The 137,651-nt window shown below is 45.3% G+C and overlaps 2 protein-coding genes and 2 long non-coding RNA genes across 7 annotated transcripts; 1 reads left to right on the top strand and 3 right to left on the bottom strand.

The window, feature by feature from the left end:
• Window positions 1-20,732: 20,732 nt before the first annotated feature.
• Window positions 20,733-30,708, bottom strand: LOC129737081 (uncharacterized). The gene is made up of 2 exons (XR_008734510.1): window positions 30,389-30,708; window positions 20,733-21,415 (listed from the first exon to the last, which is right to left on the bottom strand). It is a non-coding gene; the product is annotated as an uncharacterized LOC129737081 (long non-coding RNA).
• A 655-nt stretch (window positions 30,709-31,363) lies between these two features.
• Window positions 31,364-91,000, top strand: LEKR1 (leucine, glutamate and lysine rich 1). Of its 4 annotated transcripts, none has more exons than XM_027806631.2 (12): window positions 31,364-32,323; window positions 42,984-43,198; window positions 55,364-55,483; window positions 56,006-56,181; window positions 59,574-59,759; window positions 76,766-76,847; window positions 78,649-78,726; window positions 78,998-79,201; window positions 81,024-81,117; window positions 86,058-86,210; window positions 87,235-87,534; window positions 90,256-91,000. In XM_027806631.2, the coding sequence occupies exons 1-12, from the start codon at window positions 31,643-31,645 to the stop codon at window positions 90,667-90,669; spliced, it is 2,703 nt and encodes a 900-aa protein (XP_027662432.2). In that variant the 5' UTR covers window positions 31,364-31,642; the 3' UTR covers window positions 90,670-91,000. The 4 variants fall into 4 exon arrangements, with proteins under 4 accessions (XP_027662432.2, XP_027662435.1, XP_027662434.1 ...); XM_027806634.2 differs by lacking the exon at window positions 31,364-32,323 and adding an exon at window positions 32,335-32,556; XM_027806633.2 differs by lacking the exon at window positions 31,364-32,323 and adding an exon at window positions 35,543-38,318.
• A 16,119-nt stretch (window positions 91,001-107,119) lies between these two features.
• LOC106631246 (uncharacterized) lies at window positions 107,120-114,596 on the bottom strand. Its single transcript, XR_003560378.2, has 4 exons — window positions 113,072-114,596; window positions 112,711-112,845; window positions 111,565-112,046; window positions 107,120-110,980 (listed from the first exon to the last, which is right to left on the bottom strand). It is a non-coding gene; the product is annotated as an uncharacterized LOC106631246 (long non-coding RNA).
• A 1,489-nt stretch (window positions 114,597-116,085) lies between these two features.
• Window positions 116,086-129,827, bottom strand: CCNL1 (cyclin L1). The gene is made up of 11 exons (XM_055723292.1): window positions 129,309-129,827; window positions 129,033-129,107; window positions 128,693-128,802; window positions 122,278-122,398; window positions 121,805-121,869; window positions 120,334-120,433; window positions 120,100-120,204; window positions 119,495-119,636; window positions 118,153-118,264; window positions 117,909-118,007; window positions 116,086-116,876 (listed from the first exon to the last, which is right to left on the bottom strand). The coding sequence occupies exons 1-11, from the start codon at window positions 129,576-129,578 to the stop codon at window positions 116,528-116,530; spliced, it is 1,548 nt and encodes a 515-aa protein (XP_055579267.1). The 5' UTR covers window positions 129,579-129,827; the 3' UTR covers window positions 116,086-116,527.
• Between the last annotated feature and the right edge of the window lie 7,824 nt (window positions 129,828-137,651).

Raw genomic sequence — 137,651 nt, 5'->3', positions numbered from 1 at the left:
ACTAGGAGCCCGTCAGAGGCACGTGGTCCGTGCGACCTCACCACGGCTGTAACAGCCTGGCTGGCATCACGGAGCTGGTCGTATGGCAAGTGACCTAGTTCATGGCTCAGCAAGGTTCAGCTCGATGCTTTAAACTGTTCACCACACGCACCCCGAGACAGAGGTACCCGAGACACCCTGTCCTCCTCAGGATCTTTACAAGGCGTTAGGTATCTCGTTACAAAAGCTGCACCCACTTCGATAGCGCTGGCATGGCCGGGGAGCACGCGCCAGCGGGGGCTGGGCCTGCTGTGTCCCTGCCAGCCCGGGAGCGGGGCTGTCGGTCGCGGTGTCCGGACCGCTCGGTGGCACAGAACGAGCCTTGGGCTGAGCCTGCGGCGGCGCCTGTGCTAACCGGCTCCCTGTCCGCTTTCTCTCTGGGGCCTAAATAAAAACATGTTTTGCTGCTGGGGAGGATTCCTGGCTCCCACCAGCACTCCTGCTTGTCTGTCCCACTGCATCACTCCTTGTTACCTGCAGTAGATCACAGCAGCTGGTAGGTGAGAAGAGGGGGAAGATCCCTGCAGCTGATTCCAATTAACTCCCGATCTCCTCCAGGGCTCTCGGCAGCGCTCAGATTGGAGGGGTGCTGGCTTGGAGGAGACGCTGGCACGGTAAGATGAGAGCTACCAGCTGGGATGTGCGGCCCGGGGAGCTGCTCCTGGCTGTGGCTTGGCTCCTCAGGAGATGACTCTGGAGAGGTTAAGGTGGCTTGTGGAGGAAGGGGTTGTGGCTAATGATGAGGTAAAGCTGAGGCTGTCTCCTTTTCAAAGCCGCTGAATCTTCTGGCTTGCTTCCCTTCTTTCCAACGATAATCAGGCTTTCCTGCAGTTGCCAAAGCAGTGTTCTGGTAGCCCCGCTGCCGCAGGGCGGTGAGCTCATGTGCGAGTCTGGCCCGGCCGTGGTGGCAGTGGGGTGGGCAGGTGGAACTGCCCATACGCCTGCGGGCGCCTCCCTGGAGAGCCGTGCCCCCTGAGCCCTGCAGCAAGCACGGCGGGGTGACGCTGGGCGCTTGTCCTGGGGGCAGCTGGGGCCGGGAGCTGCTCCCGCAGCACGAGCCGGTTGGCCAAGCCATTGTGCCCGCAGCTGCACCCGCCCGTGCGCTTCAGGTGCGCTTTTGCATTGGGGTCTGACATGAGTTCAGAGCTGAGATTTAAAATTGACTTAAGAGATAGAGGCTTTGAATAAGGGTTGGTGCCGTGTGGCTGAGCAAGGGTTGGTGGCCATGTGGCTCGTGGGCAGTGGCTCCCCCCATCCAAGGCCTCTGGCCGGCGTGAGGCTCGATGGGTGCGGGAGGTGGGACCGCTGCCGAGAGCAGGTAACGCGCCCCCCCGGGAGGGCGCGCTGGGGGCTGTGGAGCCTGGTGCTGTGGGCCCGAGGCTTCCCTCCGTGCCCAGGCCATCACTGGGTCTATTTTTTTCATCAGACATTATAGTGGAGTCTTGGCCCTTTGGGGGCCTTCTCCTCTGCATGGCTGGCTTGCTGCCAGCCACCTACTCCAGCCGTGGGTGCTCCTGCAGCTCCCTGCCCGCTGATGCTCCTGGGATGGTTTTCCTGAACTTTCACCTTTTTTTAGACTTTCCTCATGAGCACGTTGAAACAGCTGCGGGGATGGGTGCCGATGAGCTCTGGTGACACGCTGCTGACAATGTATTGAAAATATTTATGTTGTTCCCATGCCAACCCGTTCCAAGTGTATAAACCATCCTGCAAAGGCTTATCACTTTAGCAGATCCTCGGGATGTGACACGTGGTGACGTGGTCCTGTGCGGAGGGCACGGGACCTGGTCTCCTCTTCTGTGCCCGCATGAGTCTGGCCCCGTAGCTTGTGTTGCTGCCCTTGGGAGCTTGGTCGGTCACAGGGATGTGCTGGCCGAAACCTGGTACAGCTGCCCTGCAGGGGACAGGCAGAGGCGTGCCAGGCCACCGCGTGCTGCCGATGAACGGCAAGGTGGGCATCGGTACCCCCCGGAGTCCATCCGTAGCTCTCCCAGGGCTAGGGGTGGATCGCTCCTGGCTTCCAGCCTCCCCGCAGGGCAGGATCCGGGCAGGAGCGACGGAGCTGTGTGGGCATTGGGACAGAGCCCGGCGGGAGCAGAGCATGCCCCTCATCACCAAGTTGGCTGTTAATTGCCTCCCACATGCACTGTCACAGCTTCTCCCAGGGCACCAGTTGCTCAAGGGGTGTCTCGTCAAAGTACTGTGAGAAGCAGGGTCTTACTAAACCCTGCTCCGGAGCTGCCCTGAAGAGGAACACCAGGAGAGAAAGGGCCCGATCCCTACCTTGCTGCTGGGAGTGCTCCTGCTCGCTGAGGGGAGTTGCCCAAGTTCTCTGTGTGCGTGTGTATGTATATTAAAACTATCCATAAATATAACTGAAGTGAAACCCTCATGTGGCCATCACAGCCGGTCTATTTAAATGCCTGTCACCAGATTTCCCACCCCTCCCACTTCCCCCTTACTGTTTGTTATTGAACTTGGCTTTTGCCTGTATCCACGCACGAGGCTCCTGGGGCAGGATCCGTCCCTGCCTGTGGATCGCAGCACTCTGGGGCTGCGCCACAGCTGCCGGTGGGCTCTGGGGGCTTGCCACGGTATGAATAAATAACAGTGCTTTCTTGCCCTGGTTTTGGTGGTGTCATTTATCAAGAATTTGAGGATGAAACTAGGTGAAAAACACGTACTCGTGATAAAGATCTCACTGTGTCATTATTGAAACTGCAGGTGATGACACATGCTCTGGGCAAAGCCATGTCATTATGGAAAGCCGATCAGTGCAACTCGCGGCTGCCGTGGGGGTGGTGGTGATGATGCCGTGTGCCGAGAGGGACCTTCTGGGCTGTGCTCGGCGTGTCCAGACCTGTGGGAAAGCAGCATGGGCTGTAAGATGTGGTGTGCACCCTGAGCATCCCGGGGGGCTCCATGAACTTACCCGTGTCTTTAGGGACCCTGCCAGGGCAACGCTACCAGCTTCTGGAGGCAGCAAGTGCTTGGGTGACAGTGAAAGATGGGGTCACAGCTGCTTTGGTCGCTGGTGGTGCCTGGGCACGGTGAGCGATGATGGAGGACTTTGTCATGAGACAAACTGTTCTGGACACCAGGACAAAGGTGTCTTGGTAGCCAGGGGGAAGGAATGGCTGGAGCGTGTGCTGACTTGGGAGCTGAGCAGAAGGTTGGGATGCTGCTCCTCAAGGAGATGTTTAAGTGCCAGCAGCCCAAGAGGTTGTAGGAGAGCAGCCAGACCGCTGTGATACCCATCCACTCTTCCAACGCGCGCAGGCACGGTGCTCACCAGGAGCAACTGCTCTCCCGACAGAGGCTTGAGCCTGGCTGGGCTGTAAACCACCCTGGCACAGGCCCCAACTCCCTGTCTTTTTTGGCCGTTATCTTGTACGAGTGATGTTTGGGGCTGTCAAGCCTCTAGATTTCTTCAAATTATAATCTGGGAGAAGGAGATGCTCCCCATCCCCTCCTCGCAGGTGCCTGAGGATTTCTGTGCAGACCTGGCACCTCTTGGTGCAGCAGCTGTTGGGACAGCTCTGCGGGACGCGTTTGGGGATGTGGCTTGAAGAAACATGGTAGCAGCAGGCGATTGCAGTGGGAAGGTGCTCAGGTGTCCTTCAAGTGGGAAGGAACCTCAGGAGATGTCTAGATCAACCTCCTGCTCAAAGCAGGGTTGGCTCTGAGGTCAGACGAGGTAGTCTGGGGCTTCACCGAGCCTGTTCCTGAAAACCTGCAAGGGTGGTGGCTGCACAGCTCCACGGGCACCCCCACCCCCAGCGTCCTTGTGGTGGGGTAAGAAAGTCCCCTTATATCCAGGATTACACCACCCTGTGATTACATGCCCTGGCTTCTGGCGTCCATACGTCGCAATTGGTTTATATAAATTCCAGGCTTGGTGCAGGGGGAGTTAGAAGTGGTAGTGGTGATGAGTGAGATTGTAAATCGATGCAGTGAGATGCTTCTTGGCAGCAGGCTGCAAGGATTCCTGCTGGCTGCAAGAATTCCATAGGACTTCCGCAGCTGATAGCTTTCCCAACCCTGGGAAAAAACCCTCTTTCCTCTCAACATTGCTGGGAAAGGCAGAGCAAGGCAAGGCCAGGAGAATATTTTGCTGTCAGTGTCACGGCAGGGTGGTCACGATCTGGCCCAGGGTTTCCTTCTGCTGGCGGGGAATTCAGCACCGCTGGCTCTGAGGGCTGAGACCTCACGCGATGAGCTACTGAAAACCAGACTTTGAGTCATGACGCTTCAACAAAGCAAAACACACGATGAGCCTTTTTGCTTCCCAGTTTCAAAACCCAGAGTAGCACACACAACTTGGGGTTTGAGATTTATTTTTTTTTTTTCCCCATGTGGAAATTTGAGGTTCCCGCACAGTAGCAAGAGCTAGGAACTGGATTGCAGAAGTAGGGAGCATCTCTGGCTGCCGCAGGGGTTCCTCCAGCTCTGGCAGTCCATGGTGTCATTGCCACGCTAACATCACAGCAAGTGAAAACATTCTCTCCATTATTTTTTTTCTCTTATGGCTATAAAATCTGGGTTTATGAGAATATTTTCCCATAGATTGGACAACAAATGTCAGGTTGACCTAAGGGTTGTTCTTTCCTCAGTCTCCTCCGGGCTCCCTTTTCTCCAACTAGCTGGGTACAAGTTGTTTCAAGTGTAATTAGACTATTATAAATCATCTTCTGCCTCTTCCCCCCCAACCCCCTTCCACAAGGAACACATTCTCATGCATTGATACAGACTCAGGGGTTACGTCTGTCAGACTCTGCAATCCTCATACCTCTGCAGCTGACCAGCACAAAACCGTTCACCAAACCTCATCCAGAACGAACTTACAGTCTCCCTCCCAGCAGCGTTTTGAAGAGGAATCCATCGTACAACCAAATACTGAGGTGCCTGGACCCGCAGCCCTCTGGGGTGGGCTCATGGTGGGACCCGGGTTCAGGTCAGTGGGGATGACCTGCTGCTGCTCACGCAGAGGGGGACGGACCCCTTGGGCTGCCCTGCGGCCGGGTCGGGGATCAGCTTTGAGAACAAACTCCTTCTGTCCATCCCCGCGACGGGGGGGAAGTTCCTGACCCTTGTCACTGTTACCCGCAGTGCAGCACCTCTGGGCTGTGCCTGGCTGCATCTCCACACCATGGTGGCCTCTTGAGGGTTCCTCTGCCACGTGGCCCCGTGGCTCCTCGCGTGTGGATGGGGCAGCGCTCCCCGGCCCGAGCGGGCACACAGTGCCCACGTGGGCTCAGCTGGCGGCTACCGTGCGGACCTGCTCTTGGGGCTCCTGCTGGCACGCCGCTAAATATGGGGCATCTTCTGCACCTGCACCCTGATCCCTGATAAGGGAAGGGGCTACAAGACAGCGAGGACAGGTCTAAACTGAAAACATGCCCAGGACCTTCTGGATGCCGGAGGGGAAGATGCCGTCCCTGATTACTTGCACAGCAACACCCTCTTGGCATCACCTGGCTGAATAAATCTTCATGGATGAAAGTAAAAAGCCACCGTTCAGAGAGCAAAATGCGGAGCCAGAGCAAGCGGGGAGCGAAGCAAAGGAGGCGAGCGAGAAGGGAAGGAGGAAGCGATCTGAGAAAAGTGAGAATTGGTTTCTGAGGAGGAGGAAGAAAGGAGGGTGAAAGAAGCAGGAACAGAAAGCAGGGAAGGGATCACAAGAAGCACTGAAGTAAATGTCCAGCAGGAAAAAACGCAAATAGAAAGTGAGAGAGGGAGAGAGGGAACGTAAAGAAATGGAAACAAAGGTGCCCATGGCAAAAAATCAGAGAGTCAGAAAATTAAGGGTATGCAAACCCCACAGAAATCCAGCCCCCAGGCATGGTTACGGGTGCCTGATCATCAGTGGGTGCCTCTGCAGCACCAGGTGCTGCTTGATGTGTGCTCCAGCACTTTGGGGTCTTTGCCAGGGGTCAATGCCGGGGGGGGGAGCAGCAGTATGGCCTGAGGGGACCGAGCTGCCCCCACACACCCCGTAATGCTCTTGCGAGGTCATCAGCTCTGCAAAGGGGCAGTTGGTCGTCTTGCTCTTCTTGCATCCTCTAGCAAGTGTTTAGTGGCTCCACTGGGTGTTTTGCAGGTGGAACCTGCTCGGTGCCCCTCCTGGGGGGTCAGCCCACTGGTGGCACTGGCTGCCCCACGGTTCTTTTGGTGACCGGGGACCAATGGGCAGGACTGCGGGGCTGTTACCACCCACTGCTGAGTGACAGAGGGCAGGGCTATTGAAAGGCATGTCACTTCTTTTTTTATTATTTATTTATTTATTATTTTATTTCTGCTTAACCTTTAGCATCCTCCATCACGATGCCAATCCATGTTCAGGGGCTGAGGGCCTACGCAGCTGCTGGAACCATTCATGCACAGTTTCTGTTGTCACCGCTGGTTTTCATGGCGTTCTAGTGCAGGGAGCGCTGCCCAGTCTTTCCAAACACGCAGGACTTGTCAAGGCACACCATAAAGCATTTCTGTGGGCTCCTGAAAAGTCTTGTATTTTAATCTGGATTTAAAAGCTAATGAATTAAGTCAAATTACAGTGGCTCTCACAGAGCATGCTTGCCTTGAGATCGGTTTTGGAGGACCAGCTTCTCCTGCCCTCCCTGCCCGTGGCGAGGCTCCGTGAGGGATGCCATGGGATGCCCCAGCTGGCACCGGGCTGCTGTGCTCCCGGTGGGCTTCCCCTTGCCCCTCGAGCCAAGGGGAGGCAGGCCAAGCGTCGTTTGGGTCTGTTTTGGTTTATCATCTTCATTTCTCTCTCGCTCCTTGCTGATCCTGTAAACTAACAGAGAAATATAAAAATCAAGACCGTAGCTTTTCCAAACACAGTCACCGATTTCACCTGCGCATCCGCCCCTGGTTTTACAACACCTGCTTGGTGCAAAACATCAGCCCTCCTTCACATGTCGAATGGGGTGTGCCGAGATGCGTCTAAAACCACTTGAAAACACACAGCAGGTTTGCAAAAGCAGCAGAATGAAGGAGTTGCCCAATCCCCTGGTTGCCACCAAGGGCTGCAGCAGGGGGGTGGCCCCGGCTGACCCGCGGTGCCTGGGCAAAGCTGGGAGCGTGCCTGGGGCGTGCATGGATGTGGTGCAAAAGGGGCTCTCCCGTCTGCCCAGCACTGGCTCGTTTGGGGTCCATGGTCTGTGCTGCTGCCTCCAGTGCGGCAGCTGGGCCAGACTGGCACAGAACCACAACCCAGCAAGAGGCAAATCTGCGTGTGGGATACGCAGATATCTCTGTTCCTGCTTTTTTTGGAAGGCCAGGCCTTCTGCAAGAGGAAATGGAAACCATGAAGCCACTGCCTGGAGTGGTTCCTGCTAATGTTTTTCCATAGAGTGAAACTGGAAATGACTTTTTAGAAAAATACAGGGTGATTTGTCAGAGTATTTTTGTTCTGCAAAAATACCTCATTGTCATCATCAGCATCCTTGCTAGGGAACAAAAATAAACACATTGTTAAGGATGGGCTGATGTTTATTCCTCCTTGCATAGCAATAGGGTTCTGGTTACTGACATCGCACAAACCCGGATAATTTTGTTGGCGTTGCTACAGTTGCCTTAGCAGAACAGGGGTGAAGGGAAGGGCCGGGCTGTGTGCTGTTTGACCATGAACGTTCGCAGCCTTGTGGAGGGTGGGTCGTGGTGCTGGTTTGATGGCTGGGGAGCACTGCTTGGCTGGTACCCAGAGCCGGTCGAGCACAGCCTTGAGCAGGCTTGTGAAATGATGTTTATTGCCTCTCCTCCTGTGCCTAGAAGATGGCTTCAGGCTTGTGCCAAGCCTTCACCTAGATCACCTGGCAGCACGCTGTCCGGGTCACAGCTCTGCCCTGCTCAGGAGAAAGAGAATTATGCTTCATGTAGGATAAAAACACCTCTGTGCCTGTCCTGAGGCAGGTTTCACTTCCAAATTCACCCTGATTAAAGTCAGACCAGCATACTTCTGAAACCCTTCAGAACTGGGAGATGCAGAAGTGTCCTGAATACCCGAGCCTGATGCTGAGCCTGTTTTTTCTTTGCTGAAAGGTAGACTGTCATTATGTGTCCTTCCCGCAGTGGTCACAGCAGTCTGTAGTCTTACCTTTGCGGCAGCTTCTCGCATGCTCAGTGGGTGCTGCCATGCCGTGCCTCTGGCTTATCTGAGGCCATCTAAACAAATGAGGGGCTCAGGGGGCTCCCCCCGGGCCGTGCTCCCCAACCTCCCATCACTCCTCCTGCCCTCTCCTCTGGCTTGCCCCAAACCAGGCTGTGCCTGCGGTCGCAGTCACGCAGGGTCCCATAGGGCTGAGAGCAACGTCAGGGTTATTGCACATGTCCTCCAGCAATGCCCGTACAAAACAAAGCTGATATTTGCTTTTTCTTTTGGGTTGGTTTTTTTTTTTGGTGCCACAGGCCACAGCACTTTGGAAAGGCACGTGCTCATCCAGAGCTGTGCTTCAAATGCATACTGAATTTAGACTTAATAAGCATCTTTATTAATTAAATAACATCAGGTTACTAAAACCAGGTTTCTTGGAGATAAACAGCTGAGAAGGAGTGACATCCCCATTTACACAAACTGGGGCTGCTTGTGTTGAGAAGCAGGGACAGCATGTGAAAACCACTCATTTGGCCCATATGGGCTCTGCTGAAGAGCTCATGGCCTGTTGCTCACCCCTGCGCTGTCACCCAGGGCGGGCAGAGCACAGCAGTGGAAGGATGGCATGTCTGCCTCAGACCTCTGCCCCGCTCACGCATGTGTCCCTGCGCACTGGGCAGCCTTTGCTTCCGATCCATCGCGCTCCAGTTAAGCCTGACATGCAGGAAAGGGCTGGAGGTGATGTGCTGAGGGTGCAGCCAGCCGTGTGCACCCTGCTCCATCACCCTCCCTCCGTCCCGACCTCGCTCAGGGTCTGGCACAACGCATGCAAACAGCACCAAGCTGGACTCTGAGGCTCGCCTCCTTCCACCGATGGCTCTGCAACAGCCAGACAGCGCTGGGTAGCAAGGGCACTGCTTTTGGGCTCTGGCATGTATGGCTGGGGAGTCCTTCCCCTCCAGCAGCAATCCAGGTCTGCATTCAAACCCCAGCTGCACACCGGCTCTGCGACACGCTGGCACCGATCTAACCCACTGCAGCCAGGCGAGAGCCCCAGCCAGCTCCAGCGGAGCACTCTGCACCATAATTTCTCTACTGCAGATTGCACCTGGCGCCTTGTTTTCTATAAATAACTCCTGTTGAACACTGCTTGCAGAGCAAGACCCAAACGGGGCATTAGCAAAGAGCTGTCAAAACAGTGCTCAAATTGAAATATATCTACATGATGTAGTTCTGCTGCCAGTCGTCTTAAATTACAGCTTCCACACCTGCAATTTTTGGTAAATACTCTAATGCATTTCTTTATGCACGGGTGTTGGAGCAGCAAAACCTGCCTCAGCACTATGCACAGGCGTCTCGTTCTCATCTTGGCTTGCAGACCCAAAGCACCCTGTGAAAGCAGCCCCGATGCCTCGAACAAACTGACCACAGCAGGGGGGCAGCTGGTGCTGTTTTCTGCGCCCCCCAGCAGATGTTCAGAGGGGGGTAGAAGAACACAGAAGAGTATAAAACCTTCTTGAAACAGATTGTGTCCAGTAAAGCATTTCTGGGGCTTCTGTGGTCTTTTATGGCTCGCACTCCCATGGCCTAAATAGCAGCCATAAGGGCTGCGTGCTTTTGCTGGCAGAAAGCAGGGCAGTGCAGGGTCTTGCCAGCCTTCGCAAATCTTCTATCCATGCAGATGGTCAGAGTACAACAGGTTTTGACACCGGGCAACTCGCTTCTCCCGTGTTGGTTGTTTTTTGGTTTGGGTTTGTTTTTTGGTGGGTTTTTTTGAAAGATAATGCTGTTTTTTTCCTAAGTTTCCCCATGGAAAGCCACGGGAAGCAGCATGCTAGTGGGCAGGCTCCATCAATTTCCTGCAGAACCTTGTCAAATCCTCTCTGCAGGGATCTTCCCTCTCTGCTTTGTGTCAGATAACACTGGGCTATGTGACTGGTTTTCGCCTCTCTTCTCCATCTTCACAGTTTCCCAACAGTTAAAGGGTCTCAGCTATGGGAAATAAAAAGCTGACTGCCTTATTTGATTGAAAAAATTGATTCTGGATTTTTCAGATGGCTGAATACCCAGAACCTGTGACAGTGCCTCCCCCTCCTACCAGCCACCAACTCAGCCATGCACAAACTTTTTACAGTAACTTGCCTGTGAATCAGCTTAATCAAAAGAGTTGTAGCGAGTGGCCCAGGGGATCTGCAGTGCCCTCCTAAGTGCAGCTCTCCCCATTCAAAGGAATGCTTGCAGAAGAAAAGGGGAGATTTTGAATTAGGAGAGTCACGGTGACAGGGTCAGATCTTGCTTGCTGTGTTCATGTCAGTAGTTGCAATGATACGTGTGATTGATGGAAGATTTGGGCTTAGTTGGAGGGGTCAGGGAGTCGGTGCGCAATACTTAAAGCTAACAGCGCTTAAACTGGCTTTGATAAAAACATCACAGTCCAGCAGTGCTGTGTGGACCGCTCCAAAGCCACTCTGTGTTTTGAGGCTGGGCTGGGAAAGGTGCCAGTTTACAGCCTCCCAAATGCTGCAGCTGAGCAGCCACACCAAATCTTGAAAAACATGCTGGTAGCTTTACAGGATCCCTTGAGGCTACCTCTGAATTGTTAACAGGGCTGTGATTAGGCTTGGCAGCCACTCCAAAGTGCAGGAACAATCTTAAGCACCGATTCTCATAGCTGGAAAAGTAAGAAATGTGAACTTGGGCCAGAAAGTGGGGAGCTAGTCTCCTAATGCCACACTCTGCCCTTCACTGGAGAGCTGCAGAGCTGGCGTGCATGGTGGTGGCAAGGGTGAGGAGGCCAAGAGCAACAGCTCTGTCTCCAGGAAAGACAAGCTGCTTGTTTGCCACCTGTGCAAAGGGTCTGGCCGCTTCAGCAGAGTCCAAGCTCTCTGCTGAAATATCTGTGCAGAAGCGGATTGGGAGCTTTTATCTGACAAGCATTGCTCTGCAGGGCTGTTCCCTGCGTGGCGGCTGTGTTGCTGCCCAACGTGAGGGCTTTCTCCTCTGATGCCCAGAGAAGCCCGAGTTCCTGGGGCTGAGCTGCCTGGTGCAAGAGGCTCCTCTTGGTGAGGCTTTGCCAGTCCTTGCTCCAGCCAGGAACGGCTGGAGAGAGGGAACAGACAGAGCTGGAAAAGGAGTGGAGAGCAAAGCTGCCTTGACACAAGCTCTCTGTGCCGGGTAGGACACAGGCTCCCCAGGGCTGTCCTGGGCAGCTGGGATGGGCTCTGCAAACGTCTTTATCATTAGCGCTTCTCTTTTCACTCCAACGCCCATTCTTCATGTTGAAAGGCCTTTCCCAATGCCCAGCTTTTGCAAAGACACTGCATCCCTCCCAGCACGGCTTTGCCCATGTGGGCGTTGTGGAGGGAGTCTCCCAGGTATGCTTGCTTTGGCTCGGATGGGGCAGGTCTGACGTGCCTGGAACAAGGCTTACAGGTGCCTGTGACTCTTTTCATTTAAAAGCAACGCAGCCCTGTTCATGCCACTAACCATTAGCAACAAACCCTCTTCTTTAATGGTCCTCCCAGCAGACACAGCACAATGCGGGCTGGCTGCGCTCTCACTTGCAAGATCATTCTTGCCAGAGCTGTGTGTCAGCTCTCTGCTCCCAGCCTCTGGGCTCGTCTGGCCTGACTTGCGTACGTCATGTGCTTGTTTTGTATGTCAAGCATTCATTTTGCACACCTGCTACGTCATTTCTGCCTGTGGTAGAAAGCAGCACTGTGGGAAAGCAGCCTGGAGGAAGAGTATTTGGGCTTGTGGTGCCTAGATAGGAGAGCGTAGTACCAGTCTCATGCCAGAAAATAGGTAATGTGAGGTACTGACACTACTGCGAGCAAAATGGATTCACATTCACCAAAAATAACTTCATAAAGCTGAAGTCACTTAAAATTAGCATGAATAATTAATTGTATACCATCACAGACCCTGTACGCTCATCCATATGAACAGCAGGCCATTGCAAACAAGGCTTTGTAACAAACACAGGGGAAGAGCTCTTGGCCGGGCCGTTGCACAATACCATTCTTTGGTGCTTGTTACCTGCGGCTTTGGTTATGACTGATCCTATCGCAGCCATAAAGAAGCAGTAGGAACAATGTTATCAGCACTGAGAACAGGTGTCTCGCTGGGAGCACAGAGAGGAGACAAACACCCCTAGAAACCCAGATCTCCCCTCAAAACCCCTAAAGCATTCACCAAAATTGGGATATTCCATTCCAGAGCTACTTTGTGTGGGGACAGGCTGGCCTACCTTCTGTGATTGTGGTTCAGCAGCTGGGATGCAGGGTACGAGTTTGAACAGCTGTGGCTGTGTTGTGGATCAGGCCTAGGTTTGTAAGGCATTTTATGTTCTCCCTTCAAGGAAAAAGTAAAGCTTGATATTTAAATGCAACGATATTGCAATACTATAGACTTAAAAGATTTCATTTGTTTTGCATGCCAAGACAAACCATGTACAGATGTGTAAGAACCAGGATCTCCTTCAGAAAAATCCTAAACAACTAAGTTTTATGCACAAGTTCATATTGCTGCCCACCAGGACAGGTTTTTATTGAAAATACCGTTATAGAACACCTGTTGTGCCAGGTTGCACGAAGGACTGGATGAGGAAATTTTGCAGTAAATACCACTATGGAATCCAATTCCTGTTTATTTCCCATTAACTCAATGTTTGCATAGTCAGACCAAATGGCTTTAATTTTCACTCGCATGTCACGATGAGGCCAACACACCAACTGACGCCTTTGCCAGATAATCTCTGGCTGTGATCTGCTGAAGTCCGAAGACTCCTGCTGCTGGTGGTGTTTCAGGTGCTTTCTCTCTCGCTCCTGCACATTCTCCTGAGCAGTAAGCAAGTGAAGCAGATTTTAGAAATGGTCCATAAAACCACAGAAGTGTTTATAAGAATCTACTTTTTTACTGTGTTCTGGAGGCCATTATAATACACAAAAATGAATAATCATTGCAAGCAGCATACCAGTTAAATGATGAATATTGTTTTGCATTAAAAGCACACCACGTGTCCTAGCCCGGCTGGCTGGCCGGCTCCTAGCATCCGCTGGAGACGGCAAGGCATTCAACACTCCCAGCGGTCGGAGGAGAAGCACTATTGGCAACGTGCCTCCATAATGCTGAGCAGCTGTACCTACCAAACGTCACTGCTCGGTTTTCATCACCTCAGATCTTCAGCATAAGCCCTAAAAAGCTGAGACGGTGGAATACGCAGCGAGCCATGGAGTGAACTGCACTTAACCTTCCTTGGTCGCTCTTCGCCACGTCTGACCTCCGTGCTGGAGGTGCTCCAGAGGGAGAAGGTGAACTCTTCCCATCGTACTGGGCTTACTTGTCAACAAACTATTGGAGGGGCAGGTTTAATTTGCTGCTTGAGTTGTGAAATCTTCTTCAGAAGTGTTGGAGGTTTCTTGTTTTATCGCCAAGTGGTATTTATGCAGCTTGGTAAAATTCCACAAGGGTGCGGGAGGTGCGTGCTGGGGCACGGGGCAGGCGTTAAATAGCAGGGCAGTCAGGTCCTCTATCGGCACCCAAATAGCTGATGGGAAGGAAAAGATGTTCGAAGGCAGGCGGTTGATACTGCTCTTTCATAAGGCGTGGGTAGCCGTAACTCAGCAGAGCAGGGCTCTGCAGGCGGCTGCTGTCCTGCCAGCGCTCGGCCGGGGCCGAGGAGGGGCTGTGAAACCTGGCTCACCAGTGATTTATGCGTCTTTTGTTTTTAAAAGGGGATGAATCTAGGTATGAAACGCAGACGGTGGAAACTTTCCTCAGCCTTCTCAGTGGCTTTATGTAAATAAAAGCTGTACCAGCATAGCACTGCTGTATTCCCAGCTGCCAGGGCTGCGTTAGGTGAGCCCTGTGCACCTCAATGTGTGTGCAAAGGAGAGGGTTGCATGCTCTTCTCTCTGTGTACACAGCCTCCCGAACCTCTAACTGCTCTCACTGCCCTCCTTTGAATGCCTTTTGGGTTTGCTTGCCTTCAGCACAGAGGCCGAACTGACCTGCAGAGCCCGGTGCACCTCTGCCCAGGCTGCCGTGGTGAGGGGTGGGATGCAGGTGGCAGGGCTGCCCCAGCCCAGGGTCCCGGGCCACCTCGCAGGGGGCAGCTCAGCTGCCTGCTGAGGGCAGCCCTGGGGACACGCTTCTGTTTGGGCAGATGCTTATAACTGAGGAAGAATGAAGAACTAGCAACAGTTTTAGCTGAAAACAGAAGCACCAAAAAGGCTCCCATCCTCCTGTTTGCCTCCCCTGGCTGTGAGGAACAGGTGCTCAAACGTTTCTCTTGTGCTGCTGCTAAAAATCTGTCCTGAAGGAAGACCAAAACTGTTGCTGGCTGCATCCAGGCAAGGGTTTGCTATAATCCCAGTGCTGTTATGGCCCTGCTGGTAATTCTGCTTTGAGATCCAGTGGGCCCAGCTTGTGTGTGCACTGAATGGAGCTACCTTGAGGAGGAACGTGCCCCTAAGCCTCCTCACTGTTAGGTCCAGAATGCAAATAAATTTAACTGCTGGCGGCAGTGAGGGGCTGCAAGAGCCAGAGCCGTGGTTCTCACTTCAGGCTCGCTCGACACCACGCTGGGTTCATCTGTCCTCCCCAGATGTCTCTATTCCTGCTCTCAGGGGTTGTTACAACACGAGAACTCGGCGTGTGAGTTGTTCAGATTGTTCCTTCTGATAGGCAGGGTCTTGCCTGTGTCTTCCTGCGCTTCATGCGCTGGCGTATTGCTCAATGAGCTACTCTGCTGCAATCCTGCCGAGCTCTTGCCGAATCGCTTGCGGTCCAGACAGAATTTGCTGCTTTGCTCTTCGCTTCATCTTCTAGGTTGAGCCTTAACAGAAGTGTTAGGAAACGCTGTCATTAGGCTGGCTGCTCTCTCCAGGGTGGTATATGGCTGTTTCTCTTTTTCTTTCGCTCTCCCTCATGCACACAGCACGCACTTGGCAGGCAGGCTTTACCTCTCCCCTGCGTGCTTTGCTAAGAGCTTCTCACGAGGGGCTGTATCAAAAGCTGCAAGAGCTCTCAATAAATGATTTTTCACTGATAACACTTCAAAAGTGCAGTAACAGCTGAAGTAAGCACAACTAAATGTACAAATGCCGCAATAAGTTGTTCTTATCCATTAACTCCTCTTCACAGGAGGGGTTGCCTGCTGTCTAGAGCATAAGCTGGGCGATGGACTCGCACAGGATTACAATCAAAGCTGAATGCAAACCCCGGGGAGAATGGTAATAAGGTACAGGCGAGGGCCGGCAGAGCTGAGCCTCCCCTGCAGAGCCAGTCAACTGCACAAAGTGCCGTGTGAGCTTGCTCGGGGCATCTCAGCCAAGGGCAGGGAGCGGGGAGAGTGCCGAGGCACGGAGAAGCACGGCTGCAAGACATCTTGGTGCCTCTAACGACTGAAGTCCTGATCTCCAACCTCGCCCTGCAAAGGGCAACTCCAGGATGTAAATATGGAAAACACAGTAGTGTATCTACCTGACTTTAAGAGATGCAGCATCAAAATACGCCACTGCTGCTTCAGCTACAAGATGCAGCATCAAAATACCCAGCTCCTGCTTTAGCTACAAGCTTGGCAGCTTCTCCAGCCCGGCTTGGAAGTGCAACACAAGCATCAGCTTCTCCCGTGAGATCTTTGTTCCTTAGGTTTGTGTTGCAAACATCTGACAGGCTTTTGTTTGTTTGTCCACACTTGCCACACGTTTTAGTAATTTCTGCTGCCCTCTGAACGTGCTGCTGTGGACGGTGCTGGGGGAAGCCATGGTGTTCTGCAGGAAGCGAGTCTAGCCAGGGCAGATCCGTGCTTGCTTTGGGAGGGAAGTCGGGAAGAAGGAATATTTGCCCTGTGGCATCAATTTCCTGTCTAGCATTCTCCAAAAAGCAGCTGGAAAATGCCCAGGAACACAGATGTATATATGTGAGCCTGGCACCCTCTTAGCAGGGGTGAGAAGAAAAACCTTTGGTGTTTCCCTTCGCTTGTCGTAGAGCTTCCTCCCTAGTCCTGGCCACTGTCCCCTCCAAAATTCCCAGAATCATCACTTTGCTGGAGAGCTCCTCTCCTCCGGAAATATGAAATCATTATTCAATTTAATGTACCATATGGGCCTATGTGGAAAAATGCAGATTCTGCCTCGGGAGACTGAGTGATGCAATCGCCTGGGTCAGCAAGATGTGTGCGAGGGAGGCTGGCGGCACGACAGCTCCTGGGCCAGCCACACAGCCAGCAGCTCCTCTGCCAGGGTTTCAAAAGCCTTGTTCAGCTTGTCAGGACACCTCTAAACTACTTGACCTTTTTAACGATAGCAAATTTTAATGATTTCCTTTACGAGTGTGACACATGGTAAATCAGTGCCATGTTTGCTGCTGACATCCTTCAGTAGGAGTTGGTGGGATTAGAAGACAGAGGAATAGAATTCATTAGTCATAGGGAACTGCCTCTTGTTGCAAAAAACTGAAAAAACCCCAAACTGATTTTAAATGTGCCTCACCTAAGAATGAACTTTTGCTGTGGATTTCATGCAAATGGCTTTTTATGGCTCAGGTTTTGCATGTGGCATGAGCATAGGTTTGCTTGAGCATGACCTGCTTTAGCAGGCAGCTGCAATGTGGGGGACCTCGCTGGGCAGCAAGCACAGACCTGGTGCCTCCTGCACAGCTGGAGAAGACCTGCCTGTGTGCTCTGCCAACCCCGGGGAGTTCACAGCACGCGCCGAGTCCACCGTCACAACAGGGCGCTGGATTACAGCCACCCACTCCACTTGCCATTTCAACAGGTAGCATCTGAACCCTGCTCTATTAAATGGCACCACTTGCACAGGAGATTTCCAACAAAACGCTGTGTTGCCTTGGCCCTCGCAGATCACAGAAGTGTTGGCCTCTTTCCAGGCATTTCTTGTGCCTGTCTGATGGTGCGGAGCAGAACATTGTCTCTTCCAGCTCCTTCCCACGCGGGCAAATGTCAGCTAGGGAAAGCTGGCTTCTCAGTGCGACCCGAAACAAAGCTGCTCAGTCTGTGTTTTCACCTTCCTTCTCATGAAACTTATTCAAGAAAGACTTTCTTTGTCACCTTGCAAACTGTTTGCAGTTAGTGGCTCTGGTTATGGAAATACTATTTGAATAGCTATGGGAACAAATTTCAGCCTACAGCTTGGTTCAGCTCCAACCACCTCCTAGCAGCACTGAAGCTGCTCTGCCTGGGGCTGGAGGCACTGGTTTGACCTCCTCCAGTGCTGAAGTAGAAGGTGGGAATCATCAGTTTTCTGAGATCTGGCCCTTTGAGTAGAGGGAAAGGGGGGCTGCGAGGTCCTGTGAAGGCTCCACCTTCAGCCAGCAGTAAGGTCTCAGCTGCTGCTCGGTCCTACAGCCACACACACAAAGTCACGGCTGTCACGACTGCGGCGAAGGGGCTGTCATAACAGCGTGGCAGCGGTTCTGCTTGAGGGGAAGGACAGGAAAGACTACAAAGGTTGTCTCGGGAAGAAATAACCACTGCGAATGTTGTGTTATGGTGACAGCCGGAGGACGGCCAGCCTGCAGCGGAAGGCAGCGTGCAAGCCAGTAGGATGATCTTTGCCCTAAGAAGCTCAGGGTCCAGCTGAGGGCAGGCGGTGCAGAGTGAAGAGCACCCGACGGATGTGTGAGCACGGCGGGGTGGATTAGCTGGGTAACAGCAACAGATTGCACAGATTAGCTATGCTGGCAGCACAAGGCATTGGGGATGAGTGCCACGTCCACGATGAGCTTTTCTGATAGCTCTTGACATTGCACTGCCTCCTCTCTTGCCCTGGAGCATCCTGGCTGTAGCTGGCCACCTTGGCCGGCACGCAAACCAGTAGGTACAAAGAGTGCAAGGCTCCCAGCGCCTTCCAGCATCTTGCATCATTAGCTCAGATTTTTTTCTGATTTCATCAGTCGTGTAGATCCGAGTCAGAAACTTATTTAAGTCTTATTTACAGTTCAAATACACGCCAAAAGTTAAGCAGGCGCTATGAGCTCCCCTGGTACAGGGTGATAGCAGTGGGTTTGGGTTTTATTTTTCTTTTCTATTAAATCGTGTGCTGTTACAGCTTAAGTAATGTGACTGAATTTATTTGGCAATCTTTTCATCTGCACGTTGTGGCTTTTGAGGGGGATGTAAGGCAAAACCAGCTATAGCTGTTGTACTAAATAAAGCTGTCACTGACCTAAACTGTGGAGCAAGGGGTCATTACCTGTCTGGACAAATAAGTAGATTTTTCTGTCTTCTCGGGTACATTTTCCTTTTGCTGTGCCTCTGTAAGGCCAAATAACATTAATGGGAGTTGTATACACACACCCAGCAGAGAACAGACCCTTGCAGGAGGACGTCATTACCTCTTTTCTTACTGTGGCTTTCATTCCAAGTTGCTAAATTTTATGGATGAGCAAGAATGCTAAAAAATATGGAAAAGCAATCCTGGATATTGCCATACCAAAGCGCTTACTTAATGAATTTTCACGAGTCAGATTTGAGAATGAATCGGTAGGTCCATCTATAACTAGACCTCTGGAAAAACTATACAAAGGCAATCTGATCAGCCAGCTGTATAAATATCCCACTGCCTGGTCCTGACCTCTTCTACTCAGACAGTATAATTCCCTGAGAAACTCTATTTGCAAGGGAAAAATGCTAGAAATTCTCATAAACTTTGCTTTCCCAACCTGCCAAAGAGGAGGCGTTTGTAAAGGGAGTCACGCATAGGAAAGCGCCCAGATGATCTCTTTGGGATAATAATGCTACAAGAATTGCTCAGCTCCTGGGACAACGCTGTGAATTCCAACCTTCCTCCATCCTCGAGCTGGTTATTTTTAAGGACGCTATATTTATGACAACTATGAGAAACCTGCAGCCCTTGACATCGCTTCTCTGGCCTAGGGATGCTTGATTTTTCCCACGTTATTATGGTGGGATAACATTAGATGTACTTTCATGTGTGGTCTCCCAATAGCATTTGACGGGCCCTCAGCACGGAAAGATTCTTCCCTGTTTTTTCTTTTCCCTGTGGCTCTGAGGGGATTTAGCTGCAAGAGGAGGCAGGTTCAGCTGTGAAGCTGTTTCTTATCCCTGTTTTACCACACACACCCTGCACCCTGGCATGAGGGGCCTGGGTTGTATTGGAAAAAAACGCTACAGATTTGCAGGTCAAACACTGAAGCAACTGAATTAGACGTGTATTGATGTGGATTAATTATCAGGATCATGGGAAAAATGAACACAGTTGAAAAGGAATGATGAAACCATGGTAAAGCACATGGAGGTTGGGAAACCACTCTCCTTTTTAAAGAAGCAAGTTCTGAAAATCTTAAACCAATGTAAGATTTAAATAGAAAAATGTCCCTGTACAGAAGCAATCATTTAATCCAGCTGGAATCCCAGCACAAACTCGGCCTCCTGCTGCTGGTCGCCAGCACGCAGTGTTACCTGCTGCTATGTGATGCTTTCCTGGCCGCCCCTCCCAGAACACCCCTTTACAGAAAGCGATCGCTGGGGTCCAAGAGGCATTATACAGCCCCGCTGAATTCAGCTCATTACTTTTTTTAAAATGAAAGACAGCTGCATTTGTGGGGAATTCTTGAAGGTCTGGAAAGTCTCGGGACTATCTGGGTATTCTCTTTCCTTCCCTGAAGTCATCTTCAAAAGTATTTCTGTTCTTTTCTGCTCCCCCGTGGAGCACTTTTTTCATTCTTAAACTGATGATTTGTCCTCTGTGATGTTTCTGTGTGGGGATTTATATGGCCTCCAATGAGGCACATAAATAAAAACCTGAGTTCTGAAAGCTGTGCAGCCTGGATTACGTATCTCTGAATTGCCATCATTTTCTGCTGACTGCTCACCTGAGCATCCACTTATCTCCACCTGCATCTCTGCTCTGCACCAGGTGGGTCTCGCTGAACTAGGCTCACCGCAGGACAAGACCTAGGTCATTGCACTTCCTCCAACCGATGCACGGACTGAACACCGGCTCAGGGGGAACCACACTGACTTCACCAATTCCCTTTTGAAACCCAGTCACCTTAAACTGCACCATGTCCTGGCTGGGGCTTACTCACATTCTCATCTGCAGTACGCTGATTTCACTCGGTAAGACCTCTAATTAGTGTGCCGGCTGGCGCAGGCAAAGTGTAAGGGCTGAGTGCAGGGGTGCCTAAGGTGGTGGAGACAGTGAAGCCTCCGAATACGTTTGGGTATAGAGGAAGGGGAGTTAGAGCTCTGGAGGAAACTCTGAGTGGCAGGACAGGGATATCCATGAGAAAACCCAGTGATGAAGGGTGCTGGGGGTGTCGTCTTTACCCTCAGACTTTCCGTGGTCCATCAGTCCTCTGCCTGCTTGTCCTCACTTCCCAAGTCAGTGTTGAATGGCCCCATTTACCTTGTTTACCCCGCCATTTACTAAGGACAGGACTGCAGCAGGAACCACGCCAGGCAGGGATAAGAGCTCCTGCAGCCGCCCCACATGAGCCACCTGGCTATTTTGATACACTCACCTCACCTTTCAGGCCTTGTGATTTTGAAATTAGCTCTAGGGGTTGAACTTGGCATTCTTACTTTCAAAAAAGCAAGCAAACAAAAAGACAAGGTTTTCTTTTTAGTTTTTATTGTTGTTTCCAGTCCGTCTCTTTAATGTTATTTTTAGAATCCTGTGTTTTAATGCTATGGCATGAATTGCTGGGATTTCCCTTTGCTAACATCAAATAGATGATCTGCACTTTGGTATTAGCAGTCAGCCAGGAAATTCATGCATGGTGCCAAAAATGGGCCTTCTTTCATAAATCTGTATTTGCTTTAATTTCCTTTTGCTGCAATGACACGCCAGATCAGCTGCACTGGTTTCTTGACATATTATGTAGTGCCATATAACACGACAGGCTTAACTGGAAATGAGAGACCAGATTTGTCTCTATTTGATTTGCTGATGATATACACGGCTGGGAAACACCAGTTTTCAAGAAATCAGGGAAGGGACTATTTTCTGATCCCTACGAAGAAGAACTGTCAGAAGGCAGTCATTCCACAGGGAGCTTTAAAGGTTTGAAAGCATAAATGATGAATCCTGTATGTCTTATTGCCTTTACCACCTGGACAGAATTACTGATCATACACTTACTACAAGGCAAGGAAGCTGTAATCAAGCAGGCTGAAATCAACTGAAGAATCCAGAGATCCGGACCCTCTTCCAGGTCTGCCACTGTCTGAGCAGCCCACCTCTGTTTTGCTGTGAGACAGGAATCATTCTGTTGATCCAATTTTTGGGCAGCCTGTGAAGGAAAAAGGCTCTATATAAATAACTGGTAATTATGCTTCTCTCTGGATCAGAGTTAATTTCCAAAACACTCGTGTCCTGTTGCTACTGTGGCTGGTCTCTTCCTCTCAGCCAGGAAGGTATTACGTGCTAAGGATTACGTGAAGCAATTTTGTAACTTCTATTTTTAAGAGTTCTGAAAGGCAATACCTAAATGTTAGTCCTTGCCATTCTTAAAATAAACAAAATGGCAGCTCCAGGCACTTTGACATTCATAGTTAGCAGGGAACACACACAGTGCAGGGAATGCAGAGCAGCAGCGTGCGTGGCGTGGCATCGCTCTGTACAGCTCGCTCCCAGCCAGGGAAAGGTTCCTGGTGCATCATACCAGCTCTCTGGCATGGCTCCCTCCGTCTGCTTCACACACAGCTCATGCAGATGTGGTCCAGCAAGGACCGTGACAGCCGGTTGCTGGAACGGCGGTCAAAAGGGCTGCAGTTTATCTCACCAGGATGAACCCCCTCCTCAGAGGGACAAAGTTCAGCAAAGCTGTTCAGAGCAGCCCTCTGCTCTGTGCTTGGGGGAAGAGCTCACCAGTCACCCAGCAGGTGCTGCTCTGGGGGTGCTGGGACCTCAGGGGTAACCTGTTAAAAACACACTGGTGAATCAAGACAGGTGATTTGTGACCCACTGGCAGTGCATGCAGAGTGTGAGGCAGCAGCCTAGCAACAGGTTATTAGAGACTAAACTCACAGATTCACAGCATCATTTAGGTTTAAGGTCATTGAGTCGAACTGTAATCATCTCACAAGCAGACCCCTGGAGGGTAATGAAGCCCCAGCGAATACACTGGCACAAATGCCTGAGCACTCCTCACTGCACTGTGGGGCAACATAATATCACACGGGAGAGTGCATGTGAACAGGCAGGTCGTGGGAAGCAGCAACAGAAAGGCATAAATGCAGCAGTAGCAGCAGGTATTGTACTTAGTTTACTCCTCCACAGTTTGGCCCATCGCAATGCGCTGCATCTGGCTCTGTGCCTCTGAGCTGTGCCCAATGCCTCGGGTAAGGATCTCCTCCTGGCGCGCTATGAGCCACAAGGCAGGCTGGAGGTAAAGGTGAGCTCGGCCTCGCTTGCCGTGTTGTGCTAAAGCTGACCAGACACAGCAGGCACCACGGGGAGCAAGTGCTTCAAGTTGCTGCAGGAAGATGTTCAATAAACTTCCAGATGGGGATAAAGCCAATGGTTAGGGGCATGTTATACAAGTCCTTGGATTACTGAGGACTACACCTTATTTACTCACAAGGCTGTATTCCCATAGGCAGGCTTGTATTCAGAGACAAGTCCTGCTGTTGCCACTGCTGTCCCAGCCAGTGAGAGGTCCAAATCCTACCCTGCATTTTCCCTTCCCTTCATCTGCTTCCAGGATTTCCTCTGCAGGCAATGCCAGGCCGCCCTGAGCAGAAACTGCTACTCTTACCCCATCCCCAGTCCTGGGCTTAGTCACTTCCAGCCACTGGTTCTGCTTCCTGCCTTGCTGCCACTGCCGAGGCCTCCTCTAATTGTGGAACTAGTGATTAACATCATCCCCAGCAGTCAGCAAGCACGCCCATCCTACCGTGGCATGCCGGCCACCTGCCCAAGGCAGTCCTGCACCTTGACTGTGTTAATGGCTGCAACATGCCTGGGAGAAGCAGCGATATTTGACAGCTGAGGATTTGCACAAGAAACAAGCAGAGTCACTCGCCCAGGATATCTGAGGAATAGAAACTGAATGTAGACCCAGCACGATCAAGGACTGTGCTTCTACCTACCAGAAATCCTCTTCTTGTAATGGGGAAAACATTGTTCCATGAGAAGAGGTACTTCTTAATGCAGAAAGCAACCCCTGTGCTATATAGTTTGGTTTTTTTCCCAGCTCCCACCCTGCCCGCCTCAGACATGGTCCACCTTACAGAAGGCAGGCTTTTTTAGCAGAGGGCCCTCATCTGTAAAACAAACAGGAACCAGAACTCGGCATTAAAACGAAGCCACTGCCCTTTAGTGCCACTGGTAACTCAGCTGGTCTTCCCACAGGCGGGTGGTTTATGAAGTAGGCATGGCAGGGCAGCTCCAGCAACGCACCACCCCAGGGCAGTGGGTCGGCCTGAGCCGGGGCTGCATTCTTTTGGGGCAGGGACTGGCTCTTATCATAAATTTTTAGAGCACCGAGTACTGTGGACCTTAATCCTGATGGGGCCTCTAGGCGTGACAGCTATATAAATATTTAATGTGCCTTTAATCTTGGGGTGGGGAATGTGACTTGTATCCCCAGTAGGAAGTGCTGATCCTCGGTTTGTGTGACTGTGTTGTTGTACTTAAAGGTACTATGCTGAGTATCTACTACAGTATCAACTAAGATACTGTAAAGTATACTCAAAGGGGTACCGCACCATGAGCAAACAGCAGCATGGGAGCACTTTTATTCTGCAGGCACTAATCCCAGCTCAGCAAGCACAACACTGCAGAACTCCCAAAATCGCAGTGTTTTTGAGTCATAGCTGACTTGGATCCCAGAAAGCTGGGTGTCCCCCTGTTTAGCACCATGCCCTCCCGCAGAGGAACGGTAAGAAGGAAGAGTGCAAGGACGGGGGACACACATTCTGCCCTGCTGAGCTGATCCCAGCTGGCAGGACTGCCAGATGCCTCAAACCCTGCCGAGCGAAGTGGGAAGTGGCCTCTACCTATTCGCCAACAGCTGGTTGTTTGGCTGGAGAAGGCTTTCTGCACACCTTGTGGAACAAAACCACAGCATCTTCTCTCACATTAGGAAAGAAAGGCCATCAGGTGAAGGTCAGGAAGCTTACATTTTTGTTTAATTTTGTATTCTGTGGGGAAGATAAACATTGACTGTGAAAGGAGCCTGTAAACCATAAGATGCAAGATTTGTTCTCCACTGCGGCTTTCCTGTGGCTAAGGACATGACTAATCCCCTGTGACAGCCCCGTGCTTGGAGCCTGCTGCTCTTACTGGTGCAGCTGGGGACTCTGTCACTTTCCGCCATCACAACATGAAATGAAAACTCTTTTGCAATGAAATTGTTTCTGCAATGAAATGGAGGATCACTGAAGCACTTGCCACAACCACTGGGAATAGATTCACTTTTCATTTTAATCACACTATTGTGAATAAATGGTGAATTATGTCCTGCAAAGGTCCCTTGTGTGCTATGATGTGGGTGTGTAGAGTCCTGAATGCAATGTGAGTACCTTTGGTTTCAAGCCACAAGCTACTACTGCACTTTAAGATGGACCCAGAAAGTGTGGCAGCACCCTCTTAGTCATGCTGGTGGAACCCCAGCTCAAGCCTGACTTCCCAGCAAGGTTTCCATCTCGCACAGGTACCGATGAAATGTGGGTTGTACCTTGCTGCTCCGGATTCTCTGGGGAGCAATTCCACCCCCATGACATATCTGGGCAACCTTCCAGTCTGCCCTCACTTGTACCTGAGCGGCTACAGCCTCAGTGGGCTTTCAAAGAGGAGGCCATGGCTACATCTCCTCTCAGCCCACCGCGACGCAGCCTCCTGCACGGCAGCAGCCTGCGGTGAGCCCAGCGCCTGCTGGGAAGCCTCCTTATTTCAGACCCGAAAAAATCACCGGCAAGTTTTATCACCATGGCGTGTCAATGTGGCTTGCAAATTGTGGCTGCAGGTCACCAGGAATAGGTGCAAAGCTACTGGTGATGTTATGTAAACAGGAAGAAAATATGCCTGTTCCTTTAGTGACTCCATAGTGACAGGGAAATGCCATCCAATTTCACAATCACCTCTTTCCTCCATGGGTCAAGTCCACCGGCTCTCCTGATTAGGCCCACTGCTGTCAGGTGAGGAAGATGAGCTGGGTTCAGCCAGCAGCAGCGCTTTGCTCTGCACATTGTGACATGTCTCTTCCGACTTCCCGCTTCTCCCTCGAGACAAGCTACTAGGCAGCCAAAACACCCCATAGACACCGAGCTCTGGTAAACAGCTGGATGTTAACCCGTCATGAGCCTTACCGAGGGGTGAGGCAGTATAGAAATCAGACAGCAGGACTAAGGTCACTCCATGCACTGAACCTCTCTTGGAGCCTATAGCAAAGGGCATGCTGCTGGTGACAGGCTGCAGCACGAGCCTGGCTGGCACTGGTATATATATATAAATACATATATTAATAAAAATATGTATTTTAAAAAATATGTATTATATATATATATAAAAGGTATGCTTTTAGCAGGAACTATGAACACCTCTTTGTCTGCACCTCTGATAAGATACTGTGGTCTCCACTTGTGCTCCCAAATGACTCAACAGTTCTGGGCCTTCTGCTGACAACTGTGCCAAATTCTTCAATACCTTTTTTCAGGACAAATGGCAAAGAAACCTAGAGCTTTAAAAGCAAGTATGTTGTCTAAAATTTCCAGTCTTAAACCAGATTATGTATATCATCACTTGCTGACAGATAATTCACAGGAACGAGACCTAAATTAATGGAAGGAATTGTGGTGCTGAGCAGGTCATCATGCTCTTCTTACGTGCTACAGGAGACCTGAAGCAACCACCTTGTAACTTCTTCCACTGATCTCTGTTCCAGCCCCCTCATAAACCAGCTTGCACGATGATGGTGATGCCTGCCACGACTCATTTAACTACATGAGCTCTCATGGCCTACCAGCTTAGCCAGCATCAGGGTGCAACCTGCGATGCAGGTTACCTCAGGTGGCCATGGGCCATGACTGCTGAGCCCTCTTTTGCTTAGCACATTTGCTACTGGCAGTGCAGCTGGTCGTAACAGTAAGGGAGCAGAATCAAGCCAAACTCACTTGGCCATCACCTATCCCATACCTATCTTCAGATCCCAGAAATAATAATTTTTGTACTTTGGTAAATGTTATCTATAGTTTGGGTAAGAAGAATACAGGTCCCCATTTGGGATGGGGTCTTGATGTTGCCCTGTTGGAAGTCCGTGGGTTTAACCGATGAGTATAAGAGGAAACAGGTTCTAAAGCAGAGCAATAAGAATCTTGTTCTGTTTAATTTTCACCTGAGTTCCACACACCAAGGTATAAGGATATGGCAGTATTTTAACAAGGCTGTAGCAATCGCATGCAATTAGCATACACATGGTGTTATCTCTTTGTGGGAGATAAATTTAAATTGTCAGGCCATGCCATGGAAATGCAACATTTGCATTTTCCTATCAGGATGTGCCAGGACATTACACTGCAATCGCAAATCATGAGGTAGTAATGTGGAGGAAGGAGTAGCCTAATCTACTGCAAAGTACTATATGCTGTTATTTAGTATTTTAAAAGGGTGGCTATGTTATCAGGGGATGGAGTGGAGCCCAAGAAAAGCTCCAGAACTGTGTCAACAGTAGATATCACAATGCAATTTCAGGGCTTGCAAACCCAGACCCTCCTCAGTATTCCTTATATCACATTTCCTTCATTGTAGGCTGGGAGACTGATGCACAGGTTTTGTACGCTGGATCTCAGAATGATCTATATGTAGTGACCTTGCCTCCTAGGTTCAAGTCAGCCTCACCATCCTCCTTGGTATGCTCTGTCCTCTGAACATCCAGGCTTCCGTCGTTTGTTTTTCCTCTTTATCTTTTCCTGTTTCACAATGACTCCATAGTTCCTTCATCACTGCCTGATATTTCTTCCAGTAGCTCACTAAGGACTTTAAGTAACATACGCCTTGTTCCATCCATTCTCACCCTCTTTCAATGGGGAGGTCTTTGTGTGCAGTTCCTATTTGGCAGAATTTTCAGGTGGTAGTTGGTTTTTTTTTAAAGCCAACAGTATAAACATTTTCCTCCCTACAGATTTGTGTGTTTAAATTAGGAAAAAGCACATCACTCTGCTTGTGGATGGGGGGAAGGGGAAAGATTTATGGAGTTTCTGAGTTCCCGTGGGAGTTTTCTAGCAGGCCCCTGGGAAAATGCTGAGTCCTGCACAGATGAACCTCACCCTTACGGTAAAAGTTCTGTTTTGCCACATGAGCCATCACAAGTGCCACCATCATCATTGTCCCAGAGCATGAGGTGATCTTTTAGATATGCTGAGCCCAGGCCCTTGAATGTCTTAAAGAACAAAACCTTGAGCCCTTCTGTACCCGATGTCCCAGGGTTTGGGGTTTTGCTCGGTCATTTCCTCCCCAAGTCATGTCCTGCTAGCTGGCAGTCTGTGCCCTCTTGCCCTTCGCACCCATTCCTAAGCCGCTCGACTGCTGAGGCTGCCTCTGTGCTCTGTATTCCTTTCTCACTTCAGCCTTGTATCTGTGACGCTGTTCCTGGCACCCTTCCCAAGCTCTCTGGCTGCCAGCTCAGACTCAGTACAAGCTTCTTGTATTCCCTTTCAAATCCTTTTCTATCGTGGCAAATAAACCCACTGTCCTCTACACATACACTCCTGATACTATCCTTGACAGCTCTTCACTTCTGGCACTCAGCTGCTGCTTAATCATACAGATTCCTTCTCTGATTCACCTCATGTGGTCTTGCAGCCAAAAGCTTGACTTTGATTTGGCAATGTCACAAAAGGAGTACTGGGATCTTCTCCCTCATGATCCGATTCCTGCTTCGCATGTCCCACTGTCATTAGCACGCTCCAGTTTCACCCTGCTATTTGAGCCACCCTTCCGAGCCTGGTGCCATCATCTCACCTCTACCTTTCTGCACAGACCACCAGCACCCTGCTCCTGATTTTATCATTTTCATGCTGCTTTGGAGAGGTTCTACCCTAGCGCTGTCCCTTTGCACAGAACGACCTGCCTGACCTTGACTCCCAGGTAGTCCTTGTGTTCAGATCCCTTCTCCAAACACCTTTCCACAGAGGCTGCTCTCCCACCACGGTCTTGTCCTTGTGACATTTGCAAAGAAGAGGGGGAGCAGCGCAAACCAAACCTATCTAGCAAACAATATAGCTTGAAAATGGGAACTAACATGATGTGATTACAGCACCAGAAATAAGCTCGCTGCCATACGCCATGGAAGCCCTGTCCTTCCCTTGACCCCTCCCTCTGCACATCTCCTGCCATCTCTCCTCCTTGTGTCAGCCTCTGCTGCAGGCCCAGCACAGGGACCCCCCCTGCTCTTCCACAAAGCCCCCGTGTACCCGCGGCACTGCAGGACTGAGCGGTAAGCGCCTGAGCTCTGCTCCTCCCTAGCAGAGCAACTGGAACCAGCAGCAGCTTCCCACAGGAGCCATTTACAGACAGTGCTGCAAACCTGCTGGTCTTTGTCTTGAACAAATGAAAGGACAGCCTAAAACAGGAGGGCTGCTACAAAAGTAAGGTTTCTCTTTTACCCAGGAAATATTGCAGGCACAGGCACACCGATTCATCCCCACACACACCCCGGCCATCCCCGCTTTCCCTGGCAAAGAGGGTGTTGGTGTTTATTAGCCTTTTTCCCTAGCTGCCCACTGGCACGGACTTTGCTCCTCCGGGTTGGGATTTCTAAGCAGTGGGAGGCTTTTCACGTGTGTTTGAGAAGGTACAAAGCCTGCCGGAAAACAATGGAAATAGCTGGCTTATGACTGCTGCGTGTCACGCACTCATTTCTTGCCTGTTCGTTTGTCCTTGGAGCTGCTCACACTGCCTGGAACCTGATCGCGAGCAGTCCCGGTGGCTCAGGCTGGCACGCACACGGCCTGCCGCCATGCCACGTGGGTGAGAGGCGGCCGGCGGGCCCTGGGGGGGCTGGCGGCTGTGGGCAGGGGCAGACAGGCCACCCTCAGCCCACTCGAGTCCCGAGCCACCCTGCATGTGTGGACTGGGGCCGTGACAGTGGGGATTGTGTGTGTGCTGCTTGCAGGGGGGAGCAGCCCCTTCAGAGGGGAGGGTGGCGGGAGCGTGGCCTGGTCCTCGTCACCTCCAGGGCAGGCTCTCCTCGCCCCTGGCACTGGCTCTCCTCAGTCCCGTCCGCCCCCCACGCCCGGCAGGCTCGCCTGTCACAGAATCACAGGATGGTTTGGGTTAGAAAGGACCTTAAAGATCATGTAGTTCCAGCTCCTGTGGGTTTGTGTAAAATGTGCTTGTGTAAAACAAAAGAAATAAAAGTCCCCCCAGGACAGGCTCCCCTAAGCTCAGGGTCCCCTCAGTCCTCCAGGGCAGGATCTCCTTAGCGCCCTTCAAGGGCAGGATCCCCTCAGCCCTCCAGGTCTGGATTTCCTCAGCCCCCCCAGGTCAGGCTCCCCTCAGCCCTCCAGGACAGGTTCTCCTCAGCACCCGGTCCCCCTTCCCCGGGACTGGATTTCCTCAGGCCCCCCAAGGGCAGGTTCTCCTCAGTCCCCCCGCAGGGACAGGCTCTCTTCAGCCCCCCAGGCCTGGAGGACAAGATCTCCTCAGTCCCCTCAGGACCGGATCTCCTCAGCTGCCCCCCGCCAAGGACGGGATCTCCTCAGCCCCCCCCCCCCCCCCCCAGGAAAGGATACCCTGCGCCGGCCCCCAGCCAGGGTCCCCTCAGCCCCCCCGGACCAGACCCCCTGAGCCGCGGCCGCAGCCCGAGGCGGGCAAGGCGCAGCCCCGTCCCACCCCGGCTGCCGCTGCAGGCGGCTGCGTGCCGGCCGGCCGTGCCCCCCGCGCCGGCAATCCGCGCTGATCTCATCGCCGCGCCGCACGACACCCTTCCCGGCACGTCAGGCGGCCATCGCGTGAGAGGCGCCGCGCGCCCGCCCCCCCCGCCGCCGCCATCACGCAGGGGGAACATATGCCGGCAAGGCGTGCCCGGCCCCCCCGCCCCGCTCCCCGCGCCCATCAAAGGCGCTGCCGGGCCCGTCTCGCTGTTAATGCCGCTCTTAATTAAATACCTCCGCGGGGGCTGAGCCGCCCTTCACACGCAACACCCACCCCCCCCGCGGTGGGGTAAGCCCCCTGACAGCCCGCGGGCTCGGCGTGGGGCAGCCGCGGCGCGGGGAGCCCCTGCACTTTATTTATTTCTAAACCCGCAGCTCTTCGTTCTGACCTTTGAGCGTCCGCCACGGGCGAGTGCATGTTTGCTTTGCGCTGCGGGGCGATGGCTCGGGTGACATTCCCACGCGAGACACGCCATCTGCACCCCCTCCCCTTACCCCCGGCCTCGCCGTGCATCCCGAAGAGGTTCAAGGGGCGGGGGGGCGGGCCCGGCCCCTGCGGCCCCCGTCGCTGCCAAACCGGGATTAGCGGCGGGCGCGGCGCTCGGCACGCAACGTGGCGCGGGGTCGCGGCGGCAGCACACGCGAGGGCGGGGGGAGCGGCACCCCGGGGACCGCCGCGCGGAGCCGGGGGCGCGGGCGGTGCCGCATCCGCTGCTGTTCCAACAGCTCCTGCTTATGCAATTTTCCTCTTTTTTTTTTCCCCCGATAAATCTCACTGACTTCTTCAATAGCACGCCCTCCCCTTGCCCGCACGCAGTTTACTCCACCAAAAAACCCCCTATTCCCTATCCAGCTGCGCGACGCTGCTGGAAAACACGACTGATGCTTTGCCCTGCACGGAGCTGCCCCAGAGACTGAACCTTTGCAGCTAAGAGCGGCAGCTAAGAGCGAGTCATGCGTAAATTAAATCAGGTTGACAAGGCCGGTGGAAGGTCACCTCGTTTTTCACGCTGGCCTCTTTCCAGTTTTTAGTGGATGTCCCTACTTTTTTTTTTTTTTTTTTTTGGGGGGGGGGGAGAGGATCTTTTTGTATGCGGCTTGCAGGGAATGCGTATAGGAATTGCTTTGGGCATACAGGAATTGCCCTGGCTATATAGGAAATGCTGTGGGCATCTAGGAAATGTGGTGGGCATGCAGGAATTGCTTTGGGCAGGCTGGGAATGGGCTGTGGGAGGTGAGCAGCCCTGCTGTGCCCGTGGCCCTTCAGCTGCCGCAGCATCACAGGCCTGCGGCAGGCTGGGGTGGAGCGGGATGTGGGCTGTGCCGCTGCCTTGCTGGGGACCGTGGGGATGAAGCAGATGGCCGTAGTGGCACAGCTGATGGGATGTGAGTCTCAGCAGCAACTCGGTTTCTTCAGCCTGTGCTGAAGGGGCCAAACGTAAAATAACACAAAAACGGTGGTGACAAGGGGAGAAGGGCAGAATGTGAAATTAATTCTGTTGTACTGAAAACTCCCAATTCGCACGCCTTTTCCCAATTTATTTATTGTTATTGCTTCGCTGTGGACTCGAGTGGATTTCACTGGGAGCTGGCGGCGCCAAGCCGGCTCATGCGGAGGCTGAGCACATCCCCCGGGTTTTGAGATGCCACCGACCCACCGCGAGGGAGGGCCTTGGGGCGGCCGGGGGGCGACAGCCCGGCTGGGACGAAGGACGGGCGCTGGGGCCGGCCCTCGCCCTCCGCGCAGAGCCCGCCCCGGCCCGGCCGCGCAGGCCCCCGCCTTCCCGCGGACCCATTTTCCGTCGGGCCGGTGCTGGGGGCGCCCCCGCCGGCCGCGCGCCCCGCGCCACGTGACGCGCACGCGCAGGGCCGTTGCCCTGGTTACGGAGGAAGCCGCGGTAAGAAAATGGCCGCCCCGGCCGCTTCCCCCAGTCCCGCTTCCCTCCGGCCGCCCCGGGCTCCGGCGTGTCCTGCGGAGGTTGCTGCGGCCCGGGGGCTCCGGGGCGGATCGACCGTCGTCCTCCCGCCCCTTTCCCTTCCTCCAGTGCGGCCTGCGCGGCGCTCCCCGCCGGGGCGGGCGGCCGCGGCCTGGCCCCCGGCAGGCGGGGCGGGCGCGCGGAGGCCCCGCGGCGCGGGCGGCTGGCATGCGTGCGCTCGCGGCCCCGCGCCTGGCCCCGCGGCGGCGCGCGGCCCCGGCGGCCTCCGGCCCTGCGGCCGCCGGCAGCTGCCCGGACCCCGCCGCCGGGCGCCGGGAGGCCATGGAGCGGCGCGAGGCCATGGAGCGGCGCGGCCCCGCTCACCCGCCGCCCGAGGGGGTGCGGAAGGTACGGAACGGTGCAGGTGCGCGAGGCCCAGCACCCGCAGGCCAGATACGGCAGCAGCTGAGGGTTGGCTCACTGCCTGTGAACACCGGCACGTATGGGGTACCGTTGGGTCCTGGTTTTAGGCTGGGTGTGTGCTAGGTTTTGTCGTTACATACGGAGCGTAATGGCACGCTGCTACTGTAGGAATGGCGTAGAGGAACGTACCCATTCTGTAACAGTGTTGGCGCTGCTAGGTGAGTTTCAGATTTTACCCCGTATGGCGTGGTTTGTTGCCATAAGCTTGGAATGGCTGCAGAGCATAACATGTAATTAACAGAGCGTACATGAAACAAAGGCGCATCACTGCTAATAGGAACGAAATATTTCCCTTCGTCTTTTCTTTTATCTTCTCTTTGTGTGTGAGGCTGTTCTTTCGTTTGGGAGACCAATTATTACCAATGGAATGATGCTGATGTTTATATGGGTTAACCTACAAGGAGGCCTTTTTTATGCCGTGATGCACACAAGTGGAACACGAGTCACTTTCCGTAACACTGAAGTTTTTACTTTGGCAATAAAACACCCAGCTGTCCTCATTTTTTGGTGTGCATCTAATAATTAACAGGTAATTTAAAAGCTTTATGTACTCAGGCTAGCAAAGTCTAGAGAAATTCTCCCTTGATAGTCCAGGAAACTGTTGAGACAATTTCTGAGCCCTCAGTGATTTCTGAGAATTGAAGGATGGGTAAGATAGCTGAAGGAAGGGAAAACCAATACTTTCCCCTAAAAAATGGGGAGGGGAAAAACCTGGGAAACTTCCAGACTCCTTATCAGCTGTGTTGGTAGCAGGAAACATATCAGGTATGTTTATTTAGAAACCAGTTTGCAAGCATCAACGGGATAAGGTGATTGGCAAAAATCAGTGCAAGTTTCTCAGAAAAGCAGTTGTCCCAAATTGTTGGATGAAGTACATCAGGGGAATTGTTCTGGATCTAGTACTGCTCAATATCTCTATTCATGGCTTAAGGCTGTAGTTTGGCAGCACTTAAACTGCCTGTCTTTCGTTTGGATCAGTTCCTGATCTGTGTGCTATGTGTATGCTAGCACAAGGAGGAGGCAGGTGTGAGTGCAGGCAGAAACTGGGAACAGAAAGGGTGTGACATTATTTCTTTCTTTCTTTCAGGAGTGTTGGTGCCTGCTGTTTTTCATTGAGCTAGGATCATAAGGAATACACTGATGCCAGTCAGGGAAGGGTCGTGAGCACTCTAGGAAAAGCATTAAGCTTCATATTCATAGTAAGAATAAGACATATTTAAAAAGAGTAAACCCATTGCATAATACAAAATGCATAGTAACTGATTAAGCTTCCTTGTCACTTGTCAAACTGAACACTGAAGTCTGTAATTGGGTCGTAAGCAGAATAACATTAACAGTTAATTGTAGTAATTGCATGTGAAACTTGGGCCTTCATTATTCCTCCCTTCAGGGTGGTTGACATATTTCTTCTGAGCTGCAGTATTTAAGGAAAATAATGTGACTGATGGGAATTTAGCAAGGAGCTTAAAAATCTTGACCTTCTAGCAAGGGATAATAGAGCAGGGTTTACTTATTCTGGCAAATTCTTGAGTAGCAATATTCACATGTGTAGGAAGGTGACAGTTGTCCTTCATCTCCAGCTGCAAGTTAATCCAGGGGAGTTGTGAAATTCTTCCAGTTGATACTGTGGGGGACAAGCAAGGCAAAGTTTTGCTTTGGAGTAGAGGACTGTGCAGGCAATCTCTTCAGATCTCTTCCAGTTCTACAGTAGATCTTTCATTAAAAGATCTGTATTCAGAAGACAGAGTATTTCTAGGTATGTACATCAATAGGCTTATGTTCCTGTCTCATCCTACCCTGCACCTCCGTGTGAAGGTATGTGAGCTCTAAGGCAATTACAGCCCAAGGTTTTGGCATCGGTTAAGTGTCAGGGGTTTACATATCCTTTGCTGCTGCTTGTCTCTTCACTCAGTTGATTTGCGTTGTAGTTGCAGTATAGTTACAAGATACAGAGCTAGATTACAAGTCATTCTCACAATTTCCTGTCCTTGTATTGTCTATCTTTTATGTACAGATGTTCCTTTTCTCTTCCTATTCTCTGCTCCTTGGGTTTTATAGCATTTCTTTTGGAATCTCTCTTTTAGAAAGCAGAACTTGTGCCAGCTGTAAGTTGCTCTGCCAAACTGAGCACATGCTCCCAACATGCAGCTTGCATGCCAAAGGAATGTGTGTATCTGGAGGGAGTGTGTTAAGCACTGTGATTTCAGCTGCAGAATGAAGAATACTGCCACTTGCTAGTGGCCGTTTTGAGCTGGCTTCTAGGAGGTTGGGTTGTAGTGCTGACAATGGATCAAGCAGCTGTCTCGAAAGGATGCAAACCAGAGTGCCCTCATCGTTCTTCTCCTTCGTCCTCTTTGTGGATGGATCTTCAGAAGCTGCTTATCAATACCTGCAGCAGTGACATAGCTGCCTCCAAAATTGCACTCTTCTGGAGGACAGTACGGAGAGGAAAAGGGGAAGGGAACATCTTGTGCCAACCTATAGCAGACTGTTCTCCTGCCAGAGTTTGCCAGAGAGGAAGACCCTGTAAAGCCATGGATGTTGTGGCAGAAGTTGAAATAGATGGACCATTTGCAGACTGGGTCCAGTAGGTGTTATCTGCAATGTTTATTACATTTTAAAGGAAGTTTTAATCTAGAGGGGAAGAGATTTCTTGGTATTTTGTCAATGTAATGATAGATATGGAGGGACTTTGGTTCTTCAGGTTGTGATCAATTTTGCCTTAGAGAGAATCATGTAAGAATTTTACATGGCCCTGCTTCTGTCTTTCTCTCCCATTCCTTCTACTGCTCTCATACCTCTTTCACACAATATGCATTGCAAGATGGGTGCTAAATGAAAAAAAACCCACCAAAACCCAGGCAAATAAACATCCACATGTCCATTATTAAAGCTTATAGTATTGTTTGTATTTACAGTTGCATGCTTCTTAGAAACTAATTATTAGTAAGAGTCTAAATCATGGTTTGTTTCTTAAAATATATATCTATATCTTGAAAAAAGCCCAGAGTTGTGACTTTGCCTGTTAGCAGCTTGGTTACCAAACTGAGCAATGTTTATCAGTGTTAGAAGTCAGCAGGAGTTGGTTTTCCCTGCAGGTTTCGAAGGAAGCTGTGCCACGTGGTGTGGTGTGGTGGTGGCGGGAACGTGGAGAACAGCTGCTACTGGTTTGGCAGCAGACCTTGGGAAACTGGTAACTTCCCGGGAGGGAAGTAACCAGGTCAGTCAGTGGCAAAGTCCAAGCTGTAGCTTATGTTCTCTTCTGTGACAGTTTTTGGGGAGGGTATTCTCTATCTCCTAGCTTTATTTTAGGGATGCTTGTGTACTTCTGGGAAGTGGTGCTTGCTATCTGGTGTGCCAGATCGCAGGTGTTTCAGCTGAATAAGTTGGCTGGTCTGCCTCAGTAGAGCCCTACATTTTCGCTAACTGTTGTCACAGGACTGTAGAAAGAACTTTGCAGAGATCACTGGCTCGTAATGCATGCTTTTTCATGTATTAACATGTCTTAAAGTTTATGCCATCGAACTCAATCTGAGAGGTATCATAGCACTCTGGATGCTAAAAAAGAAGTTATTGTTTCATTTACTCCAACGTTTTAGATGTGTTTTTATGGAGTTCTGTTTTTGTTGTTTGGGTTTGGTGTTTTTGTTTGTTTACTTATTTTTCCTCAAGAGGAAAGAAGACTGTCATATTTCACCTTTAGTTGTTTGTTGCTAGTGATAGATGAATCTTTCATATGCTTGTGAACTTGTAAATTTCTGTTTGTTTCAGCATTGTTGTTCAATCAGTGTAAGTAGATGGGAAGATGAGGTTTTACCCTGAAGATGTAACTGAAATGGGAAACAGAATAGCAGTAAAATGACCCCGAGTTCTCCAAGCAGCAAACAAAACCTTATATTTAATTTTATATTTTATTTGGCAAATAAATAACCTTTGCTCAACATAAATCATAAAATTAATTGAGCACAAGATGCCCCTACAGATTAGTAGTTCTGCCACCCTGGGAGCTTAAGAAAGCAAGCAGAGCAGGCACTTTGAAGCTGCATTACACATCAGTACAGAACATTCCGTGGTATCCAACTATCCACAAAACATCACGTACATTACTAGTAGCAAATGATTACTCATTAGATTTGCCACGTGTGCTATAGATTGGGCACGTTATGGTATCTTTATGAGCATGTTATGTTATCTTTTAATTTTTCTTGCTATCTTTGAACCTGGGGGTATTACATAGTTCCGCTTGTGTTATATAGCTAAAGAACCTGTCCCATCCACCAAGACTAGCTTTGTAGAAGTGAACAACATAGCAATCTATTTATTACTTACAATATGGATATCGATATGGATTTAGAAGCACCAGCATTTCCATTTGTGCCCTCCAGATAAACATGGTAGCTTTTGCATGCAGAATGGCAGGAGGCCTTTTCAGAGTCCTGTTGTCATGCACCTTATGAATGCTTCCTAAGATGATGTTCATGAGTTGCCCTATGCCCACTGAGATTTTCAATACTTGGCTATAGAAAGTATTGATATTTGGGATGTCAAGCTTCAGCTATGTGACTATTCTGAGCATCTATAATGTGCTTTGGAAATACATGTTAGAAAATATCTGCTTATTTTTGGTGTAAGCCCACATGTTAGAGCCTGAAGAGGTGGGAAGCTCTCGACAGGGAACTGGTTACCTGTGGACCTGCGGTTCATTTGGGAAAACCAGCTCCCAGAGAGTAAAGGCAGCCTACTTTGTTACCACTGTGTGTGGTGGTATCAGAGCATTTGTGAAAGCAGATATTCTCAACTGACACCAGCCTTCTGTTCTTAATGTGAGAATTCTGGAGCCACTGCTGGTCACCTAGGGCAGCGAAGCATTTTTATCTCTTGCTATACTCATAAGGCTAGGGCTGTATTCACTATATTCAAACTTTTCTACCCTTTCTGCAACCAGTGTCCAAGTATGTTGCTAGGAATTGGAGGGATTATCATCTCTCTTGCATCACAAGCAGTTGGGTTGTAGCTAGGAGGGGCTTTCGAATGTCTGCAACTGCAGGTGCAAAAAAGTCAGCATTTGTCAGGCAAAGTTTTGTAGGCAAAACATGGTTAACAATGGGTTAAATTATCTTTTGTCTGCACAGGCATTACATTTTGTTGCCATGTACTGTGGTTCAGTTTATAAGAACTCTCTGCTCCATGTTGCTCTGGAGAGCCGGAGTGTGCCCTAACACATCCTGAAAGAGCTTATGAGCACCAGGAAGGTCTGCATGGCCTGTTGGACATGTGTTAGATATTTGCAGGGCTTGTGTGAGTGTGTGCAGTTACTAGCAATGCAGTACAGTCTTTTATGATTCATTAGTCTGCTTTACTCACAGGCAGGAAAAAATTAAAGCTACCTGAAATCTGAGTATTATTTCCTGTCGTGACAAACTGATTATTTCAGGGCATGTTTTGAATGAAACTTTTGAGAGCAGGACATTCTGTTTTTACTACAAGCCTATTTCTATACTACTCATATGTATTCAAAGAAAGTACTGTGATTTTTATTTTGCAACTGCTATTTTATGGAAGTGGAGCAAATAATTATGTATGCAGTATGGCTTGGCATTACAATCTATATTACTTTCTGAGTAGATTCTGATTGAAAACTTGACTCAGATTAAACTTTTTTTTAGAAAGTGAAGTTTCTACTGAGACTCTTAAAAATCTTTCTTTGAATAAAAAAAAGACCAATTTAAATCAAATAACTCTTCTGTTTTGCGTATACAGCACATGACTCCAGTTTCTTCTTAGAAAATTGTGTGGTTTGAGTAATGATTTCTTTTTTGTCATAGGGATTGGCTAGTTCATCAGGAGAGAGACAAGAAGCATGAGAGAAATGAAAGTAGTATGGGAGAGGAGGAGTAAACTGAAAAGAAAGTAAATTCAGGTAATAAGGTAGAATCAAGTAGAGGTACAATAAAACAATCAACATACAGGAATAATTTAAGTGCACCCAGCGTGATGTTTGGTTTTGTTTGGCTTTTTTTTTTTTTTTCCTTGAGCTTTACATATTGTTCTGCTACAAGTGTAGCTTGGACAAATTTGGTTTTTTTGTGATTTGGCCAGTCCTTGCTAAAGCAGTCTCAGTCCTGACAGATTTGACTGGGGAGGGAGCAAGAGCTGTTGTTACTGCCTTACCTGCCTGAGGAGCACTGGGTGAATGCAAGGAGGATGATGAATGCTGCAGTTCCCTTAGGCTCTACCTTCCCTGCAGTGTAAAAATTAATGTACAAGGAGTACATCTGTGCTCATGGCTCTATGTTCTGGGTTTTTTTCACTGATGCACAGGAATGTATTTAAAGCTCTTTAAAAGTATCGCATTAATTGAGGACTGAAGTTCTGGCTTTTAAGAGTCGTGGCTATTTATTAGCTGCTTGTAACGGACTGTTTCTGCCATAAGTGATCCATATGCTGAATGTTGTAATCCCAAAGCACTGCTAAGAGAGTAAGTAGATAATTTTTCTTTTAACAAGAATTTAGCTCTTTAGCGTGGTAATTTTTATGGGTGGAATCTGAAATATCAGAGGAGAAGAATAGTAGTGTGCTACTGATGCTCCCTGTAGTTATATGGTCAGGTTGAAAGGATATAAATTCCTGTCTTGTCATTCAAAAGACTAAAAAAGGTCTAGACCACCACCAAAGTATTTTTTTTCTTTTTTTCCTTATAACTTGGGCTCTACAGATGCTTACTGTACGGCGTCAGACACGTAATTTGAGTGACTATCCATCTTGGCTCAGCTCTCCTCTCACTCTTGGTAGCTAAAGAAATCTAGGTAACCATGGAATAATATTAATTCTTCCAAAAGCAAATGCAGGTCTGAGTTGAAATGACTCCCACAGATGCTGTAGTGGAACAGCTAGAAATGCTACCTTGCGATACAGTTTGTTCTGGATATAGGTCTTGTCCTTTCGTTATAGCATCTGGTGTAATGTGTATCAGAACTGTAGCTCAAAATCTTATGGGTCAAATATCTTCCTAGTTCAAGCACTTTTTCCTCAGTGAGCCTGTTTTTATGTTATTGTGCACACAGTACTACTGTTGTGCTAACTCAAATAGGGTTTTTTTTTCTATCCCTCTGTTGGCTTTTCAAGTCCTGTTTGCCCTGAGTTTCCCTGTTCCAAGCAGACCAAAACCTGGTCAATAGTAAAGTTACTTTCTGTTTGGGTTTTTTATTTCTAATTGTGGGGGTTTTTTATTCACTGATTATTGTCACTGCTAAGGACAGACCCAGTACCCTTTCTAGTTAGTGCTCTGATAGTTTCCTTTTCTATTCCTTTCAAACTCTGCTTTTCTGCTGTTCCCCCCACTTTTCATTTGGGAAGATGACAGCAGTCATTTGATCAAATGTAAACAGTGAAATACGGAATCTGAAACCATAGATCATTGTGTGTATACACAGTGGTTACTTAGCGATAATATTATTCCAGAAAAGGTAGCTTTGTAAGCATAAGAACTAATGAAAATTTGTTTCCTACAGACTTCTGTGTAATGGTTGATCAGCTTTGATGTCTAAGATACAAGCTCTAATGGAATCTTTTCTCCTGGACAGACCACTTACAAGGCTCTCTCCTATGTGGATTATCTGATAAGGACTGCACTCACACTCCAGAGTTTTCTTCAACAGAGAACTTACAAAGACTTTATATTGCTTTAGACACTTAAATGTTTCTGCCCTCAGTGTCAGAATTGGTTATAAAAGACTAAAGATTCTGGTTCACAAATTATTGAATGGTGGAAATAAAGAAATACACACATAGATGAAGTGATGTTATTTCTTTTGGAAACTGTGCAAAACCCCAAAACACTTTGTAAGTAGTCTGCAAAGCTATAAAATGCTTTCCTGCTCTGACTTTTAAATTGGTGTAGCTCTAAGATATCTTTGTCATTGTTTTGGCTGAATGAAATCAGCATCTACAGCTTGTCTGTGTGAAGCTTCAGTAGCTTCTGAAATATGTCCAACCAGCTCAGGAATTTCAGGAGGTATTTTGAGTATCAATGAGGAGAACTTGTGTTGTAATGTTAACAATGCAAGAGAAGGGTGAAGCAAAAAGGAAAAGAAAAAAATGAGATAGTCCTGCTTGTGATTTGACTACTACAGGCATGAGAGAAGAATCTTGGATTTAGGATGAAGATTCAGATTAGTATACCCCTTGCTTTTTGGAGCTGTTCACTTTTAACTGAGTCCTGTTAATTTTCTAGGCATATTGGGTATATGTGTGCTGGATTTAAATTAGTTGGCTTGCTTATTGGTGTTAATCTACTGCAGCATGGAATTTAGTTTGGGCTAGCTTGCCTGTTGAGCATCACTCAACCCACACCAAATTCATTACCGGTATTAGGAAACTGCTACTTATCCTACAGATATAGATCGAACTAGTTTTAAAATATCTGTACGGTATATTGCAGTGGTTGCAGATAATTGTGCACGTACAGAAGCAAGGTTCTGGTTCAAAGACAGAACTTTCTTTCCTTACAGCAGTAATACAAAGCCCTCAGGCTTTCCTGTGATTCTTTTTGACTATGTAGCAACTAATTTAAAAATCCAACCTGATCTGAAGTCCTTTCAAGTTTTTACTTCACCTGAGGAGTGGATATGAAGAGAAAGGGACCCATTTCCCACTAAGTCCAGATAAGTCCAGATAGATAATATTTATTGTTCTATGACTTCATTTATTTTTAAGTTCAGTAACAAAACTAAATTTGAGAACTTGTATAAAACATTTTCAGTTCGGGACCCCAATTTTTTTACTTTGTTTTTAATCCTAGTACTCAGTGAAATTTTTATAACCATTTATTTGAAAGACAGCAGTGGTGGTGCTGCATGAGAGCACAATGTTCTTTTTGGGATAAGAGCCCCCCTCCTGTGCTCCTTATAACAGCTCATTTTGTCCTTTTTCAATATAGTAATTTTAGTGCTTTGGAACTTTATGGTAGTTACCCTGAATAACAGTTTCATATTTCCAAGCACAGTTTGCAGCTGCCAGGAAAAATAAACTTGCATTTTCAGCTCATTCAGAGCAACTGTAACTAGGGGTATTTTAAACTGGGGCAAAACTAAGAAATTGGAAAATAAAGCTTGGCCTGGTAATTCCAGGGCATTCTGAAATATCATTTTCATCAAGCTATATTTAAAGTGCTAAAGATTATTGAATCATGGGATAATGTCTTTAGTTTGTAACTTCTGAAAGCTGTTTTCTTTCATGTAAGTGTGATTTCTTTCAGCTTACCCCAATGTCTCAAAATGTCTTTTTTTCTGTAAAACAAGGGTTTCTTACATTCTTTGACTTAAACTGCAGTTTTCCAGCTTTCTGTTTTTTGTAAGTCATTGCGTTAAAATCCTTATAGCAGTTGATAACTGCAAGAAAGGTTCAAGTGTGTTTTAAGCTCTCAATACACAACCACAGCACTGCTCTTCCAGCTGCCACCCGTTTTCCATCTTTCATGTCTCCAAGCTTACCAATACCTTTTTATATTTATTGCTCTGAGGTTGTCTGTCTAGCTGTATTATGAGTATCCTCTGATCTGGTCTTAATTTGAACCATCTCCTCTCAAATGCATTTATGCTGTGACCCAAGAAGAGAGTAAAACCTGTCATGTTCAGGGATCTGTGCTGGTAAGCAGATGCTTACGTCTCCCCTGCTGAAGTGTCAGATCAGACCTGCTTGGGTTGGTCTGGCTGATTTATTTACTTGATCTCAATTTCTCGTGCAGGTTCAGTTCTGCCTCACTTGTGAACTAAGCATTTTTTTCGAAGTGAAAATGATTAAAATATACAGGAATAACTGATATACTGAGTAATAAGTATGTATCAAAGCCAGAGTACATCTCTCTGTTCGTATTTATGAAGGCTTGCTTACTGCAAAGCTTAATAATTTGATGATACTGACAAAAGTGTTTTTCAAGTTAAGAAGTTAGCTTTCAATTAGAGGTGTATTACATGCTCTGTATTTTTTTAATCAGTGGTGAATACTTCATACCTAGTAAATGGGCAACATTTTCCACAACATTCAGGTACCATGGGCGCTACATCATATTAATTAGTCCCTTACTCATTTGAATTATTTTTGTAAAGACTGCTGGATTACATCATTCTGTTCACTTTCCACTTTTCATCTTGTCTACTTCAATTGGAGTTGTCAAAACCCCACAGTAAATAACATTTTTCTGGCTCAGGCGATCACAGATTCATTAAGGAGAGAACTATGTAAAAGCCAGCGTTTTATTTTAAATTAATGCATCAAACATAATTCAGAGATACTTCAGTTTAGAATTCCAGTGGGATTTCCCACATAGTAAATTGCCATATTCGATGTATCTTGTGAAGGTTCCAGTAAGTGGAAGTACTGCTGTAGCTTGATTTCATTTTGCTAATGCAGAGTTTTGTCTCTTATTATTTGTTAAAGCAATAAGACCGTCTGACTATAAATGCTCCAGAGCAGTAAACAGTTTAAACTACTCAGGTTTATTATTGTTTAGCATCATTCAGTGGTGGGGGTTTTTTTGTTCAGCTTGTTTCTTACAATCAATCTTACCATTTTTTTCTGTTTCTAGATGTCCCGGGACGAGACAGTGTGTAAATACTGTGGGGTCAGCTATTTGATACTTCATGAATTTAAGGCGATGGAAGAAAAAGTAAAAGCAATGGAAAAGGAGATTAAATTTTATGAAGGAAGTATAGAACGAGAAAAAGGACTTCAAGCAGAACTGCAGTCTCTTTACCAAGACCTTGAACACTATCGAGCTGACAGTGAATCAAAAACAGAAAGGTCAGAGCATATTATCTAGTCTGATGTTATTCTTGTGTATGTGTATTAGGTAATTTCATTCCAAAGATGTTTAAAATACAAATAAGATTAGTCTGTCTTTTCTCAGATGTAACATATGTACTGTAATACTTAATTTAAATCATCCTTCATAATATTCTCTGAAAGCAAGTTTTAAATTCCTTAATAGTTTAGAAACAGTCAATATATTTAAAGTGGAAGAAAGGCCAGAAGTCATTTCAGAGGTATTTCCCCTGCACACGCTCCCAAAGGGAAATAATCAAACATTTGATCTTATCATTTTTGTAATAAAGTTGTAATGTTTTATGTGAAATTCCACAGTTTGGGGAGTTTCACAGTTCTGAAATTTTTGCTTGTGGTCTCATAGTAAAAGTAAAAAATCAGCCGCATTCCTACCCTGAGAAGCTTACAGTTCCCTCTCTGAGGGACTGATACAGAATACTAAAGCAATTAGAAGATCTTGGGTACTGCTTGTTCTGTTGTTCCTCAGAAACAGGTGTTTGCAAATGCTTACTGGTAAGTATGTGAAGGTCCCGATTAAAGGGGGAGTTTTGTACTCCTAAGAGCTCCAGTAGTTAACAATAGACCTCAGAGCCGTATTTATATTTTTAGGGCACAATGATTGGAACCTTAAAGTGTGTTCTCTTCCAGCTCATATTTAGAGGCTTTTGTTGTGTTCTTCTGCTTTATCACATCATGATAACTTTCAACTTGGAACAGGAAGTTCAAAGTTTCAAGTATGAAAATATTTGTCCTTTTGATGCATCTACAGAACAGCTTTCGTTCCAAAGACTTCAGATTGGCACACCAAAAATAAAAGTTCATTTGGGGGTAGATGTGAGAAAACAAAACATAAACCAAAAGTTTTAAAGACTGTTTTTTCCCTCTGCCCTTCCCTCATTCATTATTTCTAATATATTTGGGTTTGCAGTAAAGGGTGCAAAGCTAGCTATATCCAAACTAGCATTAAAATACATGGCTGATCCATGTACTGTAAGTGCATTACTGCAGCAGTCCAGACAGCAACAGTGGCTGCAGAACCTGGTGTCCACCTGTGTCAGGTTTTGTGCCACCATTATTAGAGTGCCATCAGGTTCACAACCGTGAACTTTAGGCTAGCTTGTTAGCTTTGATATGTCAATCATAGAGTAGTTTGGGTTTGGAGGGGCCTTAAAGATCAAGTAGTTCCGACCCCGCTGCCATGAGGAGGGACATCTTCCACTAGATCAGGTTGCTTAGAGCTCCATCCAACCATCCATCCATCATCAGCAGTTATTTCCAATGGATGAAGAACTTGGACTGAGAGGGAAATTGTTGTAGTCAATATGAATATTTTATAATATAATTAGCATTACGGGTGTTTTTTCTAGTCTTATTTTTGCTGTAGGATTTCTGGACTGATATTTGTTTTTCCTAATGAACCTTCTGTTGCTTTTATGCTGGTTTATGACACCATGAAAATATAACAAATTTCATAATACCAAATTGTATATCTTCTGCACTGTTCTGTGAAAGAAATACAAGTGTGTTTTGGCCTCTTCCAGACCTGAAGCCCTGAGGGACTGCCTTTCCTTTTTTATCTCTTGTCTTCTATTCTTCATAGTCAGATTTAAGGTGGATACTATGTACTGGTTTTCTGTATCCTAATTCTCTATCCTTGTATTTTGCAATCTATTGTTATATTCCACTGATTGTTTACAGTAGGACTATAAACATTGATATTTATAGTTGGTTAATAAAAGATACTTTATAAAAAAGCAGTTGCTGAAGTTGACGACTAATAGAATAATGTGGTACAAACAAGGGCGTCTTTGTAAACAAATTTCTGGGTAATTTCTTGCTTGTCTGAATTAAACTGTTTGTTGGAAGCTTTTTGTAAGAATAAGATTATAATTTTAATTATCAGCTCAGTCATTTTGATTCTGAAGACCCCCAATAGGGGTGTTTCTTGCATGATCAGTTCATACCTGCTAGCAAGCAATCTAGGACTGGTGATGGGCATTTTGAGTATTGAAGTGCTTTGAAGAGATTGGACTGGAATGCTTTGGAAACACTACAGAAGGACAACTACAGTTTGTCTATAGGTGAAGCACTCAAATCCATTTACTTTTCTTTTTGCAAATCACTCATACATTAAGAATTTAATGTTGCTATTAATGGATTTACTTAGGCTTGTGTTTAGTAATATTACTAATAAAAGATTAATTTTAAAACACAAGTTCACACAAAGTTGAGCAAAACACATTTATCTTGTAGATCACTCTACTCATAGTGTTTCTTGCAATACGTTTTTCATTTGAACTGAACATCCTGCAGCCCCCCCATTATTCAATGTTTTCTTTGGTTTAACATTGTATTTTTGAAGAGTGCATTTGCTCCTTGTTCCTTTAATGGCTCTGGGTGGCAGTTATGGTGGCAGTATTCTGTGTGTTAGCATATGCAGTGACAGCACATTCTTCTTGTTGAGGATCCTTTGCCAGAGGTAAACTTAAAATTTCATTTAGCTGACTTCTTGTAGTAAAGCTGAAATAGTTAATAACATTTTTATCTCTGCATTTTTTTTCCTGTAAGACTTGACTTGATTTAAAACCTGCTGAAATCAAGTGGAATACCTTCAGTATGCTTTCATTCAGGCTGTAAATCAACTATTGTGCCTTGTTAAGTAACTTGTCTAAATACTCCTTATCTCTTCTTTACTATCCTGGGCCTCTCTTGTTACCTTGTGCTGTTGGCATAAACTAACTACACAACATACTATCTTCTGGTTCTTGCAAGGTTGACAAATCATTCCTCTCAAACTGCAAATGTTTATCAGAAGCCAAATATGCCTCTCTTTGTTTTATCTCTGGTAGACCAAGAGATTTAATCTTTCTTGTTAGTTGCAGACAGTTTCAGTTTTGTATTCCTTTTAGGTTAAAGTGTTGCTGTTGTTTGTACTTGTGGTTAACCTTGAAAGCCACCTGGGAACCTGAGCTTTTGCAGAAATTAGTTATCTACCCTTAGGGATTTTGTCAGAAGAAGGGAAACTAACCATCATGCAGTTAACTACACTACTTTGGTTTAGCTATTCAAGTGTTATTCAATGTTAAAATCGCTTTAATTCCAGAATACTTGCATGAGAGCTGTTCCTGAAGGGCTGTGGCTAGCTTGAAATAGCAATGCTGGTCAATACACGTGCCAACTTGAGGTAGGCTGTGCAGCTGGTACCGCGTTGTGCTCTGTGCTGCTGGGTCCTCTTCTACGGGAGCCTGGCTGCTGCCTACAAGAGCAATGATTCATGCTTAGTTAAGCTGAATCACTGGTGTGTCATTTGACTGACTGATTTTGATCTGTTAGCTCTTTAGACATATTAGTAACGGGCACTTTCATTGGGGTCTTACTTCTGTAATTCATTGGAGATACAAGTATGATTTGATTTAGCCGTGTCTGTGTGGGACTCACCCCAGATTCCTGGAGTCCCTAGAGCTGAGTTTATGAACAGCTTTTCTCTGGTGATGGCTTTTGACATTTGTGACACTGCACAAGGGGTTTACACAGTATTTGTGGTGTGACTTTTGATAATTCTTGCAACATCCAACATAAGAAATGTAAAATAGATTTAAATAGTAAAGATGCTCTTTAAAGGTATAGTAGTGCTGTATATCATGAGTGGGACAAGGAGCAAAAAACTTCTATGATGTTTAGACACGTGAGGAGGTGTATAGATACCACTTAGCGAGTCCTATGTCAAAGGTCCCTTGTAAACAGATTCCTGGAAGCTTTTCTACAAATCTACAGGAGTTACTTGTTGGTTACTACTGTGAGACTTATGCTGCTGAGTCATGCGTGTAGATGTTGAAAATTTTATCCATAAATAATAAAATCTTAAAGTGAATGTGAACCTAACATTGTAACTTGGGAAACAGTCCATATTTGTGCTTTTTTGCATATGTTTTCTTGAGTTTATTAGTTCCTACCACAATAGCAAAACTTAATACTGTGGAAAACCCTTTGTTATTGAACTTGCCTAAAATAAATCTTTTTTGCAACATGATTGCTTAGGAAAGCAACAGTAACTACCTGGCTTAGTAGAGTCTAAAGGTGTAATAAAATAATACAGTGACTGAGCAGTGATAACAGCACACTGCTCTGCACTTAGCTACCAGCCTACACAGCAGTTTGGTAGAAATGACATGAGTTTTCTTGTCCTAGGAGACTGAAAGTACTGGAAATGGGGAGTGGTACATGCTTTAAGGACTGTGTCATCATTTTAAAAACAGGTTTTGAAGGGAAAGAACACAAGGCAAAAAGGTCACTTTAATAGTTTGGGTTTTTTTTAATGACTGTTTCTGTTGAATATTTAGTGATACAGTGGAATTGAGTTGATGTAGAAAATTGCTGAGTGCCAAACCTGGATGAAATAGAGGCAAAGAACCTCTCCTTTTCTGAATATGGTTTAGGGCGTACAGTCTGTTATTCTTATCATGTACCGTCATATGTGGGTAACCTAGGAGATCGCACATCTTTTGACTGTTTTAGAAAGCATGGCTAATGAAAAAAACATTATAACCACTGCAGCACTAATGTATTTTCAGAATAATATTGGTGTATCATATAACACATAAGAAGAAAGCAGTTCATAAAGTAGTAAATGAGTATTCTTCATCACGCTGCAGATGTTCCGGGCAAGTCTCAGGTGTGTGCTCCTTCAGCGGCTGCTTGGAAGAGACAAGTAGATATGACAGGCTGCCAAGAGGTATCAGCTGGGTGTGGGGTTCAGTGAGCCCCTGGGATTTGCACTCATTGTTAGCAAAAGGAAATAATGTAGTGGGTTTTCTTTGTAGGGAGAATATAGAGCATGTAAGTGCTGGAATTTTCCTGGCTTTTTATGCATTTAATTCTTATTTTAGGTAGCTCAAGTTGCAGTGTTTAGAAGCTCACAAGAGCTGGTTTATACTTGGAAGTGCTGTGTGTGAGTTTTCGGAAGAGAGGATATGAAGTTTATTAAGAAATAGCACCTTCAACTTTTTTATTGAATCTGTTTTGTAAGTAACATCAGTATGTACTTCTCCAATTAGCTACATGGTAATTTTAAGATGTACTTATTAACAAGCAGAATTTTGTATAATGCCAAAATGTTTTGTTATGTTCTTTTTAATAGCTGCAAACTGGCCTGTATGTTTTGCCCTGATGGTGTCATGATGACTCAGGTAGGGCTCAGGCTTGTGCAGGGAGCCAGCAAAAGGCAACAGGGTTCATGGCACCCAGGTCCTGTGCTCACCCTCTGTACAGCTGTGAATGTCACTTTTATACTTGCAAACCACTGCCGAATCTTGTCATGGTCTCAGAAGGCCAATCAGCACAGTGCCTTGGGGAAATCATCTTTTGCTATTAGATTCTTATGTAAAGTATGTTGAAGCCAGTGTCCTCCCAATAGGATATGTGCTTTTTGCTACTGGGGAGCGATAGCTCAGTCCCACTCTTGATGTGTTAAAATTGTGGTGGTTCTAGTTTTGACAAGTTCTTTTCTATTTAGGTGATTAAGTGCCAAGATTGATTATTAATAAGCAAGAAAAATTTGGTCACAGAGATAGTTCAGAAGAGTGATTCATGAAGTGCAAAACTCTGCGGTAATGCTCAGCCTTCTCCCAAATTCCTGATAAAATCTACTTTCTTCAGGCAAAACAAAATTCCTTATCTGGAAGAGACTGAAACAGCAGTTAGCGGAAAATGCAAAAGGCAACATGAAATCTGCATTTTTCTTTCCGTGCATACTTTTCATGTATATTTCATTAAAATATTTTCATATTTAATAGGTAAAATTAAAATTTGAAGTTACACTTAAAAAGTTATCACAGTTTTTGGCATCTAAGGATGGTGCCACATAATACAAAAATGGCCTTGAGAGGTGGCTGCTGACAAGAAAGCTCCAGTGAAGTTTCCATGTAAGTCTACGTGTGCCTCTGTGGATGGATAACTTTTCTCAGGAAAGTAGAAGTAGTTAATCTCCCTCAGTGCACGTTTTTCCATTAGGCATGCATTTTCAGTTCTGTCTTTGCTTATTGTTTGAACAGAGGTTTTGCAGTTTCAGTGCTCACAACCATCTGCAATTACAGGGACTAGTTCCTCTGTTATACCCTTGTGTGGTTCCAACACGGAGTCCTCGCACAGCATCGTGTACGATGGCAAAGGCCATATTTACCCATTTACTAGGGAAAGGGATCGACAGGTTGTTGTATAACTTAACTGACTGTGGACGGCAGAATTGCACATGAGAGATTAATGCTTAGATATTATTTTATTGTAACCTGGTTATGGTATTTGTGAAGTCTCAAGACAATTGAATTTGTGTTTAATATCCTCTGTTGCATGGTAGATATAAGAAAATGGTGTGACGCACATTAGTGGTTGGGTTTTTTTTCCTTTCCTATAATGGGTCTTCATTTATTTGTTCACACTGTAAACTGAAGTTGAAACTTTTGATTGCTTGGCTATAGTGAGTTACTATCCGTTTTGTGACCACTGGTTAAAAGCAAGAATGACCCATCAAGAAGTTTATAATAGAATAATTTTTTGTGCCTCCATTTACCTCCACTTTATAATTTAATGTGAGATTTGCAAGCTTGATCCATAGTTGTAAAATGATTCTGTGCATAACTGCAAAGCCTTAAACAGGTTCATTCAGTCCATGCTCAGAATGTCTTGCTGAAATCCACGGGGGTTCTGCTTTATTATCTTTCAAAGTGAAATTTGAAAGCTTTGTGGTTATTTTCTGAAGAAGGTTAATACAGGACAGAAGGTGTGCATACAGGACAAGGTATTATGTTCTAGAGTTCTTTACAGCCACATAGCAATGAAATTGGATGGGACCAGAGGGTGAACTCAGGCTAATCCTTGAGTACTGAGACACCTGTTTTCTCTTGTTTTTGACTGCCTCTTGTACTTGACTGCTTTTAAGACTGCAAAATGGGAAGGTGGCTACCCAGAGAAAAATCTAGGGTAAGCTATTCTGACCATGGCTGTATTCTGGAGGATTCTCTAGTAAAGAGGTGAGTTTGGGATGTATGAAGGTCACTTGCTGCTCTAGATCACTGGGCCCTGTGGATTTTGAGGTCAAGGGGCCCCTCATCAGAGGGAAGATAGGGAAAAAGATTTCATGTTTGGCAAGGAAGAAGTAATGATAAGATGGATTTACTTGGTTTGTGACCGTTTTGGAATTAAGAGGAAAAATATAGTTTCTGTTTGCATTCAAAGATGTAAAAATGTGTGTAACAGAGTTGGCTTCATCAACAAGACACTTGTCTAATTTGGAAAAAAAATCCAAACACATAAAATGAAATATATTTGAATTACATTTTTAACTGAATCGGTATAGCTTCGCTGACTTTGAAGAAGTTACTCCTGAGTTACACTGCTCTGACAGTGCAAAGTGTGACTGCTATGACTGAGATTATGTAAACTGTAATTACTTTAAATGAAGTTGGTAACTGGATTGGTAGCTCTGGGAAATTATATCTTGGGTTTCTTCAAAGATAAATTTTGAAGTGGTTGTGACAAGGCAGTCATCTTTCTATTATTGTTTTTTCAGACCTGTTCCAGAGATACACCTTTGCTGGAGCAAAAATTACCTAGTCTGTCTTCATAATACATCTTATATTTCTGTTGCGATAATAAAGATAGGTAACAATTAATGCAAGACTTGAAATGACTGTCAGCCTACGTGAGACTTGATGGAGACCTTCACAAAGAACTTCTTGATTGGTTGTCAGAGATAATTTTCATTTGCTGTCAAATCGGGCTGTATGCTAGCCTGCAGTGGCACCTGAATAGTCTTGTCTTAACTTGAGCAGTCTATGCTGAACAGAATATAAAAAAGACCATTTTAAAGAAGTTTCTGGATGATGCTAAGTGCAACAACTTTCAGACTGTGCATTTTATACATATTCCATGCTAAACTTATGAATGGTCAGTTTCTTCGTAGACATGCACACTGAGTTGTCTATTAGAAGGAATGCAGTATGCTGAAATGAAATTGAGCAACTTCTGGCTCTGAGTAGGTCTTTAGAGTTTCACGGAGCTGAAAATACTGTAGTGAAACCTTTTTCATTGACATTACGTTCCAGCCTCCTCTGTGCATACTGTTCCCCCTGACTCCAGGCAACTAGGGGTGCAATTGCTCATTCAGGCTGAAGTGGGTCCTACTGGGATTTGTAAAGGGGCTATGTGCCGTGTAGTCTGCAAAGGCTATTTCTTCTGATCTTGTGAAATGCAACGTCTTAAATTTGAGCAGACATGGTAACTGCTCTTGTCGTTAACTTTTAGGACAATGAGTGTATTTGTTTGCTGGCAAGAATCCCTTGCAACTACTACTTTATTTTTCTCATGCTGTTCTTTTTGTTGTCAACACTAGTAGTCAACATGTTATAATTCGGCTCCCACTCTGGGCAGGCTTCCTCCTGCATTTACTAAGAAAGTAAGCTGGCTGCAAAGATGGGATGTTAATTTTCATGGTTCATGTGAACTGTAGGACAGAGGATGAGATCAGTATGTTCTCACAATTGTCTTATCATGCCAGCATTTAATGATCCATTGAACTTTTTCCCTTGTGCTAAATACCACCAAAATAACATGTTTATTTTTCTTCCTTCTTATGGTGATGATAGTAGACAGAGTGAAAGTATCTTGCCTTCTCCACATGTTCTGGGCATTCACACACAAAAGAACATACCTTTGCACTCTGAAGCTGTAATTCCGTGCTAACCGCATTGTATCAGATCTCTGGAATGGAAAGAGGAAGAAAATGTGTACTTTTTTGCAGGTTTCTTTTTTAAACCAAAAGATCTTCAAATATTGCCAGTTCTGGAATGAGTAAGAATAGAAAATGAGCATCTAGTTTTCCATGGATCCCAAAGATTTGATTTGTTATTGTTCAATGATAAATAATAGATTTGGATTTATGTAATTTTTAAAGGGGATGGACATTTCCTTGTTAGTCAGTGACACCAGTCTGATTCTGCTCCCAAATGCAATCAAACAGATCTAATTCTCTCCCCTCCTGCCCTTCACCTCCAGGAGACTTACAGGTAGATATGGGTAAATTTTCCTAAGAAGATAATGCCAGAAATTTCTTCAATTATTTTTAAGTTTTATCTTTTCTTTTTTTTTCCCCAGTGATCATACTTGAGCCCAAACAACTTGCTTTTTTTAACTACCAGGTGTTGCAGTTTGGTTTTTGCAGAGCTCACAGATCCAAGTTTCTTTAGCAGGATTAATACTTTTATAGATTTGCATTTTGGTGCAAATATATTCTTGATGATTATCTGATAACAGTAACTAATGCACATTAATATTAATGACTTGATTTTTTTTTTTATTTAAATTATTCACATTTTCTTTTGCTTTTTAGAATTGAAGCAAAGGCTGAGGTAATTCTTCTGCCATCCTTTTGTTTTGTAAAGTATTTGTTGATTAAAATACTATTTATTTACTGGTGACTCATGGCGAATAAATCATTTACTCTGCTTGCAGTAGGTTAACAGTAAGTGTTGAAAGCTTTCAAAGGGATTAGTTTTTAATAGTTGCATGTCATTGTAGTTGTAGTTCTAGGGATAGAAGACTATTAGAATGGTTGTCTACAACTAAAAGAAAAGAAAAAACTTGTACTGTGAAGTGGTAGGGATGTGCTGTGTGGTGTTCTTTCTCTGCATGTAACACAGGAAGGGAATTGTATCAACTGTCTGTTATTCCCCTACGGTTCCATTGATTTCATTACAATTGTGGGAATAAGTCTGGAGTTGTTGAAAGCACAGTATTTAAAATGTATTTATTTACACTATAGTAGCTATGCTTGGAAAATAAACAGGTCAGAGCCACTGCTGTAATGTCAAAAGGTCAATTTTAGAGGCAAAGCAAAATTTGCAGGTCAGCCGTCTGTACCTTGGGACTGCGGCTCAGTCCAGCACAAAGGTGGGCTGTATCCTAAGCAGGTAGGGGACCAGTGTGTGCAGCTGTGCACAGCGGTGCAGGAAGGGAAAGCTCCCTGTGCTTGCCAGGGGCTGCCACCCTCCTCTCCCTGTGGGCAGGTGATGGTGGTAAAGGAAATACCGTTTTGTCCTCCTGTGTCTTGTTATAGGGCTGTGTTTTTTCAAAATACACGTACAAAACTTGAAGCAGTTAAAATGAGAAGATTGTTTGGACATTAGCAAAAGCACTGAGCAGCATCTCTGCGTGCTGCCAGGTGGCTGCAGGAACCGTGCCTGACCGCAGCTGCTCCAGCTGGGGTGGCAGCGGGCTGAGCCGGCTGCGGAGCAGGCAGTCCGGCTGCCAACTGCAAGGGTGAGGCGGTGAGAGTGGGAAATCCCATAAGTGGGGAAAACCCCTGCTGGATCTGCCTCAGCTGGTGAGGCGCCTGGTTTCGTGCCCCCTTTTCTGGGTGGGAAGCACTGTGGGGATGGAGCGAAGAACCCGTGAGTGGCCATGCCCCTTCTGCCCAGCTGTGCGGCCAAGGCAGGGGCTGGGTAAGCAGCACTGTCTGCTGGCTGGGAAACAAGCTGTTGGTCTGTAGCAGGCAAAGAATGTTTTTTCCCCATTTATTTGACTCGGGATGTATAATAAGTATATTCTTGTATATAACGATGAGCACGTATCTTCTCTTCCTGATCACATTTCCCCCATTGCAGATACTCTACTTCTGCAGTGTCATAATCTCATTTAAATAAGCATAACTGAAGCACAGGTGTTAACAAAAGTTAATTTACATTTTTAATGGGGGGGTGTGTGCACAATGTATGCGTGAGTCCTGATAACAGTAAACTTTTCTTTCCCAGACCCAGATTTAGGACCTTTTTTGGTGTCAGATTTGAAGTGTTTTGCTGCGAGTTGTCACCTGCGCTGTAATTTAAAAATCCTTTACGTGGTCTTGTGATGGAGCACCCTGGAAGACTAAGGAGGAAGAAGCATGAAAAATTTTTTCAATCTATTCTAGGCAAATACTTATAGTGGGTGCTGTGACAACATCTCCTTCGATCCACTTCTATCCAAAATGATTGCTTGCAGGTACCCCAAGGGGTGTTGTGTGGGGGGAGCCCAAGGAGAGCTGGAGCTCTGGCAGGAGCCAGACACCCAGCCGTGATTTGCCAGGTAGAGCCACCAGATCACGTCCTTCGCACCCCATCTTGTGCTCAACAGTGTTCTGGGTCCAAAATCTGTTGGGTTTTATTCGCTGAAAGGAATAGGGGGCGGGGGGGGGGGGGGGGAAGTACAGAAAATATATGTGTGTTTTCTCTGGCATGTTGTGGGTCAAGCTGGGAACATGGAAACCTAGCTCTAGTCCAGAACTTCCTGCCCTCTCCTTAAGTCTTCCTTAAGAAAAACGTAGGAAAATAATCTTACTAACTTGACATTTTTGATTGCTTTGATGCTAATGTCATTGCCTGGGTACATAGAAATAACATCTGGTGGAAACTTTTTTTTGTGAAAACTTTCTCTTTAGCTCTTTAAAATGCCATTGTCAAGCAGAAGAGGCCTAAATTCCATTTGCTGTAAAAATAATGGACAGGAATATATTTTACATGTGTATTTTTTTATTGTTATTTGCTGAGCACCATTAATTCTGCAATGCAGAAGTACAGTTCCATGATCATGTGTGAAACTGAGGGCAAAGGGAAACAAGAGTGTTTATCTATTTCTTAATTTCAGACTTTTGCAAAAGATAAATCCCAGTTATCCAATCTGAATGGGAAAAAATTTGGTAACAGTAACCAAATATTTAGTGTCCAAGTTGAACTTTAAACTGAAATTTTCATAATGGCATATGCTTTTTGGAGGATGAATGAGTTCTGTGTTGCATCTGTGGATGAACACTAGATTCTTAAGACTTTTATATAGCATTACATGTGAGCTGATATTGGACGTATAAATTTCCACATTGTTTTATAAATGTGTTATGAGTATTCTTTTGAAAGGGTTGCTCAAGTGGCTCATACAGAGGTCAGAAGATTAAATTCTCTCTCCATTTGGAGATCCGATACCTCCATCTGATATATGTGATTATCATCTCTTGAAAAGATTTTCAGCATGTTTTTAATTTAAAGCCAAAACAAAACTTAAAGGTTGGTTAGTGGGCAAATAATACTGCCTGATTTATTTTTTTTTTATTTACATCTGTAGAATAAAAAACCTAACAGTGGAACTTAAAAACAAGCAAGATGAATTAAAAAGTGTGAAAAATGATTTGCTCTATTTCCAAGAAGAAAAGGAAGCTGCCTATAAGCAATCACAAGTGCTCAGGTAAGAACCCAAAAAGAAATGCTGATATTGGGCCTCCTGTGAACATGCAAATGTAACCAGAAAATATCAGTGCTGATTGCTGATGTTATTAGCAACAGGATAAGTTCTTCACAAATTTAAAAGCAGTAATTAACACTTAAAAGCAAGTGAGTACCGCTTGCTTGTAATGTATTGGAAATACTGTATTTCTTATATATATTTTTTTATAAAGAGTCAACATAAGCTTGGATGTATAGCCATTTAAACATGCCAAATTCTTAATTAAAAAGTGATCGTACAATTGTATAGTTGTCTTCATTTAGACATGTAAGTTTTAAATCAACATTTAGAAGGGAAAAAGTTGGTATTATAAATATATCCAATATACAGCATATTTCATACACTAAATTATTGGAACCCAATATAGTATAAATTATCGTATAACAGAAAAGTAGTTGTCAAGTTTACTTTAGTTCTGAAGTTTACGAAGAGTATTGTGTCATTTTAAAAATGTACATCTGGTATTGCTTTTCTGTCTTGCAGAAATACATTGGAACACCATTGTTCAACTCTGAACAAGGCTGTCTCACTATTTCCTTTTATTAGAAGTGAACTGGACAGTATTAAAGAAGTAATCTCCAGTAACCTGGAGAACTGGGCTGCGATGAAAGAAGAAATTTTTCTACAAATAAAAGCCGTTAGCAAAGAAGCTTTGACAGGTAAATAATCTCGCAGTAATTTTGGGCAAGATGAAATATTTTTTTGATAGTTTAGTGTAACACAGTAAATTAGAATGTAAAATTAACTAGGTAATTTCTAATTCTGATATTAACTTGTCCAGATCTGAAGCATTAAAAGACCCTATCTACTGCTGCAGCACCATGTGAACTGAGCTGAAGTCAGTCCTGTTCCTACCGGATTAGCATGTTGGAACACTTGTTCAGTTAGCAAGTCGGACTGAGATGGAAGTAATATAAAAACTTACCATGATTTGAAACATAAATAATATACTTACTAAGAGTATATGGATATGATTGCAACACAAATACCTGGAGATATTTTAATCTGTCTTGTGTCTCCTATTGCCATTTTTTTACACATGCTGGCATACACATGCTATACAGCAATGATAAAATATCCTTCTGTGTTGCTGCTTGAGGGTCCTGCAGTGCTGCCTCCCTGTCCCATGGGCAGGCTGCACCTCTCCCCGTGACCAACCTACTGATGTACACGTCAGGTTGCCTTGAGTACAATTTGAGCCACTGTGTACAAGCAAACCTGCACCCAACATGTAGCAATTCCTCCCTCCTTCCATTCCTGAATAAGAATGAATCATACCCAAATACAGCTGTCTTTTTCTGAGGGGTCTTTGGGTTTGAAAGAGGCATGGAGCAGCCCATGGGCCGAGAATAATTCACTTGGCCCACAGCCTGGTTCCCGATCAAACAAGGGCAGCCTTCAGGAAAAGAGAAGCTGGGAGCAAGTCACAACTGATGGCTTGTTCGTGAAGGTCATGGCCAGCCCTCAGGCTGGTGGTCAGGCTTGGAAACTCAGATTTATCCTTGAATACCATTTCTGCTCTGCCTCAGTTAAGAGATTAGTTTTGCTGAGAAAAGTGTGCAGTAGTATAATTATAGACTGTAACATCCAGAGCATCCAAACAGACCCTGTGCTGACTTTTGCAACTTGAATGGCCTTTGGACATAATTTTCGTATATTTATTCCTTTCCTTATAGTTTTTCAGTGTGCTCTGTGTGGGTGAGTTCATGAGCTGCTGTTTGCTCTGGAGGCTGGTTTTCTCAGGATTATAAGGTAGCAAGGAACCAAGTGAGGTGTTGTCATGCCATTCTGTCCTCGTGAGGAGTATAAGGGCATGGTGGGCGATGTGCACCTCCCAGATGACTGCTGGTGAAACTGTGTGAAGTCCGGTGCAAATTCACAGCTTAAGTGAAACCTGCATGTGCAGAGTATCTCAGAAAATATGTAGCTTCATTTTAAATAATAGCTCCCCAGTAGCTTTTGCTTCCTGTGAAATTAGAAGTAATTTTTAATGTTTTCAATGATTGCTTTGTTCAGACTGGGAATAAATAAGTGGGCAGCTGTGCTGCAGGAGCGAGTAGGCACGCATCCCACTGAGCCAGCGCCTGGGTTCAAACAGAGAGTTTGGGGCATCCTGAACCCAGGCAGCAGAGCCCAGAGGGTTGAAGCCTTGCCCGCTGAAGATGAGCGTGACCGGAAAATCACTCTTTAGTATTCAGGTTTTGTAAGAACAATTAATTTAAATGTCAGTGTCAATATCACACATTTTGATTCATGACTTCATCTTCTAATTAGGCTGAGCACAGAAAGTATTTTATGTCCCTAAGGATTCCCCTTTTCCTGTGCTCATTCTTTGCCTACTTATTGATAATAAAGGGAATATGAACGTGCATTTCTGCAGACATCTTCATGTTCAAAGGGTTTCATAACATTTTAAGACTTCTTTTCTGGAAGTAGTCTTTGGGTTTTTTGTTGTAATGCTGCAAATATATAGAATGTCTGTATGGAAGTGGAAATGAAGCCTTTCACGTTCTTTTAATGATTATATGTACCATTAGGCATGCTATATATCCCCAGCTGCATTCAACATATCCCACTGAGAATAATGCCACACTGTGCATATTATATACATCCTTAAATCTAGCTTTCTAAATCAAAACAATTTAGTCACACATTATTTTTTCTCTTTTTTCTTTTCTTTTTTTTCTGCCTGTGAGTGCCGTTTAAAAGCTTTTATGTTCTGTTTTATGAGTTGTTCATTATTAACATATGGTAATATATCAACATACAGTCTTTTTATTATTATTTTACCTTACTGTTTTTGCAACAAGCTTTTTGGAACTTGTTTTCCATTCAGATTTTGAGAATAAAAATGTTACATGAGGTGCTACTCTTTATGCCTAAGCCAGTTTTCTTGATTAGTTTGAAAACTGCTTATAAAAGCCCTTGTATATGTACATTATTGAGCCTTGGTTAATTAATGGCAAGTAGAAAGAAGTATAAGAACTTAAAATCTTTTAGTATTTCCATAATTTAGGCTAACAAATTGATTTCAGTGTGGACTAGTTGGGAAAGATTGTAGACAATGAAAATATTTGCACCACAAAGAACTTAAAATTTGCATGTGAGCAGCATATAAAACATCTGAAATAGCTGACTTGACAATAGAATTAGGCTTCATCTAACTTGAACATTGTCATTATTACTGTAGATAACAATGGTAAGTTCTTTGGACAACTGGACATTTCGGGCTGTAGTTGGAGAAGGTGTAAAAAAGAATTGCAACTACTTCTGGAAATGTTCAAATGCAGTCATCAAGGATAACTGAACTCAGGAGAAAATATGAAAATGTATGAGACCCACTATACTCCACCCATGATTTACTTATTTACCTTGTGGTAAAAACCTACCTGGGAAACTTCCTTGGGACTGCTGCTCTTCCATGTTGAAGAACTGATGAAAGACAGTGACAAAGCCTGTCTTTTATATAATGAAGATGCACTTTTTGATTACTTTAACAGCAGTAGTCATCTAAGGAGTGAGAAAGTAAAACGTAATACACATGTCCAAACATCTTCTGAACTAAAAGTTTCAAATTGAGCTTTAGTAGAGGCTAACCCCCTTGAAATTAATTTGAGAAGGTATCAAAATGAGTCTGCAATTGTTTTTGTGTGTCGGGAATGGTTTTTGTATCTTAAGATAAATGGCTTGGATTCAAATATTTCTGTAAACTGTTGTTATTTCATTTGGAATATATACATGTATTTCAATTTGATTTTGTGATCTTAGAGGAAATGCATATTATTGCTTACAATAAAATTTCTATTATTTGTCAATAATATGTGTTTGGGTGAGCACAAGTTATCTGTGCAAAGAAGTGTGGCACAAAGCACTTCTTTTGGCCCTCTACGTTATCAGCAGAAGTGTTGCTAATATATGTGGCTTATGCTGATCCATACCCAAACTAGGCTTACAGAATGCTGAAGTCCTGAGGTCGTAAATCAGGTGGAATGCTTTTTAGTGAAGACGATAAATTTGACAACAGTCTATATGATTTATTTTTCCTCCTTAGAAATACCCAAACTAAATCAAAGATTAGCAAAATCCCAGAGAGAGAATGAATGCCTCCAAGAAAAGGTAAAACATCTGACGCTGGTGGCTGACACGGTTGAGCTGAAAACTCAACAACTTCAAACTTCACTTCAGCAAGGGAATGAGCTACAAAGCAGATGCCGTGAACTACAAAAGGAAACATTAGGTAAGAGAATTTTGACATTTCAAGCAAACTTCCAAGTAAAATGAAATGCAAAAAAAAAAAAAAGTGTTTTTAGAAGCACTGAAGTTGTGGCTTTTGGTGTGAAAGCATTCAACAGCCCAACTCCGGCACTACTTTAATATTTTAATGTGGATGTTGTGCAGTCAGAAAGACAGTATGTTATTCTGAGGAGCCTGTTACCCTGCTGGGAACGTGAGTCAGATGAGCTGGGGGGGGGGGGGGAAGGGAAGGAAGGAAGGGAGGAAAACAATGAGGGTGGTGGTAATACAGTTCTGCTGTTACTTGTCAATGTTATGTAAAACATCAGGAAGAAGGCTTTGAGATTAAAAGAAACGCTCTCATCTTGAGTAGAAGGGCAGGAAGGATTTTTGGCTATCAGCAACAGAACTGAAAAGTAGGTCAGGCTAAGCCAGTCTCTTTTCTCATAGATTCATTAAACTTGAGACTGTCTAATGATTTACTCCTGGTAGTGTCTCATCTCAAGAATCTGGAGAGTCCTTTTGAAAACTGTAAGAGCAGTGATAGCACTTGAAATTAGAATATATTGTGAGCTCTGTTGAAACAACAACTCATTACAAAAAGATTATTTATATTAGCATCTCCTGAATCTCTTTTCTCTTTAAAGCAGTATTACATCTGTAGTGTTGGCTCAGAGACATTTTAAGACCTTGAAAACACATAGAGGTTGTGTTGCTCTGGGCACAGTTTTGAGTCATCAAATTGGCACAGCAATTACCATGCTGCCTTATGCACAGTATGTAATGTCAAATTTAAACCAGTGGGTCTCAGTGCTAGTTGTGATGAAGGAATTTCACTGATCCTTCAATGCCACTGATAACATCAAACGTGAGACTGCAAAGTAGAAGACAGCAGATGACACCATCCAATGAGTTAGTAACCTATGTTGCTAAGACCAGTCTTAATTTTTGTCATTGTATAACGATGCTGTTAGGAAAGCTTCAGCAGCAATGGGTAGAAATGAGCAGGTAAGTCTACATCATTTTCCAGACAGTGTCAATATAAGAAATAGACTTAACATATCTTCCTCTTTGTGGTATTTATTCAAAAACCTAACTTTAAATGAATGCCAAATCAGTTAGATTTTGCTCTGACGAGATTCTTCTGTGTACTGTTCACAGCATCCACTTTTTTCTTTTTCTTTCTTTTTTTTTTTGTTGTTGTTGTTGTTTGGTTTTCCTTGTTGGGAAGCACTAAGTGTTCTGGTATCTCAAAAACTTGCCCGTGATATTTTTTGGTAGGCTCATCGTCTGATTGTAGCTACCTCTTCTTACTTAGTCCCCTGTTCAGAGTAAACTCTGGCAGGCAAGATTTAGGGAGAGGGTTGCCTTACAAGCGTTTAGCTGCCAGTCTTTAGCCACAGTAACTCATCTTGAAGACCTGAGGAAACAGAAAGAAATGCGTCAATTCTGTTAAGATTTCCTTTTTCAAAACAGTCTTGAACACATCGTTGGATAGTGTGAAAACTTGTGCCTTTTGGCTTGTATGTAAAATCACTAGAAGAGATCTTTTAGGAGACATGAAATAAAATGCTGGTAGTACATCTATGGTATCTGCTGTGTTGATTTTTTTTTTTTTTGCAAGAAAAGCAAACAATCTCAACATTATGTGTACATTACATATATATATAATATGTATTGGAGACAAGTGCCTGGGTAAAAAAAACTAAAAAAAAAAATAAAAAAGCCAGAATCCCAAATAAGCTTAAAATAATGATGCTAGAAAAGACTTACGCTGAAGTAACCTTAGACGTTGAGCTGAGAAGCTCTTAATGTACGAGAAATCACTCAAGCAGTTAGTATCACTCAGGAGGTAGCCAAGGCGACTGGCCCAAAACCAGCATTAGCGCTGCAGATCCTAGGATAAAACCTACGGCAATGATTTATTGCCGTTGATTAAGCTTTTCTTTCTCTGCTCATAGAGTAGAAAGAAAGTTTGTTTGGTCTTTAGTGTGGTCTTGTGCCATGCACCGAAACTGTCTGTAAGTTCATTTGTACAGCAATTTGGGTATTCTACTCCAAGTGCTGATAATTGCAATGATTTACATGTCACTTTGATTGTCACAGATACTCTGTTCAAAATCTATGCACCAGTGTTTTGTTACATGCTCCTTGTGTGCTTACTGTTTTGGTCACACTGTTGTATTTTTTTAAGCAGTGTACCTAAAATCTCTTTTGCCCTAATACTTGGCTTTCTTTGGTGTTCAATATAACCAGAAAACTTATTTCCATTTTCTTTTTAGGAATATTTTATCTTCTATCTTTGTATAGTTAGACAAAAGTAGTGATAAGTCATAAACAGTTAGATCACTTATTATTTTCCTTTCTCTGGAAACCTGAGATACGGCAATTTTCAAAATGGGTCTACCACCTGCCTGCCTTGAGGAAAATATAATTAAATTTGACGTGCTTTTTTTTTTTGGTGGAAAAATTAGTCAAAATAAAATCTCAATGCAAAAATAGCTCCTTCTCAAGTATACTTTGACATTTTATTTGTGTTGAAAAGTGTTTAAATTTTTTTTGTATGAGATTAAAACATCATGGATGATACCAGTTAAGTTGTCAGTGGTGGTGTGCAGGCTGTTGTAGTTCCTTAGGAACAGTCCTTTGTACAGTTTCCAGAACTGTAGATTTTATAAGATGCCACGTTCAATATAACTCAGATGATTTTGTGCATTACTGAGTTAATTTTTTCCGGTGAGGTGGTGGTGTGTGGGCAAGTGAAGCAGTCTGTGAATTCAGTAGTTCACAGGCATTGGTGGGAGCTGGAATGTTGGCACTTGCTGTTGTAGAAAGTCTGAAGTCCATTTAATTCAGTATCCTGTCTGGTGTGGCTCAAAGGAAGGAGCAGAGCAATTATAGGATAATCTATCTTCCTTAACATGTCTCATCTTGATCTAAGGCGGCCTTGAGCCTAATAAGACAACCTTTTAATCTTTGAAGTACGTGGTTTAGTATCATAAGATATTTGTATTGTTACATTTATGCTGATACGAAAACTACCCTTGGTTAGGGTTCCTGTTTCAGTTTTGTAAAGCTGTTTGCTTCAGAGGTTCCTGTAATCAGTGAGTTCGTGGTTTGTTCACATGCACTGTAAAAATAACTTCTTTTCACTTTTGCCCACCTTCAACTCCATGGAGAATTGCCTTGTTCTTATGTTAGAAAACCAGAGAAAGATGCTTGCAGTCTGTAGTTTGGTTTTGGGTTTTTTTGGAAGATACTCAGTCTGTTATAACTTTTTTGTGATGCTTGCATGGCTTTCTGGTTCATCTTCTCAAAATCTGAATTTACTTCCCTAGGTTGGCATGTTGCATCAGACCATCACATCAAACAGGTATATTTAGGTTCTAATTTCTTGCCTTTAATTGATATGCATAATTTAGGACAATAACTATAGTGTATCTATGAGTACCACATCATGAGCTAGCTCACGTAAACCATCTCTACCTTTTGTGCCGGCAAAATCTGAGTTTACAAAGAAATGCCTGGTCTAGAGACCCTATTCTGGTCTGTGGATTGTCAAGGATTTTTTAAAGTATTGCTGTATAAGAAATCAAGATTGCTCAACACTTCCTGTAAGATGACTGCTGGTTTCAGTGACTTAGAATACTGCCAAACTTAACTAATCAATTATTTTTCAATATTAATTCCAGTAAAAGTGATAATAGCTTTCACAAGGGTGGGATGGCTGGAAAAGTCATTGAATTTTGTATAAATCTTACACTGCAAAAATTTTGTTGAAAACCCCATGAACCCTCTGCTCTCTGAAAAAGAGCTCTGAGACAGGTTTGACAGTGTTCTTGACATAAAGGACCAAGTTAAACTGACTAATAAGCCTTTGAAAACATTGACTAGATATTTGTTGGTGTGGTGACTAAGCTCTCTGTGATTTTGATTGATGAATCTCCAGAATACAAAGGCCTGGCAGCACTTTCCCAAGCCTCGCTTGTTCTGGGGCGCTGGGCAGGAGGACAGAAGACAAGGGGGCTGCCACTTGCTGCGCAGCCCGTGCTGCACCTGCCGAGTGCCCTGGCCGCTGGGTCAGGGAACAGCCTGGATGGGGCAGAGGCCAGGGCAGGAGCACATAGGCTGGGACGTGTGACGAGGCTATCTGGGAACTTGGCTCGCTGGCTGCTCTGTAAATGAGCTGAGGAGCACACGCTGAGCAGTGAAATGCCAGTCCCAAATAGCTGGAGTGCTTTCATCCCATGTGGTGACAGACACAGGAGTCCTGGGCAGGGGGAGGAAATAACAGGATGCAATTATATCCTGAACGAGTATTTTGTAATGCATAGTTAATAAAACATGAAGAAGCAGCTGATATTTTTGTATGTTTGATTGCAGCACTTAAACACAGTCACTAGTGCAGTTTGAGTGTTGCACTGTGTGTATCTTGCCCTGCATCCTAGCCTGCACGCTGTTGTTCTTCAGTGAGAAGCATGATGGTGCCTGGCATTTCACTGGAGCAGCTCAAAGGTGTCAACAGCAGTGGGACTGCAAAGTGTCCTCTCCTCCTGCTATCCTGGCACCTTAGTCTCACACAAACCACAGCTCACTTCCAAACCTGTGCTGTCGCAAGGAGCTAACGTTATTTACCAATACCAAAAGAAAGGTTGATGAAAGTCTCCCCTTTACCTGCTTCTGATGAAAATTTTACTCTGTCCCCATAAATTCTGTGGATTTACATCTGTATCAGCACCACTGCTTGATTATGCTTCTACTTTTTTTTTTTTCTGTGCCACATTCGTGGTTTAAGAAGCTGTATGTTGTAGTTCTGTAGCAATAGGATCAAATACCCCTCTGATGGCTGGATGTTTGAGACTGACCGGTGCCACGTACTGGAATTTGTGGACATGCCTCCTTTTGCCTTTATTTCTTCCATCCTGCCTCAGGGTGCCTCCAGGAGTGAGCACTTGCTACTTTTCTTCTGAACAATATTAACAAGACTTGCTTATAACCTAGTCAGCTTGTTGATCTCTGTAGGGAATTGCAATATAGATGAATATAAACACTGTTAACTTTCCAAAATTACTGCTGTCATCCAGAATCCTTCTCTGAGGTAATTTGGGGAGGACGCTTGTGATTCAGCTCTCACCAGTTATGCTGGTTTTGTAATTCAGTATTAATTTGAGCAACTATAGAGTTCTGGTTTTGATGAGAAAAAAGCTTGGGATTTATTGAACTAAATTATTATTTTTCACTTTGATGTGACACAGCTGAAAGTGAAGGCATGAAAGAAGCCTAACTGTTAGAATATTCTGAAAAAGTTTTATCCATGCGTATATCTTTATTAATTGTTTTCCACTGCTAGCATTGATAGGAGACCTAGCCAAGAACTAACATCTATGGTTTTGTTTTGTTTTGTGGTTTGTTTTTTTTCCTGTCCACTTCAAAGGAAGCTACTTGTTTATGTTTATAAAGAGATTTGAAAATGCACAGTGCTCCACAGAGCTGCTCCGTCCCTCAAGAAGTCTGTGAAGTGCACTGCCACATTCCTTCTCTGCTCACTCACCCGTTTAAAATACATTTCCAGAGAAGAGGGATTTGAAAAAGAAAACAAAAGAAAAGGCCGTATGTAACTGGTTCACTGAAAGTTATCTCGGTGGTTAGTGTGACTGGATCTCAGGCATCCCAGTGGTGTAATACTTGAGCAGAAGGGTCACTGTGATGGCTGCTTATCACGCTGTGCTGTGTGACTCACAATTTCCTTATTTTGCACATCAGGCTTCTTTTTTAAACTGTGTATAATAAAACTTGAAGTAAGAGACATTTTATGCAGAAAACACAAGTAAAACTTCATATATGGAATTCATACAGAATATTAGGATTCTGCAAAATCTTAATGAGCAGCTAAAGTATCAGCTAAGCAGGCTGATGTTTTATGTGAGGCATTTTTTCTAATTCATAAAAATAAATTTTAAAAGTAGCGGTTATTTCATAATAAATCAGTTATTAAGTAGCAGTGTGGATGTCCAGAAGGAGATTTCAAGGCAGAAAGGACGCTAGCTCAGGCATTTTTAGTCTACCCTTCCTGAGTAGATCAGTAAAACACAAATCCGTATGCATTTGAAGAGGTATGTCTCTATGGAACTCACTGCTGGATTGGGGTAATAAAGCTGGCTAATGCACCAATGATAAAAATGCTTTCTTTGAAATATAAAACATGATTTTCTTCACGAAACAGGCATCTAATATTACATGAGTTTGCCACTGTATTAAAATAAAATAGTGCAAACTAACAATTGCCTCACTTGATCTTAGTGAAAATCAATTCCAGTTAGTGGATTTCTATCGTATAAAGTCAATGTGTAGGAAATCAGACAGATTTAGAGTGTCCATGGCTTGGGGGGTGGGCGGGTGTATTAGTGTTTTGGTTTTGTTTGCTGCTTTTTTACCCACAAAGTATTTTGCAGCTGATTTCCCTCTCCAGTGCTGAAATAGTTCAATGCTTCAGAAAAAGAAAAAAACCCCAGCTACCAGGATTTGTGATTTACATGTTCTGAAATAATTTTCGTTTCTGCAGCCGATATTTTGAAGATTCATGTTTTGTGTGTTTATCATAGAATTGTAAATTGTTGAGTATTTCATATGATAGCAGTCATTTGCCAAAGCTGAAACTAAGCATTCGTTTCTACTGTTTTTTCTTCGTTCCTGTGCTTTTCATGTCTTTCCAAAGATTGTCTTTGTGAGTTAGATTTTGCCAAAGAGGTGAATTTGAGTGCTGGTTTCGTACCACTTCTCAGACTCACAATGTGTCATCCAGTTAGCTAGAGATGACAGGTCTTGAAAAATGCTCAATGCAGGGTAAGGTCTGGTGAATAATTGTCTAATCAAGTAGACTCAAAAAAAGAAAAATCAATAATGCCTTGCGATAGGGTCTTTGTATTCTTAGGGTTGGGAGCAGCAGAAGAGCTGCAATAGCACATGCTTCTAGAAGAGAGGAGCTGATATCTGTGCTTTCAATTTATTTTTTTTTTTATTACCAGCCAAACCCTTTCCTCCACTTAATCACAGATACAGAATAATTTGTTGTCACAAAGTTATTGTGGTTTTTCTTCAGCCCATTTACAGTTACAGGTTTAGCTCTGTATGGGATTAAATTGCCAGCTATGCACATGAAATCTGTCTTTAAATCGTTTGATGCTACTGCTTCATAGGCTACTTAAGTTACTAAATATAAACTTAGCAGTGGTCTGCTGACATAATGAGGCTAATGAGAGGTGATTGAAAAATGTAGGCAGCTGTAGGAGTAGCTGGGTAGTTTAAGTGGGGAATGTTAGCAACTCTTCATGGAAAGAAGGAGCAGTATTTTCATCTAAATGAAGTGTCTTTAATGACATTTTAAAGACTGCTTTGAAGAGCTTTGAAAATCCAAAGAGAGAATAGTTTCCTGTAGTTTTAGGTAGGCTGCAGTTCAAATATCCACTATTTATACTACAAGTACTGTTGAGAATTTTTTTTAATTAATTCCAGCTGCGGTACTAAGAATTTGAAGGGTGAGAGCTGGGGAATGCAGTGTTGGTGTTTGAACAGAATGTGACAAATGGGTTAGATGAAGCAATGGCTCATTAACGCTTTTCAGCAGTCTCTTAAAGTGAGAGAGGAAACAGATGGATATGATGGAAAGAATAGTGTCCTAGTTCTCTTCAGCTAGGTGTTGGGATAAGGCTGTGTTTGAATATAATTTAGTTACAAAGGACCCCATTTTGCTGCTTGAGAAAAATCAGGAATCCATGTTAAAGGAAATATATTTATTATATTTTGTTTCATGTGCTTGGCCTAAACAGTAAGGGGAAAAAAAAAATAAATCTGTCTCCAGAGAAAATTAAGGTCAGAAGCTCCATTTTCTCACCTTCAGTTTTCCCAGCCAATAGGTAAGTGACAGTAGTTCAAATTGATTTTAATATGTAGGAGAAGCAGGTATGTAGGAACAGTTCTGACATATTCAAATTAGTTTGGGTTCAAAAGGGCAGGAACATATGCAGAAAATTCAGGCTTAAGGGCCAAATCCTTTGATGCTGGAGTATGAACCCTGGCTGTGGCTGAGCAAATACCATGTAAGCAATCCCCCTAACTGCAGAAGTGCCTGCAGCATGTCACTTGTGCCCTCAGGGAGCCGGGAGAAGAAGAGGGGAGCAGGGTTTGCTGAGATAGCATTGGTTCTCTAATTAAGCACTTCTTAAGGTCTTGGAAAAGATTGCTGTCATATTTGCATGGTGCATGCAGTTGCTGGCTTCTTCTTTTCAGGGTATTGAGGGCGTTCTAGATTTGTACCACTCAAAACTGTTTAGAATCTGATCCCTCCTCATACTTTTTCAATGCTTGTTTGATATACAAACATGAAAGAACTAACATACTAGTTCAGACCAGAAGTCCAGAAAGCCCAGTCCTGGCAGTGGTCAGCAACATATGCTGGGGGAGATAAGAAACAAGCACTCCTTTTTCTGGCACATCCTCCCAGTTCCTGGCAGCTTTCAGTGATTTAGAGACTTCCTGGTGGCACTGCTCAGGTCTCCAGAAAGGATATACATCTATACAGCTGGAGTCCATCCCTGGGCTCCTTCCAGACAGACTTGTGCTTGTGCCTCACAAATAAAAGTGCTTTCTTGGGTATACAAAAAAAATTTTATCGTAGAGAACATGGTACATGAAATATTATAAATAAAAATAAATAGTTGCATTCTGTGTGTGCAAGGACTTTGAGTGTTTAGTTCACTTCTACAGTCTCCTTAGAAACACACAGTGAGGCAAATTATTCCTACTGTGACACAGTAATTTTTCACATATTTATTCCATATTTCCCACAGCTTCTCTACTATGATTTTAAAATAAATGTACTTAAAAATATCCGTGTTAAGTGTACATCCGAATTTGGTCTGGCATTAATGTTCTAAGAAAAATTAAATACTTTTACCCCTTTTGACACAGGTTATCAGCCAATATTCAGGGCCTCATAGGTTGCTGTTATGAGGAGTGGTTATTTAGTAGGTTTTGAAGAATGCCTACAACCTCCTGTTTCTTAGAATACTGGAGAAATTTAGCAACAGGAGCCAGGTTCCACTCTGCCTTGGCCAGGGATCTGTATGCTGTCTCCATTTCAGTCTCCTGACCATCTTCTGGGTTTGAGCTGCCAGTGTTTTCTCGACCCCCTGGATTCTCTGTTTCTTTCTGCCCATCCCTGTAATGTTACTGGGCTGCATTTGCCCTGCTCCCCCTCTCCCTCAGTTCTTCTATGGCAATATTGTGGCTCTTGTGTTTTGAGTTTCCGTTCCAGCCAGTCCCTTCTGTGCCCAAAAGAGCCTGACTGCTGCTCGCCCTTTCCTGAAAGGATGCTTCTCCCCGCCCCCACCCTCAGGGAGGTTTCCTTCAGTCTGCCAGTGTGACAAATATTATCTTGATCTGAGATAACACAAGGAGTGTCCCACAGGCTTCATATATGTATAGACCAAGTCTTTAAAAAACATTGTTCCCAAAATGAGAACATTTTCCTGGCTGGGCAAGAGGCAACCCAACAGCAGTCTGGGAGTGCCTGGAGGGGAGAGAGGAAGGTGGTGGATCCACAGTCTAGTGGGGAAGAGGCTGCCTGGGGGAGTCCCCAGCCTTGGGGGTCTGCAAAGCTCAGCTGAATAAGACCACAGGTAGCAGTACTGCTGGCAAAACCGGACCAGGTTCTGGGCAGGAGGGTGAACTGTGCAGGCTGCAGAGGTCCCTTGCAGCCATCTGCCTGGCACATCTGTACCTTGCTGAATCATCATGGGAATTTTATAAAGCTTGATAAAATAAAAAAATATTTTAATCCATGATTCTTCTGCAAGTAATTGTGTGGTGCTGGCACACATGCACTGAGATTAGACTATTTCTAGTGAGCAGGACTGGAAGGCAGTAGATGCAGCCTACGCAGCCTTTCTGCCTCTCGGTGAGAGCATGACCGGGACTGCCCCAGCGGCTCTTTCCTTATCAGCGACCAGTATGATGAGTCAGAGCTCGTCTTGTTTAAACTCAACTATCTACCAGTTGTTCCCCAAACCAGGTTTAAATGAAGGGAAAATAGGCACAGTCATTTAAGACAGAGACTTAGTGATACAGAACAGATTCATACCGTGACTGGCATTGATCTAAACAGAACTGTGCTGTTGAGTTTCTGTCTACCAGCAGCTGAGCTGGTGCTGCTAAGGCAAAAGGGTCTTGAGTAATGACTAGGGTCTGCGTGTCTTCAACAGCACTATCTATGTGAGCTATGCGTATTAACCTCTCCAGAAAGTCTAATTACTGGTAAATAGTCTTCCTTTTCCTACATGTGTATAAAGCACTGAGCTTTTATTTGGATGAAACCAAACTTTTCAGAAGGTATCTTGGGATTGTTTTGTAGGTTTTGCAGGAAAAGTAGAAAATTACGGTTCATTTGCATGTGCTTCTGAACTGGTATCAGTGTGATTCTGTTATGAATTAGCTGCAAAGTTGATGGCTTTCAGAGTGGCTGCTTACCCAATGTGAATACAGTTCACAGTGCTTTTTTTTTTTCTTTCTTTCTACTGGAAACTTTACCAGTTGTTGCTATTTACAAAGCAGGAACTGGAGCCTTCATTCAGCATGGTGCTGTTGGCCGGGCAGCTGAAGAGGATGCAAGCTGGGTGGCTAAATTCCTGAAACCCATTTCTGGGCAGACTCTGTGCTCGGTGTTTTGCAGACACTACAGGCTGTATCTATGGGAATTCACTCAAATAATAGGAAACAGTCAACAATTGTGGTTCTTTTTCTTTGGTTCTTCACATCTTTTCTTTGTGCATGTTCTGTGCTGTGCCCCCTCAGTCTCTGTCCTTATCACAACAGAGTCTCACTTTATGGAGAATATGATACTGCTAAAACACAGAGGTGCAAAGGAACGCAGTCTCTGCCCTTACCTGCCTTTTGTCCCTGAAGGCAGGGCTGGTCGCACGTGCTGCCTGAAAGGTTACTGTTGGCCGTTTATGGTAAGATTCATTATGAATCACAAAGATAAGTGAAATTAAACATGAATGATACCGAGATGGATTTGGACTGAAGATTCTTTAGAATGTGGTGGTACTTAAAGACTTAAAATGAATATTGGTATTACAAAGCGTAAATGCTTTTTGTTGGTTTTGCATATTTTGCGATAAGCTTTACTTTTATTACGGGAGAACATTTTTACATAAGCATGTGACTATTTTGCTGTATTCAGCAAGTTTTCAGCATAAGTTTCTGTTTGTGTTATCATTCTCCTTATTAATTTCCTCATTTTTACTATGTTTTTTGAACTTCACTGAAATCTATATGATTTAGTCTCTGTGGGCGTGAGTGTGATCCCTCAGACTTTCTGCTAAGCAGCTCCCGTTGACTTTGGTGGGAACTCTCTCTAGAGAAGGCTTGCAGAAACCAGCCATGTAATTGAATCCATTTACTCCCTCATGAAAAACTCCTGTCCAATGCTCAGTCATTATGAAAATTTCTCAAAACAAATTGAGTAAAAGAAGAAACAGACCTGAAAGAGACCACCCAAAGTACTAGAACCAAAATAAGCATTATCCCTTTCTTTTTCCTTCATTCCAGAACTTGTGTCCATTCTCCTACCTCTAGAAAGAGGAAAAAAGACTACAGTTGTTAATAGTTGCTAAAGATCTCCTATAATAGCATTAAAAAAAAAAAAGTAAAAAAAGATAAGTTTGTGAAAAACTTCTCTGCAGCAGCCATCCCATGCAAAGAAAGGCAAAGGGCTCTGCTTTTTGTGGTATTGATCTACAGTAATTTGGTCTTAATCTGTTTTAGCAAAGCAGTCTCATTGCAGTAGAACTAGCTGTTGTCAATGTTAGATTGTTCCCACGTGTTCCTTCTAACATCTGCTTGGTGTGCGAAGCCAAAGTTTCTCCTTTTTCTGTAGGCATTCAGAGCAGTTTACTTCGTAAGGCAATGTCAGGATGAATGACAGGAAATTAAAGTTGAATTGTTCAGCTTTGGAAAAGTGTATAGAACAATACATTCCTGAAGAATGCCCAGTTGAAGAAACTAAAGTAAGCAAAAGTAACTGCAGGTGGTCTAATTTGTCCTCTGTGTACTTGGCCACAACTTCCCGTTTGAGAGAAGGTGAAGATGCCAACTCCGAGCAGCAAACGTCGCAGCTTGGTCCGGTGTCATTGTGCAGTTTTTTGTTGCAGATAACGGGACTTAGATAACATAGTGACTGCATGGCTTTGATTACAATGGGGGTTTGTCAGAGAAACCTTTAAAACAGCTGAGAGGAAGTTTTGGCAAGAACACTGTCACGTTTTTTAAATAGTCGTAACTTGTCAGTGATTTATCTCTATGGGTTCTGTTCAACAGCAAGCATGGATACTCAGTGGCTCTTTCCCAGGGAACTGAGGGAAAATGTGGCTGGCTTTCCAGGCACAAAATTGAAACAGTGAGAGGGTACTGAAGCATTATAAACCACTGATTTCCAGTGGTTTTAATGAGCAGTTAAGCTACCCTCACCATTTATCGCAGCCATGCACTACCATCAGACTTTGGGCTCTGTTGACAGTAGCTCCGTGGAAGAGCTTCAGACCACCTTCTGTCAATTTGAGGAGCACAGTCAAGCCAAAGCACCTGAGGTCTTGGTATCACAGGAATGGCAGAGACAAATAGGGGTAAATGCAGGCTAACGGTTGTGTAGTAAGTATTATCCCAGGTGTAGTCAGGATCCAGTACATCAGAACAGGAGTGCAGCCGTGAAAAGCTGGGAATATTCCCTAATTTGAGTACAGGAAGAGAAGGTACCAGTCTCCGCCTCTTTTTCCTCTAGGAGTCAAGGTCAGCAGTCTTCAGTCCTTTTTTACTGCTGAATGCTAGTTGTTGGTCATACCCAGCTTAGAAGTGGCACTATGAGGAATGCTGAAAAACTGTAGAATCTGAAACAATTTGATTTATTCTTTCTTTTTTTCTTTTAGTTTTCTTTCTAATGCCTGTAAAGATGCTGATTGCTTAACTCATTGTACAAGAAAACATACAGTCGTAATGGGATGAGGCGGGATGGCAAGAGCAGATGCAAAAAGCTAAACCAAGGTTTAGCTGAATAGTGTGCGGCAAAGTTAAATAGGATTACTGCTGCTGAGCAGAGGGGTCGGGGAGGTGATGCCTGGGGCAATGCCTCTTTAGAGCTGACTATTCTTTCTTTACCTCAAGCCTGTCCTAGCTCAGCTGTTGCTGTGCTGTGTTTGTGGTGGGAATGTATTCTTTGCCTGCTGCTGGGACCGGTGTTCTTGACAGTGTCGGTACGGTCTTCCTGAGAGGTCTTGGCTCTCCCCCAGCCGACTGCATGGCCGTACAAGTGGAACCACACAGATCCTTGCTGTTCTCCTGACCCTGTACAGAACCTACTCTTGGCCTCTGGGGAAATGGGGCAGGGGCTGGTCTGTGGAGGTAATAAATGCCACTTGGGATGGAGCACAAAGGGAGTTTAACTTAACTTTTGCCAGACTGTAGGTTGATTTATGTGTGAGGCTTAATTTCACTGTTGCCAGACCTTTTCACTTTCCCTTTCTTTTCAATATTGTCATGGGAAAAACATCCTTCACCACAAAGCTAGAAGTGTCTTCTTCCTGTATGATGGCGAGAGTCAGTCCCTATGGATTTCTGAGGCTTTTTGTCAAAATGCCAACATATGATGCTCTCAGATAGAACTGTATCAAATTGCTTCTTTTGATTCTTTAAGTTTCTGAAAGTCTGGTGTAAATGGTAAGTATCCTTTACTAACTGAATATAGATAGTTAATTGTTAGTGGTAGGAAACAGTAAATATGAGTGAATTATTATCTATACTTATGATGTCCTTCCTCTTTTAATATATGCAATTTCCAAATTGCCCAGAATGTTGTCAGTTATGTGCAGATAGCATCATCCCTGAATGGAAAATACAGTACAGAACGCAAATGATGAAGCAGAGCCTTTCCAGGCTGGAGAGGGTTTGCTGTGCTTCCCTTCACAGCCCTGGTTCTGCTGGAAGGGGCTGCTTTTCTCATTGGAATGCATTTTGGGCTGGGTTTTTCTCTCGGAGTTTTCACCTGCATTTCCAGATGAGACAAATTACTTGCATAATCTCAAGGATACTGTTTTGGGTTTTGTTTTTTTTTAAGGACAGCATATCATTATGGACTCCTGGATTTCCAAATCCAGGACAGGAAAAATGCCACGTGAATTGCCATTTGCTATATTTCACTATAATTTGACAATGTTAACATCTTAGGAGTTAATACCCTGCAAAAGCACTGGAAAAATAACATAAATAATGAGTGGAAGTAAATAATTTTAGGCTTTCCCTCTAATTGTTGGTTCTCATGGAACACTGTTGATTTCGTTCTATATGTATAATTTTGTGTGTGTGTGTGTGTCTATATATATGTATACCCACACAATTTTTCAGTGTCATACTGATATAAACGATACATGGTGATTAAACATGCTTTTTATTTTTTCCCAGCAATACTGTTCTTTTCAACCTGTTCAAAAATTGCATTTTCTGTGATGTCTTATGTTCCATGGAGTAGGTTGAACTGTTTCAAGGAGCCAAAAAATAAACTTGGATGACATCCGTCTGAGGCAGTGCTATCAGCATCCCCTGCATGCTTAAAAACATGAACAGATTAACTCCAGAGGATCTGTAATGTCCAGGTCTGTTTGCTTCTGTTGATCAGGGCTTGTAATGAGCAGTGCTCTGTGTGCATCTGTTCTCATTTACTAAAAGGCTCTTTTTCTTGAATATCTACTTACACTCTTCTATTTGCTCATTTAATTATGTAGACTCTGGCTGATATGAATCAGAGTAGAAATGTTAAAAGATTAGGGCTGTGGCAATGTCTGTTTATGGCTGTGAAAATGAATGCAGGACTGCATTAGTATTTTTGTGTCTGAAATGTATAAACACAATGGCAATGGTGTATTATGCAAAAATATATTTTATTTGTTTGCCGTCAGTGGCAGGTGGTGTAGAAGGTGCTTCTATAATTAACTTCTTCTCTCTTTTGCAAGGGTTTAGTCAAGCCCAAAGAAACTTTTTCTTAAAAAAGCTCTTTATAAACGCTGATAGTTTGAGAATGTATCTGACAGATAGGATGTACTTTATGTAATTCTCTCCCTGATTTTTGTTGTTGTTGTTGTAGTCTGAGATAATGAACAACTTTCCTTTTCCCCTTACTGAAAGTATGGGAATCTTTCATGTAGTAGGATTTAGTAAAATAAGGTGTGACGTGGGGGATCGCCGGCAGGAAATCCCACTCTGGGATTATCCATCATCATAAGAGTTGCTGGAAATGACTGAAATAGGCACACAGGACAAGTTACAAAAATTCACTGCGTTCTTATGTCAGAAATGATAAATTTAAGAACAGGAATCAGTTAGCTTTGGCTTCTTGGAGGATGTATCAGAGACCTTTGAAGATGGAGAGGTTGGACTCTGTAGAGGTTCACCTTTGGAGAGGAAGTCAGCTCATTTAGCTTGCTGTTATGTTTTGAGGGAAAATGTTGTTTTTTCTTCCACTTCTAGATTTGTTGTGATGTTCTATCATACATTTTGGTTTTCCCCATGTGGTTTATGATGCTGCCTTTTCTGTAGAGGCAACTTTGATTTCAGTTAATTCTTAGGTTTTCTTGAAAGCCAATTGTCCTTGTTGATGAGCATATTTAGATACGTTCATTAAGATGAGAATCAGATTAAGATATGTGCCACTACGTCAGTTTATAGGACTTCAACTCTTGAAGTTATGACTATGCTTAGGATTTAAAAAGAAAAAATACTATTATACCACACAAAACTAGATGAGATTTCTCTGATACTTAACTGTTTAAGAAGGTGGCGAAGTTTGAATTGTTACTGTGTTCTTTGAGATGGTCTAATACATGTCACTAAGGGATTTTAAGTAAGCTTTTAAAATTGATTTGCACCGGTAAGCAAAGAGATTTAGTTGCAAGTGGTGAGAATGTTTGTTCTGTTCCTACCAGCCTGTATTTTTGCACAGCACTTGCTTCTAACCTGTGTGCAACAAAATGCTTGGGTGCTGTGCCACAAGTGCAAACTGATGGCTGGCTGTCCTGCTACACCATGTTTGGGGAGACCTGGCTTACTCAGAGGTTTGTAAGCTAGCAAATCAGAAGCATGTGCTGGGATTAAATATCACTTTTTCATTTACATGACACTGTGCAGAAGGAGTGATATTTAACAGTTCTTGTATCTTTGCTTGTTGTTTTCTTCAGAAGATTTTTTAAGTGGAGGAAAAATAAAAAGATAATTAATTGTACAGATTAAAAGAACTGGGGTATACTGGCAGTATACTGGCAAAAAGGCAGTGGCTGATTGAAACTGATAGGTGATATGTTCTGAAAAATAACATGTAGCTAAGAGAGTCTAAGACAAAATAAATAGTACATTAAGTCAGCTCAATGTCATATCAAGTAGCATTAGCAAGTTATTTTCAGGTCAGCCCTCCTGCATGCTTCTGCTCTCAACTTTATGTACAAACCACATGATTTACATTCATGCAGTTCATATTTACATTTAGTTGAATCTGATGTTTCCTGGTAGGATAAAAAAACCCAGAGAAACAAAACCCAGCTTTGTGCTATAAAGCCAGTCTCTGCTAGTGTATGAATAGAAATGGGAAGACTGTTCCAAAGTGAAGTGTACAGTGGTGCAACAGCATTCCAACCTTTTCAATAGAAGTAATTTGTTATTCTTAAGAAAATCTAAGGAACTGGATTATATGGCTTGTAAGCAGTGAGAAATTGGTTCGAATGTTACAAGTCATAAACCTGTACTTTTCACAGATGGCCATTCTGTGCTTTCAGAGCCAGTGCTGTGATGTACTTTTGCCTGTTTGAGGTGGCAGTGAGGATCTGCATGTCTGAGATGCAAATAATACACACTCTGTATAAAAGTGAATTATTTTAGTACAAATACAGACATGAAACCCATGTTTTTTGCTTTCAGATTTAACAAATCAAGTAGAGACTATTGGACTGAAGCTGCAGAAAGTGACAGCCGAGATGGACCACTACAAAAAGCTGTTGATGTAAGTTTTCTGTTTGCTTGATTGTTTTGCCACTGCGCATAAAGCTGTAACCAGACCACTTTTTTGCAGAAAGCTTTGCTTGTCATAATGATTTGAGAAGGTTATGACCGACAGAAAATATTTTATCTTCATGTTACACAGTCTGTATTTCTAACAACCTGACTGAGTACGTCTCTTTGTGGAAGCAGTTTTCTTCCTCCAACTGTGTTTAATGATACAGGAAAGAGGAGGGTTAAGTCAGATCAGTTCAACACTTCATTTAACACACAAGTGTAGGATACATTTAGTGAAATTCATGTAACTTTTGGACTAAAAATGTATGTGGAAAGTAGTAATTTACATTGTAGGTTTTGGATGGAGGGAAGGGTGCGATAAAACTAATCAGAAACTTCAGTATTTAATCAGTGACTATGTTTTCTTTTTTTATTTGCCCCCCAACCCCCAAAATGGAAATTTGCTGTGACTTTCCCCCATGCAGCAGTATGCTGTTGCATTTTGTAATTTTACTGTGTTGTGCCCATGGTTTCAAGTAGAAGTATGCAAAATGTAAATTAATAAAGCAAAAATAGAACGTCATCAAAACTTGTTGGAGCTAACTGAAGCACCATGAGTGAAAAGAGAGCACTCAGGCAGACTGAAAAACTCAGCTTGCTCAGTTTTCAGCCCACTCAAAAGGTGCGGCACCTGCAGCGGTGCCACTTTTCTTAAATGTTGTTGGGCTATTGCACCTTGTTCTCCTGGGATACTCTTCTAATGGCCAAGCAGGGGCCATGCAGGGGAGTTGCCCGGTTCCCCGTGCCCAGGGGCTGCCCTCCATTGGCTTTCATGGGAGCTGTATCGGGCACCCAGAATAGGGCCGGGCACCTCACAGGGTCCCATCTGGACACCGCGGGGCTCAGTGGGACCTGTCTCGTCACCTCTGAAAGCTGTGGGATCCAGGCTCCAGATACTTCCCTATATTTAAAGTGCTTGTTACTTGCATATAGCATAGAGTACCATTCAGAAAGAGCTGCACTTTATAATTCACTACTGAAAATAAAAATTACCATTTCAAATATTAAGCCCAAAAGTAATGAACTAGCAGTGCCAATCTCGAGACTAGCTGTCATCAATCTTTTTGTGTGTTTTCCTGAAATTTAAAGAAGGATAATTTCTTTTACAATGTGTGCTTTCTGGTTTTGGTTCCTATATTCAGGCGGTCTGACCGATCATAACGAAGTTGCAAATATTTGGAATGCTTAGCAACAAAGTATTTTAATGATATACAAGTACTGAGTATGAAGAAAGATTTCATGAACAGTTAAATAAACAGTAAAGGGTTTCCAAATGTACTATTAAAATTTCAATGTAATATGGGTACAGTTTAATAAAATAACATATATCTGTTTAAATGTAAATATGAAGCTTAACCATGGTTATTAATTGATGAAATGATGACATAATAACAAGAAACCTGCAAAGTTTCCAGCCCTCTTACCTACTAAATTGTTGTTTGTTCATTTTTATTCTCATCTTGCTTGATACTTTCATCAGTGTTGCAAGATCTCACTTTCTTGTTTGCAACATTAAACTTGTGATGCTAGGTTAGGCTGAGATTACATTGGAATTGTAACTTCCAGTTACTTAAAAATGTTAGCTAGAACTGAAAGAACTTTTTGTTTGTCTGTCTCTTAACTGAAATAGAAAATGCAAGTTAGCTAATAAATACATCAATAAATGCTGTTCAGATTACTGCATGAGTAAAGGCTGTCAATTGTTTAGACAATATACTTTTTTCTTTTTTTTTTTACTGTTTTCTTAGGGTAAAATCAGCGGAACTTGATGTCTGTCAAAATGAACTGAAGAAAATGAAATATGAAAATGGACTTTCTGAGTCAAGGTGAATGCAGAAATTATATTTCATAAAAGATTTCAGATCAGTGAGAGCAAAAATTTTATTATTTTAATGTGTTTTTTATACGATCATTTTTTTCTGGTTTTGTGTTAAAATCACTAGATTTAACTTCATAAAGAATATTTTTTATTAGACAAAACACAGGGGTTTGTCTAATATTTTATTTTCCAGGTACAAATTATTTGTCTATTTAGTTTCTGTCTGTAAATAAGAATATAGTAAGTATGATGCTGATAGTCTTTTATTTCATCTGTAGACTTACAAAAGAGCTCAAGGAAAAGGAGGAATCTCTTCTAATTTGTCAACAAGTATGCAAACACTTACAGGAAGAAGTGGCTGACAAAGAAAGGAAAGAAGAAGATCTAAAAAGAAGAACTGGTCGATCAGAAAGTGAGCTAGAAGCACTTAAAACTCTTCTTCGACAAACAGAGGAAGAGGTGGTGATGTTGAAACAAGAAAGGTAATTGGAGCCGAGTCACCATGGGTAATCTGTGACAGTACGTTCAGCCTAGACTGTTCTTTTGGAAATCTACTAAAAATAAAAGATTCCTCCTCAGCCTCTCTCACTGTCACCAAAAGGATGGATAGATTCTGTAAAGCACCAGAAGTGGTTTGTCCAGTTGGGATGCAGGAGGAGAGGCAGCAGAACGAGGGGTGTGGCTGTGGCACTGGGCTGGACTGAGAGAGACCTGTTGGTCCAGATCAGTGTTCTGAAATCAGTGCCTTGCCTGTGTGCTCAGGATAATCCTGCCCTGCCACTGTCCTCTCTCTCTCTTGCTTGTAGGGCAAAACTTGTCTTGGCAGCCCTGAGCTCGTATCCTGAAAATTTGGGATTTATTGAATGTGGTTTTGGTTTTTTAATTGTTACAGTATAGACAAAACTTGAATGAAAAAGTTAAAAAAAAAAAAAAAAAAAAAGGGGTGGGGTGGGGTGGGGTGTGGGAAGCCCCGCTTTGCAGTCCAGGTCTTCAGCTCAAGCTTCATCTAAACACCCATTTATTGCAGTTGTTGTAGCTGCTGTTTATTATGTGAGGCTTGTAGAACAAGAGCCCTGGAGAGTTTAAATTCTTGTAACTTGTGTTATTAGCAACTTGCAAACCGTAACAATGCTATAAATATTACAATGTGCCAGATTATAGGATATGTTTTAGTATTTGGTGAGGTCTATGGACAGCTTTCCACCAGTCTATTCTTATTCAAAAGCTTCTCAGATATCAACAAAGCTGCTGTTTGTCCTGTAATTACTTTTCAGATGTGAAAAATAAAGCATAGAGTTTCTGAGGATTCTTTTCTGCAATGGTATCTAGTTTGAGTGGCTTTGTTTTAGACTTCTGCACTTACCAACCTAAATCCATGTTTTTCTGATTGCTCTGAGTGTAAGCTATATATCCAGTTTTATTCCTAACAACCGCAGGCTTGTTCTTCCTATTTAAGTGTCCTACTAGTAAATTTTCAGTTACTGATAAATTACCTTGTCTTTTATTGGCAAAATAGAATGTGCTGTCCCCTGCTTAAGACATGGTGGTACATTATTTGTTTGTTTTGTGTACAATGGAAAATGCATTCAGAAAAGTGACTTTTGGAGAAGAGAAACATTTTTAGAGTGATGTGCATCAAGAGACGTTAAGCTATTTTTGCTCTTAAAGGGTTTAAATATTCCCTGTACTTTAGTACCTGCATGAAAAGATATTACATGTTAATTTTAAAAATACTTCCCTTCTACTTGAACCCCAGATACGTGAGTTGTTCCAGTTGATATATTGCTAATAATCTAAGTTACAAGAGTTGAAACTCTCCAGTGCTTTTGCTCTACCTCACATAACAAACAGTAACTCTTAACAGTAGAAACTACTCAGTGTTTTTAATTCAAAACCTATTTAATTTGAAACTTTTTTTACTTAATGATAGTAATATTCTGAGTTCATTAAATACAGCAATTTCTGTTTGACCATTATAACAGTTGTTCAGTGTTCTTCAAAATTTGACATGAGAAATACTAAAAATATTTGAAGTTTGAATATATGTGTGTGGAAGAAAGATCAACTGTAGTATTTTCTTTAAAACATAAAATTCATAAAACATGTGATGGCATTATGCAAATGCTAAGCAGTGATTACTGCTGTGCCTCTGGGCTCCAGGCAGGATTCGTGGGCTTACTGCACAGAATACTAAACAAAGCGGAAAAGACGAGCCTTTACCACAAAGGACTTAATTGCAAGAAAATGGCATACCACCAATCTGGGCAGAGCACATATTTACATACGAGTTTTTGTGGTTTCTAGGGAGTTAATGCTGATTTCTCATCAGAACAGAACAGAGCAGCTGCAGGAAACATTAAGACAGAAGATGAGGAATGAAGATAACTGGAGGGAGAAGGTAATACTGGATGTGCAGTTGGCACCCTTTTGATTTCTTCTTTATATTTTTTTTTCTAGCTGTAGTCAGCTGTCACGGATGAGTACAAGTAAGCCAGGTATCTATCTCCTCAAATGCAAACGTGTCAACAGTATTCTTTGTACTAGAGGATTTAAGGAGTGATCTCTCTACATAGGTTGAAACTGAATGCGAAAGGTATGTAGTATGAGTGTTTACAGACTTGGCAGATGTTCAGGTCTGATCTAGACTTCCCAGGTTTCAGGGTGTTTGTGAGGTGCCTGTGTTGGGAGTGCAGTCCACAGAGAGCCCAGGTGTGAGAAACAGGTCTGAGCCCACTGAACCTCTGGTTTCCCAAGCTCAATGCGTTCCCCGTGTGTTCTGCAGGAGGGGGTGCAGCAGGAAAAGCCACTTTCATGGACCATTGTCCTACACAAGTACAGATCTCACCCTGTTCTGTCTCCCACGGTCTGGGTTATCAACTCTGAACCACAGTTCTGTGTGGGGAAGCGTATTGGTGCCTGGATTTGTTTCCTGACATGTCTGGCAGAGGCTAGGAAAACATATATTTACTATTGAAGCAGTTTCCTAGTAAAAACAAGGTTGGGCGTTGTTGACAAGACGGAGAGCGCAGAGCCTTCCTGCTTGTGGGTTAGGTGAAGTGAAACTGAAAGTTGCTATTTGTAAAACAGAACTGTAAATAAACAATAAGCAGATGAGCAAAAATACCCTTTGCTTACAAGACAGGTGTTTGTAAACCAAAGCAGAGCTAAACAAACAAGCTGCTGTAGCATAGTGTCTCCAGAGCAGACTCCAGAACCTCTCTGGGCAGCCTGTTCCAGTGCCGTGTCATCCTCCAGGTAAAGCAGTTTTTCCTCGTATTCGGATGGAGCTTCCTGTGCTGCAGTTTGTGCCCGTTGCCCTTTGTCCTGTCGCTGGGCACCACTGAAAAGAGCCTGGACCCATCCTCTGGACACTCGTTTTCAAGTCATTTGCATGCGTTGGTGAGATCCCCTCTCAGCCTTCTCCAGGCTAAACGGGCCCAGCTCCCTCAGCCTTTCCTCCATAAAGGAGATGTTCCAGCCCCTTCGTCATCTTTGTAGCCTCCACTGGACCCTCTCCAGTAGCTCCCTGTCTCACTTGAACTGGGGAGCCCAGCCTGGACCCAACATCAGGACAGAGCAGAGGGGGAGGATCACCTCCCTTGACCTGCTGCCCACGCTTCTCCTCATGCACCCCAGGATCCCACCACCCCCTTGGCCACGAGGGCACACTGCTGGCCCATGGGCAACTTGCTGTACACGAGCGCTCCCAGGTCCTTCCCCGCAGAGCTGCCCCCCAGCAGGTCAGCCCCAGCCTGTGCTGGTGCATGGGGCTGTCCCTGCCCAGGAGCAGGACCTTACACTTGCCTTTGACCTTCATAGTCCCTGAGCTAGAATGGACCTCAAGTGTGCAAAGGCTTCTGCTCCTTCTGCTGACCTCCAGTATCACCAGTTCCCTTCGGGCAGTCCTCTCTCTGCCAGACAGTCTCCTGCTAATGACTCTTCTGGGTTGTCTTGCTTGCCTTCCCTGCAAATCAGAGCAGTATGAAAATAAAGACTTCAGTGAAATTTACTGTGAAAATACCTCTGTGTTTCATTTGACACTCCTACGACTTGGCTTCTCTGTGAAATGGCCCATCTTTTTGTTGTTTTATTAATTGTTTGCACACTTTTTTATTAAAGGCTTGCATGCACTCTCCCACCCAGGCCCTTTGGGTAATCGGGCAGTGGTTTCTTTCATGGCGAGCTGGAAGGGCAAGGTGGGAGGAAGAATGATAAACCTTCCATGGATGTATGCTCCTTTTTACATGCCCATTTTTCCTCTATTTAATGGAGTGAAGGAAAAAAGAAATTAAGTAAAGGCTACAGATAAGAAGGATGGTTAAAATACAGCCAGGAGGATGCCCCGAATTCAGGGGATGACTGGCTTGGCTGGGGAACAGAGAGTAGGAAAAAGTGAGGTTGTAGTTTGTTAGTTGTCTTTTAGTATGTACTTGGATTTGGAGTCTTCTGTGGAAAGATAATTTCAGCTGATTTTAAAAATATAGGTGTATGCCCATTTTATGTGCTGGTTGAATAGGTGGTTTCTGAGTTAATTGCACGGCTGGTTGGAACGCTGGCAGTGCTACAGCTCCTGGTTTATACTGGGCTTTGAGCACCTGCACTGCCTAACGGCAGTCTGGGGTGCCGGGACCTGTGGCAGGCCAGGATGCCTTCTCCTGGAGTTTTGGGTGATGCTGGGAAGCTGAGCCAGAGACTGTAGCTGGGATTGGAGAGTGCAGCTGCCACTCTCTTCCAGTGGGATCTGGAAAGCTGTTTACCGTAAACAACTGTGAGCACGTAAACTTTTTCACATGAGCACCAAAACCACCCCCAAATGAAAGAAAAGAATTTTTTTAAAAAAAAAAGGGTGAAGGAAAAATTGAAAAAAGCATTGAACAATAACTCTGACTTTTCTGATTTAAGCCTTGTATAATTGGTGACTAAAATTGCCATCTCTGTTTTGGTTCAGTACGTGGTAAGTGCCTGAAAGCTTTATTTAGTCTCAGGAAAATTTTTGGACTACTAGCAATTAAGATCAATTACATTTCTTTCAAAACTTCTTAACCTGTCTGTCGCAGGATATAATTTTAGAATGAGGTCACACTGTCTGCATAATCACGGTGTATTGTTGAACCTGACATTACAACAAGATAAAGGCTGCTACTAGTAAGAGAAATTACAGCTTTGCTCTCACAGCCCTTAAAATGTAGCGAACAGCAAGTGCTCCAAAAACGTTCTCATCAGACAAAAGAATCAACATGTGACAAAGTGACAAAGTTATCTTTTTCTTGGGTCAGTGTGCCATTGTGTAAGTATAAAGTGTTCCATTTTTTTATTTAAAATACAGGTAATCATAGAACGGTTGGTGTTGGAAGGGACCTTAAATTGTTTTAATGGAACAACAACAAAAAAATCTTTTACAAAAGATTTTAAGATTGATATAAACATTTGTGTATGGGTTATTTGTTTATTTTTTTAGTATGTATTAATGAGGTACATGTAAGTGGGTTTAAAGCAATTAGTAGCCATTATGCTTTCTTTGAAGATGAACTGCTATTTTATTTCCAGTTCTGGTTATCAGCTTTATTAGCTTCAAGTGTTAAATGGGAAAAATGCTTTTATAATCTTCAAAATGAGCTTAGAGGTTTTTTTATACTGCCTTTTATTTTTTTAGTATTTGTGATCAGGTAGCTTCCGACATATGGTCTGCTTCTATAATAATATATGGAGTTAATAAATGTGTTTTTCTATTATTAGAAATTCCCATAGCTAATAATGTAGAAGATACAAATATACTACAAATAATAATAATAATGATGACAATAATAATAGCTTGCGTTGAGGATCTTATAAATATACCAATTTTAAGCTAAACCTTAGCTGGGGGATTTGTGCCTATTCCATGTCCAGAATTGGGTATATTTTGATTTTAAAAATAATGTAAGTATTTTCAATTTATCTTTTCCTCAAGAAGAGTTAGGAGGATTTGTTATACTTTTGCTCATAATTACTATGTGAAATTAGATAATTGTAATTAAGCTCATTCTGAGCTTCTCTGCTTTTAATAATTTTAAGTAATTAGGCTAGTGTTGTGCATGTTTAATGTGCCTTTCATATTCTTCCAGCGCGCTGCAATTAAGTCCATTAGAATTCAGCCTGCAGAAACACAGTATTAACATAGTGGTTTAGGAAAAGTATTTTTCAAAATACAGCCTTTGGTATTGGAGAGTCTGAAATAAAAGCCTCCAGAAACCAGGCTTTTATTTTCAGGAAATTATGGCTGAATTTTCACATTTGCATTTATAATGTTAAATATGTGAGATGTCTTAAGGACTGGGATATTTTACCCAGAATTTGCAGCTCTTTCACTTCCATTTCACCACTTTTTTTGTCCAGAGCTTGTCCCACATATGTATCATCAGTGCAGTGTTGTTTGGACTCAAAAATGAGCCAGAGCTGCTCCCTACAGTCCTCAAGCCGTGGAGCCTTGCTGCTCCCTGGAACCTTGAGCTGGTGATGGGGCCAGGGCGGTGGCTGTGCACCACCAGCACCAGGCATCCTGCTGCTGCTGTGCGGAGAGGTTCAGTGGAGGTTCCTCTCTGCTCCTTCCTCTAGATTTCTGGTATTTATAGCAGATTTAGGTTAAGAGGCACGCATGATGGAATAGGTGCGTGGTGCTAACATGCATTGCACTTCTAAATTGCAAGATGGCATGTGTGGAGTGTGTGTCACCTGAGCATGGTCCTTGGGAGCCGGCAGATGAGCACTCTGTATGGTAAACTGCTACTCTGACAAGGCTGAGTGGCAGAGCGTGGATAAGTGATTTTGTAAGAAAGAGTTAACACCTTTATATTTTAATATTGAGCTTATGGCCTATTTTAAGCACAGTGGATGTTGTTTACTGTGAAATGTATCATTTTACTGCATTTGAAAGTCGTAAAAAGCTGAATTTTACCTCCAGAGCAAATACTTCCAGCAAAACAATCATCTATTTCAAGAAGTAGCTAAGGATTTTGTAACAGTGTTTTCATAGTGATTTAGCATGAAGTTCAATTGCCTACGTTTAGGCCTCTAGCACCACTCGAGACACCGTGGGGCTTGTGCGACGTCTCCCCAGGGCTGCCGGCTGTGGCTCGGTGCTGGTGCAATGCAGAGCAGAAGCCAGCTGTGCCACTGGGAGCTGCCGGCCAGGGGAAGCTTTCCCTCGCCAAGCTCCAGCGGTTGCGATTGTTCGGATGTGTCCAGCGCCCAAAATCTCAGTCTGCCAAATTTCACATCACTCCATTTATGGCAGTGTAGAATGTGAAAAGTATTTTAGGATGAGCTGCTACGTATTGTTGAAACCCACTTGTTCCCTAGATGGAGATTGGTCTGGCTAAAGGTGAAGCACGACACAAAGAAGCAATTCTTAAAGTCAAGGAAGAAGCGAGAGTGGAACTAGACATTGAGAGACAAAAACAGCAAGAACTAATCACAAAATATCAGAGAGATCACGAAGAGCTCCAGAAGAAGGTGTGTAACACTCGAGGCAAGTTTTGTGACAGTAGTGTAAACTATTAAAAAATGGTTCATGAAGGACTAAAGCCATCTTTATGTGTAGTCCTGTATCTAAATGATATATTTTTTCCCAGTCTTAGTATATGTTATATTTTTTTCTTTTTTTTTTTCTTTTTTTTTCTTTTTAATGGAATGAGCCAAAAAGTAACTATTCTAGTTAAATTTAAATGGTGTGGAAGTTCTTTCTTTTCTTGCATTTTCTCTACCGGAAGTTCATCTATGTCCATGGACTGTACTTATTACTATTTTTAAACTAACATCATAATTTTTCAAAAGCTTTGGAATGTTTCAGACTATGATGAGTTCTCACAAAACCATCTGTACTAGTGTTGGGTTTTTTTTCCTTTCCCAGATTAATTCAGCACCAATGGGGTAAAGTCTAGTGGCCAGTTAACTGCTTTCTTGTCTGTGTTGGTGGTTGCATCACATGCTGTTGGCTATTCCCAGCTACCCAGACCTACAGTTTTTTGGAAATTTTATGTAGAAATTGAAATTTGTACCTATAACCTTAGTTTTCAAAAGATTTGACACATTTCTTGAGAATTCTGGAAAAATCAAAGAAATTTGTTGAGATTATATTGTTGTTTAAAATTCAGTATTTTGCACAGTGTTTTAAAAAGCTGAAAATAACAGTTTGGCTTAGTTCACTTTCCAAATATTTGACTATGATTTTAAAACCCTGAAGAAATACTGACTTGCAGTAAAATTTTTTTTCCCTTTTTTACCTCTCTTTGTTTGTTTGATCTTGGATATACTAATTAATCTCTCTGTTCCGAGTGAGTTTTGATTAATTTACAGCTCTGATATCCTTTGAGAGTTTTATGTAAATTCAAAGCTTTTTTTTTTGCCTCTGAGGACACACATGTTTGCATCTGTGTTCTTTTTTCCTGAAGTCAACATTTGTCTGATACTTAATTGTATGTATCTTAAGATATCCACTGAATATAGACTAATGAAATTTTTGTCTAATCTCATGCAGATACCAGGTTTAATATCCAGTGCCACCAATAGCTTAAGGATGGAGACAGAAATTCTTGAAAAGAAGCTACAAGATGCACAGATCAAACTCGCAGAGAAAGATGAAGATAAGGAAAAAGAAATTCAGAGCCTTAAAAGACTAATTACTGAGCTTGAATTTCAGCTGACAATGGAAAAGAACAATAACGAATCATTTCTGGACAATATGAGGAAAGAAATGAAACACAAGTCAGATGAACTGGAAAAATTAACCCAGGAGAGGACACAGCTGATTCACAATTTGAGTCAAGTTCAAGAGGAGGTAGGAACATGACTGAGGAAATGCCTTGCTATTTTTACTTAGAGACATGTGATTTCTAAAATCATTCACAGCACCTATATTTCAGACCCTGTTATGTACTGGTTTAAAAACCATTGAAATTAAAAGATTTATAAAACTAGTCCATCATAATTTCATAGATACAATATGTCACAATATATCTTAAGTTCTTAATTCAGCAAGCACTTAAACTAGTGTTTAATTTTTTCAAAAAAAAAAAAATATATTTATCAGGTCCTGCAAGGCATTTCTTGGTCTCTAGCCTGACATCATGCTACATAAGCATGAGTAAACACTAAAGCATTCTTCATGTTTTTAAAGTAGAAGACACGGACATTTCTCATGCTTTGAACTGGACAGCAGCAATCCTCCCAGTAATCTTACTTATTTTGGAAATAATTTGTAAGAAAAAAACTTCATACTCTCAAAAGGAAGAAGAGTGGACCCAGTCCTGTTTAGAGTAGCTTCTGGGGCAGAGACTACATCTCTTAATGTAGGAGTATGTGTGTGCATCCCACTGTGCTAATGGGGATGCATCTCACCTCCCACCAGTAAAGCCACTTTCTGTAACATAGGAATGCATAAAACCTAATCAAATGTGAAGAGAAATTTGGCTGGTGGATATTCTTACCACAAGCATTTGCTGAATGTTTGGAATATAATGGGAAGGGAGGAGAGAGCTGTACTGCTCTACGAGAAATGTGAAGTCAGGGACTGCAGATAAGATTAGACTGGAATGTCCAAAGTAATTAAGTGGCAGAAAAAAAATGGTGAACAGAGAAAATAAACCTCTTCAAAATGAATTAGGGCTTGGGTCGATATTTATTTCTTCCTTGAAAAGGGTTCAGAAACACTGTGTTAGTAAAATTAGAATGATGTTGGCAGTTCTTCTGTCCTGTACCTATGGAAAATGCTCTTGGAAAGACCTTCAGCAGAGTAAGGAACACTTATCCTCAATTGTGAGATCCACCAGCTCTGCTGACGTTCTTAGTTTACACACTTACACACACACACACGCTCTCACACATACTCACACCCACCCCCCCACCCCCCACCCCACACCTACACACATACCCCCCTGAAGCAGAATTCCCCCTCTAATATAAATTGTGTGAGGAAATGGGGACATGAGTGGCTGAAAGCTGAAACTGTTTTTAGGATAAACTTTGCACCAGGATACTTTCTCAGATTTGCAGGTAACAATTCCCAAATAATTTCATGGACTATCGGTGACAGTCTGAGTGGCAGGAAAAGTAATATCTAACTTTCTTTTGTTAAGTTGCCTGCAGAGTTTGGTATTCAGAGAATAAGTTCGATTGGATATTTATATCTCTCCCTCTTTTGCCTCTGCATGTAGTTATGTTCCTTCTCCAGCAGCTCCTTCGCCGGCAGTTGGCACAGAAGTTAGACATCCTGAGCAGAAATTCTGTTTTTCCACTCTACATCCGCTACAAAGTAAAATTTTAAAGTCTTAAAAAAAATTGGTCAACAAAAGACTCAATTTCTCCATAATTTTTGAAGTTTTGACAGAAACGTGCCTGCAAAAATGTAGTAGTTTAAGTAACCTCTTCTTGACTAAGCAGAGTTTACCGTCTTCCACTTTAGTGGGAACAGACTTCTGTGCTCTGACTGTACTGATACCGGTAATTGCTCTTCAAAACATCAAAAAAGTGCTATTGAGGTTATCTTTCTTACACATTTTCATCCCTGTATACACCCACTGTCACAGTCATGTGGCGAATTTCAAATACAAATGTTCGTCCTCCCTTCAAGGTGATACGTGAGCTGACCTGGCATACAGCTCATTCCCTTAGCGCTGAAGAGGTTTACATAGAAAAGTTTGTGTCCGAGCAATGAGGTTGTGTGTGACTGAGGGGGCTCTCCGTGTGACTTGATCGTCACACTGTGCTGGAGCTTGCCTTGGTGGTTGCTTCCCTTCCATTCTCGTGGACCTCCTGGTGTTGGCCACAATGGCTTGCTAGAAGAACAAAAGAGTGGGGGGTTCTGCTTGTAGGAGTACTTTCAGTAGTTCTGACTTCTGTGACTCAATTTAGTGATGTCGGCTCTCGTGTTTTCTTTGCTTTTTGTTGCAGCTGGAAGCCAGGAAAATTAGCATCACAAATAAGTTCCACACAATATAACAACTTGGGGACTTCTGTAGTGCTGGAACGGTTTCAGTTATCTGCTCCAGGCCCTACCAGTCACTTACCATCACAGTGCAACGCTTGTGAAAAACACTAGACTGAAAATTATTTATCCCAATTATTTGGGAAATAATAATCAAGAATGCAGTCACAAAAAAAAAAAGAGTGCACAATTATTTAAATTAGAGAGGAGGATAACTTCTTGAACATCTTATCATAATGAACTGGCACAGTAGTACTCAGCCTCTGTCTGTTGCTTTTTCCTTTCCAAGAGCAGCATTCCCAGTTTCCCCCTCGCTGGAGGGTGGGCAGGAGATCAGAAGTAACTTCTGATAACTTACCTCATATTTTCCACTGTCTCCTGAGGGAATGAAGGGTGTGTAAATGCTGATGTATGTCCTTCAGTTCTCCTTTCAGAGAAACCAAAATATGGGGAAGCATGGAAGGATTTGTGTGCATCAGCACCCTCCAGCCGCCCCTGCCTTAAGCCTGAGAGCTGAATAGGCGCAGGTTTTGACTAATGGCATTTTGTACAGCCAGTGTTTGTTTCTGTTTGCAGAACACTCTTCTCCAGGAAACGGTGCGCAGAGAGTGTGAGGAACGCTATGAGCTGACTGCAGCTTTGACTCAAGCCAGGGAACAAGTACTGGAACTAAAAAAGCTCAGTGGAAACTTCCCGTTATCGCCGTGTTCCCTGGCTCAGGGCAGCCTAACCTCCCCTGCTGCCCTGCTCGCTGATTACGGACAGAAGAGCCGCACAAGCCCGGGCACTGGGAAGGAAATCAATCTCTCCGGACAGTTTGGTATTTCACGAGCTGCGAAGGCACCCACCTCCGGTAAGCGTAACAGCAGCAGCAGCATGGCCTTGCCGGCTCTAGCCCCACCGCATCCTCCGAGAGGAAGGGCAGCTTCGCTGAATGAGCCCAGGAGCAGGATTACTGCAGCTATAAGAAGACAACTGAGTCAGCTCTGACAGCCACGTATGCATGCATAGCGCATGGGAAGCCATTCCAGTGCATCAAATGACCATTCAAATGACCATTTACTTGTGGACCCTGAGGGTCAAATCTTAGCTGATGCAATTCATGCATTTTGACAACTTAATTTTAAGTTAAACTTTTATACATTTGTAATGCCGTAATGTTTCTTTGTCCATTGCATATCGGCGTAACTAATTGCTACCTACATTTCAAAATGAGAAAAGTAAAAAACAAAAAATATTGTCTCTCCAAGAGGAGCACATCTTCAATAGGCGTAATTAAAATAATTGCTAATTTCAAATACTATTTTACTTAACCACTTCATTGGAATCTTCCTATTTTATGTGTTCTCCCATGTAGCTTAATTGCTCGTTTCTGGTGTAAAAATGTGATTTGTTTGGTTAGAATCGGATTTCTGCCATTATTTAATTGAACAGTATTACATTTGCAAATAGTTATGCTTAGGTCAGTGAGACTCGCTAGTTGTGGAGTATATATCACTCAGCATGAAAACGTGGCCAATCTGTCTGCTCAGTAGACTAGCTGTTGGCAGGGACACTCTGTGTGCAAGTCTTCAAGCTGTGCTAATTAACAAGGAGTTGAAGACTTAATACATTTTGTCCAAAAGATGGTTGCCTCTTGAATTTCATTAGAAAAGTGCCTTTGTTAAGCATAATTTCAGGCTTCAAAGTAGACACGCTGGAGTTCTCTGTAAAATTGTTACACAGGAGGATCAATATCTTGATTTACTCCTTGATATGTGGAACCGTCGTTTGTTTCAGAGTATAAAAAGCCCAGAGAAGTCTCAGTTATCTTTGCTAGCACGCAGACACTGCAGGAGTAGCTGCTCTTTGAACACGGCAGCTCTGTGTGGCTGTTTGTCGGTTTGTCGGTGTGGAGCTGCTGTGGCGGTTTGTCGGTGTGGAGCACCGGGTGGGCAAAGCAAAACAGCGATGGGCAGCACAGTCTGGGATTTTTACTTACTGTGTCACCAGATTCTCAAGTGTTTTGGACAGGTAGCCTGAACAGGGCCAGTTTGGTGACAGTAACAGCTTCTGGCGACAGCCCGGCGGTCAGCAGACAGAGAGGCAACGAAGCAGCCCAGGTCAGCCTGGCAAGTCACTTGGGCAGAGGTGGACCTGCCGCGCTGAGCCAGCTTGGGCCAGGCCTTGGGCCAGGGCAGAGCTGTGGCTGAGCTCCAGGCTAGTGGGAGCCCCTGGTGTGGGGGCAGCTCAGACTACTGGCGCCCCAAGAGTCACTCTCTTGAAAGACCAGGTTCATCTTCTGAGACCCTCGGCTCTGGCTTGGACAGAAGCTCCATAGGAGGTAAGTTAGAGGGGAACATTTTGGAGACCCTCAGAGCACGCATAGGAGGACTGAAATGGCCTGCTCCTGTTTAAGTTTTGGGACTGGTCTTGCTCTTCACTTGGAGTCATGCAGTTGCTTCTTCACAGGACACGTTTATTTTTTAAAATATGTTTACAATTGCACCATGAACCTTGGCCTTCTCAGGATTTATTGGTCATGAGGTAGTCCTGTACGTGACAAAATGACAGTAGTAAGCCGTGTCTTCAATGTTGGAGAAAATTAGAAAAGCAATGTTGAATCCAGTGGCATGACAGGGAATGCATTTTATTCAGTAACGTTGGTGGAAGAATCTACTGTTCTAGATTCAGTCTCTGGCACTAGATTTGAAAACACACTTTGTCTTAGCCAGCTGCTGTTCCCACTGAAGCCATCAGTAAGCCTTACCTGATTTCAGCGGTAGCGGAGTTTATTCAAAAGCTCAAAAGTCCTCTATACACAAGTTCCAAAAGCAACAACAGAAATCAGTATTCTGAAGATTACTCTGGTAGCTGCTGCTGCACGGGGATGGTGTAGGTGCTCTGCAGTCGCCTGGCGGGTTGAACGGACCTGAACTGACTCTCTGAACCCCAGCTGATGGGGGGGTGTTAGACTCAAACACATACTGTCCTGGGGAGAGTATAGGCTTTGGGTGCTGGAGGTCCAGCAATTCACCTCTTGGCTCTCCTCAGCCCGGAGGAGCCCGGCTTCCCTTCCCCTTGCAGGAGAGCCCGGCGGTAGCTTCCCCGAGCGCGTGCTGGTGGGCTGCATCCTCCATATGCGCACTGGAGCCTTGTCCGGTTTACTAAAATGGGATTATGCTTAATACCGACTGAATAATGAGTTGGCTGACAGCAACAGTGAGTCTTAAGCACAACCAAGGTACTTGGAAAGTGGTGGGAACTGACTGTGGGACCTGCTGACTTTGCTCAGATACTTGCATTTTTCTTACGAATGTTGAAAATTGGAAATGTCAAAGATGTGAAAGCAATTGCACTGAAACACAAGCCTCGGGAAATGAATTTTTCAGCAATTCCATGAAGGCAGAAAGAAGGGATGTTTGAAGCCTGTTTGGAGGATGGCCAGAGTCCCCTTTTCTGGTTGGTGACGATGGTCATTTTTTGTTAGGAATGATCCTGACTCCTTTGAGCTTGAAAATTGTTACTCCACTGTCCACCCACAGTCTTTGTGTGCCAAAGTAATAGATTTTCATTGAGACAGCTCTTAAAATTAGGAGCATCAGAGCTCTATTACATAGATCTTTCATAAAATTTTTAGATGAACTTCGGTTGTATTTTACAGTCTTAGGAGAATTTTTAGGTAATGTAAATCTGGTAAATGCTATTGCAAAATTTCACACCCTTGTGCAGCTACGGAACAGGTGTCATGGTGAACCCCGATGATGTAACCTGGCATTTAATACTGGAGTGCTTACATGGAAGAAAAGGTGGGATATTTACCTGTGGACCATTCCGCTGGCTGGAATCACCCTGTGCAGTAACATCTGTGCTTAAGGTAAAGCCAGAGCGCAGGCGCGGAAAGCAACCTGTCCGGTGATGGGTATCGCCAGCCCCGCGCCGCGCAGCCCTCCCGCCCGGGGCCCGGGGCCGTGCAGGGCAGATTTACAGGCTGGGCGCTTGCCCGCTGCTCCGGTGTTTGTGTCCTGCAGCAGCAGCAGCAGTAAAGAATGACTGCGTGGTCCTAAGTTGTGAAGAGGGGAATAGCATGTACAATAATGAGAGCGGTCACAGAAACAATGTTTCTAACATGAGGGAGTGTATAAGTCATGGATCCAAACCAAGTCAAGAACAAATATTTCCCTCGCGGAAACCCAGAACTCCTGCTGCTAAGCAATAAACAAAATATATGTCGGGAAAACTTTTTTAACAGCTTTTAAAAACAAATTAATTTATTTCACATATTAAAGGAAAGTTTACAGAGTATTTCTCGTAATGGGATGACACGCATCAGCAGGAAGTACCCCGGAGAATGCGGACGCCTACTTACGTCGCTGCATTTTCAGGAAACAGAGCGTGCTGGAGGCAATACGCCTGGCAGAAGTGCTATCATTTATGAATGTTTTTTTCGGATGCTGGACCTTGGTCTGTAGGACTCGTGGCACAAGGGAATACTAAAAAAATCTCTGGGCATGAAAAAAATCTGCCTCTGTGGGATCCTGACCCGCTGGCTGTAGGCAGTAAGCCATCCTTTCGTTTCTCAAGGTTACAGGAAAGCATCCCATGGCAACGGCTTGTCTTGTTCTTGCTTGATGCAAAGGCTTCTGTTTTATCCTTGACAGAGCCGATATTGTTGCCTGATGGAGAATAGTAGCTTGGACAGTCCAAATCTTTGCATAAAGTATTAATCCTGCTTAGCAGGCTGCCACTTTGCATCCAGTGTGCTGCCATACTGTGTTGTTAACAAATTTATCTATTTATTTTTATCCAGTAGTCTTCACTTCCAGAGAAGTTTCACATATTCAGTGTCTTACTATTACCTGGAGAGAGTTTGCGTGCAATAGGTGAGCGGAGCATGGTTGGGAGGAAGCAGCCGTGCCGGGGTGCGAGCTGCGAGGGGCTGCAGTCACGCTTGTGGGTGGGGGGAGGAGGCGGTGGGGAGGCCAGTCCCGGCCAGGGCCCCGCGATGCTGAGCTGGGCGTTGCGGTCTGTGCTGGCACCCCCTCCAGCCTGCCCGCCATACCAGGCCTGATTCCTCCGGGCGTGGAACTAAGAGTCACAAACGGTGGTCTGATGCTTTAGAGAAGGCTTTGCGGGGGGCATCAAACATCTGTGTTTGGCCAACTGTCTTTTGAGTGCAAAAGCATCGTTACTGAGGGGGGAAGTGCGTGCATCTGCGTGGGCAGGGAGGCACAGGGCACTGCCCACAGCTAAGGTGGGGAAGGGCCGGAGGAGCCATCCCAGCGTTTCTGACATATGAAGCAACAGCAGGGTTGTCCTGAGATGCCTCAGACCTCTGCATGTGCTTTCGCAATGCTCCGTTTAAGCTGCTGTGCCAGATGGCCTTCAGCCTTCGGCGGGGAGAGCTGCGCAGCCTGGGGCCGGACCTTTGCTCTGCCCACGTCCCTGCCGAGGGTGCGGGTGGGAGAAGCTGAAGGTGGAGCCGCTGGCTTGCACGCCTTGCACGAGCACATGCATCCATGGTGACGCCTGGCTGCTGTAGCAGAACGAGTGAGCACTTCTTAGATAACTGCAATACAGGGGTCATTGTCTTCTTGCCCAAGACTTGCATCCCGGGAGATAGAACCAGGTGGACACAGCTGATGTAGCCTAGAGTGGAAAAGCTCTGAGCAGGGGACGTCCTGCAGGACAGTAGGACAGGACCTCTTCTGGGGACAGTCCTTGGTGCAAGCTGTGCTTGGAGCCATGCCTTGGCTTCATCCCAGAAGGAACTTGGTTTGCGCTGAAAGAGGAGCAGAAACAAACAGGAAAGATGGATTGTGTACCTACAGGTAGCCTGGACTGTCAGGAGGTTGGGACCCACGGCAGATCGGGGCCCGAGTCCTTGGGCAGCACTGGAAGCACCAGCACGTGGGCTCCATGGGCTGCCTTGGAAAGGACAGACCCAACTCAAGTGATGGTGTGAGTCGGAGCCCATGGTACAGACAGCAAGAGCCAGGCACGTTATTTCAAGCACGTCACACATGCAAATCGATGGCTGTTGGACAAGAAATGGCCGGTGGGCAGCCCGCGGGCAGCCCAGGCAGGAGAGCCTGGCTTGCCCAGGCACACTCCCCCACCCGGCTCCCGTGCTGGAGCAGCAATCAAACTTAAAGCAGCCTGTGCCTCTTATGGGGTCATCACTTTTCTACTGAAAGTTGCCCAAAATTTCTTTGTTCTCCACGGATAATAGTACAGAAAGGGTCAAAGACCAGCTGGCTTGCTGCTTCTTTGGCAGGAGATTGAATTATTGCTTGCCATATGTATCATAGATATAAGTGCTCGCCATATGTATCAAACGTCTATTCCTAATAGGATATTACAAAATAAAGCAGTGATGTGCCTCATTTATTAAAAATGATAAATAGATATTCAGCTGAGTTAGTGTGTATGATCTGGGATCCCAGCCTGTGGCTTGCATATGGAGTTTTTCCACAGAGGAAGAAATTAGACTTAAGATGAAAAAAAAACCCTAGTATGTGAAAATAGAAACTGGAGCCAGACCCAATACCATATATATATATATATATAATTAAAATGTATTAATCAGGAAAACAAAAAATAGACTGTCTTTCTTTTAATTTAAAGATATATTTGTTCTGTGAGGTATTCTTTGCTTTAAATTCTTGATTTGGCTCCCAGTGTTTTATAACTAATTCCCTTTAAAGCCTGCAGTGTGCTGCAGAGGCACTGTACGGTTTTAATACAAAAGAAAGGAGCAGGATAATGAAATTGGGGAAATTTCCTGTCTCAGACAAATCCCACACGCCTTTATTTTTAGTTATTTAAAATGGAGACCTATTTACATAATGAAAATCTGATGTTCAATTTAATCTTTAATTGTTATAGGTGGTTAAGTGTATTCTACTGAAGAAAGAATAAACTCCATATGCAACCGTAATGGTGTGAAACAATATAACCAAATATGCTTAGCACTTATGTGGCTTGGGGTTTTTTTCGTCCTCAAAGCATAGTACAAAATCAATTTTGATAGGATAATAAAAAGGGTACTGCAAGAGATTAACATTGAAGAGATTTTAACACCGGAAATATAATTTGTGTGATGGAAAATATGAGCATCTGGCATTGCACTGTGAGCTGTTCCCAGATAATGAAAAAAACAAAAACCTTCCAAGGAAGCATGGCCAGTTCCCGCAGATTACTTTTGCTTGTCTCTCCAGAGATACCCTCTAGCCTCTGAAACAACCACACGACAAATGTTCCCTCCTTGCAGTTTTCCATCTGGAGCCTCGAATGAGTGGTGAATTAAGGTCAGTGCCAGGATGTGACTGTGTTTCTTCCCAAAGAAGACATCCTAGTCAAGCCAAGGCTGGATCACTGAGCAGCCTACCAGCGTGATACCTTCTCTTCTACCAGTGTGGGTCCCGTCGCACTGTAACTGGGCAGCAAAACCAAGAAAAATCCCACCAGTGCTTCAGTGGCACAAGCTGGCGTTACCTTGAAATCAGCAGGGTAACGCTGATCGCATTGGCCTGTTTAGGACTTGCTTGACTCCACTTTTGATGGATAGCCCTTCACAAGGAAAGTCCATAAAAGGATACTTAGAACTTTTAAAAAATTCTGCTTTGAAAAAGTATTGAGATAAAAAATGTCTACAATGCATATTATACCCTGTCCCCACACCTCCTGTGGGACTGGAAGCCCTTTTTTTGTGCTCCACAGCTCTTGTCCTCCACTGAAGCAGCCTTCAGCGACGTGCCTGGTACCAAGGTGGTTTCCCATCTCTCTGAAGATCGCTTTAAAGAGCTTCTTGGTGTAAGTTGCTGTGTCCAAGAAGCGGCTCACGGGTGCTGGGCTCCGTGGCGGGCCAGCCTGTGCTGCCTTGCAGCTCTCCATGGGGACGTGAGCCTCTTGGCGCTTGGCACAGCAAGGGTTTGGAGGATCAAAGCAGAACTGAGGGGGGGGGGGGGGGGGGGGGGGGGGAGCTAAGTCAGGGAGTCAGGGCTGAGCTGGAGCAAAGCCTCAGGTGTCCATGAGAAGCAGAGAAGAGCCTGGAGTGTCCCACCACATCTGGCCGTGGTGGGACCTTCCCGTGCCGGCCCCGCGCAGGGCTGAGGCTGCCGCTGTGGGTGCTCGCGGCGTGCAAAGGCTACAGCTGGAAGCGGAGCAGGACGGGCAGGCTGGCAGAGCTGTGGCCTTACCAGGCTTGGGTGGTACTAGGGCACGGATTGCGCTGTGCACGTCGCTTTCGTTCTTTGCCTCTGTACTGTGGGCTTGTATGTGATGCGTAGTGCCTGCGTTAGGGGTGTTACTGCGGCGCTGCAGGTAGCGAGTGGCATTCTGAAACGCAGCGCTGCTCAGCAGGCAGGGCAGGGCAGGTACGGCACGTGGAGCGACACGAAAGCGGTTCCTTGTCACCCCTGTGCAACCGTTCGTCTGCTTGTGAAATGCCAGCGTATCCCCGTGTCCGCAGGTCATGGGTAAACAGATACTCTGCTGCTTTCTTTTTTCTATTTGTCCTCTATTTGCTGTCGTACACTAAACAAAATTAGGAACAAAATGAATGTGCTAACGCAGAAGCGTTTTCGGTTGTGGAGCTTGTCTAATTGCACCCGAATATGTCACTGTGTGCCGCACCACCTCTTCAAAAATCAGTGTGAGCCGTTATCTTTTTGTGTGAGTCATAACCTAAGGTACCAGAGAATAAAAGAGCGGTTCCAAATCACCCTGTGAGTGCCATCTATTCCTTACTCTCCTGTTACCCATGCTTGTTCCCTTAATAGGGTGTGGAGTGATGCTGGCTTGCTCTGCAAGCAGATTTTACCTTCTAAAAATCCATTGTTTCCTAAATGCCAGGGCCACACAAGCGGTGACACAGAGCCGCCCTAGCCCATCAAACCTGGCTTTGCTGGTTCCTCAAACCCAAATTTATAGGAAAAGTTTGTTGGGGGGAGACTCCTATTTCCAAAAAGGCATTTAATATTTTTTCAAGTGGATAAAACCCCTGTTTTGCCACTACTGAATGTTAAATATCTGTTTTCTTGTTTAGAATTCAGTTAGTGACTTAATTATGGTAAAATCCAATTATGGCCAAACCAAAAGAAGCTGGAATTCGAACCGAAAGTGGAAACATCCAGGATTTCAGTTTGGCAGTCTGGGTAAGTTTCACTTTTTGCCTGCAGCTGTCCCAGGAGAGACACGGTGCCTTGTGCGCCCTGGCTGTGGCACAAGCCGCAGAGCCCGGCACGGCGTGGTGAGGGCGGCAGTCGCGTGCCCTCGTGCCGGTGCTGCGGCTACTGCTGGAAATGCTTCAAAGCTTCTGACTCCATTTGATGTAAGAGTTAAAGGACGATTCGGTATAAATAAGAAGTTAATTGCTGTGCACCTGCGGATAAACAGCTGCAGTCAGCAGTGTGTAAAAGGTCTTTAATGATGCAAACAACTTTTGGACAAAGTATAAAAGAAGACAATTAAGCAGTTGGGTCAGCAGGCACGGCAGGCAGACGTCTGTAAGAGGTCCCTTCATGGTTGGTGTTGGAAGCCGTTTGCTCTAGGTGCAAACAACCATGTAGATGACCTGAGGTCCAGCCCTTTTTCATACCCGCTGTAAAGCCAAACCAAACCCAGAGAGAAATGGGGCGTTAGTGCTGGGCTTTGTCCTGGTTATGGCTTGGGCTGTCGTTCAGCCAGGATGCCACGCTAACAGCCCTGGCCAACTTCAGTTTAGACGTGGTGAAAAGCCCGGGGGACGTGAGGTGGGCCCCAAGGAGGTGCGGGTTCCAAAGGGAACTTTGAGGTTAGTGACCAGCTGGGACAGGGCTGGTCTGCAATGCTGTTGAAGTGCCGCCGGACGGCCTGGCGCGGGCACAGGTAGGGCTCTGTGAGCCACCGCACATTGCTGGGGCGTGCGCGATTCCAGCTCCCGGGGTGAGGGGCCCTGACACAGAACGCCGTCTGTGTTACGATGCCACAGTGTTCTGTCAGCACAGCCCAAGGATTTTAAGAGCCTGAAGAGGAAAAGTAGCCAAGAGCTCAGGGTGACCTCACTCAGCAAGATCGCCGTGGAAGCTGCTTTGCTGCAGGCTACCTTCCCGAGCCATGGGTGGGAGCACCCCGAGTCCTGAGGGATGCACTCTGCCGGCATCAGCCCTCTGCAGGAGCCGGTGTGCGCTCGGGGAAGCACACAGCGCGTGGCCGAGCCCGTCACGCTCCACAGGTCAGCAGCTTGCTGCCTCCAAGGTATTTCTCTATGGGCTTCAGCTGAGCACCCCTGAGTAGTCGTTAGCAGATGGCTGTTGAAATGAATCCTCCGCAAGTCTCAGGAGGGGGAAAATACATCATTTACCAGGCCCTTTGCCGCCTCTGTGTAAATGCAAGCACCCGAATAACTGTTTTTTTGCTATAACAGAGCAGAAGCATAATCTGGAGATAGCTGCTTCTTCAGTTCGGTGGTTCACTGTAGTATTTGACCTTGTTGCTGGCACTTTGGTGACTTCAGGCAGCTTGCTTAGCAGTCATTTCCAAAGTTGATGCAATTGGTGTTAATTAGTTATTTTCAAATGATCTTTATTTTTAACTTCAGCAATTGATTTCATGTGCAAAATATTACTTCTCAGAGCCTAATTTTGTGTCTGTCCCATACCTGCCGCATTTGTGGCGGGTACAGCCAAGCAGCGTGCGCTGAAACTGCAGCGTCTCGGTTCTGCTTTTTTGCGCACCTAAGTGGGTAAATTTGTCCTTCTCTTTCACAAGCTGACCCGGGTACCTGCTCTCCAAGAGCTGCGCCTGGGGGGGACAAGAGAAAGCTGCCACGGGAACACGGTGCCCCTTCTCCTCCTTCCAGCGGTCCTGGCGTTGTTTGTGCACGGTAAATCATGGGAATGATAAAAAGTTCTTTATGGAAAAGGTAAGAAAAGGTGGAGCTGTTGGGGTAGACTATTGCCGGAAAAGCCTGGGAAACAGAATCAAAGAAATGGCTCCCACCACTTTTGGTTGCCGCTGCAGAAAGCAGAACCCTGGACATGCCCTTCAGGAATGTGCCAAGAAGCGCTGCGCTCTGGCAGGCACTCCTCAGGGAGGCACAGCCAGCAAGGGGCAGCGGCAGCAATATTTCGACTGTGTCCAAGCTGCTAGCTCTTCACAAAATACAACCACATCTTGTTTGAGTGGGAAACGCATTTGACAGGGCAGGTGTCGGTGCCAGACCTGCCCAGACTGGGATGCCAGCAGGGACACTGCTGACCTGGCGGTGCCAGCCCGGTGCTGGGTGGGTGCTGGACACCCAGCTTGGCTCTGCCTGCTGGTGCTTCCGCAGGTTTTCTCCTCGGCTGGGGCACCTCCCGGGTAATGGCTGGGTACTACGAAAGAGCTGGGTATGCCGCAGCATCACGGCAATGTCCCTGTTCGGTGCAAGCGCCCCATCCCTGGGCGCCTGGTGTTGCTGCCGGTGAAGGGCAGGGGCAGGCTCCAGGCGTACACACGCCTGAAGAGAAGGGTCTAGAATCAGCTTTCCTTTTTGTCTTCTGTTAATGTGATATACACAGTAAGAAAAAATAATAAAACAAAATAATAGTGAGATATGGTTTGGTTTGGTAGGCGTGCGTGGTGATGGGAGCCTTGTGTCATGTGCTGTGCCCTTCTGCAGTATGGTGGCAGGAGGTGGCCGGCAGTTATTCAAGCTTTAAACAGCAGGCAGGGGCAGCCCAGGTCCTGACGCCCGAGTGTCTGCCTTCCTCCCGCGGCTGAGAGACAGAGGGTTGATCTGGATTTTTGGAGCCCGCAGTGTTCTCCCTTGGTTGAGTTGGGAGGGAAATCCTCACTACATCTGTGGCTGGCTGGCTGAACCCTGGCTGGTGGGACCACAGTCGGGGTTTTGTGCGAGTTTAGCCTGTGGCAATACAGCTGCCTGCTTGGTTTTTTTCTTTTTTCTTTTTTTTTTTCTTTTTTCTTTTTTTTTTCTCTTTTTCTCTTTTTCTCTTTTTCTCTTTTTCTCTTTTTCTCTTTTTCTCTTTTTCTCTTTTTCTCTTTTTCTCTTTTTCTCTTTATTTTTCTCTTTTTCTCTTTATTTTTCTCTTTTTCTCTTTATTTTTCTCTTTTTCTCTTTTTTTCTTAAGAGAAAAAAAGGAAAAGGAAAAAAAAAATAAACTTGAAAATCGGGAGCAAAGAGCTGATTACCACATCCGCCCTATGCTGAAGAGACCCCAAAAAAAAGCTTTGGAAAATGTAAGCATCACTGATCAGTCCCTATCCTGGTGGCAGTGCCTGCTCAGCTCACACCGAGAGGTGACTTGTCCCGTGCATTTCGCCCAGCAGCGTGGCTGGTGCCAGCAGTGGATGTGCTTTGGGCAGATGTCACCGCTCATCCATGCCCTCGGTGAGGAAGAAATGAAGCAGAGAGCACTCGTTCGCCAACACTGGTATGTCGCTTGGCTATCCCGCACCAGGCTTTTCTGGGAGTTGGGAAGGGCTCCTGTTCCCCCATTTGATCCGCATTTCCCTCATCCCAGGGGAATTCCCCAGCCCTGGCACCAGCAGCTGGTGGGTGAGCTGGGGTGGAGGCTCCCCCAGCTCTCTGCTGCTGACACAGGAGCTGTTGCAGTCGTGTGGCTCGCTGTGGCTATGGCTACAGATAAAATATTTTGTATGTGGGCATCTCTGTGTCAGCCAAGCAAACTCACCCTGACGGTTACGCTGCCCTAAGCAGGTTGTGCATGCACCTGGCATCAGACAGAGACCCGCGAGGTGCGGGACTCCGGGTTATCTGGGGCCGAGGAGTGAAACTGGGAAGCTTGTGCCTTGTGCTGGCATCATTTCTTTTTCCTTTTTCTTCCACACAGTGCTGTTGTAGAGGGTCAATGCAAACAGGGCACTGCTGTCTCCTTCCCTCCTCTCCCCATTGCCCTGCTGTGAGCCACCACCTTCTGCCCCCTGGGACCCACCCTCCCCGCAGGTCTGCCAGCTCCCACGTAGACACACTTCCACTGGTCTCTGTAGGGTCTGGGGAGGATGCAGGGCAGAGCCCAGTGCCTGCCCAGGCGCTGCTGTGGGCGCTGCTGGGACAGGGCTGGAGTTAGAGGGATGCACAGGCGCACGGGAGATGGTTGCCATTTCAGGGTACCAGCAGGGGGATGTGACTTGTGGCCCAAGCATCTGGTAGCCCTCCCCATGCAGCGTGGCAGGGGGCCGGGCGGGGGGCTGGCATCCCCCTGCCAGCTCCGAGGCAGGTTTTTAACAAGTCACCCCCTTCTGTCAGGTTGCTTGATGAGGGGTAAAGGGAAATAATTGCATTTCCAAGGTACGGGAGGCTGGGGGGCATTTCTGGCTTCTTCATTTCGGTCCTTGCTCAGCCCTGCAGCTTCTTCCCTGACTGCGGTTAAGGAGTCGCAGCTTTGCAGAAAAATACCGGTGGAGTCTCTTGCCAAAAATTCACAGATAATTGTTAACTTTTTTTTAAAGCAGGCTGCAGCAGAATTGTTCTCCTTAATTTTTAGGAGGTGGCAGGAAGGTGTTCAGAGGGTGTGATGGGGCTTTTGCAGCTGCGGCCGTGGCGTGCCCAGGCTGCCAGGGTTGTGGCGCAGGGTGACGCCTCCCACCCCTCCATGCAGGCGCTAAGGAACAAACCCTGATCGTCTCTCCAAGGCACAGACCATCAGTCCTGATCCCAGCACTTCTCCGGGCTCACTGGGACCACACAGGAGCCCGTAACCGCAGTGCGCCTTGGATCAGGCTTCCTCTGGGCATGTGGCTCAGTGCTCCCCTTCTGCGAGAAGAGTGCGATGTTATGCCGAGGAGAAATAATTTGAAGCCAAGTTTCTGATGGTTTCTTTGTGTAAAACTGCTCATTCAGGGCCGTGCAGCCAGCTGCTATGTGAGTGCTGCTGTTTTTCACAGCATCCTGACCCACACCTCTGTTTCACAAAGGTCAGACTTTCAAATGAAGCCCACTCATCTGCAGCGTGACTACGCTGGGCAGCTGGAAGCAAGTTATGTGTGGTGACATCTTCACTTAATTTACATACAACCAGGAAATATGTGCCACGAGTGCCACCAGCCTCCTAAGCGTGATGAAGACCATTCCCTCAGTTTCCTCATCAATTACAGCAGTTCAGGCTGCTGATTCTCTTCTTGCTAAATTTAGGTGGGTATCATCAAGTGTTTGAACTCCTCTACAACAGCCATACTGTTGCTTTAGTTTGTTAATTTAGAGGTTGTCTCAATTATTTAGAGGTTGTTTCATTATTTCAGAGGCTGTCTGGATTTGTCTACATGAGGCACAGACTGCAGATGGTTTGTTTGCCCAAGGTGTCTTTGTGGCCGCCTCTCCGAGCAGCAGGCAACACGCTGCCTTCGTCCATCTATGGTGGGATGTCTCTGCAGGTCAGAGGCAGAACTCAGACGCTGTGGTGGCCAGCACAGAATGAAAACTGAAGGTGAGAAACATCAGCAAAAGGGTGGAATAATTCAGGGTGGTCCACAACGGGAGTTATGGGATGACATTTGGCCCAGGAAAGTTTCGGTGCTGTGCAGAGGAGAATGTCCTCACACGGAGCTGTGTGAGCCGTGGGAGATCTCTGGGAGGAGTGGTGGGGCTCCTGTGCTTGAGTCATTCCAAAGGGACAGAAAAAAAAGCCATGGAAAACATACTGGCAGGAGCTGATGAACCGTATGACCTAAATGACATTTTCCATCTCCCAATTGATGTGACACAGCAAGTGATTTATTTTGACCTACCACCACTTTACTACAATGAATAACGCCGAGCTGGCAAGTAGCTGCTCTGACCTCCGGGTAGAGTTCTTGGTGAAATCTGGTGGTCACGGAGGCGCTCGGAGAGAACCCTTGAGACCCACCACGAGAGCTGATGGGGTTGGTCTGTGGGTCGTGCTCTCCGTCCTGCCCAAACGGCCTTGTCAGTGTACAGGTCCCTGGGAGAGAGCAGCTGAAAGCATTAATAACACGTGGGTTGCCCTCTCTTGACTTATGAGATCACATTTTTTTCCACATCCAGGTCATGTGAAAAGCAGTTTAGCAGCAGAAAATGAAAATGTAGGTGAAATGTCATCCCCCACTGTATTTTGGAAATTCCTGCTATTCTGCACAAAGCGCAGGTGGTGCTGGGGCTGGGCGGCAGGGTGCTGCCACGGGGCGGTGGACGGGGCTGCCCCTGCCCCTGCTCGCCGAGCACCAGCTGCCAGCAGCCGCTGGCTTTGAGGGAAGCCCCTTCCAGCACCCATGTATCCAGCTGTTCCCTGTGCATGGGAAGCACTGCGCTAGCTGCAGTATTTGTTTTAAGTTACCAGGACTGAGTGGTCATTGTAAAATTCTGAACAAAGAACCACATGTGCGTTTTGGGAGAAGTACCCAAAAAAGGATCAGCGGCAGCAGCTGGGAATGGTCCAGGAAGAGGTCAGCTGTGCGGAGCGATTTACGGGTGCTGTGGGTGTAAGCAAGTAGCAACATTGCCTCAGCGCTTTCATAGATCAGCGATTGCTAACTTCGTTATATTTGCTGATGTCTTTTTATGGGTTTTGTTTCTGTAGATTCCTTCTTAAAATAATAACAGCACCTCCTTCAAGGGTGGTGGAAGCAGTTACGGGAGCTAGAAGGAGGCAGTAATTAATCTGCTAAAACTGTATATGGGGAGCGTCTTGATTTTTAATTCCTGCGCTATAAAACAAAAGGATAAAGAGTTGCTTCTGAAGACCAGGCTTTTCTGTGAGCTAGTATTCATGGAAATTCATGGAAAGACTTTCCTCTGGCTGTCTTTGGGCAGGGGCGTTACAAACGTGCCGTGCACCGATCTTACAGGGAAAGCGTCCCTTGCCCGATGGGCTGCATGCGGGCAGGAGAGCCGTAGGTGTATTGCCTGGCTCCCAGCAGGCACAGCAGCTGCAGTGATGGAGACGTGGGGATCCAGGGATGGGCAGGGTGATGCAGAAGCTCTGCAGAGCATCCTCGCACCATGATCGCAGCACAGTCCACGTTTTATGTAATAAGCATGAAGTCTACAGACGCAACTGGAAAGCCAGCACAGTGAGTAACAGGGGAGAGCAAAAGCCTGCTCTGGGGACTTGCTTTAAAGGAACTCATCTAGGGGCGACAGCTCATCTCTGGCCTTGCAAAAGCATAATTAAGCGAGGAGTAAACCAATGCAGACAGCAACGATCACACCTTCTTTTCCACACCCTCCCCCTTTCCCTGTAGGCAGCTGGGATGCAGGGAAGATGCCGGTCCTCTGCTCTCACCAGCGTCGCCCCTTCCTCGTTGTACAGGCACTACCTGAGCTCCCCTGAGCCTCCCAAACTCCGCCTTCAGCCCATCTGTGTGCCAGCACTGGGGTGCTGATTGCCTGCTAGCTCACGTAAGAAAGGAGCCTGACATCAGGTCGCTTTGCAAATCGGGCTTCCTAGGATTTGGTATGGCATTAAATAACTTTAATTTTCACCCAGTTCTCCTGCAGTAGAAGGTACGTTCTCAGACGTACACACGTGTCCTGGTTCAATGGCCTGAATGCTCTTCTATGCCACATACGGGGGGTTTATTGTCTTGGTAAACCTGAGGCCGAGTTGCCCGCTGGGTCCCCCTTTGCCTGTGCTCTTGTGCTCTTTGTCTCCAGCCCCTTGGGGGGCTGAGCCCTGGGACAACAGGGGGCTCCCAGCCGAGCGGCTCGGCATTGGAAGGACCCCTGGTGCTTGCTCACCCACCCGGCCGTGGCTGGGCAGCCTCCAGCCCACCGCGCCAAGGGAGGCTGTACGACTCATCACCTTGGCTACGAGTTGTTTCAGTCCCAGGGCTGGACAAGTGTTAGTTTAATAAGATGGTGCTAGGAAAACCGCATCCCCCAGTTAAAATGAAGGAGTTTGTTCTCCTCTTTCCACCTGACTTTATCTTTGTATCTAACAAGTCTCTGCATGTGGAAGGAGAGCCTAAAGGGCAATCGGATCTCTTGGCATCATTTACCAGCCTCCTGGTGCAACGTGGTGAGGAATGTATGAGGAAATGTGATGCAGAAGTCATGAAGCTGTTGTGACACCCCTTGCCACCATGCAGATCACGTGCATTGCTGGCCGGCGTAGTGCTGGTGCTTTCCCCCCGCTCTGCATTATCCTTGACAAACTCCTACACCTTTGAGCCCAGGAGGTGCTCAGAGTCTGCAGCCTAGTTTAACCTCACAAGGTGAAGACGTTCAATACAAAGGCTGAAAGTCCACGTTACTTCCCCAGGAATGTAGGTGAGGATGAGGTAAGAAGTAACCTGAAAGCATCTGCTTGAGGAAAACAGCGTATTTTCCGAGTAGTTCCCTTGGGGGCTTGAGAAAGGAGAACGCTTCTGGGGGGATCACCTTTCCTTAGAAGACTCTCCAAATTTTCTCACTTCGCACCATTTCATTTCATACAGCTTGGGTTGGAAGGTGAGGAAATAGAAATTTCTACTGGAAAGGCTGGGAGCCCTGGGAACCTGCCTTCTCTCCACGGTGAGTAAGATGCGACAGCTGTCACGCTGCCTTGCTTCCCCCCCTTCCCCCGTGAGTGTCTTGGTACTTGCTGAGCCTGGATCCCTGGGTGAGAAAGCCCAGAGGCTGCTTTCTCACCGTTTACCTTTGCTTTCACTTAGTTGCCATGGAGTCGCTCATATCGCTTACTTTGCTTGCATCATATTAACAGCTGTGCCATACTTTTCTATGCTCAGAATTTTACCAACACCCACCCCATCGCTGTGTCACCCTGTACTCTTTCAGGCCAATCTCCTTATGGAGAAGGGCATCCCTTAACGCCAGAGTAGTTACTAGTAACCCTCCCTTCGTTTGCAACACGCAAAACAGAACTCGTTGAGTCGCATGCCCAAAGGCAGGGTCCCAGACCCTCGTTTAGGTACCCACATGGAAGTAACTGGGTTTTGGAAATATATTCATTACAGACAGTGGAAGCTATGGCTGCTTGGCTCTTCTGAAAATCAGGGCACTCTGTTTCGGTATCTAAATGAGGATTAAGAAGCTCTGAGTGCAGCCAGCCAAGCCCAAGGGTCTGTCACAGCTCCCACTTTCTGTTCCAATACTGAAGTGCTACAGCCATGTCTCCAAACATGACTAATTGTAGTTACTCCTCCAACCCCTGCTCTGGGGTGTAACTGTGCTCATTTTAAAGCTACAGCTCAAGATGCATCCTGTGAGTAACCCTGCCCGTGTAGCGCCGGGTGCCAATGCCGTGGTCTGAAGACATGTTGGCCTGGGAAAGTGGGCTACTGGGGGACGCCGCACTGCTGAAAGGTGGCTGTGGTGCTTGTAAAGCCACCCGTGGAGGTGGACGTCCACGCAGGAGCTGAGGTCCCACCCTTACCAGCTGATGGGACTTAAATGAAAAAGAATTCGTTGCTTTCAGCCCAGATCCTGAAAGGTATTTTAGCACCCACCTCTCCCTGAAACGCCTGCAGTGCTATGGGTGCTCAGCAGGTTTGCAAAGCTCACGAAGCACCTACAGCTGCGGAGCACCATGTGCTGAGGTGGCTGGAAGCGCCCGGCGCTGGCATTCGGGAAGGGCTTGAGGAGCTGGTGCCCGGCTGGGAGCAGCTCCTCCCTCCAGTTGCCTGGCTGCCTTTGGGTACCCAACCCTTTTTTTTTGCCAATCTTTCAAAAACCCAGCAGCTTCCTAAAGTCTCTTGAAGACAGGACCTTGCCCGCTCATACTGCCTGTACCTGAGCGTGCCCGAGGGCTGCGCAGCATCCTGTACGCAGGGGCTGAAGCAGAGGCGGCCGCTGGGCACCCGGGACAGTTATCCCGGGAATCCCCGAGCACAGCTGCTTAACTGCTCTCAGGTATTGGGGGGTGTTGAAAAGGGTGGATGGGCATCACATTTCCTGACAGGACCCGCCGGCCCAAGAAGAGCTGCAGAACGCAGCTGCGAGGTCAGTGCCTGCTGGCGTCTGCGGGCAGCACCGGTGCTTGGCTGCTGAGGACACAGACGGGGCGGAGGGGAAGGGTGGTGGGTCCTGCTCTTGTGTTTTTGGCTCTGGATCCATGTCGTGGGCTTTGCTGTTGCTAAGGGAACCCACGAGTAGTTATAAAACACAAAACAGCCTCGAGCCATATTGTGTCAATTAATGTAACCAGACATATTTCCTCAAATAAGAACCATATGTTAGAGATAACATCTTTGTTTGTTGCTTGCGGTTTCCTTGATGGCAAACTACCGTGCTAGAATTCTTTAGCGTCCGACTGCTTTATAAAATCATTGTGGATGAAAATATGAAATACCGAGAGTGCTGGCTTGGGGCCGGGCTCGTGCAGGGCTCAGCCCCCCCGGGAAGCAGAGCGGGGCAGGAGGATGCTTTTTGCCCGAACAGCACCTATCTTATTCTCTGGAAAGGGACACCTGTGGTAGCTCTAGTCCTCTCCCCTCTGGTCTGTTGTCCCTTAGTTACCTGTCAGCCTTACACGTGCTGTCGGGCCAGGTGTCTTCTCAGTGCGTGGGCAAATTTTGAAACATCGCCAGTTGCTGTAGGATGCTTAAAGGTTTTCTTTTTTCCCCGAGGTATTGTGGCATACAAAAACCTACAGGCTTTGAAAGAAACTGCAGCTTCTCAGCCTTTAAATCACTTTAAAGTGGAACACAAGAAGTGACTGTGAAAGGGACTTGGGTACCTAACTCCTGGTTAAATGAACACAAACCTGAGGATCCCAAGTCACACAGGTATTTTCGAAACCTGTGTCACTTCACTGAAGGGATGTATTTGAATTTTTGTGAGCCCTTAACTAGGTCCACTTAGATTAAGATCATTTTGCTATTATTTCCTCTCTTGATTCCTCACCAGCACAGGAGCACACATGCCATTTGGCTGCCCGGGACCTCCGCGACCTTCAGCTTGGGCAAATGGTGCAGCCGCTGGTCCACTCGCACGGCGCTTGCTGCGGCAGAGAAGCCCTTTAGTAACGGGATTTGTAAAACCACAAACCCGCACAAGAGACAGGAGCACTTCATTATTCTTCACAACTGTTTTTCACCTGGATATCACTGCTCTCAGATGGGAACAGTGGTTATCAGTCTAATAATTCTTCCTCGGTCCATCCCTGATGATATTTACACAGCGACAGTGCAATAGCCGGTGGGTAAACATAATTTCTTTGATCGATACTTGCTTACAGCACTTCAGAGCCATCTTGTGCTGCCATTTGAGGAAGGATGCGCAGGTCGGCATCCCGCCACACTGCTGTCCCCGTACCCTCGGGTTATGTGGCTCCCTCCAAGCCAGAACAGTTAGCTGGCTAAGTGAACAATTTTGACCTTGGGGAAAAAGGCTCAAATCGCAGTTGTATGGTTTTTTTCCTACCAAATTATAAAAAGAGGTGGGCTTACAGCCAGGTGCAGTCTATAGGGCAGGCAGAGTCTTCACAGGTTGCCCACAGTTAAAATGAGTATGAATTTTGCCTTCCAATTAGCCGTTTGCCTTGCTCACCAGTTATCTGCACTCCTGCAGATGGATTTTGCTTTCACAGGTACCCAAGCGAAGAGCAAACATAACAGTTCTTTTTCTAACATCAAGGCAAAAGGACTTGCTCCTTGTGCTCTGCCACACTCCATTGCTATCAGCTTATGCCCCTGTCCCCCCAAATCCCTGGACCCCCAGAGTCACCTGGGTGTGCGGTGGGCAAAATTTTGGCATGGAGCTGTATGCACAGTACACTTGAGCTGCAGGCAGGCTGGAGCCCCCAGTTATGGGCAAGCTGAGCACAGCAATGGGACATGTCTTGGCTTAAATAATCCATGTTTTCCTCTGAAATTTGATACTAATACATTAATCAGATCTCACACATAGCCTCTCATTGTACCGCTCGCTCTGTGTTTGTACAGTAATTGATGCGGACTGCAGGGGCTCCGTCAGCCTCGGGGATGGCTGCGCATGTGCCTGCGTTTGCGATGTGATTTTTTTGGAGGATGCCTGAATGAAGCAGCGATGTTTGCGGTGTGATTTAAAATTGAAACTTGATGGCAAGTTGATTATTGTCAAACAGAGGGAGCGTGTGGAGCACAGGCACGCACAGCCCCCCTTGTGCAGCCCTGTCCATGGGTGAGGGGCTCCGGGAGGCTCTGAGCAGCCCTGAGGTGCCTGGAGGGGCAGGAGCAGGCACTTAGCCCTGGCTCTCTTCTTACCAGAGGCGTTTGGTGCAGCCAGTCTGAAATCCCTTCCCTCGGGGGGTGCCTGCTCCCACAGCAGCGTGACTGCAGTTCCCATGAGTTCATCCGCTGCCTGTGCGTGCTTCCAAGAGGAACGGCACTCTGCGACACGCACCAAATGAAATCCAGACACTTTTGGAATACAGACAGGTTGCTGTTGCATAAGGGCAAACGTAAATTAGACTCTGTTCTCATCTAGCATTCAGGGGGAGCATGGCTTGTGGCCACATCCAGCCAGCTCTGTGCTGGCTGAGTAGGGACAAATGTCACAGGGAGGACACTGTGCCCACCCCTTGCTTCCCCCATTACTCAAAGGCGATGCTGTCAGCATATTTATAGTTTTTGGAAACAGATTAGCTCTCTGCTAGAGTTTCTGAAACTCTTCTATCCTCAGTAGCACACCCCCCTGCAGAGGGACACCCGCACGGCCCCGGGGAGCAGGGGGCAAGTGCCAGACTGGGCTTAAGGTGGGATCTGAATTTTCAATTAGCTGAACTGAGTGCTCATTAGGGGAACTTGTGGGGCAGCAAGATGTGTGTGCCACCCCTTTGGAGACAACAAACCTTTTAATGCTCAGACAAACCACAGCTGAGCCAGGCCCTGAGATACTGGGACACCTCGGAGCACTTTTCTGTCTCTCCTCTCCTGCAAACCTGGGACAGCTTCTAAACCAGCATGGCTCAAAGCAACCTAAATCCAGCACCTCCTGCTTCAAACCACTGATAGTTATATATTTACCTGAGATGTCCACCAGCGCAACTAAGTCGATGTTTGTTGGCTTCACGTGGAGGTTTTCTCACGCACAGCAGCCTGAACGAGTTCAGGCTGCGGCACATAAACCCGATTTTAACTTAGTGACTCCAGGGCTGTGGCTGCAATCGCCCTTCCAGGGGCAGGCCAAGCTGGTCCGCGCTGCTGCTGCACACCTGCATGCAGGCGATTTCACAGATTTTAACCTGGTTGGTATCTCACGCTGGGTGGTTGATGCCCTCCCTCAAAGCTGCCCACTCATCAGTAGCTCCGCTGCTCCCAGCAGAGTCAAGTCGGGTGCTCATCAGGGCATCTGACCCCGACGGGTGGGGCTGCTCTGCCCGCATCGCCTGCCAGCCCCCCTTTGCTTCTGGTCCCTTGGGTGCTCTCGGCGCCGGCCGTGTGCCCGGGTGGGTGTGCGTGCGTGTGTGCACGCCGGGGACACCGGGTCCGCTTCGCAATACTTCCACCTACAGAATAAAACCCAGAACGGCAGCGGGAGCCGCTGGCAGCAGCCTTCGGAGCCGGTGGGTGCACAGCACCCCGGGGGGCCCAGCTGGGCCGGGGGGGCTGCTTTAGGGAACCGGGGCCAGCCGGAGTATGGCTGCAGGGTGTGCGCGGGAGTCCCTTGTCCCCTCCAGCAAACCTGTGAAGAGGGATTCTGTCCCGGGACAAAAATGGTAATTTTTGCCATTTTTTTTTTCCTTCCACTGGAATATAAAGACATTATTTTTCAGGCCAGCTTTACTAATTTTAACTTTTTTTTTTTTTTTTTTTTTTTTTTTTGCAAAATGCCCTGCTGGGCTGTGGCCAGGCAGGAGATCGGAATGGAAAGCTGTTTCCTTTACAGAAGTGTTTTTTCCTAAGTGGGGCTGTAATTGCCAGTGCTCCGAGCGCTGCTGCCCAGAGAGCTGCAAGCAACAACCTTGTGCTCTGCGGGAGGCACCAAGGAGCACAGGCAGGAGAGCTGCAGGCTGGGCGGCTCACAGGTGGGGCTGGTGTGACGTGATGGATTTCACAAGCACTTCCTGGCAGAGGCAGCGATGGGGGAAGGATTTCCTGGAAAAGGGACCCTTATTGCTGTCATTAACAGCAGCGCGCAAGGCACGCTCTGCTGCACCCACTGCCACTCACCTGTGTTTTTTTGAGGGGAGTACTCGTTGGTCCACTCTCCATCAAGAATGTTCTTAGATTGTTCACTATTTTTTTTCTTCCCGAACCATCCAAAGCTTTTGGTCCACATACATCCTTCCAACATCTGTAACAAAGCTGAAAGCAAAGGATGGTCACAACAGTTTGAATTGAAATATTTGCATCATTTTGTTGAAAAATCAGTCAAAACATTTTAACAGCATGACTGCTTGTGGCCATCTGGGTTTGATGGCACAGACCAAGCCACCTGCCTGCCTGCTGTGATGGCAGCAGCAGCACACTGTGCCCTGGAGACAGCTATAGCGGAACAGCCCGGTAAGGTGGAAAGGAAGGACCAAAATACCTTCTGCACTTCATCTGCACGCTGCATCACTGGTTTCTTTGGCATCCTGGTACTTCCGACAAGGCTGGTGAGAGAAAAAGCAGGGTAAATCAAATCTGAAGGGATGGGGCAGAGGGAAACGGGTGGCATGTGGGGTTTCGGTTAGAAACAGCATGGCAGCAGGGCAACACTGAGTCTGTTTTTTACCATAAAAGCATTTCCACTCTGAAGAGTAAATGTTTTAAACACGGTGTCACGTACCGCTGCGCAGAATAAGGCCTGTAGGGATGACAAGGAGCTCAGTCAGAAACAAACCCGTGCAGGGCACTCAAAACCCCAGCTCGCTTCTCAAATGCGTCCGGCTGGTTTCCAGCGGCTGCCGGGGTCCAGAGCTGCCTCATGCACTTCTGGTTAGCATGGGTGGGTCACCAAAGCCACCGCACCCTTCAGAGATAAGTTTCAGCTGATGAAGGGTTCCATTAGTGACTCATGTGCATGGAAGACATAGAAGAATTTAAAAATAACAAGCATTGAAGAAAAACACTGCTCAGCTACTATGTCGATGTAGCCTCAAGTCAGCCTCAAGTGACTCCTGGAGGTCAATAGAGATGCTTAAAGGTCAAACAGCCCTCTGAAATGATTAATTTTTGTGATCTAATGAACACATAAGACTTTGAAGTGTCCTTAGGAGAGGTATATGAAGTCTAGATGTAAAAATAATGCAGTACCTCTCTTAAAATAGGCTTTGGCTGATGCTTCATGGTATTGCTGATGGTTATGATGCTGAAGCGTGACACAGCAGAGCCAGGTTCCTGATGCCCATCCATTCCTGGCATGTCCCCGAGTTCCTCAGCTCTCACATTGCCTCCCAGCACGACCTGTGCCCCTGCACCCCATACTGCTGCGGGCAAGCTGGTGTTTTCACTGTGCCACTGCTTTTGCCCCTCCTGCAACCAACAGTACAGTAAGTTTGGGGGAGCGGCTTTCTCCCTGTAAACCAGAGAGATGGAGGAATTCGCCACGTGGCAGGGGATGAGGCAAAAGAGCGGAACCTTCGCTCATGCACAGTCCAGCCGTGGCCAGGACAGTCCACTCCTGCGGGGTCCCGGCTGTGCCCACTGGCTGGGCCGGCTCGGCAGCCCCAGCTGCATGTGCTGCTGGCTCCTGGGCCACCGGCTGTAACCGCACCGCCAGGTGTTGGCCTGTTGAAACTGTTGCTCACCCCAGAGGCTTTTACAAGTCCTCCAAGTAATGGGACACTGACAGGGCTGCAGCCGTTCAGGCTGCTCCACCTGCTCCCTGAAGACCCCCCCAGCACCGCCAAGGGGACCCCGGCAGCAAAGCAGCTCGCTCCGGCACGTGCAATGTCACTCAGAGCCCAGCACAGCTCCTGCTCGCAGCACCGACCCAACAAACCTGGGCTTTGACCAAGATCTTCTTGTGTTCCAGCAACCAAACCTGTGTTCCAGCACGCCAGTGGCAGACGTGGTGGGGTAAGGGTGCCCCGCTGGCTGGGGACCTCCTTGTTCCCCAGGGAAGAACAAACACACACCTCCTTGCCGGCTGACTGCAAGCACTGCTGAAGTGATCTGCGCCAGATGGTGTCTAGATGCTCAGTGTCTCCAGATGTTCACACTTCGCATGGAAGTTAACTTCTGCTCATCGGCTCTGGAGCGAGGGGCACTGGAAGCACAGGAGGGTAATTAGTGCTCACGCATAAACACGCACAGAGAAGCTGAGCCCCCGTGTCTCACTTCAGTGCACAAACTGACCTTCAGCAGAGCCCGAGCCAATTGTGCTGCTACTCCAGCACTGGGTTTTTATCACTGCCCTGCACTACCTAAATACGCATAGCCGGGAAAAGAGCTGCTTCAATTTCCATAGCAACAATCAGTTTCTCCTAAAAGCAACAAACTCATGAAATACAGTCACTGCAGATTAAAACAACCCACAGAGGTGAGGAAGCCATTTATCTTTTCCCTCTTCTCAAAACACTTTGTTTCTAGAAAATAGCGGCGGACGGGCTGGCAGGATGCTCGCAGCCGCCCATGGGCACATGCCAGCTCCAGCCAAGCTTCTGCTCAACCCCCTTTTCCTCCTTCCTCTCGGAGGGCTGCAGAACACGCAGCCGTGCAGGACACCAGACCCATTTCAGGCTGCTCCCACGCTCTGCCCTCTGCCAAGCCCCCCTCAGCCGGAGCAGTTAAACTGTGAGAAGCGTTTTGGGAGAGCAGAGATCTTTTTGTGGGGAGAGCAAAGGTCTTTTTGTGCTGCATTAGTGGCTTCACCCCTGAAGGGACTCCCGGTTAGCAAATAAAGCCTGCCGAGGAGTGCAAACACCTCATGCCTTCAGGTTTCAGGTTTTCTTAACACACCACCACCACCACCCCCACCCCCCCGAGCAGCACCTGGAGAGCAAACCCAGCCCCTCACACATCTATTTCACCTCTCCTTTTCCTGCAACCACGGCCAGGCGCTCGGATCCCCCGCAGCAAGCGCTCCGCTCTGCACTGGGGCACACACAATCCATTTCAGCCCGTTTCCCCAAGCCCCACCACCAACAGGATCGTTCTTTCTACTGCCTCACCCCACCAGCGGGAACAGGAGGGAAATAAGAATTCCCCAACGCGATCCCCCAGGGACACTACTTGCCTACTTTGCACTTCCAGCACAACCAAGCCAAACAGCAGGTGACAGCAACTCACCTGCTTCTGCCAGAGGTGGGCTGGGAAGGGATCCCCGTCTCCCCGGGGGCAGCCAGGAGGCAAGCCGGGCCATGAGTAGCCCCCACCAGTAGCCTACCTGTGGCTTGTGCCAGGCAGCTATCACAGGTTCCCCCACTACGCTTCAGAGGTCCCAGCGCTGCACGGGTGTCGGGGCAGACCTGCCTCCCCTAGGAAGGGCACAGACCGAGTCCTGTGTTCACATGAGCAGCACATCACCGTCCCCAATGTCCTATCTGCATCCACTGGTCACAGCAACAGCATTTAAGAAAATCCAGTTTAGTTCCAATACATTTGACATGCAACAGGCAGTTAAAAAAAAGCTTTATATTTTATTTCTTGTAAAAATCTTTTAACACATGCAGACTAAAACCAGTGTAAGAAAGTATCCACCATTGTTTAAACAAATAACTATACTTAAATATAAGTGTCTGCAATTGACTTGTATAAAAATAAGGTACATTTTGCCTTTTTACAGAAACTCACTCTCCAGTTCTCATATCAATAAACAATACACAACTCTAATACATACAATATAGCCTTATCGCTGTTTTCCACCAATCCGATACTGCTAAGGTATTATGTGCAAAAATTGGTAACAGTTTCTTTCCCAAAAGAAAAGTCTTCTACATGTTTTAGAAAAAAATCAGATATTGGGTTTAAATTAATCAAATCCTATTCAGTTCCTTTCTTTGCAAATAGAGTCCCTTTATTATATACAGACTGAACTAGAATCTGGTGCAGGAGCGAAGTCTCAGCGCCTGTGCCTGCTGTGTCCTGACCGGCTGCTGCCGTGGTGTTTGCCTTTGTGAGATCTCTCGAAGGAGCGGGATCTCTCGCGCCGGTCTCTGTGGTGTCCCCGCTCGTGCCTGTGCTTCTTGGCAGCATCAGAATGATCCCTGGATTTGCTCTGAGAACGTGAACGTGATTTTTTCCTCTTGTGACCATGTCTATTTGCACTCTTCAGGTCTTCCTTGCTATGCTTGGTCTTCAGGTGTGGCAAGCCATGATTGTGGTGTCGGCGAGGGCTGCCACTGTGGCTGCGGGACCTGCTTCTTGACCTTGAGCTGTATGTCCCAGACAGGCTCCGCCTATTGTTGTAGCTTACAGAAAAGCACTAAAAGTTAAAGCAAGTCTTCCACATGGAAGAAAAAAACCCCCAATCAACGTTTAGGAATTTCCAAGTTACTGGAAGAAGGAAGAAGTCAGAGACTATTCCACAGGGAGAGCTGATGAATGAGTGACCCCCCCTCCCCCCTAAACATGCCTTTGAGTTGACTTCCTTTGAAAACAAAAAGCCCAAACCAAACCCAGAATGTAGTGCTTCTTGTAATTGTTTCATCTTCCCCTCAACACCAGATTGCAAACTGGTTATTGCCTTTTTTCCTTCAGTGATCAGCCCAAGTCTGCAACACTTAGGGAAACACTTGACTGAGATCCAAGCTGGCAGTCTCCAACTTGGATGTCAGCCTGAAGATTCTTTAAAAAGATATAGATAGATAGATAGATACGTAAAGCCAGCAGCTATCAGCACATCACCCTGCACAGCTCCCCCTCTTCCCCAGTCACAGAAGAGAGGCAGAGTACTGAAGAGCCAGGCAGAGCACCATGCAACACTGACTGAAGATACATCCTCGCACGCCTTCGGAAGCAAGCTGCGACAGTGTACCTGGCCCCTATGGCACTTCTCGCCCCTTCCCAGCGGACCGAGTCCCAAGAGACTGCGCCCATTTACAATGGACTCCCGGGGAACATCATCACACAGGCTAAGACTACCTTACACTCCTTCCATCACAGACTCATCGCCTACACATGCTGTTAGGATAGTCTTAAGCTTCCATTTTACAGCAAAGCTTTTACAGCTTCAACCGTTAACGGCATGGTTACCAACAGAACTGCTTCATGTCAGGAACCGAGAGCCTACAGCCAGACCCAAGTCTCACACTTTTCCTGGCCAGCAGTTAAAAGCCTGTACTAAGCACCTACAGGCTACTTGCAGCAACCCTACTTATTCAAAGTGAAAAGCCCTACTGAAATATCCCGGAGAACTAAGTAGGATGAAAAAGAAAATCCCGCAAAAACCCCTGCCCCTGCCCCACAACCCCACCCCACCCAACGCAAAATCCACTACTTACTGCCGCCTAGGAGTATGTGATCGAGACCTTGACTTTGTTCTTGACCTAGATCGACTAGCACTTCTGCTGCTTCTACTTCTCTTGCTTTCTTTTCTCATGCTTTTGGGGAAAAAAAATAAATGAAAAAAGTTACATACCTGAGGCGCTTGCTACTTCCACGAACTAGCTCAGAAGTAGACTGTACTTCAGTTGAAGAAACCATCTTTACAGAAGTATCCTCTTCATCAGGAAGACTTTTACCTACCCATTGTAAGGGCTCTTTGAAGCTTGCTGCCTCTCTTCTGGCTCTTTTTTAATGGTTTTGGTATTCACAGAGACTGGAGTCTTCTCTTCAGTTTTTACTTCTCTTGGGGAAGCTAAGAATTGAATTTAAATTCAAAATTAGGTATTTTATCCACAGACTTTCTTAAACATATTTTATCCTTTACACACCTTTGCCGGTGTTTGCACAAAATACAAATATGAACTCAATAGCTACTATTTCATCCCATCTTTCCATCTACAAGAGAACACTGCAATGAGATGCTCGTGGGGAGATACACAGTTTAAAGCCAGCTGCTGGCAGGGAGGGCAGAGAACACCACTATTTACCTGCAAGCCAAGCTGCTGGTTAGAGATTTTGTCCACTGGAGCCCAAGTAGTACAAAATAAAAGCTGCCCTTATGGCCCACAAAATATGTGACTTCAACTGTTACCCTGACAGTTAATTTCCAATACTATAGAGAATAATGACTGAACAGGAGAACTAGATTTCATTTTTATATTAATGGTACAAATACGAGTTAACAAAAAAAACCTTACTTAGTTTAGAATTCAATCTGTCTCTACAGACAGCTGATGTAGCCCAGAGATTGATTCACCTTTTCAGGGAAGGGCTACTACGCAAGAACGACGCATTTGTATCTGGCCTGCCGACAGTAAGGCAGAGGTGCTGCATCAGGACTTACAGCGCAGCTTCCTCACTCAATAGCCATCAGAGTGTAGAGTCCAGATGGATTTACTGGCCAGTTCACGATATGCATCACAACTTATTCACGCTAATGCCAAGCCAGCACTGTGACTTTGCCTTCTCCATTTCCTGACTATAAGCTGTCTTCCTTCACGGCACTTTAACAGCTGACATGTACATTAAAAAAAAAAAAAAAAAAAAAAAAGGCAGAGAAAGCAATTTTCAGAGATACCTGCTGCAAAAGGAACCACGAAGGCTACTATTGCTACATCACCCTTCCAGATTAAATCCTGAGACTCTCTCTTCACAACACAGCAATAGACAAACTCCTGGGTCTGGACATTTTTGTAACACCATTATCTTACGGGTGTGTATTATTAATATCTCACTCTTCCACCTGTGGAGGTACGGAGTAAAGCATCCCTTCCCCCTCTAATCTGCCATTTCAAGGTACTGGAACTGGTTTGAGAAATTTGTTTTAAAAAAAGAAAAGATTTCTCTTGCTTCTTAGTTCTGTGAGAAAGCCTACATTGTCTAGAAGCTCAAGAAGCACACTGCTTTTTCTTAACACCTTGGGACACAGATTTAGAAGACTCATCAAAAAGTATTATGCAAGTTTCTGTTCAGAAAAACTTACATGGTTTGGATGCAGGAGAAAAGCCACCCAATGCTGAAAGTGCTGGAGTTCCATCTGGATTTAAACCTTTTGCCTTCAGTTTAGCTTCCTGTAGTGCCATTTTCCTCTTTTCTACTTCTTTATCCAGGAATTCATAATTGGGCTGTTAAAGTAACAATGTGGTAAGAATCTGAACTAATGCAATTCATACTTCCATCTCATTTCTGAAAGATATTCAATTATCTTTTAATCATCTGTCCCATAATGTGACTAACTTCTGTAAGTTCTTCTCACACGCCCCTCAGAGGACCACAAAGCAGAGGCTTTCCAATTAGCAGATCTGTATGAGGTGTCCCCAAATATCTTAGACCAGGGGTCCTCAAACTACGGCCCGCGGGCTGGATACAGTCCCCCAGGGTCCTCAATCCGGCCCCCCGTATTTACAGAACCCCCCCGCCAGGGTTTGGGGCAGGGGGGGAAATCAGGCAGCCACAGATGACTGCCTGCCACTTCATCTACGCACCGGCTCCCTGGTTAAAAAGTTTGAGGACCCCTAATCTTAGACAACCGAGACAGCTCAAGCTGCACTGGAAAATGAACAGGAAGAATGAACATCTCAAAGTTACCTTTTTTCTGGTATAAAGCTTAAGAGTTGTTAAGCATATCTCCTGGATCTCCTCTTCTGTGGTACCAAAGAGCAAGAACCAGTGAGGACGGGTAGGTAGTGGAATCTGAAAATAGAACAACCAAAAGCTTAATGACAGAGATTACAGACCAAGCATTTGTTTAAAATTTTTTAGTTTTCTTGAAACCAAATTACTAGCAATAAAAGGCAATGCTAAAGATAGATGAATACCCACCTGCAGAGCCCTAGCAGCAAGATAAATGCAAGCACATGCTATAGTCTCTGGCTGAAAGCGAACAAACACATTTGTTCGAAGGCTGTCATTCATGTAATTCCTAAAAAAAAAACAAACAACAAGAAAAACCCAAACAATTATGAAAGGCTGGATCTCCAGTTTACGTATTTTTATTTAGAGGGTAGCAATACTGGAGACTCAATTGACTTTATTTTTTTTTCTGTTATTATATTGAACACTTGGTTTCTTTCAAATTATTGTATTTGATGTCTATATTGTTACTTCTGTAACAAAGTTTGCACCATTGCCATTGTTTTGAAACCCCAATGCAAGTAATCGTATGTAATGGCTACTTCCTTAGGTAGGTATGTTAAGTTATACTGTGAAGTGTCCACTGAGTTAAAAATCTAACAAGTACTTTTCATCTGTCCAGCTGTTCGCTTTAAACATAAACATTCTCATATTTAAAACCCAATATGCTTAAAACTCAAATGCAAGTATGAAAGCACGGTACATTTTTAACCTACCATTTTCCAGAGGCTAGATGCAACCTATAAAGTTCATAAAACATTGCATTTGAATCTTATGAGTGTCTCGAGCCACATTAACTTCATCCAGAGAAAGAAGCATCCAATTTGCTCACTGAGTGTTGGAAAAAGACCTGCAAGTTAGTAATGGGTCTCCCACTTCACTAAGCTACTGTTCTTCCACCACGGTGGCACTACCAAGCAACACATGCCAAGAGATACATAAAAACAGCAGAGACCTCCATCGATTTCTATGTTACTGTGCTACAGGAAAGAAATGAACAGCAGTCAGTAAGTATTGACTCTACAGAAAACCATGCCCAGTATGGCTTCTAAGTGAACATGCTGCATGCACTGTAATTTACTTTTTTTTTTTTTAAAAAAAAACTCAAGTTTAGCCAAATGCTAAGTCAACTAAGTAAGTGTTGGCAGAAAATCTACCCCATGTGTCCTTTAAATACACTACAGTATACAGTAGCTAGGCAACAAATACATTTAGAAACATTTTTTAACAGTTACTTCTAAAAACAAATATACAAATCCTTTTGACACCCAGACAGAACTAGAAGATGCTGCCCGATGGATATGGACCACTTCAGTGAATCTCGGATGAGAGCTTGCACTGGGTTGGCTGGAGAGAAGGGCAGCCAAACAGGCCATCCCCAGGTCATGGGCTGAGGTGCAGAGGGCAGAGCTCTATGACTTACCATCATGGACTACCCTTTAATTAAAGAGTAGAAAAAAGAACAAAGTTAAATTGAGTTCTCCACTACTATGTTGGAATCAAGCCACGAAAATAGTAAGCAGAAACAAGCACTAAAGTATTTTAAAAGCATGTATTTGTGTAATAACTTACATCTCATTGCTTTGCATATGGATCGTCAGGCTTGTTATTTCTGCTACTATTTTCCTGGCTAGGAAAAGAATGGAAAGTTACAACTTACCAGGCTGTCTGTACCAGGGTTTGATTACGTTCACATTCTAAGACTTGTAAATACATAACAATGATCTGAGGAATAAGGGGGGGAGGGGGAAGAAAAAGAAAACCACGACTCAGTTTTAACATATAAAGCAACAGTATAATCAAGCAGTATGCCAAAACAAATGCCTCCTTTCCAAGCATACATACACTGTAAGCTCATGCATCATCCAGTCATATTCAGACAATTCTGTATTTTACTACTTTTCTATGCTTTTCAAAAAGTCACCTTTAACACTTCCCAAGGAAGCAATTTCTAACGAAGTTAATATGACTATTTGCCCAAGCACTCTGCCAAAAGCATTCATTATAACTACTAAGGAATAAAGAGAAGAAATAACCAGGTCATTTTAACACCTGCGTTTCTCGTTCAACAGCTCACAATGCTGCCATCAAGGTAGAATAGAATTTACAATTATATTATTTTTGATAACTCACCTTATGTGGATGCTTGACATGAACACAAAATCCCAACTCCTTCAGTACCCTCCTTTCTGCTTTGATTACTTGATTTTTGGTGTTTATGTAGTTCTGATCAAGTATCAGGGGGCTTGGAGTCCTATAGTTTGCAAGAAATAAAATCAAAACTGTTTTGCATATCCAAAAACAGTGGCATCTCTGTTTTCCCTTCCAACCAACTAATGGCAACAGAAACCGTTTTTCAACTCCTGCAAGCAAGTTTAAGCATTAATCTTGTGCTGTCCAAGTTTAGATAAACTAGTTTAGTTTCTGCTTTTGACCAGCTACAGATTAGATGGCTAAGAAAAAAAGTAATTTTTTGCTACTGTGTATGCAGACTATGCTGGCCCAGCTGCTGGAATGAAAATCACCTTTACAGCAAAGACCTCAAAGAAACCTTTACACTTCATGACAGACGTGGGGGTCGAAACATGAGACAACTGCCTTTGCTAGGTAGGCCTTCAAAGCAAAAGCAGGCTAGAAGGTTTTCTGACTGATACAAAAGTAGCAAGCTTGTGCTTTATGAACTGCAGTTTCCCCATGCATTGGAAGACAAGATCATTCAGATCTTCAGAGAACAAAAGGCAGCCCTGCTACCGTGACATACAAAAAGCCTAGTAAAACAAAGACTTAAACCTCTGCAGTGGTGTCACATCTGCCTGTGATTCTGAATGCTTGACCCACTGATCAGCGGGTATCGTGCCACTTCTGCTACTTGCATCTGCAGAACAAGAACTCATTTCACAGAGAAGTATTCCCAAGTCTAGCACTACCAATTCCTAATTCCTTCCAAATCCAACACCTGAACTCTCCAGAGCATTTTTTAAATTTTAACTAAGATAACTTGCTGTGTACTTTATGCACAAGCAAACTCCATTCATACTCTTTTCTGTCTGTGCTTAGACTTGACCTTTCAACATTCCATATCGTGCATTTTAAACTTCCACCTAAAGACAGATCACCTTTTTCCCTGTTTGCAGTATGCCTCAGAGACTCCAGATGCTTTCCAAAGCAGAATGTTTTTGCAACTAGTTACACTCCAATAAAACAGCTTGTTCACATCATACACCCAGTGTACCCCAAGCACTGGTGACCAATTTATCTTGTATTACCTTCAAAGAACAAAAGTAGCAATGCAAAGTGGATTCAGAATACAGGTTCCATTTTATCAGACAAAGAATTTCACTACTAACTTGTCCTTTTTGATTCCACGCAAGTTCCACAAGTGGATCACACTTCTCCTCCCTGACAGAACACAGATGAAGAAAAAACGCACTCAAAACCCCCAGACTCAAGACCCCGGGGTCAATTACAAGGCCAGCTGAGGGGCTTCCTAACTTCAATAATGAATTTATGCGAAGACTTCTGCAGTCACATACAAGGATGATTACTACCTTGGTTAAAGGATACAACAAGTGACCCACTTCACTAATGCAAGCACCATATTGTATAACCATGCATTTGAAGTGTGAGCTCCCCCTGCTTTTCCCAACAGGGTGAGAAGCACTTCCCAGGAGGTCTGAGATGAACCACTGAAGCTTCCTGGTGCTATGAAGGACCTACAATTTAAGTGCAAGTCTTACTACCTTGGTCTCCTAAAAAAATGCCATCTTTTCCACGTTACATAAATGTAACTTCTCTAATTAAGCGTTAATGTTACTGATCAGGGCAAGTTTACAAAGTTTGTGATTTCAGCTGCTCTAAATATAACCAAGACAGAATGTGGGCTTCTGTTTGATTGGTTCTGGTGTCCCCCCAAAATTCACTGGAAAAGAAAAAATCTTTTTAAGTTTCTGTAAAGTAACTACTTGGGTAGAGAGGCTATGATTTTATCTGAACGCTGCAGCACATAAAGGCTGTCTGAACACAGAGACCGGAAGAACCAAGCTGAAGTTCTTCAAATCCAAGAAGTTGTCTCACATTCAATCCATTTCAACTAGCTATACTGGTTTTATATAACATTTCCTCCAATACTACTTCATATAATTTTATCTATAGATCACTGGCATTAAGAGGATCTGCAAGGCATCATCCAGAGTGAGTTTAGGTGTCCAGGCTCAGCTTATCTTGTTAGCAGAACACTTCATGAGAGATGAAAAATCTTGGGATGAAACAGTTAAGGCAACTATGACTTCCAGTCAAAAAGAAAAAAATCAACAGCAGGACAACATGACTGCATGGGACCACCCAACAACCTGCTGGAGAGTTACTATCATCCACGTCTTTGCATTCTCAAAGCTATGTAAAAAAGTCAGTATTATGAAAACACAATAGGGTAACTTGAAGTGCAACAGGGAAGACTGTGAGCCTTACTGCATTTCAAGCTTTCCACTGTCCTTCTACAGGGCCACAGGATCAGCACAAACAGTTCATACTTTGGTTGTACATGTTGAACAGCAAAGGGACAGGAAACTCAGAATTCAGACACCTGGAAGCATGCTTTACTCTGCAGTTCCATGTTACTCTGGTCACTTATGATAAAAGTTTGAGATATCTACAGATCTAAGGAAGCCATGAAAACCATCAGATTATCCAGACTGTATTTCAAGAAATAAAGACAAATGCAGCCTTTTTTTCCACTTATGCAAAATAAAAATCTGTGGAAAACCTTACTGCACCTTATTACCAGCAGAAATCAAGTTCCCCACTGCATTAAGATTTACCAGTTTAGCACTTTTGCCACAAACTCCAAAGTGTTGGTATGCACAATTATTTAGATGCTGGAAGCTTCAGAGATTTCCCTCTGGAAAATTTCTTAGATTTCCTACTGAGGAAAGAAAAAAAGAGGAACTTCGTGCTACTGCCATTTGCTGCACTTAAGTTTTCAGTCCAAACATTTTAGTTCCAAGTAGCAAACAAGAGAAAAATAATTTATAAGCTTATATATAAAATATAAGCTTCAAGCCCTATATAGCCAACTAGTATTATAAATTCTTACTTTGAATCTGTTTTCACAGATCAGCACTAGAGCTCCAGGCAAGACTTTAGACTTAGGAACAGAATGCACACAGTGCCCGTTCAGGTAAGTCAATCAAACACAGAGTCGCAAAACTTCATATGGATTTTGAGATTGCGTAACAACCCAGAAGATTAACACACGCTGTAATGTGTTTGTAACAATAAATAAATTACAAGTATCCTTTTTTTTTTTAAATCCCCCTGACAAATGAAACCTACATTGATACAGCTACATCTTCATTTGATGTAATATTAAAATTTGATGCCTTTGTAATGTCTAATACTTTGGAGGAAAAGTGCCCTGCATGTAGTTTTGTTCAAAATGCGAGAAGTACTTCTGACAAGTACAGTGTAACAACAGCATCTCGTTTTAAAGACCAGATCTCTGTTACCCTAGTCAAAATAAGAGAGAAGAAATTAAGTTCTATATTTGTGTCCAACATCGTAAATACAAGCACCACAGATTTATAGAACAGTTTGAGGAACACTAAGTAGTATGTATTATTAATACAGGCCAGTTCCAACACAACTGCATGAACCTGTTTGCTGCAACAGAAGAACAGCTGACTGAGCATCTCAAACCAACATTTGTGAGATAACACAATGACAGGAGTCACATTTGGTTCCAGTCCCGTAAGGACTTTCTGCAGCTTTCAGGCACATTTAAGATAAATAAAATCAACTTCAAACTACATTCTACATGTTAAACAATAGTTGCACTTCGCTCAGAACACAGTGGTTTCGGCACACAATTTTTTAAAAACCAGTATTTTCATAATACGAGCTTTTTTCTCCATGCACAAACATTTTTACATGCAGTACTACATGACATATGCTCGTGAAAGATCCAAATGAAAGTATGCTTGTCCAAAACACTTTTTTAGATTTTTCTTACTTCTCAGTATTAGAAATACCACCTAGCAGTTAACTCAGTTGACTACAGGTCTTACAAAAAGAAAATTCCAGTGCAATTCCCAGATCTGCAAACACGTACATATAAGGGACTGCTTACATAATGATTTGTATAAAAAGCTTTACAATTCAAGACTTCCGTATCCTTGTGAAGGCATATTTTACTATGAATTCAAACTGCAATTATACAGAGCCAGAAAGTGGAACCAAGAACCCAAAACTGTTCAAGAAAGCAAGCAAGTCTACTCAAACTACTCAAACTTCATGTGCAGGTTAAGAGCTTCAGTTAACAGAAATACTAGACTAGAGGCAAAAAGAAAGTATAGCAGCCCGACTGCTTGTTTCAGTGCTGGGTTGTGTGTGAGAAACTAACTAGAGCCTAAGTGTTAGCATCAGATAAAAAAACAAAACAAAAAACCGAAAGAAGATTAAGCTAGTATTCTAAAAACCTGGACAGCAAAGAAAAAAGCTTATAACAAGATACAGGAGTTCTTCCAAATGGTTCACCAGCGGCCAACCTGTTAGTCCCCCGATTCCAGTGACCTATTCTCAGAGCACTGGCTTCTCCTTGGGGATTTTCGATACTTCACTCACTGTTGCCATGACGACAGCTTCATCTTTATGTACCACTCCACATCACCCAGGCTTTGGTAAATGTAGCTGGTCGCTGTATAGTCGGTTGCAAGGGAAAAAAGAGTTGAAGTTAATAACGTGTACAGATTATGTAACTGTAATCTTGTAAAAAGTACAGAAAAACGTTTACATCCTGCTTGCTAAAAAAAAAAAAAAAAAAAGGCAAGTCTGAATCTCAGACTTCAGCATTTTTAAGATTACTTTCATGCAGATTCACTCAGAACCTCAGAGCAACAATACCCATTTCTCCAGAAAATAATGGGTAGGAGTGCACGATTTCTCTCGACATGATGCATTTTAGACACCATGTAACATGCACAAGTGACATTCTGATTTGGAACAGGCTAGCTGGAAAGATTTAAGTTCACAGGTTAAGTTCAGTTTCTCTGATCCTTCGCACAGCACAAAGAAACAACTAATTCATATTCTCATTGCAAAGAAAAGCACTGCATATGATTAATTAACCTTCACTTCCTGGATGAAGGCCAAAACATTCTGAACCACTGAACCAGCTTCAATAATTCCAATAACCGGACTCCCTTATCACAACTGCAGTAAGAAACAATACCGCTGAGTAACATCCAGCATAACTTCACAAAATTCTCTTGGGGCCACCAGGGATATCAACTTTTTAAAAAGCAAACAGACAAACCAACCAGCAAAGCTAAGTTCCAAAGTATAACACCAAATCATTCTTCTTTTATCTAAAACCAGGTAAAACATGAGCACAAATCATTAAAAGTGGAAGTTTTAGATGCAACAGAAGCAAACGGCTCATTTCCCTAAGGGATTTCCACTCCTCATAAAAGGTTACATGACACTAAATTTTAAATTCCTGCTGTAACCTGGTGATAGAGGAATGAAAGTGTCAATTTAAGAATCTAGCTAAAACCAAAATCTTTCTGTAACTATGGATTACCTTACACTTTAAGCAACTGGCCACTATAAGTAAAGCTACTTCATCATAGCTGACGTCTCCAATCTCACAGACCAACACTGCTGCATGACAGATTTAAACGCATTTTGCATCTAATAGCAATTTATAAAATTCTTTCCCTTCAACCATCCCTTGTTCCAATATGTCAAGTTAATTTGCTTTACACAGGAAAACATACATCGCTTTACACACAAAAAGCAGGATTAGGCACTCACAACTGAAAACAGCTCTACAATTCAGCAGTTACCCAGATCTGCACACAGATCAGGTAAGCTTACACTCCAACTTCACTAACACAAGCACACAGTACCGTGAAAGACACAAGTCTCGCTTTCTGCAATTAAAGATGCCTTCAGCTTCCAAGACTCAATTACACATTCCTTGTTGAAGCGGTGTCATTAAAGCAGCAAACACTGTAGGCCAAACCACGCTCTCTCAGACACTTTCAAAAACGGGTTTTTCTAAAAGGTAACACTATCGTCACTGGGTAAAGTTCAGCTGCCATCTTTTATTAACCAATACTTTATTGGCACCATAACCACATCTGGACAGCTACGTACTAAGAAAAGCAAAGCATTACGACTACTGAACATGGTTAAAAGTCTGGAGAATATACAGCAACCCACTAACTGGCTAGTCACACCTAAGACAACCTTTCAAGAACAAGACACCAAAGATCAGTTAGCAACAGACCTAAAACTACAACCATGGACCTCAAACTAGAACCAATACTTGTGAGTACGTAAGTAATGACAACGAGTCTACCAAGTGAAAAAAAAAGAGTTATTGGTAGAAGAAGTCAGCATTGAACTGCACTGCCTACACAGCAGCCAACGAGCACTCCCTTCTCAATTTTAGGTCGTTGAACTTAGCCTGGAAAAATACTGTGAATTGAAAACTGCAGTGTACATTAGTGACAAGAGATGCTTGTGTTCACAACAAAGCTAGTCTTACCTTTTTGCTCTTAACTGACGTAAATGATGAAACACGTTGATCACGTCCCTTATACGACGAGGCGCCTCTTCAATTTTGGATGCGAGATTGATACAGGCCATAGCAACAATCTGAAAGGAAGACCCGTTTCTATAAGCAGATGGGTTTTAATCTCATAAAGACCAAAATTACACACAAGAAAAGGGCAAAAAAACCGTGGCCTAAACGCTCCAAGAGAGCGTCCCGTTTGGCGTGTGGCTAGCCAAATTCACCGGTCCCCAGAACAGCGCCCGCTCCGCTCCTCCAACTCCCCCGCCCGTCTCCCCCCTCCGGCTTCCCCGCCGGGCCGTGCCGCGCTCACCTCGAAGCTGTGCTTGACGAAAGACTTCGAATAGAAGAACCGATGAAACAGCACCTGCCCCGTCGCCATCGCCACCTATGAACGCAAAGCGGGGAGGAGGAGGAAGGAGCGGGAGTCAGTCACCGGGCCCAGCCGCCGGCGCCGCCATTTTGTGTCAGGCACCAGCTGGCGCCGCCACCCCCCGCGCGGCCGCCTCGCCCGCCCTTCCCGCCGCGCCACAATGGCGGCGCCCGCCCTCCCCACCGCCCTCCCCGCCGCCCCGGGACGCGCACCCACCTGCGGCAGGCGGAGGAGGATGCCGGCCGCCTGGATGAGCTCGCAGCCCAGGATGCGCAGGTCGGTCTCGCACTGCAGGTCTAGGCCGTCCTGCATGGAGGGGGTAGGCGAGAGGCGCTCCTCCGGGATGAGCGAGTGGTCGATGGTGAGCGACACCTCCGAGTAGAGCCGGTCGCCGATAAGGATGCCCGGAGCGGCGGGAGCCGGCGGGGGAGCAACACTAGCGGTGGCGGCGGCGGGGGGAGCCGGGTGTGTGGCGGCGGATGCCATGATGGCGAAGCCCGTCCGCACCCGGAGCCGGCCACGCACAGACTAACGCGGCTGGCGCTGTGACGCAGCACACAACGGCGCCGGCGCACGGCACGCCGGGAAAAAAAAGTCCGCCCGCCCCACCCGGTGCCTACGGTGGCGGTGGCACTGGCACCTCCCGGCGCTGCCACCCCGACGGGGCTCGCCGGGAGATAGCGGGGCGGCGCGGCTGTCCCCGCGGGCCGCCACGGGTCAAACGTGCCTCGCCTGAGGCGAGGATCCCCTTTGGCGAGCGGGGAAGGAAATGAGGGCACGCGTGGGCCCGCCCGTGGGGAGGGGGCGGCTCCACCGCAGCTGCCCCCGGGCGGCGGCTGGGGTTACTGGTTGGGTTTTTGTACATCCGCTCCGAAAGGTACTAAATTGAAAAGTAACTGCACTGTGTGCTTCACAGCAGCAAGGGGAAGGAGAACTGCATGGACTGTATCGGTGAAGCGGCTCGTGCCCTGGAGGCGAGCAGGAGCTGCTGTAGGCCTTTGGTGCTTGCGCTGCATCACATGCGGGAGAAAAAATGAGTAATAAAATAAACCAGGATGGCTGTAGTACAATACTGACAGAAGGCGGGCTGTTACCAGACTAGAAGCATACCTCCAGCAAAATAGTTAACCTTCCATTTAATTTTATTAAGGGGTATTAATAAAAAAAACCCCTAAAACAGGTACTGTAGGTAGCTGTATGGTAGCTCCACTGATCTCGGATGACAGGCGTGCCACATACAGTGTTTATTTCCAATAAAAAAGTACCTCGGAGCTACTAATAGTCCTCTTTCATTGGCCCAGGATACTGATACTGTCGGAAGTGTTTCCACTGCAATGTTACCTGCTGCCTAAAAATAATTATTATGACAAGACATGGACCGTTTGGTTACCACCCTGCAAACTGCACAAATACGGCACCAGGATTTCGTAGTGCTCAACTTCACCATTTCTTACGTGGAAGAAAATCTATCAGTGTGTTGCCCTGGCCGCGGCAGCACAGCTGCCCTCCCTCTCTGGCACCGGCTGTTCCTCTTCCCGAGGGGGTGGCTGCAAAAGGTTCCTGAGCGGGCCGGGACACTCGGGAAGGACGACACGGGGGTGCCCGCACCGTCCCCACGCTGAGCACGGCGAGGCGGCCCCCCACGCTGGACCTCCGGTCATCGCCTCAGCACGGGCACGGGGCCAGCGGCTGCGCAGGCGACACCCGCCTCTGCCTCCGGACACGGCGGCAGCCCCACCACGGCCTCAGCAGACCCCATCGCGACCCGCTCGCCTGTCGCAACTACCCCAGAACGCGGCGAGCGGGAAACTCCCGGCGCCTGCAGCGCCACTTCTCGGCAGAGCCGCGCCACGCCCCCCTGGCCGTATCCCTCCGCGCCGTGACTGCACGCGAACTCAACGGGAAATCCCGCCCCGACGGGCAGCTGCCGAAGCTGATTGGCTCGCTCGGCCTGAGTGGCAGGCCCCCTTCGGGGCGTCTGTCCGACATGTTGTGTGGGGGCGCGGGGTGCCGTCCCCTCAGCCGCCGTCCCCGCCGGGCCCCTGTCTGGGGAAGGAAGTAAGGCTGGGCCGGTCGGCGCAGGCCTGGTTGGGAGTAGGGAGGAGCTCCCCGCAGGGGTGCCTCTGAGCTCTTCTCCTCAGCGTGAGCACAGCTGTTTTCGCTCAGGCCCAGCGGCCTGCAGGTTCGCCTCATAACCCCTCTCCGCTGAGCCAGCATGCCTGACAGCACTGGCATCATCCATCATCCAGCAGCAACTCCCAAACAGCTACTGGACCGCAAATCAAGAAAAAAAAAGACCATGACTATGCTGCAGCAGGGGATGTCTCAAAAGAGGCATGCTTGGGGCCCATAGGATCTGCTAGAGAGGACACGCTCACTATTATCTAGCCACGATAATTTCATGCATGCGCATAGGACACCTGTCACTCAGATGGGCCCATCAGTGCAGTTTTGACCTTGTGGGACAGGCAGGGAGGGTAGGGTTGCAGCTCTGCAGAGGGCAGAGGGAAGATTTATTATTTCTTTTTCCATTGGTCGTTGAGGATGAGCAAACCTGAGCAGAGCACAGGGCTCGCAGGACATGAGGTTGCCTAACTCCCATGGAACCAGGCCAAGTTGCAGTATAATAATTAATTGGGCAAAGGGTCAGAGTAAGTTCACTGCATCCAGGGTTTGTTGTGCTAAGAGAGCCTAAGATAAAAGCATTTGTAGAGAGATGCAGATCCATGATTGTTAATCAGGGACAAGAAAAATTGGTGCAGAAGTCTAATCTGCCAGGCTTTCACAGGAATGGCATTGCTGAAGGAGGCTGAGGTACACATGGCCTGATCTGCTCTTCCTCAGAAGCGGTGTGTATAGCACCTTATTTTGTGTCACAGTCACAATGATTAGTCAAACTTTCCTAGTTTTACAAGGAAGTCTTTTAGAAAGATCACCACAGTACACGATGTTTGCTTTTGAGCCATCCCTTTCCATTTATAGTTTGGGGTTTAAGAGCCAGTCTGTAGCTATCATTGATGTAGTGCTTTTTATAGAAATAGAGGATTTAATTGGGAGGTGCTGTACTTGTAGGTTCATGACTCAGCAGTGGTTCTAGTTAGTTGGACAGGTTAGCGTGCTGGTCCTTTCACAAGCTTCCTCCCTTTAGCCATGTACTGTCCTGTCACTAGGGTTTTAAAAACAATTTTACATAGATTTAAAAAATCCCACCACCAACCTGGAATGTCACTGGCCCTTTAGAAACCTGCCACAGTCTTATGTGTTGCATTAACAGAGCCAAGAAAAGTCCAGTGAACACACAATGCTAGTGCTAAGCATCTCTGCAATGGCAAAAGCAATTTACAGCCCCTTGAACGTACTGAAGATTAAATAAATAGTAATAAAAAGGGGAGCTGGAAAAAAATTGCCATGTTTGGTTCAGTTCTCTAACCCTTAAATTATTCTGGAGGTGAAAATACCAGGTTCCTTGGTGTTTACAGAAGGCAAACAGCTTTTTCTGTTTTCATAGCAGTTAGCAATGCGTACTAAATGGACTGGAAAGAAGGAAAACTGAGTAATTTGAGCAGCAAGTGTCACTCATTGCAGTGGAATTTGCCCACTTTTTTTTTTCCCCATGCACACACCCATAGTGTATCAGTTTTAATTCGCTCCGTGTTTCCAGGTTACACATGGATGTTTTAAAAACCTGAAGAGAAGTGTATTTGATTTTCCTTAGGTCGCTCAAACTTCTTAACAATTCTTGATGGTTTTAGTATCTATATTTTTTAATTCAATGAAGTTGAGCAATGTGTTGTCCCCTCAACTGTTACGCAACTGGAGGTCTTGGCTATGCCAGCATGTTTTCTGTAGCGTGATTAAAAATAGAGTGCAAACAGCCTGCAGTGGCTGGTACTTGATGTCTCCAAACTGGTAAACATGGAGTTACATTAATATTTTATTTTGCAACACAATCCAGGAGGTAGCGTCCATGTGACTGGCCCCCTTGCTGCAGAAGTGCACCCAGATATGCACAGTAGACAAACCTGTTAACAAAGTAGGATAGCAAGTTCCTGCTTTGTTGCCAGGACACAGTATACTGCTGGAAAACAATGGCAATCAATAACTGCTGGTTGAGTCATGAATGAGTGCATTAATGAGCCTAATTCTCTTGTGCTCTTTGGCCTGGAACTGTACAGTTCATGGAAGCTCTTTCTTTAAATCAATTGTACACAGATAGCAACTGACGGTAAAATAAGTGTGTTTGGTGTCATATGTTCACACATAAAAGCCCACAATCACATACAGCATTTGAAACATTGATGTCCAAGTAGATTTGGCATTGATGCCTTGTTGCCTCCAGCCTTTCATGATCATTCCTCCTCACCTCCCTCAGCAGCCTGCAGCTGCCAATACTCCCACACCGAGCAGTGAGCAGCACAGAGCTGGCAGGGGGCACCGCCAGAGCACAGGCCTTTGGCGGGGAACGGTTCGCCAGCTTCACCCAAGCAAGCAATGCAATTTGGGACTGGGATGTAGCAGCATATCATGTCTTCTGAATCTGTGCTGTCTGCCCTACATCCATACCTTTACACATTTCTGCATCTGATAATGCTGTTTCATTCTTCCAGGCTTCCCATTGCAGTTCCAGACTTCAAAGCTAAGCGATAAACTGCATTGGCCAGAGGATGGCTGAGCTGAAAAGAAGGTAGCACCAGCTTCCGAGTGAGCCTCGTGGGAAGGGAGTTTTAGGAGATCCTAAAACCTCTTCCTAGTAGGTAATTAGACCACCCACCTCAGTGCCTAAAATCCCCTGAGGATTTTACCGGTTTGTCAGCGTATGTTTCACAAGAGGTAATACAAGAACAGGTTCTTGGCAAAGAACTGCAAGTTGCAACATGCAATTGCCTTAACAGAATAGATTGGATTTGCTTGGAGAAATAAGAATCTGTGATGACAGGAAAATCTAACTTCCATAAACGATGGTAGATGTCAGTATGTAAGAAAACAATATGATGGGAAGTTAGGTAGCAAAATATTTTGACATGAGCTGATGGTACCTGACAGTTTCTGCTATCATATCAAGCAGACCAGACTAAAAGACTGGAGACTATGATTAGATCGATTTACTCATTGTATTCAACTAAATTTTTTACTTTGAAGGTTTTAGAAAGTTGATTATTACTTTTAATTAAATCATTTAGGAGATTGACTGCAATTCTTCATGCTGAATCTGAGAAATTAACCAAGAATCTAGAATTGCCTGTCTTGGTGATAAAATATGTGTTACCAGCTCTAATAGGACTTCTGATGGCAAGTACACTTCCAGTATAGGTTGAATACTGGGTTTGCATTGATATAAAAGAGTTTGGCACCAAAAGACTTGGCAGTGACATTTACTCAGGCTGGAGAAACGGGTGTTTTACTCTGTCAAATTATAACTTGTAGAGAAATTAGTTAGGTACTTCTATAGAAGATTTATAGAGACTCCAATTCTGGACTCTAAATTAACAGCTCAGAGGAACAATGAAGCTAATTTGAAATTGTTCCCAGAGGGTGATTTCTTTACATTCTTACTCACTGGTTGCAGAAGAGAAAAGAGGAATTCAGTAGCGTTGAGTTACATCCTGCAGTTTTTACCATAAATAACTTTGTGTGAAACCAGAAGTGTAATTATGAATACAGCCGTTTATATGTGTGTTTCTCCATTTCATGTTAACCAATTCTTTACCTTCTACTCCCTAAATCGCTCTCTGCCGGTTTCAGAGGCATTCCTCTTGGCATTCCTCATTTCTTGCTTATTCCAGTGAAGCTGCAGCTTGTGACTGGCTTAAAGTCTTCATCAAGAAAAGGTTAAAAAGTTCCCGTGTGAAAACAAACGTTTTTGGTTTGGTTTTTTTTTTTTTTGAGGATACTGTCATCTAGAATGTAAAATATGCTGCTGAACTGGAATATGTGTGTTCAAATCTCATGCTCAGGATACAATATTTGTTGCCTTTTGCTTTCTCAGTAGAGCTACATTTCTCTAAAAGCATTTTATAGATTTTTCAGAAGACTTTAGTGCAGGCTCTGCAGCATTTGGATGCTAATCAAAGCTTGCATCTCTCTCTCATTTTTTGGGTTTATGGATTCAGGCCTTCAGGTTTCCTATCACAATACACACTAATTGCTTAGCCTTCCATCAAAGAAGTATAAGGCATTTGGAAAATGAGTAAATATGGAATGCTCACCGTGTATTAAAAGCTGTAAGCTTTTCCTATGGACTGATGTTCACCAGCTCACCTATTTGCAAACAGCAGTTTGATGCATTTGCAAACTGAACATCATGGTTCAAGTCAATTTAGTTCAAACCTGTTTTCCAGCACATTTAAAACTCACACCTGGTTTTCTCATTAATCAAGCAAAAGCATGTGGAATTTGATTTATCAGACCTTACCATGGTCAGACAGTGATACAGCAGCAAAAGTCGTATTCAGATGCAGATCAGGGAGAGCTAATTTTATCTGCACACAAGTTATGTGCCTCAAGTAAACTGTTTTTTTGAGAAATAGAAAATGATAAATGTGTCCAACTACAACTGACACTTGAGGTTAACACACTGGCCTTTGAATTGCGGTAGGCAACTGCTGAGAAAGGGCAGGGCGGCCTGCAACTGCACCGTCACCACAAGGCCAGGCCAGTTCTTCCCTCGCTAGGGCAAGATCACAATTCCCAGATTAATCCCAACCTGTTCCATAGCACCTCGAGGTGGAAAATGTTACGTGTGTTTGCTCCAACAACTCTCACACTGGGGGTGCCAAACCCTGTCAGAGGAATGGGGACAGCATCTGACTGGGCAGTGATGCCTTAAACCATGGGAACTTTATGCCTTAACACAAGCCTGCCTGTCTCTCTAAATGTCCCAATGGCCAAAATGTGAAGATAATGACCTTTAAGGCTAGAGCCCTGTGCTTCAGCACCTTGTGAGGCTGGGTGCAAGCAGCTCAGCAGGCTTAGCTCTTCTACATGTCATGTTTGTCTGTGGCATGGACCACGTGGTCACAAGCAGCTGAAGTTATGTGTAAAATGCAGGCAGGCAGATCTGAGAGAGTGTAATGATTGCTTTGCACTAGTGTCAATAACTACCCAAAATGTGCGACAGTGATGTGATGGTGTCTCTGCTGCCAAGTAGTTCTGAGAAGCAGGCGCTTTCTGCTGTACCTCAGGTTTAACTCCGTGCTATTAGGTAATACGTGGAGGGGTATTACATGAAAAACAGGCTATTTCATGTCCCTGAGGTGTGCTGCAGCTCCAGGCAGAGCTGACACTGCAGGAGCAGGCAGGGGACTCTGCTCTCCCCATCCCTCAGGGCAGCCTGTCCCTGGAAGGTCAGTGACACATCCAGCCTGCTTTGGCAGTTGGGGGGTTGGGGAATGCACAACTAGGCTTGATGTTATCCCCACCAGCTGGTCACCACGAACTTTAAAGAAGTGATGTGCTCTGTATGCATGCCTGTACAAGCACCTGCCTCAGATCCATCCCAGGGAAGTTACCGAGGGTCCGATAGTCTCTGGAGGTAAAAAAAAAAAATGGGCAAATAGCAAATGGGGGAGTATGACACTGAGCATGGGACAGACTCCCCAGACTCCCTGCACAGGCCCTTGCTTTAACAAGAGGCTCTTGCACCCTGCATCACCATGATGGTGAAAGACCTGAACGGGGAACGTGCCTGAGTTTGTCCTTTGCGTGCAGTCCTCCAGTGCTGACCTTCCCTGTATGCAGATGTGGTTCTTGCAAATATATCACAGCTGAACAGGCTGGTAGCTGTAGGCGTGTGAACAAGGAAGTACAGGGTCAAGGTGTTGACCTGGAATAACTCACAGCAGAGCCGCTAGCGCAGAGCATGAACAGAAGCAAGCAGTGATGGGCCAGAAAAGAACAGCCTGTATCCTGAAAGGCGCACATTGGAGACAGATTTAGCTCTGGTTCATGCAGGAGGATATTTGTCACTACAGGGAGAGGCCTGAATTATTTTTAGAGGTTGCATCATGAGTCTGCAGCTTTAAAGGACAGAAAAAGAAAGATGATGCTAGCTTGGTGAGGGCTTACCCCTCTCTCCTGAAGCAGAGCAATGCACATGCAGCCCTGGGAAGCCAAGGAGCATGTGCAGGCACGGACAAGTCACCAAGTGCTGCTGCAAGTGTAGTGTCTGGTTTTGTTGTTACTAGCTGTGACGCTTGTAGTCTGCAGACCCAAGCATCACACATGTTATCCTCATCCTGGGCCATGCAAGCACCAGTCTAGTACTTGCTAGCAGACTGAGCCCAAGCAAGTATTTCCTAGTTAAATCTGTTTAAGATTGAACAGCTTTACCCAGGAACTGCCCAACAGAGGCATGCTGTATAGGCTCAGAGCACTGGCAGCCTTGCCTTGTTTCCTGCCCATTCAGACTCTGCATTAGCAGCCCTGGTCCAGCTGCAGCGAGATGCTTTGGTCTGACAGCCACCTTGAGCTGCAGCGGGAGGCAGAGGTGACTCCCAGCCCTGCTGCAGCACGGCCATCAGCCCAGCTGGGCTCCTCAGGCATGGTGAGGCTGTGGTGCGT

Source organism: Falco cherrug, chromosome 11, assembly GCF_023634085.1.
Source record: "Falco cherrug isolate bFalChe1 chromosome 11, bFalChe1.pri, whole genome shotgun sequence".
NCBI classification, from domain to species: Eukaryota; Metazoa; Chordata; class Aves; order Falconiformes; family Falconidae; genus Falco; species Falco cherrug.
This window is presented reverse-complemented; position numbering and strand designations above follow the sequence as displayed.

What these genes read in the sequence shown, in the direction of transcription:
- LEKR1 (XM_027806631.2), top strand. Translation starts at nt 31,643, where the DNA reads ATGCCACCGACCCACCGCGAGGGAGGGCCTTGGGGCGGCCGGGGGGCG. An exon ending in GTGATGTTGAAACAAGAAAG is followed by an intron (nt 79,202 to 81,023) that starts GTAATTGGAGCC and finishes TGTGGTTTCTAG; the next exon opens with GGAGTTAATGCTGATTTCTC. An exon ending in ACGAAGAGCTCCAGAAGAAG is followed by an intron (nt 86,211 to 87,234) that starts GTGTGTAACACT and finishes AATCTCATGCAG; the next exon opens with ATACCAGGTTTAATATCCAG.
- CCNL1 (XM_055723292.1), bottom strand. Translation starts at nt 129,578, where the DNA reads ATGGCATCCGCCGCCACACACCCGGCTCCCCCCGCCGCCGCCACCGCT. An exon ending in TCGTCAAGCACAGCTTCGAG is followed by an intron (nt 128,803 to 129,032) that starts GTGAGCGCGGCA and finishes TCTTCCTTTCAG; the next exon opens with ATTGTTGCTATGGCCTGTAT. An exon ending in TCACATACTCCTAGGCGGCA is followed by an intron (nt 116,877 to 117,908) that starts GTAAGTAGTGGA and finishes CTTTTCTGTAAG; the next exon opens with CTACAACAATAGGCGGAGCC.